Below are 144,179 nucleotides of genomic sequence, written 5' to 3' on the forward strand. Positions count from 1 at the left end.
ACTTTAACTTTTACCTTCACCTTCCCTTTTATCACTCCCATTTTATCTTTCCCTTCTCTCATCACCCCTTCCCTCTAGGGTAGGATAGATTTTTTTTAAAACCTAATTGGAAATGTTTGTTATTCCCTTTCTGAGACAATTCTAATGAGTAGGATTTACTCAGTATTCACACCCCTCCCATTACCCCTTCTTTGTGCCTTTTCACCTGGTGTTATTTATCTACCTCTACCAAGCCTTCTCCTAGTATAGTACTTTTTATGTTTTTATTGTTTTATCCTTGCCTTGTACTTACATTCCCTTTGTCAAAATATACTTTTATCTGACCTGATAGAAGAGCTATGCTCAAAGGTTGATTAATTGATTGATAAGCATCATTTCCCTTATAATCACTAAATACCCTCCCCTCTGATCTCATTAGAAATACACATCTCCAGAATCACATCAAATTGTAATCAGTTTATATCTTGCCCCATTTTCATATACCTTCCATGGACATAAAATCCTCATGAGTCAAAGCATCATGCAAAACCAAATCATTTTATCAACTATTCATACTCCCCACCTCTGCCATTTCCCTCCCTCCAATTCAGCCAACGAGTCAAACAAAACAAAATCTTTTCATGACATTTTCATATCCAGTCCTTCTATGTATACAATTTCCCTCTACCTCTATAGTATTGCAACCCATAACCCTACAGCACTCCCCAAAGCAAAGGATCAGGTACACATTCTCCTACCCTACTGTACCTTTAGTACCCAACCATGGTACTAAAATCCTTTATAACTAAAGTATGTATTGAGATAAGATCACTTTCTAAGCTTTTTATGTCCAATCCCTCTAAATAAGTTCCTACCCTCTGCTTCCATTGTACTACAAACCTCTAGATATCTTGTAAAGTCACTGATTTAATTATATATAGAGTCTCTAAATATTTTAAGTACTGGGACACCCTGTAGGTATTTCTTAAAAACTTTAGAATATATTGTAAGGCATGGGAAGCACTAACACAAGACCACCCATCATAACATACCCACATCAGAGAAAGTTCTGAGCTCTATAAGCAAAACAGAATTAAAGTAGTTCAAAGGAAACATATAGGTGTAATCAGTTAAGTTGGACTCACTGTAATTTGTCTCAAACATAGTGATGCTATTTTGGTCTTTTTGGATATTGAAGGATAAGATGATATTCTTATCTTCCTAATACAATCTCTTCAACTTCATTCAACCCCATAACTATCATAAGAGAAATATAATTCTCAACAGTTACAAGTATTTTCTTCCCTTGTAGGGTTATATAAAATTTACTATTCTTGACTAACATTTGATGTTTTTTTGGTTACCTCTCCATTTACCTTTTTTATGCATCACTTGACTCTTAATTTTGAAGGTTGAATACTCTATTCAGTTCTGATCTTTTCATCAGGAAATTTTGGAAGTCCTCTATTTCATTGAACATCCATCTTTTCCCCTGTCAGAATATTACAATTTTCATGGTAGTAAATTCTTGGTTGTAACCCAAGGCCCCTTGCCATCCAAAATATCATATTTCAGATCCTCTGGTCCTTTAATGTTGAGCTTTTGTGATTCTGATTGTGCCTCCTTTATATTTAAATTGCTTCCTTTTGACTACTTTACAGTATTTTCTTCTTTATTTCAAAATTCTAGAATTTGGTTAAGATAGTCCTTGGAGTTTTTATCTCAGGGTCTCTTTCTAGTGTTCTGTGTATTCTTTCAAGGACTATTTTTCTTGATCTAGCATATTGGGGCATTTTTTCCTGATAATTTTCTGAAAGATATTTTATTAAGTCTTTTTGGATCTAGGTTTTCTAGTAAATCAATAATTCTTAATTTATCTCTTCTGGATCTATTTGCCAGGTCATATGTTTTGTACTAAAAGGTATTTTATATTTTCTTCAATTTTTTTCACCTTTTGATTTTGTTTGATGGAATCTTGGTTTCTCATAGATTCATTAGATTCTATTTCTCCAATTCTAATTTTTAGGGTTTTATTTTCTTCAGTTAGTTTTTGTGTTCCCCTTTTCAGTTGGTTAATTTCACATATTACTGAGTTACATTTCCTTTTCAGCTGGTCAATTTGAGATTTAGATGAGTTGCATTCCTTTCTCAATTGGCTGATTTTATTAAGAGTTTCATTCTTTATCCAGTTGGTTACTTTTTACATTTAAAAGAGGTGATTTCTTTGGTCAATTTTTTCTCTTTTTTAATATATAATTTTTATTTTTATTTTTACTTTCATGCATTTGTACATGCATATTTCTGTTACAAAATTTCCCTCCACACTTTCTTCCCACTGCACTCCTCTCAGTAGGGAAAAGTCAGGTTAGCATTTTACATACATAATTTGTTAAGCATATTTACAAATTAGTAACTTTTGGCACGAGTAATTAGAATTAAGAGAAAGAGATGCATAAGAGATAATTTTTTATAAAGTGTTCATCAGATTTGATAGTGGCTTCTTTTTTCTCTTGTTTCTTTTGTTTTTTCTTTCTTCCTTCCCCTGGTTGAGGATAATATAAACTATTACCAGTATAATACAGTTGTCTTAGTTCTCTGATTGTTGAGAGAAGTTGCTTCCATCAAGGTTGTTCATTTCATAATGATGTTGATGTGTACATTGTTCTCTTGATTTTACTCCCTTCGCCCAGTATCAGCTCTTATAAGTCACTGTAGGCTTCTCTAGAGTCCAACCATTTATGGTTTGTAGTATTCATACTATTCATGTAGTGTAATTTGGTTAGACATTCCCCAATTGATGGGCAACCTCCAATTTCCAATTCTTTGCCACTATACAAAGAGCTACTATGAATATTTAGGAAGATGTAGGACTTTTCCTGTATTTTTAAAATTTCTTTTGGATATAGTCCTAGAATTGAAATTACTGAGTCAATTGGTATGAACAGTTTTATTGCTCTTTGGGCATAGTTCCATATTTCTCTCCAGAAAGGTTGGATCCATTCACAACTCCACCAGCAATACATCAAAGTTCCAATCCAATCCTCCCACAAAATATCCAACATTGATTCCCTTTTGCTCATCTTGGCTAATCTAATAAGTGTGAGGTGATATCTCATTGTTGTTTAAATTTGCATTTCTCTAATGAATAATGATTTGGAGCATTTTTTCATGTGATTATATATAGCTTTAATTTCTTCATTTGAAAACTGTTCATATCCTTTGACCATTTATCAATTAAGGAATGACTTGCAATATAAATTTGACTCAATTCTCTATATATTTTAGAAATGAATCCTTTATCAAAACTCCTAGTTGTGAAGTTTATTTCCCAGCTTTCTGCTTTCCTTCTAATTTTGGCAGCATTAATTTTATTGCAAAGCCTTTTAATTTAATATAGTCACAATAAATCATTTTGTAGTTTATGGTATACTCTAACTCTTGTTTGGTCACAAATTTATCCCATTTCTAAAAATCTGATGGGTAATTTCTTTGTCTTGTAGCCCTTTATGTCTAAATCCTGAACCCATTTTGACCTTATTTTGGTATAGGGTGTGAATTGTGGGTCTATGCCTAGTTTTTGTCATACTGGTAAGTTTTCCTAACAATTTTTGTCAAATTGTGAGTTCTTATCCCAGAAACTGATATCTTTGGGTTTGTCAAATAGTAGATTGCTGTAGGTATTTAATGCAGTTTCTTTTGAATGTATCCTAATCCACTGATTCATTACTCTTTTTCTTGACCTGTACCAGGCAGTTTTGATGACTGCTATTTTATAGTATAGTTTTACATGTGATAGAGCTAGACTACCTTCCTTTACATTTTTTTCTCAACAGTTCTCTTGCTATTCTTGCCCTTTTGTTACTCCAGATTAATTTTGTTATTGTGTTTTTCTAGCCTGGTAAACTAGTTATTTGGTAGTTTGATTGGTATGGCACTGAATAGGTAATTTAATTTGGGTAGAATTGTCATTTTTATTATATTAGCCCAAACTGATCATGAGCATTTGACATTTTCCAATTATTTAGATCTGACTTTATTTGGGTGAGGTACTTTGGTCAATTTTTCATAATTTTCCTGTGTGACTCTCATTTCTTTTTTCCAGTTTTCTTCTTCCTCTATTCTTTGGTTTTTAAATTATTTTCTAAGTTTTTCTATGAAGTTTTTGATTTGAGCCCAATTCATAGACTCCTTTGAGACTTCCCATGTAGATGATTTGTCACTGTTTTCTCCTGAGATGGCTTTTTTATCTTCTCTATCTGCAAATAAATAAACAAATAAACAATAGATAAATAGATAAATGAATGAATGAATAAATAATTAAATAAATAACTTTCTATGGTTCTCTTTTAGGGTTTTTTTTTGGCCCATTTTGATTATTGAGTCCTGCTCCTGGGTATAGGGAGTATAATCATGACTTTTTTTGTGCAGGGTCAGTGGTCTGAATCATGTGCAGGGGCTTATCACTATTGTACAGGGGCCTATGCTGCCCAGGTGTTACCTATGCAGAAATTTGTTCTTTCCTTTATGTCTGGGCTCTGTTTATGCAGTGGTTTGTTCCCAACCAGTTCTGTCTTTTGCCCAGTGTTCCCAAGGTTCAGACTTTGTAGTTGCCTTGCTAACTACTAAGACTCAGGTTTCATTATGGCTAAAAGCTTCGCACTGGTTTTTCTACTCTCTTGTCTACCTGAATTTTACTTCCCCCTTTCCCCCAAAGAGATAAACCTTCACTGCACATCCTCCATGATGTTTACATTTGAAAACTTGTTTCAGTATTTTTTGGTGGGATCTGTAGCTTTAATCTGTAGCTTTCATTTAATGTCAGTAGGGTAAAGTTTTGGGAGCATACTAGCTTCATGCTGGCATCTTGACTCCACCCTGGATGGCTCTTCTTGCTTTTTTAATAGAGAGAACTTGCATGGCATAATGAATGAAGATTCAATTTCAAAACCAGAAGACCTGTGTTAAAATCTGGTTTTGATAGGTTATCTAATTGATTTAACTTCTCATTTCTCTATATAGTTGTTTATGAAAATAAATTGTGAAAGTGTCAGCTTATATTAGTAAGATACATTTTCCTCATTCATGATTAACCTATAGCAGTAAAATTACACATCCAATCTCTACTCCTTTCCTACAGATTTATTCAAAGTTATCTCTAATGAGGTTTTCTATACTCCAATATTCCATATGTCTTTTCATGCTTCTTCATCTTCATTCTTTATTTTGGCATGTATAGACTTTCCTTCCTCCTCTTGCTTATTTATTTATTTATTTATTTATTTAAATGAATAATTTCTAGTTACATGCAAAGATACTTTTCAGCAGTCATGTTTTTGTAAGCTTTTGAGTTCCACATTTTTCCAACATCCTTCCTTCCCATACCACTTCCTATGGCAGCAAACAATCTGATAGAGGTTATCACCAATGTACAGGGGCTTGTCACTGACCATGATATTGCCTATGCTGCCCAGGTGTTACCTATGCAGAAATTTGTAAAATCAAATTTAACTTATTTTTATACTAGCCACCCTGAAAGAAGAAATAGAATTGAGGGGAAAAACATGAGAAAGAAAGAAAAATTTAAAAGAAGTTTTAAAAAATGAATGTAGTGGATTTTGGTCTGCATTTGGATCCATAGATTTTCTCTGAATGTGGAAGACATTTTCCTTAACAGGATTGTCCTTGATCACTGATCTGCTGAGAGGAGTTGCATCCATAATAGTTGATCATCTCATGTTGTGAGCTGTTAAGTATGCATACTGTCCTCCTAGGTCTGCTCATTTCATTCAGTTTAAGTTCATGTAAGTCTCTCCATACTTTTCTGAAATCAGGCCACTCATGATTACTTACAGAACAATAGTGCTCTATAATATTCATGAACATAGCTTGTTCAGTCATTCCACAATTTATGAACATCCCCCAATTCTTTGCCACTACAAAAAAGAACCACTATAAATATCTTTGTACGTATGTGTTTTCCGCCTTTTTCAGATCTCTTTTAGATATAGACCTAGTAGTTCTTGGATGAAATAGTTTGTGCAATTTTATTGCCCTTTCGACATAATTCCAAGTTGCTTTCCAGAATGGTTGCATCAATTCACAACTCCACCACAATGCATTAGAGTCTCAATTTTCCCACATCTTCTCCAACTCTGAACATTTTCCTTCTTTGTCATTTTTGTCATTCTGATAGGTGTGAAGTATTATATCAGAATTGTTTTTATGAACATTTTTCTAATCAATATTGATTTGAAACATTTTTTCATATGACCATAGGTAGCTTTAATTTCTTCATCTGAAAACTATCTGTTCATATCCTTTGATCATTTATTAATTGAAATATGACTTATATTCTTATAAATTTGACTACTTCTCTATATATTTTAGAAATTAAGTCCTTTGTCAGAAACAATGGCTATAAACATTTCTTCCCATCTTTATTCCTTCTAAACTTGGTAGCATTGGTTTTATTTGTACAAAATCTTTTTAATTTAATGTAGTCAAAATTATCTATTTTGCAATGTATTGTCCTCTCTATCTCTTATTTGGACATAAAATTCTCCCCTCTCCATGTATGACAGATAGCTTTTTTTTTATCTTTTAACTGGTCTTTATGTTAAATCTTATTCCCTCATTTTGACCTTATTTTGGTTTAGGCTATGAGATATGGGTCTATATCTAGTTTTTACCATACTATTTTCTAATTTCTTTTTTGTCCAGTAATGATTTCTAATCCCAGAAGCTAGTCTGAATTTATCAAATAATCTATTACCATAGTCTTTTACTAAAGTTTCTTTTCTACCTAATCTATTCCACTCATCCACTTCTCTACTTCTTAGTATCACATAGTTTTGATGATTGCTTCTTTATAATATTGTTTTAGATCTGATATAGATCACCTTCTTTTGCAATTTTTTATTAATTGCCTTCATATACTTGACCTTTTGCTCCTTTAGATGAATTTTGTTACCATTTATTGTAGTTTTCAAAAAATAATTTTTACTAGATTCATTGGTATGGCATTCAATACATAATTTAATTTAGGCAGAATTGTCATTTTTATTATATTAGCTTGAGATTTTCCCAGTTGTGCAGATCTGACTGAATTTGTATGAAAAGAGTTTTGCAATTGTGTTCATATAGTTTCTGGGTAGATTCCCAAGTATTTTATGTTATCTATATTTGCTTTCCGTGGAATTTCTCTTTTTACATCTCACTGTTGAGCTTGGTTAGAAAAACTGATGATTTATTTGGTTTAGTTTATTTTCTAAACTATGCTAAAGTTGCTAATTAATTCAAATATATTTTCAGTTAATTTCTGGAATTCTCTAAGTACTCTCATATCATCTACAAAAAGGGAGACTTTTGTTCATCATTGACTATTTTTATTACTCACTTTCTTTTTCTTCTCTTAATGCTAAAGTTAACATTTCTAATACAATATTGAATAATAGTGGTGCTAATGGACTTCCTTGTTTCACACTTGATTGTTTCCAATACATATATGCTTGTAGATCATTTTAGAAAGATACTGATTATCATTTCAGGAAATACTCCATTTATTACTACACTCTCTAGTGTTTTTAATAAGAATTGGTACTTTATTTTGCCAAGGGCCTTTTCATATTATATATATATATATATATATATATATATATATATATATATATATATATATGAGATTTCTATTAATTTTGTTGTTGATATAGTCAATTAGGCTGATTGTTTTCCTAATATTAAATCATCCCTACAAATCTGGTATAAATTCTGCCTTATCATAGTATATTATCCTAGTGATAACTTGCTTTGACCTCTTTGCTAAAATTTTATTAAACATTTTTACTTTAATATTCATTAGGAAGATTGGTCTAGAATTTTCTTTGTTACTGGTTTAAGTATTAGCACCATGTTGGTGTCATAAAAGGAATCTGATAGAACTCCTACTATTTTTCAAATAGTTTATAAAGAATTGGAATTAATAAATGTTTGATTAAATTCACTTCTAAATCAATATAGACCTAGATATTTTTTTCTTAGGGAGTTTATTGATGGATACTTCAATTTCTTTTTTCAAAAATGGGCTTATTTAAACATTTTATTTCCTCTTATTTTAATTTGGCAGTTTATATTTTTGTAAATTTTCATCCATTTCACCTGTAATGTCAGATATGTTGGCATACAATAGGGCAAAATAGCTCTGAATCATTATTGTAATTTCCTCATCATTAGTGATGAGTTCACCCTTTTCATTTTTGATACTGGCAATTTGATTTCCTTATTTCTTATTTTTAATCAAAGTAATCAAATATTTGTCTATTTTTTTTAACCATAAAACTAACTCAGTAGGGGCAGCTAGGTGGCACAGTGGAAAGAGAGTACTGATCCTGGAGTCAGGAGTACCTGAGTTCAAATCCAGTCTAAGATATTTAATAATTACCTGGCTGTGTGGCCTTGGACAAGTCACTTAAACCCATTGCCTTGCAAAAAACCTATAAAAAGACCGAACCCTAACAGTATTATTTAATTAGTTCAACAGGTTTCTTTTAATTTTATTAACTTCTCTTTTGATTTTCAGAATTTCTAATTTGTTATTAAACTGTATTAAATTGTTATTAATTTGTTCTTTTCTAGCCTTTTTTAGTTGAAAAAGTAATTCCTTAATCTCCTCTGTTTTCATTTAATTCACATAAGCATTTAGAGATATGAAATTGCTTCTAATAACTGCTTTTTCTGTGTCCCACAAGTTTTGGTATGATGTCTTATCATTGTCATTGTCTTATATGAAATTGTTAATTATTTTCATTATTTGTTGTTTGAGTCACTCATTATTTAAAATTAGATTATTTAGCTTCCAAATAATTTTTACTTTATCTTTCCATTGCTCTTTATTTCCTGTAATATTTATTGCATATGACCTAAAAAGTATTCATTTAATATTTCTGCCTTTCTTCATAAATTGGCTAAGACTAGATCAAATTTTGTGTAGTACCATGAATTGCAATGTAGAAGGTAGATTTCTTTCTATTCCCATTCATTTTTCTCCAGAAGTCTATCATATTTAACTTTTTAAAAATTCTATTCACCTTCTTCACTTTCTTCTTTATGGTTAGATTTATCTATTTCTGAGAGAGGGAAGTTGAGGTCCTCCATTAATATAGCTTTGCTATCAATATATTCCTATAACTCATTTGATTTCTCATATAACAATTTGGATGTTACAATAATTGGTGCATACATGTTTAACATTGATATTATTTCATTGCTAACTGTACCTTTTTGGAGATGATCTAATTTCCTTCCTTATACCTTTTAATTAGATCAATTTTTGCTTTTGCTTTGGCTGCAGTTAGAAATTCTACCTCTGCTTTTTTACTTCAGTTGAAGCATAATATATTTTGCTCTAATCTTTTATCTTTAGCCTGTGTGTATCTGTGTGTTTCAAATGTGTTTCTTGTGAACAACATATTGTAGGATTTTGGTTTTTAATCCATTCTGTTATCTGTTTTATTCACAGTTAAAATTACTCTGTGTTTTCTTCCATCTTCTCTTCCCTCTTTATACCTTTAACTTTCTTTCCCCCTTATTCTTCCACAGTAGTGTTTTGTTTTTGAATGCTGCTTCCTTCAATCTACACTCCATTTCATCACCTCACTTTCCTTTTCTCCTTTCTTTCCACTTTTATTATCTTTTTTTGCTTTTGCTTTTACTTTTTTTCTCTCTGTTTTGTTGTCCCCTTTCTTTCCACTTTCACATCCTGCTTCCCTGAAGGTTAGAATAATGTTTTTTAGGTTTTTGCAAGGGAAATTGGGTTAAGTGGCTTGCCCAAGGTCACACAACTAGGCAATTATTAAGTTTCTGAGGGAAGTTTTGAACACAGGTACTCCTGACTCTAGGGCCGGTGTTCTATTCACTGCACCACCTAGCTGCCTCTAGAAAAAAAAAATTCTAAATGCAGATAGATATGTATGTCATTCCATCTTTGACACAAATCTGATGAGAGTAAGATTTACTCAGTGCTTCCATCTTCCATTCCCCCCCCCTCCTATATTAGGTCCTTGTGCTGATTCATGTGATGTTATTTATACTTTAATACCTCCTCCTTCTTCTCCAAGCATATTGCTCTTTTTTCCTGTGACCTAATTATTTTATAGATACCTTGGTCCACTGTCTCTATCAAAGCTTACTCCTTTCAACTGTTGTGATAGAACATTTTAATTATCAAGAATATAAGCATCTTTATATCATAATCAATTTATACCCATCCACATTTTCCAATTATACTTCCTCCAACTATCCAAATAGAAATACAGTCCTCAAGAGTTAAACATTTGATCACATCACAGTCAATTTCTACACTTATATTTTGTCAACATTTTCTTCTTTCCTTGAAAGTAATGTAATTCTCAAAAATTATGAGTATTGTCTTCCTATATAGGGATGTAGATAATTTAGCTTTATTGACTAACATTTTCCCCCTTTCCATTTACCCTCTCCATTTACTGAGTCTTGTATTTAAAGATTAAACTTTTTATTCAGTTCTGGTCTGTTCAGTAAATTTAACCATTTTCTATTTCATTGAAAGTTCATCTTTCCCCACTTGAAAGAATATATTGAATTTTTCATAGGAGTTGATTTTTTGGTTGTAATCCAAGATCCATTGCCTATTGGAATATCATATCCCAAGCCCTCCCTTCCTTGAAACTGATAAGTTTGAAAAATACTGAATTGTAATTCCCTGATATTTAAATTACTTTTTTGACTGCTAGTAGTATTTTATCTTTTAGCTGAGAATTCTGAAATCTAGCTATAATATTCCTTGGAAATTTTATTTTGGAGTCTTTTTCTGGGAGTGTTCAATGAATTCTTTCAAGGATTATTTTATGTCCTTGTTCTAGGATATTGGGGCAGTTTTCTCTGATAAATTCATGCAGGATGTTGTCCAGACACTTTTTAGATTGTGGTTTTCAGGTAGTCCAATAAATCATAAGTTATTACTCTCCTGGACCTATTGTTGTTCATATTTCCTAAGAGGTATTTTACATTTTCTTCTATTTTTTCAACCTTTTGGTTTTGTTTGTGTCTTGGTGTCTCATAGAGCCATTCATTTCCATTTGTCCAATTCTGTTTTTTGAGTTTTCCAAGTGGTTAATTTTGCTTTTAGATGGCTTACTTTCTTTTTCCAGTGGGTCAAATTTACTTTTCAAATTATTGTTTTCTTCAGTCAATTTTCATAATTCCCCTGCTCTTTTTGAGCAAGAGATATTTTTTTAGGTTTTTGCAAGGCAAATGGGGTTAAGTGGCTTGCCCAAGATCACACAGCTAGGTAATTATTAAGTGTCTGAGACCAGATTTGAACCCAGGTACTCCTGACTCCAAGGCCAGTGCTTTATCCACTACGCCACCTAACCACCCCAAGAGATATTTTTTTAAAAAAAGTATTTGACACCAATTCATAAATCCCTCTGACCCTTCTTTTATAGACATTTTGTCACTGCTTTCCCCTTCTGTGATGGCATTTTTCTCCTCCTTATCAGTATAGTAGCTATCAATGGTTAATGGGTTTTTTTTTTGTTTGTTTTTGCACATTTAATAGTTGAGTTCTATTCCTGTGGTACAGGTTGTATAGTCTGCGGGCCAAGAGTCTGTAATTTGCTCCCTTTACTGCCCTAGCTCAATGCTTTACCAGTGTTCTGGGGCTTGATTATTGCTTTCTGAGCTGTGCTTTAGACCATCATTGCTGGCCTGCAGACCTGGAACCACCCTGAGACCTGAGTCACATCGGGAACTGAACTGCACTATGGCTAAGACAGTGCCTCTGGCTGGCTTTCCAGCTCTCCCATCTGCAGTAGGCTACAGAACAGTTTTACTCAGATTAAAAAGACATTTTCCTGAAGTTCCTCCAAGATACCTCATTGAAAAGTTCTTTCACTGTTTGATTACTTTTTTTTGGTGAGAGGTATCCTTTAACTGTAGGATCTTTTTAGAGGCTTCATTCAAAATTATTTTGTTTAAGGAAAAAGCTCTAGGAGGTTCTTAGATTCATGCCACCATTTTAGCTCCCTTTTCATGTTTATCATTAATATTGAGATAATCAAAGCAATTTTTCTTTTGCTCATCCAAATTCCTTCCATATTCTAAATATATTGCATTTCATAGAATTGAAAAGTTGATGTATGAATGAAATAAATGAATTTATTATAACTTTTTTGAAAACCTTTATTCTTTGCTTAGTTAAAACATATTTTATCTCTTCTCTCTATTGTGAAATGTAGTTAATTTCATTTTATTCTGTTTGTTTTTTTTTCAAATGATGTGACCTTAATATTTTGGCTTCATATTGTTTATGGTATTGCTTTAAGCTAATTTCAACCAAGCTACCTTTCATTTTTTCCATATTATTATTTTGTAGGGAATGCTTTCCCAACTACTTCATGTAACAGTGTTATTAAATTATATTCTGTCTGATTCTTAGTTATCTAAATTATCCTAATGACCTGTTTTTCAATTTTTTGAACTCAGATCAGTTAATTGCCCTTATTGATGACTTACACTATAATTCAAGTTCTGGAAGTTTATTCATTCATATTTTTCATTATTTCACAGATTCTAAAACTTTAAATCCCTAAGTAGATTTATCAATGTTTAATTTGATCTAGCATTATATGATTTTTTGGACTCATTTTGTATCTATTTACTGAAGGCAACTTTTTTTTTTTTACTTTTTAATATTGATCCTGGATTCTAAAATTGCTTTCTTAGATTAGTTTAGTAAAGTACTTTTATCCCTAAACTTTTAGAAATTATTTCTATAGAATAGGTATAATATCTCTTCAAACATTGAATAGAATTTTATTGCCATCAGGACAAGGTTTCTCACCCCACCACCATGATTTAAGAGTTCCTTCATAGATAATTTCATTTCTTTTTCTGTTATTTAGTTGATTGAGAGATCCATTAGGATGGCTTTAAACAGCAAGTTTAGTGCCTGGGAGGCCAGTGGTACTCTTGATCAAAGCAGTAAAGTTTGGAAGATGGGATGGTTTGAAATGGGGGAACTTAATAAATTCAGTCTGGGTTTGTTGAGTTTTTTGAGTTTGGGCATGAGGCATTAGGCATGAGACATGACTCTGACAAAAGTTGTTGATACCAATTTGTCCAGGTTGTCAAAGTCCATGATTACTTGTCAATATTCGTTTTCTAACCCAATCTACAAAGACTAAATAATTGGATACATCTGTCTCAAAGATGGCTGAATGATTCAGGTCTAAAAACCATGACATGGAGAAATAGATGCTGTTCTTGATGATAAGCTATGCTTTACAGATAAATAAGAGTCTGAAATTTGAAGAGAGATCCAAATTCATTTTGAAGCTAAAGTTTTAGCAAAAATGATTTTCAAGAACTTAGTCAAAATGAGTTGATTTAAAATTTATTGTTTATGTTATCACTTCTAATTTTAGACGTTTTTCTCTAGTCAAGATATAGACACAAATGAAAGGTTCCAATATGATAGATTAATTGGTAATTTATAAATTAAGCTTCTAATCTAATTTTAATTGCCATAAATCCAAGATAGTGTGCCAGAAAGAATATAATACTAGAGGTTATGACCTGGGGAAAGTACCTGAATTACTCTGTGCCTCAATTTACTCAATTATAAAATGAAAAATCATGGAAATTAAAGTTAGATCTAGAAGAGACACTAAATATCATCAGGTTTATTTCTTACATTTTACCATTGAAGTAAGATATATCATATTTAATTGATTTCCTTAGGGTCACATAGTCAGTGAGTTTTAAGCAGTAGTTGGAATTTGAACCTAGGTTGGTCTGACTCCAAGTGCACTGCCATCCTACCTCACCAAGGCTGCATGTACTACAAGATTTTAAAAGATTTTTTCAACTCTATGGAAAAATAGAATAATATGTCATCTTCACTAATAGTCCATATAGAATAAAAATCAATATATTAAACTCATTGATATAACAAAATATTCTTTTAAAAAAGGTATTCATATTCACATGCCAGTCCTATTAAAAATCATCATAGATAGAACCTCATCAGTAAGACAAAAGATCAAAAATTGAAATTTTTATGTAAATTATTTCATATACATTCTTTCTGAAAATCTGGTAAATATACCTCTTTATCCTAATCTAAGTTTATGAGATAAATTATAAGTATTGTTCATAATAAAAAAGATGGTCTATTTTGCATATTAACCATATTTTCTGATTCATTTTTATTTGGCAGTAGCATCAGGAAATATGGATAGAGCATATCTGAATGATAATGTAAATCAATGAGAAAGGAGAATTCAATTTACAGCAAATCAAATTATAAGCAGCTTTTCAGGGATATATTTATTGTGTAGAATGAGGAGAATGCAATTATATTCTAAAGAAACTCCAAAGATTATTTGTTAGAGGTTCTTTATAATGCCTATCAGAGGTTATTTTATTTTATTTTTTGTTATCGACAAAATTTAAAATAGACTTGGAGATATGAATGTAAGATGGAAGAATAGTTACTTTTTGCAAACCTTACCAACCTAAAACCCTAAAAAATGTGCCATATGCAGTTTAATTAAAGCTAAACCCAAAAGATAAGAACCATAGTTAAAGTAAAGCCTATGAGACAACTTTGTACAACTGTACAACTCATAGCTTCCATCAACATGCCACATAATGAACAAAGCTGATGTTAAAAACCTCACAAAATTGTGATGTTGGCTAGTTGTGAAGGTCCCCTATCAGGTCTCATGTGACTCAGATGGAAGTCCAGTCCCTAATCTACCCAAAACAGCAGGTACCAATTCCACCTAGCCACGCAAAAAGAAGAGGTTGAGGAATGGGAAGGCAGGCAGGGACAGAGCTGGCTAGAAGGGAAAGAGCTAGTATAATTAGGGAAAGGGGATTAGACACTTAGAAGGTCCATCATGTCCCTTCAGAGTTTATTCTGAAGAGGTTCTGTAGTCAGGATCCTACAATCTCCAACTTTAGGAGACTGAGAAAATCTAGCATAAAATAACTGTAGCAATGGAAAGGGAATCCTCTAAAGAAGAGAAGGGAAAACAGAGATACATTAACTAAGAAAAGAAAAGATATAAGATATCCATTTCCAAGTAAGAAAGACTGCATGTAAATTTTGATCATGTTAATAAACCAATAGAAAATTTCTTATAAATAGTAGTGAAATGAATACAAATGAGAAAAAGAGACCAATCTCAAGGGATAACTATGATATTATGAAGAAAAGTACACCCAAAATCGTGATGGAAGAAAAGTCTGAAGACTTTGCCAAGATTGTGAAACAAGAGCAAGAAATTCCTTAATGGTTTGAAGAGCAAATGTAACTTTTAAAAAAGGTATGACATTGAAAAAATGTAAAGACTAGCAGACTGCCTTCTGTGGGGGTTGGGAGGAGAGAAGCAAGATTAGGGGGGAATTGTAAAATTCAAAATAAATAAAATCTTTCTTTTATAAAAAAAGATATGAGGAAAGATGTTAGGTTAGATACCAGAGTACCAATTGTAAAAATCAAATAATGTAAATTGTAGGACAGGAAAAAATATGAAGGACACTGAAAGAAATAATGAAAAATTTATAACAAAATATGAAAATTGAAGACAAATTGAGAGAAAAGAAATTTTCAAGGAACATGTATTCTTCATAAGGCTAAGTGACTAGATATGATCTAGAGAGATAATTTAAGGCTCATAGCCCTTCCAGAAATTCATGGGTCATAAAACTGACAGCACTATACTACAGGAAGTAATATTCTGCACAATTTTGAGTACAAATCAAATATTTATTGATCGAATTCACAAATTGACATTAAAGAAATATCAAATGTTTAAACTTCAAATTTTAATATAAAATTTCATAACAGTAGTTAAAAGACAAACTGCAATTTTTTTCTGGCATCCTAGAAAAAGACTTCCATCTAGGAAGGAATTCTGGATTGGATATTCTAGCCACTTACTCATTTTTAGACTTTTTTATCCACTTTACTCTCTTTACTCTAGGCAATTTTATTATTCATTAATGAAAGTGCTGACCCTAGAGACTGGAAGACTTGAGTTCAAATCAAACCTTGAACATTTACTAGCTGTGTTTCTGGGCAAATCTTTAACTTCAGTTTCCTTATTTGTAAAATAAGGATGATTATAATACTGACAGCACCAACTTACTGTGAGGATGTTTAAAAAATGTTTGTGAAATGTAAGACTGGTACATAATAATCATTATATAAATGATAGCTATTGCTATTATTAACTCCTCAGGGATCTTTATTGGCTCCTGAACCCCTTCTTTCTACATAACTCTAGTGGCATCTCAAGACTAATTCCTTGGTCTTTTCTCTTTTTTCTAATTTTCAAATTTATTTATTTGTTTAGTTTTCCAGTTATATGAAAAGTAATTTTCAACATTAATTTTTTTGTAAAATTTTCATCGTCCAACACTTCTCTTCCCCTCCCTAAGATGCAAGTAGTCTGATATAGGCTATACATGCACAATCATGATGCACACATTTTTGATATTCATAATATTGTGAGAGAAGAATCAAAACAAAGTGGGGAAAACTTTGAGAAAGAAAGGAACCAAACAAAAATAACTTAAAAATGAAAATAGTGTGCTTTGATCTGCATTCAGACTCCATTGTTCTTTTTCTATATGTGGATGGCATTTTCCATTCAAGTGTTTTAGAATTGACTTTGTTCACTGTTTTGCTGAGAAGATCTAAATCAATCATAGTTTTTCATCACACAATGTTGCTATTGCTTTGTCCAATGTTGTCCTGGTTCTGCTCAATTTACTCAGCATCATTTTGTGTAAATCTTTCCAGATTTTTAAGAAATATATCTGATCATCATTTCTTATAGAATAATAATATTCCATTATATTCATATAACACAACTAGTTCAGTCATTCCCCAATTAATTGATTCTCCCTCCTCAATTTCAAATTCTTTGCCACCTCAAAAAGAACTGCTATGAATAGGTGAGTCTTTCACTTTTTATGATATCTTTGAGATACAGATCTAGTAGTGGTATTGCTGGATCAAAGAATATGCACAGTTTTATAAACTTTTAACCATAGTTCCAAATTGTTTTCAAAACTGGTTGGATTAGTTCTCAGCTTCAACAGTAGTGATTAATAACTTCCTGGTGCTTTACTTTTTATTTCTCTGCCCCATTTAATCTGGTGAATTAATCAGCTCAAAAAGAATAATCATCACTATGCAGATTTCTTTTAAAAATAATCATCCTATGTATTATTATTCTGTAAGAAATCATGAACAGGAAGACAAGATGGCAGCATGAAGGCAGCATTTCCCAGAAACTCCCTCCTCCCCAAAATTCCAAAAGCCATCAAATTATGACACTAGCCAAATTTATAGGGGCAGAACCTGCAGGAAGACTGAGTGATTCTTTTTCCCAGGGCAAGATAACTTAGAAGTTCCACAGGAAAGGTGTGCTTCACCAGGACCATGGGTTGAGAAAAAACCCCAGCTGCAGCTCAGCACAGCACAGCCCAGCCCAACCCACCCCAGGGATCATTGGGAAAAGCTTGAAGGGGAAGTGAGAGAACTCTGCTGCACCAGAATGAGTATGGAGTGAGGAGCACTGGCCTCAGAGCAGTCCTGCAATGAGAACTTGCAGCAGGAATCTGGGGAAACCAGCATGCACATCCAGAGCACAGCCCACAGATGGTAAGGGGGTCAGGGAGACTGCAGAAATCTCTCTGCTCTCCCTGGAGCAGGATTCTGCTGTTTTCCCAGACTCAGATTGAGGTTGCAATTTAGCCTTCTATATTAAGATAGCAGGGACCCTCCTCACAGCTCCAGGGCAGAGGGAAGTGCCTATGGTCATCTATGTATTAAAACACAGGCAAGAGAATATAAGACTTTGAAGGAATAAAGATCCCAGGGGTTGTCCCAAAAAAAAACCCAAAGTGGGTGTCCCAATAATACTAAAAAGCTCAGGAAGCACCCCAAAACTAGTCACAGGATGGAGAAATGAGTAAACAGAGAAAAGTAGGAATGCCATTGAGAAATTCTTTGTCAATGATCCCAAGAAAGCTGAAAATACTCATTCTGAAGATGAGGAAGTAGAAGCTTCTGCATCTAAAGACTCCAAGAAAAATGGAAGTTGGGCTCAGGCTATGATAGAGCTCAAAGATTTTGAAAATCAAGTAAGGGTGATAGAGGAAAAACTGGGAAAAGAAAAGAGAGAGAGATGCAGGAAAAACATGAAAATGAATTCAGCAGCTTAGTCAAGGAGATCCAAAAAAATGCTGAAGAAAAATAGCATGTTAAAAACCAGCACAGGTCAAATGGATAAAAGAGTTCAAAAAGTTATTGAGGAGAAGAATGCTTTAAAAAGTAGAATTAGCCAGATGGAAAAGAAGATAATAAAACTCTCTGAGGAAAACAAGTAAAACAAACCCTTCAGTGGAGCTAAAGGAAGCTAATGACTTTACAAGAAGTCAAGACATAATACTTCAACAACAAAAGAATGAAAAATTAGAAGGAAATGTGAAACATCTCTTTGAAAAAAACAACTGATCTGGAAAACAGATTCAGGAAAGATAATTTAAAATTATTGGGATACCTGAAAGTCATGATTAGGAAAAGATTCTTGACCTCATTTTTAAAGAAATCCTACAAGAAAATTGCCCTGATATCCTAGAAGCAGAGGGCAAATTAGAAATTGAGACACTCTACCCATCTCCCCCAGAAAGAGATCCAAAAAAAAAAAAAACAACCCAGAGGAACATTATAGCCAAGTTCCAGGACTCCCAAGTGAAAGAGAAAAATATTTCAAGCAGCCAGAAGGACGCAATTCAAATATTTTGGAGCTGTAGTCAGGATCACATAGGACTTAGCAGCAAATACATTAAGGGCTCATAGGGCTTGGAATATAATATTCCTGGAGGCAAAATGCTTTGGAATGCACCCAAGAATCAAATACCCAGCAAAACTGGACATCCTTTTCCAGGGAAAAGATAGACTTTCAATGAACCAGGGGAATTTCAAATGTTCCCATTGAAATGACCAGAGCTGAACAGAATGTTTGACCTTCAAATCCAAGACTTGGGAAGGCATAGAGAGCCAGGGAGAAGGGTAAAATATGAGGGACTTAATGATGATGAACTGCAGGCATTCCTGCATAGAAAAATGATACTGATAATACTCATATGAACCTTCTCTTTTAAAAGAGCAGGTAGAAGGAGTTTTTATAGAAGAACCATAGAAGAGAGCTGAATTTGAAGATATAATATATTGTAAAAATGGAGACAATGGCTAAATGGGAACTTCACGGGAAGCAAGAGAAAGAAGAGGTGGAATAGGCTAAGATATTTTTTATAAAAGCTATATATATGTATATGTGTGTATATATATATATATATATATATATATATATCGGTATGTATGTATATAACAAAGAGCTTTTGCAATGATATGGAAGGGGGGGAAGATGAGGGGGAATGAGGGAACCTTCACTCTCATCAGAAATGACTCAGAGAGGAAACAGCATACACACTCAACAGGGTAGAGACATCTAGATTAAAAAAAGAGAAAAAGGGGAAAGGGGGAAGGTGGGGATGTGGATGATTGGGGAGAGGGTGGATCATGGGAGAGAATAGTCAAATATAACACATTTTTTTTACTTCTTGCAAGGGGCTGGGATTGGGTTGCCTGTCCACGACCATGGGGCTGGGTCTTTTCTGGGTCTCATGGGTGGTATGTGGGTTCAAGGACTCTTGGCCCCAGGTCCAGTGATCAGTCTGCCTTACCACTCAGATACCCCACAGCACATTTTAGAAGAGGGACAGAGTGAAAGGAGAGAGAAAATATAATATATGGTAGTGGGAAGTAATGGAAGGAGGGAATTACAATAACCAATAGAAAAAATATGGAAAAATATGGAAGTAACTTTTATGATGGACTTATCTTAAAAAAATGTGATACACTTGAGACAGAGCTGATGGTATCAGAACACAGATTGAAAGACATTTTTTTCTCTTCCCTTTACTTTACTTCTTATGAGGGTATATATATATATATATATATATATATATATATATATATATATATATATATATATGTATATATTAGGATTTTGCTAGGCAATGGGTTTAAGTGGCTTGCCCAAGGTCACACAGCTAGGTAATTATTAAGTGTCTGAGACCAGATTGGAACCCAGGTACTTCTGACTCCAGGGCCGGTGCTTTATCCACTGTGCCACCTAGCAGCCCCAAAGGTCTATAATTCTTGGGGAAGGGGCTATTATATTTACTCTTAAACAAGAATATTTTAGTAATATATAAAAAACATCACTTGTACAAATATAGTCATAGCAGTTCTGTTCATGGTGGCAAAGAATTGGGAATTGGGTAAATGTCCTTCAATTGGGGAATGGCTTAGCACAATGTGGTATATGTATGTGATGGAACACTATAGTTCTATTAGAAGCCAGGAGGGAAATTCAGTGAAGCCCAGAAAGATTTGCATGGACTGATGCTGAGTGAAATGAGCAGAACCAAAGGAACACTGTGCACTCTAGCAGCAACATGGGGCTGATAACCCACCTGGATGGACTGGCTCATTCCATTAGTGCTACAATCTCAGGCACAATACTTTTCTTCATTAAGGGATATAATTTTTCTCTCATCACATTCAACTTTGATCAATGTATACAAGGTAAATACTAACAGACTACCTTCTGTGGGGGGTGGGGGGGAGGGAAGCAAGATTAGGGGAAAATTGTAAAAAGTTCAAAACAAAATAAAAAAGATCATAGGAAAAAAGAAATCTGGAGCAGCTAGTTGGCACAGTGGATAGAGTACCAGCCTTGGAGTCAGGAGTACCTGAGTTCCAATCTGGCCTTAGACACTTAATAATTACCTAGCTGTGTGGCCTTGGGCAAGCCACTTAACTCCATTGCTTTGCAAAAATCTAAAAAAAAAGTTGAAAAAAGAAATCATGAACAAAGGAATTCCAGAAGAGTTTGAGAAGACCTACATGATGCTTAATTGATATTAATAAAATGAACAGAACTAGGAGAACTTTGTACATATTTACAAGAACCATTGTGATGATCGACCATAACTGACTTGGCTCTCTTTAACTGTAAAGGGATCAAAGACAATTCTAAATGATTTGTGATGGAAAATACCATCCACATACAAAGAAAGGGCTATGGAATGTGAATGTAGACTAAAACATATGATTTTCCATTTTTAAAATTTGTTTTATGCTTTGTATTTTTCATCCTGTCATGGTTTTCTCCCCTTTTATTCCGAATCATCATTCATAACATGATAATGTGGAAATTGATCAGTTAGGTAGGTAGTGCTGTGAATAGAGCACTGGTCCTGGAGTCAGGAGGATCTGAGTTCAAATGAAGTCTCAAACACTTGACACTTCCTAGCTATGTGACTCTGGGCAAGTCATTTAAGGTTGATTGGATCATGCCCAGGGCCATCTCCAGTTGTCCTGAGCCATATCTGGTCACTGGACCCAGCTAATTCTGGGGGAGAAAGTAAAATTGATGACTTAGCACATTACAAACCTCACTCAAATTCAATTCATTGCTTATCATTACATCACCTCCCTGAGTAATGGACAAACAGCAAGAATAATATCAATAAAGAAACAACTTAGTTCTATATGTATAAACTTTGTTGGATTATTTCTTACTTTTAAGGGGAGAGAGGAGACAGAGGAGGTGAAAAATGTGGAACTCAGAATCTTACTAAATGATTTTAAAAGCCATCTTTGCATATAGCTGGTAAAAGAAATACATGATTTAATAAATTTATATTACAAAAGAATACTTTCATCCATTCAGGTAGAGAATCTTCATGTGCTCACTCAAATCCTCACTCTTCCTTGATCTACAGATTAACCATTTGCCAAATTTTACTTTCTTTTTTGGATCTCCTATGTATATTCTCTTATATGTATATTCTTCTCTTGTCAACATTACCACTCTAATGCAAGCTGTCATTACCTCTCAAAATAAAATGTGGGATCTTAATATATCCTTCCTTGTCTATTCTAATCTATCTTCTACAAAACTACCAAAGAATTTGTATAGATCTGTTCATATTACAAACCCTTGCCTTTCTCAATAAAGTTCAATGATTCCCTATTATGTGTAAGATCAAATGTAAGCTATTATCAAAATGATATTTTACTTTTTCCAATTAAACATAAAGACAAATTTTAATATTCTTTGGAATTTTTTGAGTTCCAGTTTTCTCCTTCTTCCCTCACCTACACATCTCTCTATGATAGTGAGGAATTTGAAAAATGTTGCCTATGTACAAACATGTAACATATATATATATATATATATATATATATATATATATATATATATTAGTCATATTCTGGAAGAAGAAACATATCAAAGGAAAAAACAGCATTCAGACTTGAGAGGTGAATAGGAATTTTCCTCTTAAGACCTTTGGAATTGTCTTGGATCATTATATAGCTGGTAATAGCTAATTCATTTATAGTTGATCATCATATAATGTTGTTGTTACTGTGAAGAATTTTTCTGTGTTCTGCTCACTTCACTTTACATCAGTGCACATATCTCTTTCCAAATTTTTCTGATATTTATCTTCTTATTGAACAATAAAATTCCATTACATTAATATACCACAATTCATTCATTAAAGCTTTGAAGGAGCTTTTCTGGTTAGACATTTAAAATAAGATTCTCTTTAGTTCATTCTTCTACAACCTTCCTGGCAATTTATACAGCCTAAGTCTTCTATAGTTGATGAATATTTCCTCAGTTTCCAAGTTTTCACTATCACAGAAAGAGCTGCTATAAATATTTTTGTAATCATATATCCTTTTCCTTTATTAAAAAAAAATCTTGGGATACAAACCCGGTAGAGGTTTGCTGGATCAAATGCCAGTTTGATTTCCAGATTGGCTTATATCAGTTAACATTTCCAGCAACAGGTAAACTTTTCTTTTTAACAGATAAAACCCATCATATTTCTTGATCCATTAAGTGGGTCTATGATATCACCCTTTATGTCTAAATTATGCCTAGTTTTTGTCATAATATTTTCCAGTTTTTCCCAACAATTTTTGTCAGACAGTGAGCTTTTATCCCCCAAACTAATGTCTTTGGACTTGTCAAACATTAGATTATGATAGTCATTTCTACTATTTCTTTGGACCTATCCTAATTTACTATTCCTTTACTTTTTTCTTAACTGGTATCAGACAGTTTTGAAGATTGCTGCTTTATGACATAGTTTTAGTTCTGGTAGTGCAAGGCCACCTTCCATTAAATATTTTTCATCAGTTCCCTTGATATTCATGATCTTTTGTTGCTCCAGATGAATTTTGTTACTATTTTTCTAGTTTAGTAAAATAATTGTTTAGTAAGTTCATTGGTATGTACTGAATAAGTAATTTAATTTTGGCAGAATTGCCATTTTTATTACATTAGCTCCACCTAACCATGAGCAATTGACATTTTTCCAGTTGTTTAATTCTCACTTTATTTGTATTAAAAAAAGCTTTGTAATTGTGTTCATACAGTTTCTGGATTTGTTTTGGGAGGTAAATTTCCAAGTATTTAATGTTGTCTATAGTTACTTTAAATGGAATTTCTCTTTCTATCTCTTGCTTTTGTTGATGATTTATGTGGGGTTATTTTAGATCCTGCTTCTTTGCTGGATTTATTATTTCAAGTAGTTTTTTTAGATGATTTTCTTGAGTTCTCTAAGTATACCAACATATCATCTGCAAAGAGTGAAAGTTTTGCTTACTCATTGTGAATTCTAATTCCTTCAATTTCTTTTTCTTTTCTTATTGTTAATGCTAACATTTCTAAAATTATATTGAGGGGTGGCTAGGTGACACAGTGGGTAAAGCACCGGCCCTGGAGTCAGGTGTACCTGGGTTCAATTCCAGTCTCAGACACTTAATAATTATCTAGCTGTATGGCCTTGGGCAAGCCACTTAACCCCATTTGTCTTGCAAAAACCTAAAAAAACCCAAAAAACAAAAACTATATTGAATAGAAATAGTTCATCCTGATCTTATTGGAAATGTTCCTAGTTTATCCTCATGACTTATATTTGTTGATAGTTTTAGATAGATTCAGCTTATTATTTTTAAGAAAACTTTTATTTCTATTCTCTATTATGTTTTTCATAGGAATGGAAAATGTATTTTGTCAAAAACTTTTTTCAGCATCTATTGAGATGATGATTTCTGTTGGTTTTGTTATTGATATGTTCAATTATACTGAATATTTTTCTGATATTGAACCATCCCTGCCTACCTGTTATGAATACTACTATAAATACTGTTCATGGCATATTATCCTAATAACTTGCTGTAATCTCGAATATAATTGTATTTAAAGTGTTTGCATGTTCATTTTTGTTGTCTATTTTGGTTCTTTCTAGTTTAGGTATTAGCTATAGGGCAGTTAGTGCAGTGGATAGAGAACTAGTCTTAGATTCAGAAGGATAGGAATTTGAATCTGACCTCAGATACTTTCTACTTACTAGCTGTATGACCTTGGGTATAACCCTAGGACTTAACCCTGACTGCCCCGCCTCCATGGCCATCTCTAGTCATCCTGATTCATATCTGGCCACAGGACCCAGATGTCTCTGGAGGACAGTGAGACTGATGACTTAAAGCAGCCACCTTCTCACTCAAAACTAATTCATGTGCTTATCATGGTATCAACTCCCTGATGTCATGGTCTTCTTAGAAAACGAAGGAAAAAACATTATTATTAATATCAATACCATATTGGTGTCCTAGAAGGAATTTGACAAAACTTCTTCTTGTCCTATTTTTAAAAGTAGTTTATGCAGGATAGTTATAATTTCTTATTCCATTTTATTCATCAAGACATTTTAGGATAATTTTAGATAATCCACAAAAACAGTTTCAGGTGATTTTCGTTAATTTTACTTTCCCTTGTTCATCTGGTGGTAAAAATAGCAATCAATAAGTAGGGACACAGACAAAGCAAAGCAAGAAGGAATTGTAGTAGACTAAGAGAACTTGGTTAATCCTTTAAGTTATTGATGAGCCCTGGAATAATTGGGAATTGTGTGTATTGACCTTTATGACTTTTAGTCACCAATCATTCTTCAGAAACCAGGTCTTAAACTATAGGCTATTTTGGCTTCAATGGCCTGGAAGTAATGAGTAAAGTCCAAACAGGTTTTTTAGGGGCTTTGTTTGTGGTAGAATAGAAGTAGATTATAACAGCAAGATTTAGGAGAGGGGCTCCCAAAGCTGACAGCTGAGTTAAAAGTTAATGTCCTGCTTTCATGAAAAAAAGCAATCCTCAAATCTAAGGAGAAGCCTAGCTTTGTCTGGGCATGGAAGGAATGTGATGAAACTAGGTAGGAATGGCAACTATAGAAGACTTAGGTTGTATAAATTGCCAGGAAGGTTGTAGAAGAATGAACTAAAGAGATTCTTCTTTTAAATGTCTAGCCAGAAAAGTTCATATCTTCTTCAAAGCTTTAATAAGTAGATTGGTTTTACAAAATATTTCAGTTTCCATATCAAATGATATATAGATAAATATTAATCTTAAAATATCAAGTTGTTCCCCTTTATTTATGTCCAATTTTTTTTTCTCTGATTGGAGGACAATGTGAAGAGTTCCTCCTAAAATCTCCATTTAACAAAGGTCCCCAGGCCTGCTATCTCTTCATTTCCCAAGAGCTGTAGTCCTTTTAAGTTCTCCATGGTGCCCTCCTCATTCTACCAAATATTTTGCTCATACTGTCTCTTTCAGTCTCGTTTTATAGACCATTTTCTGCCATTAGAGTCCTGAGGATGAGGACTGTCTTTCTTTTTTTTTCTTTTGAAGTTCTAGTACTTAGCAGCATTCCATGTATACAGAATATATGTAATACATGTTTACTGATTAACTATATTACACATCATGGTGAGGATGATTATTTTAATTAAGATTTTTAAATTAAATATTGAGAAGTCCCTTAGTATGGAAACTCTCTCCACTAGCACAGTTAGCTACTCAATTTTAACTTAGTTACAAAATTGCTGCTGGGGTACTCAAAAGGAAACTATCTTTTTTCATTGTCAACCACCTAGTATATGTCAGAGGCAGAACCAAGTCTTTCTGCTCCAAAGTCTGCCCTGTAACCACTGTGCCATGCCAATTCTATATGCAAAATTTCTGTTTTAGAGCATTTCTTTTAGGAAAAGTAGTTCTGCTCATGCATTCTTTAAAAATATATAGAGATATTATCAACATTTATTTTCAATAAATAATCTGTTGAGTCATATGGTATCTTTCACTGGTTAAGGTCAGATTACAAAAAATCATCATCTTTTGCACTGATTAAAATATTTAATAGTGATTAGGGTGTAAGTTAATCTCTCTGACTCTGTGTGTGTGTGTATGTGTCTATCTCTGTCTCTATCTTTGTCTATGTGTATGTCTCTGTTTCTTTCTACCTGTCTGTCTGTCTGTCTGTCTGTCTCTCTCTCTCTCTCTCTCTGTCTCTCTCTCTCTCTGCTCTGTCTGTCTCTAGGTTTTTTTTTATCCCTCAGTCTGTATATCTGTTTTTCTTTTTTCCTCCCTAAAGAACACATTTTAAAGTCATGCATTATTTCTTTAGAAAACCCCCAAAAAGAATGATTTAGGAAAAAAGGCAAACACTGTAATTTTAAATCAATATTTGCATGACAATTTTTTATCTCCTGCCTGGAAGAAATAAAAACATATTAAACTTCTTATTAAAAGTAAGTTAGAGTAACTGAGAACATTTTCAGTCACATAATAAAGATTTGTTTCAGACATAAACAATGACTTTCTGTGAGTTTTGCCCTGACATCTAACGAATTTGGCATGACCTCCACAATCCAATGGCATATTTTACTTCAGAGAACATTGTGAGCTAAGAATCCCTGAACTATTCAGCTTTCTTTGTTCATATGTAAAATATCAGGACAGGCCCTGAAGTTGAGCAACTTGTGATGGGTGAGCATCTGAAAGTTGAAAATTGAGGTTAAAGCAAAAAATTCCATGGAGAACTCTGAGAGATGAATGGATACTTCCTGTCTAATGTTAGCAGGATATTTACATGTTTATACCATTTGAATGGAAATACAAAAATTAGGGAAAGGCAATTGATTTTTTTCCCGTGAAGATCAGGAATTTCCACTTTTTATTGATAAGGAATGAGTAATTGAAGGTAAAGGCAAGGAAAGTCTTTTAAAAATGTTGACCATTGAAATTCTGTTTCTAGAGCAGTCTTCCAACTCCAAGTTGTAGTAACTATAAAAGAATAAAAGGAATATACTAAAACCAAGAAAAATAATGAGACTCCCACAGACTACACTGTACTTGAAATGAAATCATTAACAGAAATGTGCTCAGTGAATGTCTTTGTTCTCCTTTGTTTCCATAGGATTTTGATCTATCAGAGCTGATCATAGAGTCCTTTCAGGAAAAACAGATAAGATTGGTATGAAGAAAAAGATGTTGAAACTTGACTTCGATACTATAAGGTGAATAGTGTCACTTTTGTAGCTTTACACAATGTTAACTTTGACTTAATCTAAAGATAATGAACCTTATCTTTTCTCAGACCTCTTCTCTAGCATCCTGTCACAGAAGGAAAGGTTCACATTCAAAGTATCTTGGGACATCTGTATTGTACCCAAATACTTCTGTATCTAGATTTACTATAGAAAAATGTGGCACTGTAACGAAAGAAATATTCCATTACTGTTGCTAATGTCTGGTATATTTCCCTTTGTTGATGTTCATCCTCCTTTCCCCCATTAAAATATTTCAGTGTCGTGTCATAGAAGGAATATTAGTTTAGAGGAGAAGATCTAGATTCTAATCCTCAGTTCTTCTTAATTACTTTTATTCTCAATCCAATCACTTAATCAGAAATAATAATTCCTACCTTACCAATATCATCAGGATTTATGAAGGTCTAATACTTTCAATTATTTCACAATATTTGCTGGGCATATAAAAATGTAACTCACAAAAGAGCATTTTAATTAAATAACCATGTTAAAAAAGTGAACATAAAACTTGGTTTGGTACTCAGTCTCCTAAAAATGGAGACACATACATACATATATGCATATATATATGTATATACATAGAAATACATATATATACATATATTCTCTCTCTCTCTCTCTCTCTCTATATATATATATATACATATTTATACAAAGTGAAAAGAATAATTGTTTGTAGTAATTACATGTTAAATATTCACACACTGGGAACACATGAAAAAATGTCTATGCAGGTAAAGCATGTGCCTGGAGTACATAATTTAAGGGACAACTTAAGCTTCTCTTTGAGGAAAACTACAAATTTCTTCTCTGATGGATATTTTCCTTGCCAAGTTCTGCTCTCTGTTCTAATTTGTCATCAATTTATTTTTTCTGAGTCTTCCATTATTCTATGCAAAATCCACTAGATTATATCTATTATTTCTTTTAGCTACCTCTTCTATTCACTAGGATAGACTAGGTGTTGTGGCTAATGAAACTTTTCTCTACAAGGAAAAGGATATAGATCTTTTATCTGCTTTGTTATGCTACTCTTTAAAGTGTCTTGGGACATCTATATTGTATATGATTGAATTTGTTCTATAATATATACCTGCACTCAATCTTCCAACTACCAGAAGTGCTATGATTAAGTAATCATTTTCTCTGCAGGGAATGTCACACATATCTTTTATCAGCATAATTATATATATATATATATATATATATATATATATATACACATACATATATATGATTTATCTCTCTGATGTGAATGTTACCAGTATCTTTAATCAACTTTCTCAGTTCCTTGTGACTTTCATACCAACACCAAAAAGTGGTGAAATGAAATTAGGTCTACTTTTTTGGATGTTTCTTCTTCTTCTTCTTCTTCTTCTTCTTCTTCTTCTTCTTCTTCTTCTTCTTCTTCTTCTTCATCTTCATCTTCTTTTTCTTCCTTCTTGTGTTGTTCTTCTTCCTCTTCTCCTTTTCTCCTCCTCCTCCTTCTTCTTTCTTGTTCTTCTTGTTCTCACGTATATGAACTACATTTTCCCTTATTGTCTCCATTTTTCTTTCATTTTAACAGCAACTGAATTTAATGTCAGAAATTCATTTTCAGTTTTAAGGCTTATCATCTAGCTAAGGTAAATCGACCCATAGTTCTTCCATGCGACAAAAATTAAGAGACATCATGTAAAAGAAGTTGTCTTAAACTCATCACTGAATCCCTGTTCTATGTAGAATAACAGTTGCTCTTCTGGCTAGAAAATATTGAAAGACTTATTTATATGTAACCTATTCTTTTAATAGAACATTGCATCTTGGTTTCTCTCTATGACCTCTTTCTAGAGTATCATAATAGTCTCTATGAACTTTTCAAAGTATATTCCATTGATGATTTTATTACATCATAGTTATTTTTAAGAGAAAAAAGGATTCCTTCTCCCCTCTTCAAATAAATTTAACCTTGAAAAAAGGCAAAAAGGTGGGGCACCTAGATGGCACAATGCATAGAACACTGCACCTGGAGTCAGGAGGAACTGAGTTCAAATCTGGCCACAGACACTTAATAATTATGTAGCTTTGTGACATTGGACAAGTCACTTAGCCCCACTGCTTTGCAAAAACAAACAAAAAAAGAATAAAAGAAACTTAAACTATTGAATAGTGACCATGTATGTGACTGTGTAAAGAGCAATTTTCCCTAGCAGTTCCCTGTCTCTTTGCTATGAGGGAGGAGTTCCAGTATGCCATCTTTTAGATTTTCACTAATTTTACAGTTATTGAAATTTTAGCCTCTCTTTAAGAATTTTTTGTTTACATTGTTCAAAGTTTGCATTTCTTAGGATTCTTCATATTTTTAATTTCTTATTTCAAATCAATACTCCATTTAATTCACAAAAATGAAATATGATATAGTGAATAGAAAGCCACCATAAATTTAAAAAAAAAATGGGAAACCTGGGATCAAGTCTGGCCTCTGGAATATACCACCTATATGACCTTTGGAAATTAATATAAACTCTCAAAGCTATGGTTAAACCTTTTGAAAGACAAGCACTCTGTTAATCTACTGATCTTCCCTCATAAATAATATGAAACAAACCTCTTAACAGAAATCTGATTGACAAAACCTAGAAAGAGAAGCAATGAGAAGAATATCTACCTCAAGGTTGGTCTTCTGGGATAGTGGGTGAGCCCAGATGCAGAGGGTGAACTCTGCCAGGAGCACAGGACAGGGTGAGAGCCTGAGAGCAGCACTGGCTTTATATGGCACAGGGGTCATTGGTGGTGGCACTGACTGTCTGGAGCTTGCTGGCAGGGCTGGAAGGTGAGTTCCAGTGTGGGAGCATTGAAGACATCGATCCCTGGACTCCTCTGGTCCAGAAGAACTCAGAGTCCATAGCTTCATTTCAGCTGAGGCCTTTTTCAAGAACAAACACAATCACAGCTCACCTCCACCCCAGGATCAGATGTGAGCAGCAGAGGTCCCTCAGCTATGAACAGGGAGAGCAATTGCTGTGTCCTTTGTTCAAAGATAAAAGTATTCAGCAATGTCAACCAGGTCAAGGGAGAGGGCCTCAAATTAAGGTCACAGGTACTCCAGAGAAAGCAACCAACATAGCCTATTGGCCCGCCCACTTGGAGTTGCTAAATCCAGTGAGTAAAGCCTTTAGGGGTCTCAACACCAAAGCTCTATGAAGCAACCCCTTCCCAATACAAGGTCTTAGTAAAATAAAGAAAGGCCAGCAAAAAGGAAGGGTCCATACAAAAATTCCTAGAAGGAAAAAACCCTGACTCAGAGAGACTATGAACCACTGAGGAGAATATGATCTGGTCTCCAGCACACCAAGACTTCCTTGAAGAAATCAGGAAGAAATTTAAAAATCAATTGGAAAAGTTGGGAGAGAACAACAAAAGAACAAATCCTTGGAAATTACAATTGGACAAATAGAAAATTAGAATAATTCTCTCAGATAATCAAATGGCTAACGAAAAAATAAAATAGTTCTCTCAAAACCCCAATTGGTCAAATGGAAAACTCTTACAAAAATAGAATTGACCAATTGGAAAAGGAGTTGCAAAAGGTAAATGAAAAAAATTCTTCTCTATAAAAAAGAATGGAGTCTGTGGAAACTAAGGACTTTATGAGACAGCAAGAAACTTTTAAACAAAACCAAAAAATAAAAAAAAGAGAAAATACAAAATACCTCATCAGCAAAACCACTGACCTTGAGAATAGATTGAGAAGGGACAACCTGAGAATTATTGATCTTCCTGAAAACATTGAAGAGAAAAAAAGCCTGTACTTAATTATATAGGCTTTAGTGATGGAAAACTGCCCTGATATCATGCAGATGGAAAAATTGTTATTGAAAGAATATGTTGATCCCCTGCTGAAAGAGATCCTAAAAGAAAAACACCAAAGAATGTTGTGGCCAAATTCCAGAACTTTCAGATAAAATAGAAAATCCTGAAAACAGCCAAAAATAAACAATTTAAGTACCAATGCGTCACAGTAAGGATTACGCAGGACCTGGCTGCATCAAACTTAAGGGACTGAAGGGCCTGGAATGAGATATTCTGAAGAGCAGGGGAGCTTGGAATGCCCCCAAGAATCCACTACCCAGAAAAGCTAAGCCTTTTCTTCCAGAGGAAAAGATGGACATTTAATGACATTAGAGACTTCCAACATTTCCTGATGAAAATACCAGAACTAAATAGAAAATTTGGACATCAAACAGGAGGCTCAAGGGACACATGAAAACTTTTTTTTGTTTAAAAAAAGGGGTAAAAGAAAAAAATGCTATTAAATAGGATGAAACTGGCTATATCCCCACCTGGGAGAAAGATTCTCAAAAATTTTGAGAATTGTAACTCTATTTGAGAGAATATACTTAGCCAGAAGTGATGGACACTCATGATTTATTCATGAGACTACTATCCAATGGGATGAAACTGGCTATATCCCTACCTGGGAGAAAGACTCTAATAAATCTGAAGAATTGTAACTCTATTAGAGGGAATATATACTTTGCCATAAGTGATGGGCACTTATGACTTTTATGTGACTCAGATAGAATTATTTAAAACAATACCTCCTTAAAAAGGGGGACAGTAAGGAGACTAGAATGGGGTAAATCTCCTTACATGAAGAGATACAAAAGGCCTATTATAATAGAGGGAGAGAAGGGAGGAGGTGAAAAGCACCTGAATCTTCCTCTCATCAGATTTGGCTTAAAGTTAACTTATACACAGACTCAGTTAACTTAAAAAATGTTTCTTACCTTTCAGGTATTAAAAAGGGGGGAAAGGGAGGGGGGTTGGGAAGAGGAGAAAAAGGGGAACTAACAGAATGAAGGGAAGATGGGGAAAAGGGAAAAGGGAAAGAAAGGGGAGGGGGTTGATATAAGAGGGCAAACAGATTGAAGGGGGTATTCAGAAACAAAATACTAGGGAATATGGATAAAATGAAAAAGGGGAAAAATATAAACAGAGGAAAGATAGCATGGAGGGCAATGAAGAATTAGTAATTATAACTTTAAATGTGAACAGGATGATCTGTCACTTATAACATAAGCAAATAGCAGACTGGATTAAAAACCAAAATCCTACAATGTGCTGCTTAAAAGAAACTCATTTGAAGCAGAGAGATGCATATAGAGTAAAGGTAAAAGGCTGGAGCAAAATATATTTTGCTTCAGCTGAAGTTAAAAATGCAGGGGTAGCAATCCTTATCTCAGAAAAAGCAATTGCAGAAATAGAGAATTGTTAAAAGAGATAAGGAAGGAAAATATATCCTCCTAAAATGCACCATAGACAATGAAGCAATTTCAATACTAAATATGCATGCACCCAATGATATCGCATCCAAATTCTTAGAGGAGAAGTTGAAAGAGCTTCAGGAAGCCCTAGACAGCAAAACTCTACTAGTGGAAGACCTCAACCTCCCACTCTTAGATTTAGATAAATCTAATCATAAAATAAACAAGAAGAAAGTTAAGGAGGTAAACAGGTTGTTAAAAAAACCTAGATGTGATAGACTTATGGAGAAAATTGAATGGGGATAGAAAAGGATATGCTTTTTTTCCCACAGTACATGGCACTTAAACAAAAATTGACCATGCACTATGGCATAAAAACCTAAAGATCAATTGCAGAAATAATGAATACATCTCATATCATAATGCAATAAAAATCATATGCAATATTGGATCAGGGAGATACAGACCCCAAACTAATTGGAAACTAAATTAGCTCATTTAAAAAAAAATGAGTGGATTGGGGCAGGTAGGTGGCACAGTGGATAGAGCACCAGCCCTGATGTCAGGAGTGCCTGAGTTCAAATCCAGCCAAAGACACTTAATAATTACCTAGCTGTGTGGCAAGCCACTTAACCCAATTTGCCTTGCCAAAACCTAAACAAAATGAGTAGATCAAACAGCAAATTATAGAAAGAATTATTTTTTTCATCCTAGATAATGACAATAATACAACAACATACTAAAACCTATGGGATTCACTCAAGAATACTATCAGGGACTATATCATATCTCTAAATGCAAAGAGGAAATCAATGAACTAAATATGCAACTAAAAAAAATTAGAGAAAGAGAAAATTAAAGACCCCCAATTAAATACCAAATTAGAAATGCTAAAAATTAAGGGAGAAATTAATAAAAGCAAAAGCAAAAAACCTATTGAACTAATAAAGAAAAGCAAGAGTTGGTTTTGTGAAAAAAAACCACTGCTATTCAATATTGTATTAGAAATGTTAGCTTCAGCAATAAGAGAAGGAAAAGAAATTGAAGGATTTAGAATTGGGCAGGAAGAGACAATACTCTCACTCTTTGCAGATGACATGATGGTAAACCTAGTGAATCCAAAAAATCATCTAAAAAACTACTAGACATAGTTAGCAAGTTCATTAAAGTCTCTGGATATAAAATAAACCCTCATAAATACTCAACATTTCTATATATGAGTAGCAAGATACAGCAGACATAGCTAGAAAGAGAAATCCCATTCAAAGTAATCTTAGACAATTTAAAATACTTGGGAGTCTATCTGCCAAGGCAGACTCAAAAACTTTTTGAACAATTACAAAACACTTCTCACACAAATAAGATCAGATTTAAATTACTGGGCAAGTATCAACTGCTCATGGACAGGTCAAGGTGATAAAATAAAAATGACAATTCTACCAAAACTAAACTACCTATTTACTGCCCTACCAATTAAAATTCCAAAATATTACTTTAATCAGAAAAAGTTGTAAGTAAAGTCATATGGAGAAATAAAAAGTCAAGTATTTCCAGTGATTCAATGAAAATAAAGTGTAAAAGAAGGTGGCTTAGCCTTACCAGATCTGAAATTATATTACAAAGCATCAGTCATCAAAACTGTCTGATATTGGCTAAGAAACAGAGTGGTATATCAGTAGAATAGACTAGGTGCAATAACAGGAAATGATTATAGTAATCTGCTGTTTGATAAACCCCAAAAGTGCAGCTATTGGGATAAAAACTCTCTTTTCGATAAAAACTGTTGGGAAAATTGGAAGTTAGTGTGGAATAAATGGAGATTAGACCATCACCTCACACCCTATACCAAAATAAGATCAAAATGGATACAGAATCTAGACAAAAAAAAATATTATGAGCAAACTAGAAGATCAAGGAGTAGTTTACCTGTCAGACTAAGGAAAGGGAAGCAGTTTATGACTAAGGAAGAGATGGAGAACATCATTAAAACAAACTGGATAATTTTGATTATATTAAATTATAAAGCTATTGCACAAAAATACTGTAACCAAGATCAAAAGAAATGTAGTAAACTGGGATACAATCTTTACAACTAGTATTTCTGACAAAGGATTTATTTCTAAAATATACAGAGAACTGAGTCAAATTTTCAAAATAAACCCATTCCCCAATTGACAAATGGTCAAAGGATATGCAAAGGTAATTTTTAGATGAGGAAATCAATCAATAGTCAAATGTAAAATGTTCTAAATCATACTTATTAGAGAAATGAAAATTAAAGCATCTCAGAGGTACCATCTCACACCTTTCAGACTGGCCAATAATACCAGAAAGGACAATGATCAATGTTGTAAGAAACGTGGGAAATCTGGAACACTGATAAATTATTGGTGGAGCTATGAACTCATCCAACCTTTCTGGACAGCAGTTTGAATTGTACTGAAAGAGCAACAAAAATGTGCATACCCTTTGATCCAGCAATACTACTACTGGGTCTATATCCTGAAGAGAGTATGAAAAAGGGTAAAAACATCACTTGTTCAAAAATATTCATAGCAAGCCCTGTTTGTGGTGGCAAAGAAGTGGAAATTAAGTAAATGTCCTTCACTTGGGGAATGGCTTAGCAAACTGTGGTATATGTATGTGATAGAACACTATTGTTCTATTAGAAACCAGGAGGGATGGGAATTCAGAGAAGCCTGAAAGGATTTGCATGGACTGATTATGAGTGAGATGAGCAGAACCTAAAAAAGATTGTACACCCAAAAACATGGGAGTGATGATCAAACTTGATGAACTTGCACATTTTCATCAGTGCAACAGTCAGGGACAATTTTGGGCTATCAGTGATGGAGAATACCATCTGTATCCAGAGAAAGAATTGTGGAGTTTAAACAAAGGCCAGAGATTATTATCTTTAACTTAGAAAAAAATGTTTATCTTTTTAATGTAATTTTGCTGTCCTTTATACTTTATTTTTCTTCCTTAAGGATATGATTTCTTGCTCATCACATTCAATTTAGATCAATGTATACTATGGAAGAAACAATGTAAAGACTAACAGAGTGTCTTCTGTGAGGATCAGGGGAGGGGAAAAATTGTAAAACCTGAAATAAATAAAATCTTTCTTTAATGAAAAGAAAGAGTACTAAATGTTAAGTTGCAGAGAAGGTGCTGAAAGGCATTCATAGAGGAAATTTGCTCACTCTGGAATTTCTTGTATTACTGAAATCATAGATCCAGTCACTGCCCCATCCTACATTCATGTGCAAGAAATTCATTTTTCCAATTCTCCAATCATTGGGCACCAAGTTTCATTTCTTTCACCTACAATATAATTGCTGCTATGTATATTGTGGTATATATTAAACCTTTGCTTTTGGCTTTCATCACTACAAAATGGAATTGCTGAGTTATAGGGAATGGACTATTTAGTTATTTTTATTATGCAATTCAGAGTTGGTATCCAGAATGAATTGATAATTTTATACAGTATAGTCAACATATAGGTTTTCAATTTCACATTTATGTTTTAGGGCTCATTTTACAAAACCATAGTTTGAAATTCTTTTGGACACTTCATATCCTTTGAAAACATATATTGGGAAAAATGATTTTTGAGTATTAAATATTTACATCAATTAAGTTTTGAATAAAAGACTTTTATCATAAATAGTTGATGAAAATATTTCTCCTGTTACCATTGGTATTCTCTTTGTGTTCACTGATTTTATTAAAGCAAATTACATTTTTAATACTTGAGATAGTACTTTTTTCTTTCTTTATATCATCTAGCCCATGTTTTGTTAAGAAATTTCCTTGAAATCATAGTTCTGAATGTTTTATCTTATTATTTCTTCTAATTTTTATTTAGGTGTCATAATAATTTTGAACTTTTTGGTACATGAAGTTTGACACTCACCTAAACCTAATTTCTATGAATCTGCTTTTTTGGTACCTCCAGCAGTTCTCAATAAAAGGGAGTCCTTCCTCCCTCACTTTCCTTAATTTATGATACATTTTATTCTTGTTTCCAAGTATTTGTATTCCTTCCTTATGGTTTCCATTCCACTAATATTTTCTATTTCATATTTGTTCTCAAACAGTTTTGATGACCATCACTTTATAATGTAGTTTGCAGTTAGGCAGAAAAATATCTCTTTCACTTTTTTATTTATTTCCCTTTAATCTTTAGACTTTCTCTACCCCAAAAGAGTTTGCTATTATTTTGTCTAGATCTATGAAGCATACTCTTTCTAATTACATTTGTATTCCATTAAAATCTGCAAATTAGGGGCGGCTAGGTGGTGTAGTGGATAAAGCACCAGCCTTGGAGTCAGGAGTACCTGGGTTCAAATCCGGTCTCAGACACTTAATAATTACCTAGTTGTGTGGCCTTGGACAAGCCACTTAACCCCATATGCCTTGCAAAAACCTAAAAAAAAATCTGCAAATTAATTTTTAAATCAGTCCATTTATGTATATGTATGTACTTATATAATATTTGAATGACCCAAACATGAACAGTGAACATCTCTCCAATTTTTTTATTATTATTATTATTATTATTATTATTATTATTATTCCTATTACTACTATTTCCTTTAAATGTTTTGTAGTTAAACTCCTAGATACTTTATGCATTTTGTACTGGAGTGATTTGCACTCCTCCATTGAATTAAGACAAACAGAGTAAGTGACTTGCCTAAAGTTACACAACTAGTGAGTGCCTGAGCCTGAATTTGACTCTATCTCTCAGTCCAACTATCTATACACTGAGTCACCTAATTTCCTCCTGTATTTGTTTTCTAATTTCTCTGTATCTAAGTATGTGCATTTATGTATGTCTTTCACTCAGATAGAATGTAAGCTTAGAGAGCTCAGGGGCTATTATATCTTTGTTTGTCTTTTCATCCAGGTGCCTGAGAAATAATGAGTACATAAAAAGATAGTTGTTTTATTGTCCTCTTTTCTTATGACTTTAGGGAAAATTTCAACCATGCCAAATAACAATGGGAAATGGGCATATATTCATTTATTCCTGTTTATATATTGATAAAAGCTTGATCTTTTCCCCTTTGAAAACAGTATTAGGGAGTAGCTGTGTGATGCAGTGGACAGACTGGTCCTGGAGTCAGGAGGGCTTGAATTCAAATATGACCTCAGACAATAATTACCTAGTTGTGTGACCTTGGGCAAGTCACTTAACCCCATTGCCTTAAATAAATAAAATTTTAAAAAGAAATTGTTATTTTTTATTTTAGATTCATACTTTCAAATTAAAAGAATGACTTCCATGCACAGACTTTTTTTTAAAGAGTAGCAGAATCTACAGAAGTTTTTTTTTTTTAACATGGTCAAATGAGCATATTTTCTTGCACAGTTCAACTAGTGAGGGCAGTATAAAAAAATGGAAATTTAAGGGGATGGTGTTTGGACTTCAGGGATAGTTGAAGGAGCAATATCCTAGAATCATTACACATAGGTAGTTAGCTATTTATTCTGCCCACATGAAGACCAACCTTGAGTTTGTTTTGGGTGAAAAGGACAGGAGTTATCTTATTACCCAAATCTTGTTAAAAAACATAGACTCCCAAATATTAAAATGTTATAAAAAATATTTTACTCTTGTTTCCTTCTAGAAAGATCACATAGTTGTGTACCTCTTAGAAAATGTCTAGATAATTCATTTTTATTCCCTTGGAGTTTGCATAGAAAAGTACAATTAGAAAGCTGTAGCTCAGATAGAAGATTAAACTAAATTTAGACTCATATTACTCAACAAAGGAAGTTTGGATATAGATTGTCAGACAGCTGTGTCAAAAGGTAGGCATGATCAGAGGAGGGTTTTCAGTTAAAAAAAAAATCAAGTTATCTCAGTGTCTCCATCTGTTGCTGCAGGTCTGGCAATCCCTTGGTGAATTGAACTGGCACTGCTCATAAATTCACCTCTAACCAGGGGCAGTAGTGAGAATAGAAATAGACTGGACAATATGGAAACAACCACATCATTAATAAACCTTTCCAACTTTAATATCTGAGGTTTGTTTAGATCAGCATTGAATAATGAGTTACTTATCTCATGAATTCCAAGTGTTCAGAATCTCTTAATCCAGTCAGCAAAATGGGACTGATTCTTTGGCCAAAGTTTGTAGAACATATACCCTTGGACCAGGCCAAAAATATCAAAAAAGTCTTCTTTCTTGTGGTCCATGAGTGCTTCTGATTTCGGGCCTAGTTAAATACCAGGCTTTTCTTCTGCCCTTCCCATTTAGGGCAGGAAAGAGAGGAGAAGGAAAAAAAAACTTGCCAGAGTTTGGTCATATCCAAAATTAAGAAATTAATTGAGTCTCATTTCCAGTGTTCTATTCTTAAAAGAGTAACAGTCAGGTTGGTGGTTATTTGACTAATGGAGGTAAATTTTTGTCTTTTGAAATGAAAAGGGCAGGAGACAAAATAAAGGGGAAATTTTTTTTCCAGGACTGGAAGGTAATTTTCAGTTCTACCCGTCTGAGTTGTGGTAGGTTGCTTTTCCACAAATATGCTTCCAATGCTTTCAGTAAGTCTGGTCAAAATTTTATTCTTACTAGTGCCCACATAATCAAGGAATGATCCAAATTCACCCTGTATGCTAACTGCATTAACTCCTCCAATGGCCTAAAAGAAGGCTCAATATTACCCCACAGTAAAAAGTACATGGTAAAGGACCAGCATGAAGGAGTCAATAGTTTTGTAAAAATACTACAGTTACAACCAGGAAGTAATTTACACACTAAATGATCTTGGTACAACAGTAGTAATGTTTCTTAAATAGATAAAAACACTTTCTTAAGTTTATTTAATTAATCCTGTTTTTAGCTTTTTAAAAATCTCTACCACTGAATCCACCAAAAAAACCAATCAAACAAAAAAAACCAGTGTCTTTGGATCATAGAAGTACATTTTTTACTATTTTTTTAAAAAAAAATTCTTTAATTTATTTATCTACACATTACTAAAATATTCTTGTTGTAAGAGTAAAAACACTACCCCTCCCCACACAAAATATCAAATCTCATGAAAAATAAAGTGAAAGAGGAAAAAAATGGGTTTCAGTCTGTGTTCTGATACCATCAGCTCTGTCTTAGGTGCAGCACATTCTTTATCATAAGTCCATCATAGAAATTACTTCCATATTTTTCCAGTTGCTGTTGCTGATTGTAACTCCCTACCCACTACCATCTATTGTATTTTCTCTCTCCTTTCACTCTGTCCCTTTTCTCAAATGTGCTGTGGGGCAGCCCAGTGACACAGTGGACAGAGCACCAAACCTGGGGACAAGAGGCCCCAAGTCTACATCCCACACCAGAGACCCAGCAACCACCCAGCCCCTTGGACCTGGACAGGCTACCCAATCCCACCACCTTGCAAAAAGTAAAAAAAGAAAATGTGTTATATCTGACTCTCCTCTCCTATGATCTACCCTCTCCTATATCACCCACATCCCTGCTCCCCTGCTCCTGTCCTCCTTCTCTCCTTTTTCTTCTACATTTCTATACTTATTAAGTGTGTATGCTATTTCCTCTCTGAGCCATTTCCAATGAGAATGAAGGCTCCCTCATTCCCCTCTTCTTTCCCCCTTTCCATACCATTGCAAAAGCTGTTTCTTTTACATGAAATATCTTAGCCTGTTCTACCTCTCTGTTCCCTTTCTCCCAGGACATTTCGTTTCACCCATTGATACCTTTTTATAATATATTATACTTTAAAATTCGGCTCTCTCCCATGCCTCATCTATAAAGGCTCCTTCTACCCGTTCTACTAATTGAGAAGGTTCATATGAGTATTATCAGTATCATCTTTCCATGCAGGAATACACACAGTTCATCATCAAGTTCCTCATAATTTACCCTTCTTGTCCACCTGCTCTATGCTTCCTGTACTTGAAGATCAAACTTTCTGTTCAGCTCTGGTTGTTTCAACAAGAACATTTGAAACTCCCCTGTTTCATTGAAAGTCCATCTTTTTTCCTGGAAGAAGATGTTCAGTTTTACTGGGTAGTTGCATTTGAAGCTCTTTTGCCTTCCAGAATATTATATTCCAAGCCCTATTACCCCTTAATGTGGATGCTGCTAAATCCTGTGTGATCCTGACTGCAGCTCCACAATATTTTAATTCTTTCCTTCTGGCTGTTTGTATTTTCTCTTTGACTTGGGAGTTCTGGAACTTGGCTAAGATATTACTGGGGGTTGTTTTCCTTTCTTTTTTTTTTTTGAATGTTTTTCCAGAGGAGATCATTGGATTCTCTCAATTTCTCTTTTGCCCTGTTCTTCTAGGATATCAGGGCAGTTTTGCTGTAGAAATTCATTAAAAATGAAGTCAAGATTCTTTTCCTGATCATGACTTTCAGGTAGCCCAATAATTTTTAAATTGTCCCGTCTGGATCTGTTTTCCAAATCAGTTCTTTTTTCAGTGAGATATTTCACATTTTCTTCAGGTTTTTCAGGCTTTTGGTACTGAATTATTGCATCTTGATTTCTCAGAGATCATCAGCTTCCTTTAGCTCTATTCTATATCTGAAGGATTTGCAGTCCTCAGAGTGTTGTCTTATCTCCTTTTCCATTTGGCCAGTTCTGCTTTTTTAAAGCATTCTTCTCCTCAATAACGTTTTGGACTATTTTATCCATTTTATCTAAGCTAGTTTTTAACATGTTATTTTTCTTCAGTATTTTTTGGATGTCCTTCACTAGTCTTCTGACTTGATTTTCATGTGTTTCCCTGTTTTTCTCTCTCAATTTTTCCCCCAATTTTTCCTCTACCTCCCTTACTTGATTTTCAAAATCTTTTTTGAGCTCTAAAATAGCCTGAGCCCAACTTCCATATTTCTCGGATTCTTTAGATGCATAAGCTTAGACTTTCTCATCTTCAGATTGTGTATTGTGGTCTTCCATGGGACCAAAGTAATTGTCTATGGTAAGGTTCCCTTTTTTTTTCTGTTTGCTCATTTCCATAGCCTATGCCTGGTTTTGGGATGCTTCCTGAGCTTTAGAGTGTTATTGGGACCCCCCCACTCCCCCTCACTCCCACAAAGACCTCAGGATGTGAGGCTCTGACTTCTCTCCTGGTCTGTTGAGTGGTCACAAGCTCATCCTCTGCCCCAGGACTGTGTGTGTGTGTGGGTGGGGAGAGTCCCTGCTCTGTGGGGAGCCCAGACCGTGACCAAGGGACAAAGTTCCAGAGTCCTTCCCCAGGGACAGAAGATGGAACTCAGCAGTTTCCCTCCACTCCTTAACCTTCCATTGACTGAGCAGTCAGGGAACAGCTGCCAGGTGGCTCTCTGCTAGGCAGCTCCACTGGCCTGCTTCCTTTTCCTGATATCTGGGCTGCTTTGAGGGCTGCAGCTGTGCTGAGGACCAAGGCCGTGCTGAGGAGGGCCACGCTGGACTGTGCTTTGCTCACTCTGGCAGAGGACTCCCTGACGATCTTCCAAGTTGTGCTTGGTGCTCACTGGGGTGGCAGGTCAGGAAACTGCTTCTGCTGCCAGGAGCTGCTCCTAGGGACCCAGGTGTCCTGGGGCTATTCCTGTAAGTCTAGAGCTCCTTCACTCTGGTGTGCCCCCTCCAACCCCATGCAACAGAGTCTTCCCACTATTTTCCAGGATACCTTGGGCTGGAGAATTGCCTTACTGGGTTTTTCTGTGGATTCTGTCTCTTGAAAATTAAGTTAGAGTCGTGATTTTAAGGATTTTGAAATATTTTGGAGAGAGCTCCTAAGAAAGTCTGTTCTCTGCTGCCATCTTGGCTCTGCCCCCCAATCTGGAAATGCATTTTTAAAAATAGTTCTGACCACACACCCTAAATTAGAGTCAACTTTCATGAGTAGGCCAATCAGTCTAGTTAATTCAAGACAAAAGTTCAATTCAATTAAAAAACACTAAATGAATAGTTACTTAAAAATGTTGCATCAGAATCTTTGGAATTTTTCAAGGGTATCAAATCTTTTAGCTCTGGCTACTTCATATAGTAGACCAAAAACCTGTCAAGCATTTCATACAGAATTCAATACTGATTCACAAATGCATTGCAAACCACACCACCAAGGAGCACAACAAATGTGGAGCAAACAACCTCTTCTCAAGGTAGATACACCTGTCTTAGAATGCCATTGACTTTTCAATCAATATCAGTCCAAGTTATTGCTTTCAATTCTATGGTTGATTTGCTTGGAAAGACAGAATATAGCTAATGTTGTGTATAATATTTTATCTTCACTGTATCAGCCAAATGGAGAAAGATATGTGCGGCATCTCTGAATCAAATCTGAAACACCAGGTAAAAATTAATGAACTTTAGATTTTGCCAATGTTTTCATATCACTGTTTTGGGAGAGAAATTGTTCTTTGTCTGGCTTCAGAGCAGGGGTAATGCATGCCACTTACCTAGTTAAGAACATATATATTCTTAGGAAAGAGAGAAAAGAATTCTCTCTTCAACATACTTAAATTTATTAATTAACCAAGCCAAAATGGAACTGCCACATCTTTTAAATGGTATTTGGAGAAATAGGACTAATAATTGGAATTTATGGAATTTTATCAGTGACTTCCCCATCCCTTCTGATTTTTTTCCATTCTAGCTTACAGTTGCATTTGAAATCTGCTTTAATATTCTCCAAGCTTTTCCTGCTGAACCCCACCTCCCTCACTACTCTCCAGATTTTGCTTCCCTTTCCTCAAGCTGTTTCTTCCCCTGCATTTAACTTCTAGGACAGATTCTGCTACTGAGCAAATCAATTGGTAACTTCAAAATTAAGGAATGGGGGTGGAAGAGTGATGAGATAGAAGTATATAGGAGTAATATAAATATGTTTTCAGGGTTCTAGTTATATGGAGAATCAGAAAATAAAATCTATCACTTTAACATATGTATTAATATGAATTAAATTATATTCATATATAGTATATGCTTTCCTTTTCCCCATTGTTCTAGTGTTCAATGAATTTAACATATCAGTGTAACTCAGAGAAAATAGACTTCTAATGCTGACTCCTAATCTCAAAATTACTTATATATGTTATTTTTCCCTTATTAGGTGAAGTTTCTTACAAATGTACTGAGAATTGCATGGGTTTACATTGGCATCAATAATTCATTAAAGATCGTTGTCTCAGATTTGTCAGATGTAGAAAAAAAATCTCCATGTGGTATGAGCCTGAGTGAGATGCATGCAATGTTTTATGAACTCAGAATCCAGCAGGAAATGTCACCTAGCTGTATGATGTCCCTGAGAGCAGGGGATTGCTTTTGGATTTTTGAATGAGCTGAAAGACATGTAAAATCACATGTTGCTAGACAGCTCCCCATTGACTACACATCTGTGGACTCTGAGGAGCCCTCGTTATTCCAGCAAGTCTGTGGAATAAATTATGCTCAAGAAATTTGCTCCAGATATGCCTCCTTTGGATGGTAAAATGGCCAACAGTGTGAGCTTGTTCAACTGCTCCCCTCTACTGGGATCAACTCTCACAATTGTGGAAGACAGGCATAGAGGGGCACTCCTCTTTTAGGGGCTGTCAGACTGGCAAGATGTCAGACTGGTTAGACTGACTTTGCACTGTGTACCCTGCTGGCTGTCTATTCCTTAGATAGTACATCATCTTTGTCTTTCTGAAGTATGAGCTCCCAGACCCTCAGATTGTGTCCTGAAATAATAAAGCATTCCCAACAGCTAAGAAGAGAAAAATAAAACTCTTCTTATCACAAACACACAAAAACTAATGCATTCATATTTTTAACATGAAAATAAAAAATTCCCTAAAGAAAACTAGAAAGATGCAGAAAGAAAAATACACATAATATATTGAGAGTAAGTTAATTGCCCTTATTCCTTTCTGGTGGGAACATCATCGCCTGAGGAGTTTTCTCCTGACATGTAAGTAGACACAAGTGATGTGGTAGTGTGCTACATTAACATAAAAAGGTATGAACATGAGGGATTTGCTTTTGACTGGTTAAGAAATAGGCTTAACAATTCACAAAATTCTTATAAGCTTAGCCTTTAATACCTGGTAATCACCTTTGTCAAAGAAAATTTATTCTACTCTGTGGGAAGCGATGAAATTTGTGGAAGTGTCTTGAGCTCAAATAATGTGATGAACAATAGATATAGACTTTCTTTCAAAGAAAAGGAAATCAGATGATGTACCATGGGTGAAGTCGGTGTATGGTATTGCAAGCAAACTTACCAAGCTAGAAGAGACAGCTTGATGATAGATTTGACTTCTGACTTTCCTTTCAATTTCTCCAGATCTCACGTACCATCATTTCTGAAATCTTGCTTAGGGAAGCCTTTCTCAATCATTAAAAGAAAGTAAAATACCCTATTAACTCAATATTTCATTTAATTTATTTGCTTCTTTATAAGTCTTGGTTTTGGGTTTCTTTTGTTTTTTTTACATTTTGATCAGGACTTCTGCAATCTGAAATGGAACCTGCAATTTGTACTCATAGTGAGGTATTTGACTTGAGAGGTCAAACGACTTGTTATATAAACAGTTAATATATAACAGAGAAAAGACTTAAACCTAGCTCTTCCTCACTACTTCTAACTTGATTTTGCTAAATCAAATTTTTTTTTCCACTAGTTAATCCTAGATGATTTCAAGTTCACTCCCTTGTACAATATTAACACAATTCCATGCTTACATGAATACTTTTTTGGAGATGGTTTGTTATCTATATTAATTCTCTTAGTATTGTCATGATCACAACCATCCTTTATCAATTGGTTAATTTATTGAGTAATAGACTGAATGGAATTATTGCCTTTATTTCTGTATAGTAATAAAGAAGTGAATCATGAGAATGGCAGAGATATAAATACTTGTGAACATCAGAAATTTCAAAACTAGATTTGAACATATGCACTCTATCCAAAGCAAACTAGAGTAAAAAATCATAAAAAGAACAATTGCATAGTGAGGTGGGCAAAAGGGAGCAACAATCAGTTATGTTACAAGTGTGATGAATATTATCCTAACCAGGGTATGTGAATAGTCTCTTTGTCTCAAACTTCTCCATTAATTTTCATCTTGGTTTCTACCACTTCATAATCTATTGCTTGCTGAAAGATCTATTTTCTGTGCAGTCTGGAGTTTGGGGCCTTCCAAAAGTAAAGTGTCTAGACTGTGCACAATACCTGCAGGAGGTTAGAATGTAGGAATGCCAAAACTTACTGCTCCAATCCCAGGAAATCCTTGGATTACTGAATACTCTGTGATGTGGAGGAGGGGGTCACTACTACTTGGGCTTTCCAAAGACGTGATAAATAATTGAATCAAATAGACTAGAAACATGGAGAGAAAAACAAAAATCAGAGCTCATATAAAATAAACTTCCCTTCTCTGGATGACATAGGGGAGTGATTAAAAGTTTATTATTTTTTTTTGTATCAAATGCCAAACTCAGAGTGAACTGACTGCTGCAAAATCTGTGAGTTCAGCAAAGGTCTTGCCTATTTAAAATGTTAAAGGGAAGTAGAGGCTTAGAATTTGCCTCCTAACATTTCCTATATGGGGCTATATGTTTAAACAGGAATAGGAACTGATGAAAAGTAAGGGAAAGAAAACCCTTCCCAATGAACATACTTACTCATAGACAGACTGTGGGTGTCAGGGGATGATTTTTTTGGGAAGGGCTCACCTAGTGACATCATCAGAACTTGAGTAGTATGAAAGGGTATGCATATTTCATAATACTGTAGACTGGAGGGTGACAAATTGATCCTTTAAATTGTGCAAAGTGCAAATTGCAAAGATAAAAGACCTGAGCCAGAGTTTGCATTTGGAAGGTGTTCATTATAGAGATAATGTTGTATGAGTGATAGCCTTCTTTGACTCCATTGAAAACCAAATGTTTTATTGGATAAAAGATCTCTTATTGGGGCACCTTTTTTTATTAGGAAAAGGGAAAAAAATACCCAGTTATTTTTTTCTTAGATGATGAAAAACAGGGCAGATAGTAGAAATGATATTAACCAATTGTTTAAGGCTAAGAAATTTTCTTCACCTTGTTTCCAGGGTAGAAAACTGTGAAATCATGACCTGGTTTGAATAATTAGTAAGTTAATGATGTGTCCTTCTTTTACATTTCTATGCTTAAGATTAATTATATTTTTAAAGTAGAGCTTCCTTCAAATCAAAACTGTTAGTATAATTTTGGAAATATCTGCTATAACTTGCTTTAAAGAATAAAATGTAAGACTTTTTCTATTTAAACACATTGTAAAGATGAGGCAGAACCAAGTTAGAGGAGGAGGGATCATACTCTCAATATAGAAATAAAATAAGAGCATAAAATATCAGTTTATTAATTTTCTTTTTTATAGTGCTGCTAGGTAAAATATATATTTTCCTCTTAAGGGACTTGTATTATAGCAAAGAATACGCAAAAATGTTAGATAGGATTATGATGCTCTTTGAAAAAATCCTTTCATAGCTTTCTTATATGCTAATAAAATTTATTCTTTTTGCTGTTATGTATACAACTCACTTCATATATATATTACTTAATTTATACAAAAATGGTAAGATCATCATTAGTACATCTTTAGAAAACATTCTTTCCAATTTTATTTTATAGATTAGAGAACTGATGTACAGAAATGATTCATAAATTTAAATGACCAATGTATGGTAGCAATGGGATTAGAACTCAGAACCTGTGACTTTTCAATTTTTTGTTCAGACATTCAGTTTCTTGTCCTTCCAAATTACTTAGAACTTAATTTATTTTGATAGTAATTTGAGACCAATGACAAAGATAGCTTATTACCTCATTAAACATATTTTCATTAACTTGTTAAAGAAATTATAGCAATTAAACAAAATATTTTAAATATAATTCAAATATATTCTTTAACTATTTTTACAAATGAATTCATTCTCACATTTTTAAAGAATATTTCAAATCTGTCAAACTCTTAAGATCTATATTTTTAGACCAGATATGGCAGCACATATATTTAATTCCAGCTGTTGGGAGTATTGAGACTGGTTGATTGTTTGAGCTTAGGAAGTTATGGGTTGAAAAGGCTAAGTCAGTTGGTATTTTTATTAAATCCTATACCCATAAGGTGAGTCCCCAGGAGTAGGGAGCTACCAGGTTACCTAAGGAAGAGTGGATTGACTCAGATTAGAAACAGCACAGGTTGGAGCACACATATCTATCAATAGTTAACCTAGGTCCAGAGGTGACCACTGACTTCCAGACAGGTTTAGGAAGAGAGACTCAGTCTCAAAGCAATAAATAATGGAAATATTTGTATTTTTAATTTTATCAGGTTGATGGTCAAAGTGAATATTCTCATTATTTGTGCTATATAATTTTTTTGAACTATATGTTTCCATCTATCTGTCATTTTGGAATAAAATTTAATAGCTTTCCTTTAAGTAATGTTAATTCATATACATGTGTTTATATAATATATATACATGCAAACATGTATAACATACATGTGATATGTGTATATGAATCATCAAATCTTTCTCAATTCCAATTTCCTAATATATAAAGCAGGTTTAGTAATACCATATGATATACCTACCTGACAGTTCTGAAGATTAAATAAGATAATGGAAGCAAAAGTGCTATGCAAACTATAAATCAGTACACAAATGTATGTGATAATGATGATGGAAATTTTGACTATGATTACAATTTGGACCAGGAAGGTCATTGATAAATAAACAATTGAAATTACTTGATATAGAATATATTTTAGTTTTTTCAAGTAGATCTATTATCAGAATATATAACTCTATCCCTCATTTATTCATCTGAATAATATTGAAGATTTACTTCAATAATATGGAGAGCTTAGCTCAGGTGGTAGATTGGGCTATAGGGTTACATCAGCACCTTTAATATTTAATTATCTGATCATCCTATAGGGTCACTTTGGTAAGACAGAATAGAGTAATGGGAAGAACACTGTACCTGGAATTTGGAAATTCTGAGTTCTAGTACTGGCCTTGCTTCTACACATATAATCTTGAAAAAAATAACCTCTCTATAGCTCAATATCCAATGGAACAATAAAATGGAAACTATAGTTCCTTCACAGAGGTGGAATAGTAGTTTGTTGCAGTGCTAGGTTAGAATCAGGAAGATCTGAGTTAACATCTAACCTTTAAAACATACTACCTCTGGCTGATCAATTGACTCTCTTTATGTTTTAGTCAAATTTCCTTGGATTTATTGACTGCGTCTTAAATGGATCACAATATGTGTTGGTGGAGAGGGTTTCTACACAACAAGTTTCTTGTGGTCATAGAGATTTTCTTTCTTTCTTTTTTTGTGCAATAGTTCCAGTACTTATCTTACCAGATCTTGAGTAAAATGCATTGCAAACATTAAAGCCATGAAGATATGTGAGTTAGTACTAAATGGTACAAGTGATAGAATATGGGTTATTTATCAGTCTTTAACTTTTTATTGCTGTTAAGCATTGTTTAGGAGTATCCAACTTTTCTTTTATATTTTCTTTGAAAATATAAAGGAGTGATTTGCCATTTCCTTCTCCAGCTCATTTTTATAGATAAGGACACTGAGGAAAACAAAGTTAAATGACATGCTCAGGATAACATAGCTAGTAAGATTTTTGAGACAAGATATGAACCCATAAAGATGAGTTTTCCCATCTCCAGTCATTTGGATGATGTGGTATAACATATCTGGGTTCCTTCCTACTTAGGATCTTTTTTTAATTGAATGATATAGACTTTCAATTTTATTGTCATAAGGGTCTCTTAATGTAAACATTCCTTTTACAGAAACAAATCTCCTTTTACACTTATAGCTTTATGGAGTCATCTAGGGCAATAAGAGGTTAGGTGATTTACCAATATCATTTTGAATTGTTGGAAGCATAACTTGAACCCAGGGATTCCTTATTGATTCTCAGATCAGCTCTCATCTCTTCATATCATAGTACCTCTCACAAACTGTGGTTGGAGAGGAATTATGTTTCTTTACATTGGCACTCTAAATAAATGACACTATATAATTTTCATAAGTAAAATAACAATAAAAGTTAAAATTTGTTTCAAGTTAATAGAAATTTGTCTCCTCAAATTTCTTCTTTCCTTCATCAGTTCATTACATTTTAAAATTAGAATTTTTTTTCTAGCAAGATTACATGATTTTGAATGGAGAGATGATTTATTAGTAATTGAAAGGTGACATTTATATTTAGAATTTCCTTTCAAATTTCAGCTCTGACAGATACACTTATTTACTCATTCAGCCAATATATGTTACACATATACTATGCAAATAATACTGTCAGGTATTAAAGAGATGCAGAATTTGGGTAAGATATTGCCCCTGTTCTCTTGGAGTTCAAAGTATAAGATATAAAAAAGTATTATGTTAAATAAGTACCGTGCTGTTGTTTAGTTGTACATAACTCTTTGTAATCCCATTTTGGGTTTCCTTAGCAAAAATAATGGAGTTATTTGTCATTTCCTTCTCCAGCTTGTTTTACAGATGAGGAAAATGAGGTAAATGGTCTTAAGTGACTTGCTCAGGGTCACAGAGCTAGTAAATGATGTCAGATTTGAACTATCTATAAGATGAGTCTTCTTGAATCCAGTTTTATCCACTGTACCACCTAGGTTCCCCTAACAAATACACTATGGAATTATAAAATTTATTATTATATGAATTGATGATTGGAGGAAGATTGTTTGTGAGTGAGGGGCTTAAGGAAGACTTCATAGATGAGATGGCATTTGATGGAAGCATTAAAGTTTGAGTAGATATTTAATAAGAGAATAGGAGAATCAGAGAAGTGAGTATGTTCTAGTCCTATGAGGAAACATTATTAAAGGTAGAGGTTGGAGAGAGCAGGGCACCTTGGAGGATCAGAATCAACATGTTTCACTAAGGCAAAGAGTATGTGAAAGGGAGACATGACTGTTCCCAAGATCCTGATCCTTAATTTAGAGTTAGAATAGACCTTTGAAAAAATCTCATTTACAGATATGGAAACTGAAGCAAATATGACCTTGTGTCATTCAGTCAGTGATCATTTGTTAAGTATTGGTAACATCTCTACCAGAAATTATGCTAAGTCCTGTACACACAGGTCTGGAGGAAAGGAGAAATTTGAGTTATAAATTCCAATTAACTTTAAATCTTATGGATTTTTAACTTTCATAGTCATTTTATGTATGTGAGTTAGAACCAGAATTTGAACTCAAGCCCTCTCACTCCAAATCCACTGTTCTTTTCCTTTACTGTTCTTAAATAAGTCAAAGTATTAGGGTGCAAGGTTCTGTTAGCAAAGGACTTTGACCTTGACTCAATAGGTAGCATAGCACTATTGAAGATAATGAGTGTGATTGAATTATTTTAGGATCAATTGGAAGAGGTTACTGCAGTGGTCAAGTGGTGCTGTATTGAAGGGAAGGAAACAAAAACAGACTTTGGTAAGTAGATGAGAACGAGATGAGGGAGAAGAAAGACTCAGGGTAAATGGTGGTTCCAATGATAGAAAAGACTCAGAAACTTTGTTTTAGAGGAAAAGAAAAATGTAGATGTAGTTATTATAAATCTAGCTCATTGCTTAAGGTCCTATGCCTGAGTTGAAGATGCACCGAGAGACCAAAAACTCAAGGATCTTAACTAAGATAAAGGAACAGAGAAACAAACATAAGAAGAGAGCTGTTTGGGAAGCAACTGCGATATGGAAAGAATGATTGGTCTCTCTTCTTTCACCCCTGCTAATGATAAGCTGTCTGTCAACTTTTGTCAGGTTCAGGTATCATCAGAATCTGCTTTTTTTCAAAACTGGAAACTTCCTCCCCACCTACCCTAAGCCCCTCCCCCACCTCTGCAATAAAGATGTTAGAGTACAGAAAAGAATGTTTGTGAGGAAAGCAGTGACTATATAAAATCTAATCGCAGACCCTAAAGAGTCTTGTATCTGGACATAGTTTAATGCACGTGTACTAAGAATAATGCCTTTTACTACTGTACAATGAAGTGATGACTCATGTTCTTTATTATTATAATTTCATCTATTATTGGATTAGATTATTAGAGTAAGAGTTGTCTGAATTGTCACAATGAGGTGATGTGTAGATATGGCTATCACATCAAATGAGCATCTATCTGGGAAGGAAGAAAAGGTTAGAGCAGAAGTTCTTAAACATTATGGAGTGTTTTGATAACTACATTTCCAGATAATTAGTTTCATTTGTAATCATATGCATTTTATTCTATGTATATAAAAAACCACATTACTCTGAGAACACAAGATTGTCAAAGGGTTCCTGAAACAAAAAAAAAAGGGTTAAGAATTCCTGTATTTGAAGAACATCTAACTCCCAATTATTAAGATAGTTTAGCCATATAATTTATCTATGATGTAATTTCAGTACAGAATTTTCAAAATAGGTCAATTAATGTCATATTAATTGCAATTATTATGTGGCCCCAATTGACCTGTTTAGCATTTGGAAGGCTCTAAAGGGAGGACATTTAAAAAAAAGAAAGAATAAAAGAAAGAGAGAAAAAGAAACAGAGCAAACCTCTCCTTTTATGCTGTTGTAATGTCCTGCAGTTCTGGGACTGCATTCAGAGTAAGGATTTTGCCTGAAAGGGCTTCAGGAAGTTACAAAACTCCTTTACATGGCCTGCTGGATCTGTGTACAATTTCCAACATTACACAGAATAAATACCAGGAGACTGGTGTGGTTTATACAAGAGTTTATAGAGAAAAAATCCACCCACTAGCTCCCTTGCTGAGGATTACAACCAGGTCTCTGCTGCCAAGTTCTGTGTTTAGGTAAAGCATGAGAAAATCTGCCATTTTTTAAAGTCACAAAAGGGGTTCTATAGTAGGAGCGGTGAGAAACTGACAGCCTTTTATGCATAAAAGGCAGCTGTTCCTTCTCAGGTAATATTATTAATAAACCCTAAGGTAATGTTTGCTCTGAAATATGTCTAATTGAAATAATTTACTCTGACCCTTGGAGAATTATGAAACTGTTTTCATCATGTTCACACACAGCAAAATAATTATGAGATGCCATATGGAAAAGACATCATGTGGTAGATGTCTTTCTGAATCTATACTTTTTGAAATGGTTCCCACAGATAAATCATATAGCTAATTTATAAACTCAAGGTGAATAGTTCCTTTTCCACGTGGAGATCTGATCTAAAATGTTTGCTGTCCCAGAATATTTACTGGGGTGTTGACACACAGTAATTGCCATGATCATGAGACATTTTTCACGAAGTATCATGGTAGCAACATTTGGTCACATGGAAATGGTGGGGGTTGAGGGAAGAGGGGTGGAATTCCTCCACAGTCTGCACAGCTGCTGGGTGCTATTTGATTCTCAGAGAGCTCCTCAGGTACCGTGATGAGTAGGGTACATTTTGCCTTTTTTCAAGAAATCTGCCTGGAAACCTCCTGCAGTTTCCACTGATAGAGCACAGTTGGCAAGATGAGCTCCAGGGTGGTATTTGAGGACTTTCGGGAAAACTTGTCAGCTTTCACAGGGAAATGTCCAAGCGTTTATGGGAACTCTGAAATAGTGTTGGGCCATTCTCAAAGGGCTCTTTGGGGTCAATAGGGACAAGAATTTGAAAGCTTCTTGATGGAAGCTCCTCTGAACTTATCAAAATGGCTCAAGATCTGGCTGCCAGTCTCATGAGAGCAGAATCTCTTGTGTAATTTCTGGTATGGTACTTTCCTGCCGCCGGGGTGAGAAAAATCTTAGCAGGACAGACTTTCTCACCATATTTCATTTCTTCAGCTCCATGTCCTTGTGAAACCCAGGAAATGGAGAATCACAGGAAACTGAACTGGATCTTTGAAGGATTTTTTGTTTCAACCTGAGGGAAGTTGGGTTCACATTTCTTTAGAGCTTGAGAGTCAGTTGTGAAGTTGAATCAACTGACCTGGTTTCCCGGCCAAATTAAAAAAAAAAAAAAAACTCTGAAAGTTTTCCTTCAATGTGTCAACTATGTTTCTAAAATCGACCATATTGGCTAACTTCTATCAGGCATGAGAAAATGTAGTGTGATGCTGTGAATATGGTCTGTTGACAATAATATCATGACTTCTGCTACCATAAAAATAACATTACCTGGTTCTAGTCTTCTGCTTCCCACAGGCTTCACAAATGCTGCTCTGGCCTTCTCTTGGGTGACTATTATCTCAAGGATTCCCATTTCTACCAGCCCATCACTTTATTCCAGAGAACTTGGTCACAGCTGCAGTAAATGGGCATTTTCATCCTGTAACAGCTCTTGCAAAGCCGTCTCTGAGATGTTAATTGTGCAATGAGTCCAGCCATCGTTATCCTCACAATTAGCTAATAGTTGGCACATTTAAATCCTTCTTCCAGCCCCCTAGGGTCCATTCAGGAACCTTCCCTTTGTTGACAGCCTAATCTAACTTCCCAAATATAACACTATTATATTTATTTCTCTCTAGGAAAATATATTTGCATGACATGAAATTATATGCACACACATGTGAGTATAAGTGACTTGCAAAATTTTGTGAACTGAAAGCATAGCTTTTTCATTTTTTTTCATATTTTCTGGTTCCATTTTTAAATTGAGGGTGTGGTTGTTTTCTCTCTCTCGCCCTCTTTTTAAATTACTGAAGGGAAACACTGGAAATCTGACAATGATGATTCTACTGCTATTTCTAATATATCTCAGGTCAGAGCCTAGGACTTCCCATTTTTAGATAACTGCCAAACATTTGTTTTTATATCCACTAGACATCTGGGCTATTGTTGAGTCCGATTTCTAGCTATTTGAACTGTCCTGAAGTAAAGGTAACATTTTTTTTCTCCATGATTTACAATCTATCATTATTACAGTGCAGTCTCTGAAAGCATGCAATAGAGATTTATGATCCACTCGTGTTTTATACTTGATTCATATAAGAGAGAAAAGGTAAACCGTCCTGGGCAGCAGAGCACTCTCTGCTGTAAGCTCTTGCTTCCTTTGGTATGTTGCTCTCAGTCTGATTAAAGTATAGGCAGAAGGTCACTGACCAAACTTTGTCTTCCTCACAGTTTCCCACCACATGTATTCCTCCCAGGGAACATTTTCTCAGCTCAGGTTATTTCCAGAAATGTTCTCAAACCCAGAGAACGGTCTTTGCAGTAAAAGAGTGAATTCCCACTTTTTATCCTTTATCTTACACTTCGGTGATGACAGCATTTATGTTTCTTCTATTGACAGGGCCAAGAACAACAGGATTAATGAGGTTGTCTCTTTTTCATGAGTGCATTATATTCTTTCTCTGACCTTTCAAACATGGGAATCTTCTGTTTCATAAGAACTCTTAAGGAGGGAATTCTCCTTCCCACCCACCCCCCATTTTCTACTCATTGCCCTTTTTTTCTGAGTGACCAGTGGGTCTAGGGAATGGTGTATTCAGAAAGCTGCTCACAAACTGGCAATGCTTGTCTCATTATATCAGAATCATAAGGGTAGAAAAGGGGGGGAGTGGGTAGGGGTGGAGCACTGTGGTGGTGATGGTGAAAAGAAATAGAATTTTATCTTCTCTCATAGTCAGATTTTATGAAACTTTAAAAAAAACCTCAGTCTTCTTTTAAATGAAAATAAAAGCATATAGAAGTTAACTTTTTATTTTATTTTCCATTCATCAATTGACTATTATTAAGCACTTGCTACATGCCAAATATAATTATAGGTGTGGTAGATATTGATAGAATGAAACAGTGCCTACTCTCAAGGAACTTATGTTATAAAGAGGGTGATGTGGTCAGCTAGATGGCATAATAAATAAAACAATTACACTGGAGTCAGGAAGAGCTGTGTTCAAATTCAACCTAAGACACGTAATAATTATGTAACTATGTGGCCTTGGGCAAGTCACTTAATCCCATTGCATTGCCAAAAAAAAAAAAAAGACAGGGAAACAAATACTTAGAAAAGTATTATGAAAATAACTATATAAAAAGTATGCATATAAATTGTTGCATCTTCTTTTTGTCATTGGTTTTTAAAGAGAATTATTGACCTCACTGGTGATGGCTTAAGCAACTTGCTAGTGAATTGGATTTAAGTGAGGCAAAGTTGCATAAAGTCATGAGCTCACTCTCTCTTCCTCTCTTCCTGAATCATCAAAGCCCAATGTCAAGATAAAAGTTAAAATGACTGGTGATGGCCCAGTTTGAAGTGTATGATGTGGGAGTCTTCAATATTTAACTAAGTTTCAAGCGCTCCAAAAGACCTTTAGGGTCTTTGGAAGAAATTTTTCTCATCGAGAAAGTCTACATATACTTGCAGTAGACATCCTCCTAATTCACCAACAGGTGATTTTCTCCTTACCCTGGTTTATATCATATTCCAAGGCTATTCACCAAGGTAGGGTGGCTGCACATGTTACAACATCTTGGAGGCATGATTGAGAGTTGGGTGAATCAAATGGTCCTCCAAATCCAATTCTAGCTTTCTGTTCATTATATTATTCCCCATATGATACACAAACCTACTCTCTCTTTCAATGTACATGAATGTATGTAAATGCATACACACATGTGTTTATATTTGTATAAATGTGCATATATATATACACACACACACATATCTACCAGTAAGTGATCTGTGATTTTTATTGGTGGTGGGAATTGCTCTGAAAGATTCAGATTAAAATTTTTGTTTATAATTAACTATATGCATATGCATGTGAATACATAATATAGATTACATAAAATATGTACATATATGCTTAATACACACAATCTAAATATATGTATTCATTGAAAAGGTATCCAAAAGTCTTAGTGTGTTTTAAAGTGTATGTATAATTGTATTCACTCATATAAATGTATCTATTGAAATCTTTGTTGGTACCAATATTTCTATCTATCAATATCTGTATGTTTACAGAGCATAATAATCAAAAATAAACAAATAGATATAGATAAGTGTGTGTATACATGTATATATACATATATATGTATATGTATATATATATATACACATATATATAGCTATAGTTAGATGTTTGTATTTGTATGTACATTTTCATCAGTGATCTCTGATTTTATCTGGGATGGAACTTCTTCTATCATCACAGGTCACAATTTCTTTACAACTTAATATATCATCTAATTATAGATTGAGAGTTGAGTGGGACTTTAAAGGCCATCTAGTCCCTAATCTTTTTATATAAGAGAAGGAAGATTTAAGAGGTGAAGTAAACTACTCAGGGTTATAAGCTAACAGATGTTAGAGACAGAGTTGGAAAAGAAGGCCTTCCTAATTTCATGACCAAGATTGTAGACATTGAGCTACATTCCCTTTTCAAGAGAATTCATGTTGCTCAGTCATCTTCTTGGAATCTAACAAGTAATGAATTTCTCATATCTCTTGAGAGAAACCTCTATGAAAGCCATTTTCCTTAGGTGCTGATCTGACCATGTCAATCCACTGTTCAATCAACTCCACATTCTCCCTTTGCATAAAGGATAAAATAAAATTCTTGTATATCTTTTAAAATACTTTAAAAGTTTTTTGCAATTTTTTTCTCTCTCCCTTATTTACTTATTCTATCGTTTTAAAAAAATACAAAACCTAGGACAATTAAGTATTTTGTCCCTTGTAGTTTCATTTATGGTAACTTGAAATGTAGTACTGGAAAAGCAGGCTTTGATAAAGACTATTGAGATTCAAATGGAGCACCTTAACCATACCTTTAATCCCACTGGTCAATAATATATCCCTGACCAAGCCTCATTTGCCCTTTGTTTGGGTTTTGATGGTTCTAAGTAAGTGTAAATAACAATTGCTTCAGTTTTGGTCATAAAATGTAAGAGTCTTCACCTCCTGGAATTTTTTTTTTTTTTGACTAGGCAAAAGAAGTCATTCTTTACCTCATCTCTTACCCAGCCTAAATCACTGAATAGACATTTGTCTCAGTCAAACTGAGACCTGGGAAAGACCTTAGTTTGAAAAGGCCAAGATCTCCCTTTGCATCTGGGGCTATCTTCAGTCATTCTGATTGCCACTGGACCCAGATGACTTTGGAGGAGTAAGGCTGGTGACTTTGGACTACCTTCTCTTATTTAAATACAATTTGCTGGCAAACCATCATAGCACTTCCTTGTGCTACCTCTTCAAGAATGAAGGTCAGACAGCAACAACCTACCCCAACCAATCTTTCTACCTCATTGGTCATTAATTCTGCTTACCCCTAAATGATATAACTGAATTGTCCTTTCCTCTCTTCCTCACACATTACACTCTGTCTCATATCTGTGCCATTACACTGCCATGTCTTGGCCATGGAATGCATTCTTTCCTCACCCCTACATCATGGTGTTTCTTCTAGAGAAAGCCAAGTAGCATTTTCTGTGTAAAACCTTTTGTGATTGCTAATGTCCTATATTTCTTGGAAAGTATCTTAGACTTTGCCTGTATATATATATATATATATATATATATATATATATATATATATATATGTATATATATATATATATATATATATATATATTCATTATATGTCAGTATATGTTCATTTGTTTAATTTTCTATTTCCCTATCCTTGCTATATCTCTGTCTCTATTTATTTATCTATACTTACATATGTAATTGTTATCTTTGTTATTAAACAATAAGCTTCTTTTGAGTAGGGATCATTTCATTCTTTGTATCTGTATCCTTATCATCTGGCACAATGCTGAATACATAATTGTTTCTCAGAAATATGTTTTGATTGATTAATTGAGTAACTGGACTTATCTTATATGACAGATACATAGTCTAAGACTAGATCCATATCTGAAACCTTCCCAACTTGCTAGGACATTGTGAGAGATTGTAATTTGTTGGGATAATCCTAAGGAGCACAGAATCACCACCACACTGCAATGAAGACCAGCAATAGGATTTTACTGAACTTTGAAGGCCAACATGGAGAAGGGTTCCATGTGAACAGTAATTGGACATGGGCCAGTTTTTCCTGAGAGGTTGGGGAGCACTGTCCAGTTCCATTGCCCTCTGCTGAGTGAGTCAGGCTCAGCTCCCTAAATCCAGAGTGGTGGAGATGGGTTCGGGAAACATCCAGTGCGGTAAAGTGACCTACTGTGGAGAAACTGGTGAAAGCGAGCTCTGGGAAGAGTTTTTTTTTTTTTTTTTTTGCTTTGTGGAGGGCAGGACCACCCTGAAATGGGTTCACTTTTAGAGAGGGGTTGGCACCTTGGAAAATGTAGCAGCTCTGGCAGCATCCAGGAAGTTCTAGCTTTGGGGTGCTTACAAGAAAAGCAGAGCAGCATAGACCCATGAGTGGCAAGCTGAGGTTGCCCTGCTGTTTGAAGAGGAAAGGCTGTACTGACAATCAGTCCAACCAGATTGGATTCCATGTTGACACAGCCCAAGGTGCTGATGCATCATGTTGCCTTAGACAATGTGAGTCACCATTTTGTCAATAGATATTCCAGAGTGACACTTAGACGGGCATTGCTGGAGCTCCAATGTGCCTCAATGACACAGGAGGAAAAAAAAATTCTCAAGGGTTAACGACTCCCAAACTCCAGATCATCACCAAAAGTCCTGTTTCCTAACAAATCACACTATGGGGAGATAAGGTTCTGGTCAAGGTAAGTAAGGATGTCTTTGCACAACCCTCCCCTCACTATAATAAACTTAATTATGCAATTCATGTCATCATGTAAATGATGCATGATCCTTTTTAATTATGAAGAACTAACATCTCCATCAACTTAAATAATCTGAACTTTGCTATTAACAGTACTGAGGACAGGATCTTGTGATACCTGAACTCAATAAATATATGGGACCTTCTGTACCTAGATCATATCCTTCTGTCAAGTACCAAAATTAATTAATTAATTTAAAATTGTAATTCTAATATCTAAAAATTTCTATAGTTTATTAAGACAGAAGTCTTTTTCTGTCTTCTGTATATTTTAATTTCTTTTTTCTAATTCTAATTTGAAATATTTATATTATTTCCCATATCCATCCTTTGTTCCTTGAAGGTTTGTACTTTCATTTATTTTTGCCTTCCTTATAGCACTTAACAGTGTTTTCTAACTTACAGTTACATCTCATTTTTAAAAATTCTAGGTTTATAGAGACCTTTTGCACAATTACCTTTTGAGTTAAATCATATTAGTCCCATTTTATAGCCAAGGAAAATGTTTAAAGTATGATTTGAATTCAAGTGAAAAGCCTTCAGGCACAATGCTCTCTGTACTAGGTTGCACTGTTTCTTTTCAGTAGATATTCAATAAATGTTTGTTGGTTGAAAGGATGATAATAGATATTATTACTTTCCATAGTCTTAACATAAATAACTCAATTCTACCTGGGCATTAGAATCAATGTCATGTTCCTGGTTTGATTATTAGGGAGGATAATAGCTATTTTGGATAGGACTTAAGAGGTTTATTTGTGTGTGTGTGTGTGTGTGTGTGTGTGTGTGTGTGTGTGTGTGTGTGTATGTGTGTGTGTGTATGTGTGTGTATACATATATTTTATTTATTTATTCACTTATTAGTTTCTATTGCTCTTTTATTAGATAAATGTATTTTAATTAAATGTTTCACTTCTTTGGACATCATTTTCCTTACCTGTAAAATGATGGAGTTGAACTAGATAATTTTATAATTATTTTTCCCCTTATAAAAAAAACTTGAGAGTTTGATAGCTGTTGTAATTGCCAGTAAAATGCCTTTAGCATTTAGATAGTTGGACTTTTACTTGCTCTCTGAGAATCAACTACATACATTTAGCGATTGTTTTCAAAACTACCACAATTGAGACTCTTTCTCTCCTTCCTCACCTCTGGTTCAAGTAAGAATACTTAAAACCACCTCAGCCAGATGGCATTATTTTGTTGCAATCAATTGTGCTCAAATCAGAACTTAGCTAGAAATATTACCCCGGTCTATGGACCCTAGAGAAAAAGCAATCTGATGCTTCCCAAATACTCTCTTCTATGCCTAAAATATGAGTTTTTCATGTATGTAATGTGTCAGGTTCAGAATTTGCTTGGTATTTGGAGAAGAAAGTCAATGTTAGAGATTCAAGCAAGGACACAGTGATTGGAGTCTAAAAAGTCCTTAAAATTAAAAAGAAGAAATTGAGAATTGTAGTTGATTTGTGACTTATGAACAGGACAGACAGCTCAAGAAGGTTTAAGAAAGAACAAGACAGCTTGGTTAGCAAAAAAGTGGTTAATTAGGGTTAACTACTTCTGGTGACTGATCCCCAAAGCAGAGACCATCCTCTTTTCTGGTTACTTTACTATTCATCATTGACTTGAGCAAGAAGAGGCTCATAAGTGCCTATTTGCCATGTAAAAGAAGTCTCATAGAGATGGATGCAGTTTATGATAGCAATAAGACTTTCAAAGAGTTCTCACACTCAAACAAAGCTGTTTGAGGTCATCTACTGCCCTGATACTTGCTATTCTTATCTGGAAAGATAATTTGAGCTCCAGGGTCCCATAATTAGTATAACAAAAAAAAAGTATTTATTTGTTTATTTGGTTTTATTCTTAATTCTAACAGCAAAAAAAAAAGATTGGGTAAAATTGTAATAAATCCGACTGTACAAAACAGGTTTGGTTAATAAGTAATTAATGAGTGAAAGAATAGCAATGGACCTACAATTTGGTCAAGAATTTAGATCTTTTTAAAGATTTAATTTTCACTTTAAATTGCTATCTTATTGACTATAGGCTATCAAGTTTACATTTATTAATATGCATATTTCCATTTTCTTTTTTCAACAGTTTTAAGAACTCAAACTTTTATTAAATGCTTACTGAATGTAAACTTCAATAGCAAGTATAAGAAAGGAAACAAAAATTAGATAAGACACAATATCTACCCATATGGAGCTTATGCTCTGTTTCAGAGAAATATACATATAATGATATATAAAATAATATTTACATATTAGGGAATTTCAAAGCAAATTGCTAAGTGAAATATGAGGTCGAATAGAACCTACCTCTTAGGATTGTTATGATGATCAAATGATCTATTATTTTTATAGTCCTTAGCATAATGATTGGCATATAGTGCTATTTAAATGCTGTTCTTAATACCACAAACACCACCATCACCACCAAAAACTACAACCACTGAATTTCAGGTTAGGTAGATTGTTTGAAAGTGGAGTATCTGAAGACTTTTTAAAAAAATGAAATGTATCCTTGGTAGAGTTTGGGTAATATGGTCCGAGTACTGCTGGAGGCAATAACCCTATCTAACACAGTGCTTGAGAATGGGGTAGTGATCTAGAATTTAATTTATTTCAAATTTAAGGAGATTAATTCAAATTGGCATGCTCATTATCAAATATTTATTGCACGCCTGATAGTTGCATGGCATTATATTAGTTTACTATGAGATTTGGATGTGTTCATTGAAAATTATCCCAGATTTCTAAAAATTTACAAAGTTGATGAGAAGAATGGATAGTATAGAACATGATACAATAATATTGACATATTAGTATAGAAACTAGATTGGTGATTTTGAAATGGTACGAGAAAACTTCCTTTATAGTCAACATCTTATCTATAACATATCGACATTATAAGTCCTAGAGAGTGTCATAGAATGATGAGAGAGGGGTCACATAGCCAGAAGTGTCAGAAGAAGTATTTGAGTTCAGGTCCTCTTAGATCCAAGATCTTATCTATCCATAATGCCAGATTGTCTCTCTGGTCCACTTATGATTTCTACTAAGTGGCAATGGAGCAATCAAAGATAAATGCCCAGGTTTACAGTGATTAAATTTAAATCTGAGAGTCAAGTGAGTTGATAACCTGATTAATACTTTTTATTCCTTAGACAAATTATATTCCTGGTATAAGAGTAATCACTTAAATTGTTTCTGACTGATTGATTATAACCTGTGAGAAAGGGAGGAACATGCATAAGTGATACACCTTATGACTATAGCAAAATATTCAAGGTTTCTTTGAGGTGTTGTTGCTTGTGTAAGTTTCTTTCTTGAGTGTTTTATGTGTGGAAATAATTAGTTTACATTCATAATTTAACAAAAAGAACAGCAACTTTAAAATACTGGCTGGAGTTCTAGCTTTGGCATTAGGGAAATGGGGCTTCAAATGTTTCCTCTGATGGCTACTAACCCTATGACCATGGTTAAGTCACTTAATCACCCAGAAAACTCTCTAAGATTCTAAGTTTACAACAAAGTTGTTGGTCAGTGTTAGTGAAGGAAGTTAATATAATGAAATTTCCCCACATAGATAAAATAAAAAATCCAAACTGGCCCCAGCACACCACCACCCAAATTTATATTTATTTATAAATTCCTTCAAAAAATATGAAATGCTTTCCTATCAGCAGCTTGTAAAGAAGGTCTCACAAGGATTACTATTCCACTTTTATAAATGAGAAATAATAGACTCATGGTCATATAGCCTGTAGAGTGGTAGACATGAAATATTTTTTTACTCCTATAGAATTATCAGATGAAAGATCTCTTTTAATTCTTGATTTTCTATCTTAACATTTCATTCATCTTAACATTATATTATTATGCCCACTTTTGGTATCAACTTCTACTCTAGACCTACTTGGCTATCTCATTGTAGTATGTAAATAGGTGACCCTGATTGCAAGAGAAGCACTAAATTTGATCAGTTTTAAAAATCTGGAAAAGCTCTGTGAATAGACTAAAAATTGATTTTTTTCTTATAGAAAGAGACTAAGCTTCATCAGACTTAGAAAGGATAGATATCAGAAGGGTGACCACTAGGGTTTATATTTTAATTAATTAATTTATTTTTTGCTACAACTCATGAACAACTATATTTTGATAAGTGTCTGGATTTGGATTTGACATTAAAAGAGGGGCATTTGAAACTATGAATTCATGAATCTTTTGAAATTTTGGTTTTAAACTCTTTTTTTTAAGTGGGGTGGTGTTTAGGGAGCAGTTACTTCCCAGCAATTTTGACATTAACTTTATATGCACAAGAGATTTAAGGCAAATTATAGAGGAAGAACAGATGTTTTTCCTTTTGTTCTTTTAACTCATATTATTAAATTCTCTAGGGGGAAAAATTAAGTTCTCGATAGGGAAGAAAGGGGAGAGTCAGCATGGCACAGTGGATAAAGTCAGGAACACCTGGGTTCAAGTTTCCAGTTGTAAATCTGTGAATCTGTGTGTGTGTGTGTGTGTGTGTGTGTGTGTGTGTGTGTGTGTGTCTATGTGTGTGTGTAGGTTCACAAGTATGTTTAGAGAAACAGCACAACATAGAGCCTAGAAAGCTGGCCTTGGAATCAGGAAGACTGACATCTATCGGCTATGGAGCCTTAGAAAAGTCACTTCTCTCACTATTCAGAAACACTTCCTAGCATTCCCAAATGCAGCTGAGCCAGGTTAAAGTATAATTGAGAAATATCTAATAAAAATAAAAAATAAAACACAGATAGCATATTTTAAAACTAAGTCAACATGCGATTCACTGAGCTCCTTTTATTAGTGGCCCCTGTTTATTTCTACTGGAGTATGATACCACTGCATCTGGGCAACCCTTTAAGACTAAAAGGTAAAGAGAAAGTGCTCACTGGTTTCTGTGGAGGAAGTTCCTCACCTAGAGCTCCCTACATGGATGTAATTATAGTTGTAGGGAAAATAACCAAAAAAAAACCAATTAAAAAAACCTTAAAAGTAGAAAGGCTAATAAGATATAGTTAAAATTATAATTTCAAAAATGTCAAGGCAGTAAATTTTAAATTCATTTATCATTGTCAAAATTAAATGGAGGCAATTATATCATATACATATATTTATATATACATATATGTATATATATATACATATATATATGTATATATATATATATCTCAAATATGTGACACCTTGATTCTCAGTGCACTGACCAGGAAATACCTATGTTTATGTTTAGCACCTCCCTTTTGGTCACACCCACAGAAATGAAACCATATCCCCTTCTTGGTGGTCTTCTACCTATTCTAACCTCTTAAGCATCATAAAAATAAATAGTGATTCCTCTACCTAACTTTAGAGAAATATGATCTTAGAGACCCAGGGGAAAACCTAAGGGTAGATAGTCCATGAAAATTGTATTATTCAGGTTTTTTTTCTTTTTATAATAGAAGTAGAAATTATTTAGGCCTACCAGGTTCTCTCAACCATTCATTAAAAATATGAAACTAAGTAAACTTGTAGTTCAGAAATGAATTATAAATTCAAGGAAATGCCTCAGTTGTATTTTAGTAAAATATATTGAATATAAAATAATGTAGGAAAAGATGTCAAATTATATATGGACAATTATGAAATCATGAAGTCAATCACCAATAATCAATAATTATTTATTAGATTAAAACTACATATTGTCTGGATAGGTTCTGAGAATGCCAAAGCAAAATGATGCAGTTCCCCAGACCTCAAGAAAACTTATATTCTGCTTAGGAAGATGGCATATAATATATATATATATATATATATATATATATATATATATATATATATATATATGTAAAACATAAAAAATCTAGACAAAATTTCTAAAAAATGGGGAGGGGATACTGGTTAAAATGAACAGCTGGGAAAAGCATCATGTAGATAGTGACACTCAAGTTTTGACAAAATTAAGGATTCTAAGGGATTCAGGTGAAATATTATAGTACTTGAAAAGAAGTTATTACATATCTTTCATAAATGCATATATTCTACAGATAATTACTTACCAAACTCATTCACATAAGTTTTATTTCTCCCCTCTAAAAGTGAGTTTTCTCTTTCACTTAAATTGATATTTTGTCCTTTTTTACTGCATCTAAAATATTTTAACTTATATTATATTTACTTGCAAACATCTTATTTCTTTAATAAAGAAGGAACCTTGAGGATAAAGATGGAACTTTAATTATCTTTGTTCCTTTTTCGTGCATTGCAACATTAGTATTTTGTTTAATTAGTCTTTGCATATTTGCTAATAAATGTTTGAATAAACTAGAGCCAATAAATCACTTAGTGAAGATATCATTAGTAGCAATAAGATGCAAATTGTAGTTTCTTGCACTCTCTACCTAATAACCTTGGCATATACAAGATGTTGGACAAGCCAATCTTTCTTTTTTTTAATTTTGATAAAATGGCAAGAATCCAAATCATATTCCAGATAATTTAAATAGCCCGATTAAAAATTAACTGTCCTAGTTTCTTTATTGTTTCCCCCATATAAATTAATATCAACTTAGTGCTACTGATTGTTTCTTTTGTAATATCTAAATTTAAGTAACATAATACATATACCTGCTGAAGTTCTACACTAGAGATTCCATTGAGATTTATATTTTTTGCTTCCTTTAGTGTGGGGTCAAGTCATGATTACATGAGCTTGACCAGAAAATTGGTATTCATTAATTAGAACTCTATTAATTAGGGAAACTCAGCAACGTGGTTCTTAAACTCTGTTCAAGGAAAGGGTATTATAGGTATGCTATAGCATTCTTTGATTCCAGACTTAGGAAGTTTTCAACCTAGCCAGTGTGTTGGGGAAAAATATTGTAAATACTCTATGTATCCCCATGACCCTAACAGATTAGAAGTAGAGTACAAAAGTCCATTTTAATATTGTATGTATAGTAGTATAGTCCATTAAGTATGAATCTATATATAAGCAACATTAGGCTACTGGCAAAAGTCCCCTTGGGTGTGATTCTTAAATCCTAGAGTCATTGAACCAACTCTAATTTAATCACCACTCAAGAGAAATCTTTAAAGAAACCTGTTCATTTAAGTTTTCTCAGAGATTGAACTGATATTAGCTGAACTCTGTTATCTAGTTCAGTAGGAAGACAATGAAGTCAGGAAGTCAGTGAGGATCAGTGGAATGAGAACTGGCTATGAAACTTTAAGTCCTATATTCAAATACCTCCATGATTCTTTCTTTGTGACCTTAGTCCAGTCACTTTATTTCTAGATGTCTCAATTTCCCCACCTGCAAAATGAAGGAGTTGAATTATAGGGAGTATCATTTTTCCTTCTAATGCTATGATCCTATATACTGTTATTCTGATATCTGTATCAGATGTGATAATCTGCATTGATGTAACAAAACCCCAAACTCAAAGGATTATAAGGAACTCTAGATCATGTGAGTCCTCCCAGAACCAGAGAGAAATGGAGCTAAAAGAATTGGATTGGTACTGTTCAGTCTTGTATGGGTTTTCTTGGCAAAGATACTGGAATAATTTGGCATTTCCTCCTCTAACTTGTTTTACCGAGGAAGAAACTGAGGAAGAAAAGAGTAAATGATATATTCAGGGTCATAAGACCAGTAAGTATCTGAGATAAAATTTGAATTCAGGTCTTTCTAACTCTAGCCTTAGTACTTTATCCATTGTGCCACTTAGCTGACTCAAAGAAATTGGATTAGATCCAGAGAAATATTATTTCCAGCAACGATTTTATTCATCTTTTGACTACTGCTTTTAAATATTTCCTAAGTATAAGGGTATCCTAAAAGAAGAGTCTGGCTAGTAGTCATACCCTCCATTCATTACACTCTCTTCTCAGATAAGATGTTTCTTAGGAATAGTAATCCCTTTGTCCCTCCTGCTTTCTTAGTTATGATACCAATGTCTGAACGTCACAGTTCAGGACTTGCTTCTGCTAACTTGAATGATTCTTGATTTTCACAAAGTATTTGTTTGATTCCCTCATAATACCCTAGGGAAAAAGATGAGAAAATCAAAGCTGCTAGATGGATTTATGAAAGGTATAATGTAAAGAGTTTTGAATAATGTATATGTAAAACTTGACACGTGTTACTTATGATTCCATAAGGTTCTGTCCTTGGTGCTGTCTTGTTCAGAAAAAAGGAAAAATCTAAGCATCTTATTTAAGATTTTCAGAAGAAACAAAAACTTAGCTGGGGAAGGAGGAGTATGGAGGGAAGAAAAGGGAGAGGGAGGGAGGGAGAGAAAGAGAGAGAGACAGAAAGACAGACAGCTAGATGGGTGAGAAATATCACAAATGCCAAAATCAGGATAAAATCATCACTGTAAGATGATATAGTGAAGTGAAAATAGTAAAATGAAATGCAACAGAGATAAATGTAAAGTCCTTTATTTGGATTCAAAAATTCATTTGTTGGTTATGGGAGAATTTAGTAGTATTCTTGTATAAAAATATTCTAAGAGTTTTGATTATCCATAAACACAATATGAACCAATTGTCCCTATTTTAAAAATGTCTAGACTACAATGCAGTACAGTGGGACGAGGAAAAGGAGCATCTGGAAACTATGTTTTATAAGGAATGATTGAAGAAATTGGTGAAGTTCACCCTTGGGAAGCATTGGGGACACAATGAGAGGTATAATAGTTCTTTTTCAATATTCAAATGTCTGCCATATGAAAAAAAATGTGTTGGTTATTCAATTAGCTTTTCAAAAGAGACTTTTGTTTTGAAGATTCAGCAAGAACAAATGTCCAACCTTTCTTCCCTTTCCCCTCTCCCCCTGACACCTAGGGGGCACACTCAGTTTTTGCATTTCATTCATCCTTCCAAGGTCACATCCAAATGTAGCATTGGATGAATCCTTGTCTCAGCTACTATTGAACAGATTTACAAAGATCACTTCTTGTTCCTTGGATTTGACTTCAGACCTCAGATATCAGAAGTCCCAGATTCCAGAAGCTTGCTCCCCTGAAATTGCTTAACTTGCAAGGTTAGAGTTTCCAAATCCCATCTCCTAAAATGAATATGTTGACCTAAGAGGGGAGAAGATGCAAAGCTTCTGTTATAGCCTTCTCTCTTCCCAGACAATCAGGAGAGTTAAGTTAAATGAGAGGAACTGAGAAGAACTTTAAATAGATTATTGTCTACTTTTTCATGGGGAAAAAATCAAGATCAATGGGTAGAACCTAAAGAATATGAATACTTCTTTTGTAAGTATGAACTTTCTAAAAATCAGACTTATCCAAAACTTAATTGAAATGATTCTTGACATACAGAAATGTCTATGAGGAGAGGGAATCACCACCAGACAGGGATGTCATAGAAGGAATTGTTAAACTTGTAAAATTGAACTAGATAATTTCTATGGTATCTTCTGACTCTGATATTTTGAAATTCAATTGATTGTTAATAAAATGTTATTCAATCTTAGGTTAAATACTTAACTTGTCTATGGTCTAGGACAGAGGTATCAAATCTGTGATCTGTGGACCTGCAAGTGGCCTATAAAAATCCAGAGTACAGTCTGAGCCACATTAAAATGTAATTGGAAAAATATTTAACAAAATAAATATAATTATAGTACAAACATAGATAATGTTAATTTGTGTTTTTCTTAAGTCAACATTTAGCCTGCAGAGATCTGCTTTTATTTGAGTTTGATATCACTGCTCTAGGACATTGCCAAAAGAACACAGTCAAATAGAAAATCTTGAAATATTCAGTAACCAACTAATTTGCAACCATTTATTGATATTCAGGGCAAAAGTTCATGAAAGTATGGGACCTGTTACTCAGAACAAATTAAAATATTTTCTGGTGCATTGAATGAATCTAATATTTTGTTAGCACAACTGAACTATTTTTCCAGTATACCAATTTTGGTTTTGTTTATATATCCTTTACCACAATTTCCTAGCTATAGTAATATCAACCATAGGAATCAATTAATCAACAGTCATTTATTAAGCACATATGGACCAGGCACTCTGTAAAGACACAAAAAATGAAACAATCCTTCCTCCTATAAGTTTATATCCTGGACCCATTGCTCAAGTTGCTGGAAGATCTGAGAGGGTCTGACTATAGATTAAATTAAATCAGTGGTGGCAATCAGTTGGCTTGCACCAGTTGGGCATAATTGATACCTAATTTTATGTAGAGTTTGTTTAACTGGTTACTGAAATGGCTCTTGTAATCAGGGTTCTCGGAATTCAGCCAGTTGGGCAGAAAAGGATACCTATTTTTTTTGTTGAGTTCACAAACAGGTTGTTAATTTATTTGAATCCCACCACTGCATTAAATTAATTAAATGTTTACTGAGTGATTACAGTGGAAAGAGTGCCAGACCTGGGGGTCAGGAAGACTCATCTTTCTGAGTTTAAGTCTGACCTCAGACAGTTAATTGTTGTGTGATACTGGGTAAATCACTTAACCCTACTTACCTCAGTTTCCTCATCTGTAAAATGAGGTGGAGAAGGAAATGGCAAACAACTCTAGGATCTTTGCCAAGAAAACACCAAATGGGATGAGGAAAAGTTGGACACAACTGAAAGGACTGGAGAACAACAAAAGCACTAAGATAATGAAGGGATATGGGGAAGACAGAGAGAGAGATGGCAGGACTAACAAAAAACAATTAAAGAGCAATAAAATGCAGTATGCAATTTCATGGTGAAACACTTGGTCCAGATTATAAATGCTATAGGAATTTAGAGAAGGGAAGATCAAAGTGGTCTGTAGTGACTGGACTTGGCTTCACTGAGAACATGAGATCCTAATATATATAGAAATTTGCCAATTGAAGCAGTCATTCATTTTCCCAAAGCAAAAACTTCATGATAACAATTATCATTTTTTAACGAAAGTTCTTTTAGATCTTAATAGGGTTATGGGAGGATATTATTATTATTTAGAATTCCTCTCCTTTTTTAATCTTTGCCACATTCATATGGTGCTCTGCTTCCCATAGAATTTGCTGTAGTGACATCAGGCAGTAGCCCCAGAGGAGCTGTCCTATGTTAGAGCCTTCAGAAGGAATGGTGTTCGTGGCACCAAAGTGACACTCCCCCATGTGTCCCCCTCCACCCCCACCCCCAAAGCAGCAGATGAAATATTTCAAAGGGGACATCTGCCACCACCACTGAGCTTTTATGGCATACCCACACATGTAGACTCACTAAAGTGGGCATGACAGCTGAAAAAAATTAAAAGTGTGTGTGTTTTTAAAAACAACTTATGGCTGGAAATTAAGAAATGACTTTAAATAAGAAGGTTTTTTGTGAGTTTTTTTTAAGACCCCACACTTACAAAATCTTTTAGGTCATGTGTTTGCTTTCTGAAACATTTGGCAAGTAGTAAGAGCCATGGGAATATATCCACTCCATCTGGAATCAGCAGATTCCTCCTGGTTCCACTGTACCTGAATTCCACCAGCCCCCATGCTCACAAATGTTTTTGTTTTCTTCTGTCAATAAATTTTGGAAGCTGCAATTAAATGGAGGAGCTTCTCAGAAATGAGCTCTTCCTTAGTCTTACATTGGACTCATGAAGGATTCAAAGGGGTTACTTGTCATTTACCCATTTATTATAGTAAATATCAACTTAGGACTTCCTTGATATGGTGTCCTTGTAGACAGCATTTGCCTTTATCAAAAAGGCCAATGGTGAGCTCATCACATGATACTCCACCCATTATTTCCAGTGAGACACTTTCCAAAGGGATTTAATTTTATTTAGATAATAACAAGATAAGGGTTATGTTGTCCTAATTTTTTAAAGTTCCTTTTAAAAATTGAACACAAATTGAAACTGGAAAAATTAGAGTTATAGTCTAAGCCATTCTTTGAGCAAGATTGTTACTTAACTATATCTTTTGTAGATTTTCATTTTTGTCTGGATAAGTTTTGGTGATGACTAAAACCTTCCATAGAAGTTCCTTTCCCCTCCTTTAAATTTCCATTTTACGTGGGATGGCATGTAAGAAGAATTAGACTGAAAATCTCACGAGAACAACAGCTATCGTTTGATATTTGGTTCTTCCTTCTATAATTCTGGCAAGAAATACTGTGGGAATAAGCTTTTCTGTAGAAGTGCCAAGTAGCAGTTATTTAAATATTTCATTACCTCACAAAAAATCAATCCAGTTCTTATAAAGCAATTGGACAGGGAGTAAGAGGCTTTCTGACCTGTCCCAGGTCTGAGTCCCTGCTTTTCCATTAGAATCATGTTGGCAACTTTAAAGCTCTTGCTTTTTTCCTCCCTTTCTTCTTCTTTTTTTTCTTTTGGTATTCTGGAACTTTTCATACTATTGTGAAATTATTTCAAATGTTGGCAACAGACTTTGCAATAATCAAATTTTTTTTCCAACTAGGGAAAAAATAAAATTGGTAACAAAATACAGTCCTATTCTTCTTAGGGATGCAGGGCACATTGACATGTTCTTACTGGCATTCACCTATTTCCTACTACTTAAATTCCTGATGAGGAAGCAATGAAAAAGCAATGTCAACAGCAGGAGAAATGTGTCTTTGTGTGTGTGTGTGTGTGTGTGTGTGTGTGTGTGTTTGTCTGTGTCTGTAAAACAGTCCTGTATCCACTGTAATGCCAGAATGGCTTTTGTAGGAGACAAATTAATTTCTTGTTTTAAGAGAATGATTTTCTCAAACTTAAAAATTCTACTTTCCTTGCATTATCCTTCTTGTGGAGGATTTTGAATTTAAAGGTACTGGCCTTCCAAACTTTGAGATTTTATGTTCATGATTGATTTCTACTAAGAATTTGTTATTCCTTTAGTTATCTAGTATATTTTCTTTTTGCATTGTATTCATTGCAGATAGAGAAGCTGATCTAATTCTATTGTGGGGAAACAAAAAGCCTGAGTTTTTTTTAAAGGAATTTTTCCTTTTACCTACTCCATGAATATAAGGTATGCCACACAATCTCCTTTAAATGACCTGAAAAGAATCAGATCAACCGAATATTTTAGTACAGGTGTAAGACACATCATTATATGAAGCAATGAATACATGCCTTTATTATTCTTCCTAAGTGGCAAAAATATTTCATGATAAGCAAAGAAAATAGCTATTAAACAATTTAATAAGCAAATTCAAATAATAGGTCAATCCTGGAGTCTCATTATAATCTGGGCTTTGGTTTATTAAACCAATTTCTACAATGCAGATTCAACTTGAACTGAATTCAAGGATATAACTGAACTAACAAAAGATTTTATTTTTTTTTGTATACTGTCCCCCATCATATAGATCCATGAAATATCTCTTATGATTTTACTGCATTAGATTAGAATAATATTGTTTGATAATACCAAGAATTGTCAGGAATTGAGGAAAAGTTCATTGTTAAAGTGGGATCACCCCACTTACTTGTTTAAGCTTGCTATAATCCTAGTTCAATTCAGCCTGATATCTAAAGTCCCATTTCAGTTTTAAACCTGTGCAAAAGGAAGATTGATGATACTATCAAAAGACATAGGAGTGTTGGGAAGTCAGAGATTTTCAGGGGGGAAAAATAGCATAATTTAGTACATGTTGAATTTCATATACCAAGGGGTGATTCAATGGAGATTCAAAGCATTGTACAGTTTTTTAAATGATCCTAAACTATTCTTTGTGAACCTATTTCCTGTGTGAATAAGTTTCCTCACTGCAGTGAGAAAGGAGGGGGTTGAGATTAATGGCTCAGAAATCCTTTCTAGTTGTATGATCCTATTCACTACTACTGAAGCCCATATCTTTAATATCAAGATTCTTTCACTGATGATATATGGTTTCACAAATAACAGGATCTCATAGAAATTAAAATTAAAAATGACCCAAAGAGTTATAGAAAGATATGTGTCTGTTACAAGCAAGGTGTGACCTGTGACCAATAAGGCTTTATGTTTAGGCAGTAGCATAACAGACATTATTATGGATGTGCATCTACATGTGTATTTATTTCCCCTTAACATCTAGACCCATCCATTTTAATTTTTTTCTCTTTTTTTCAATCTTTACTTTTGACAAGTCACATTCATTTCAGTGGTTTAGATAATCATTCCTCTGTAGATAACTCTCAAAGAACATATTCAGTCCCAACATCTCTTCAGAGATCAAGTTTGACCTTTGTAACTTTCTCTCGAACATTTGGTCATCCCTTGGTATCTGAAATTAAACATGTGTTAAATTATATTTTTTCCCATGAAAACCTATCTATCCTCTCAACTCTCCTACTTCTTTTGATAAATATCATCCGTTTTCCAGTTTCACAAGCTTGAAATTTTGAGAGAGCCTCAGATACCAGGCTAAATGGGAAAATCATTGTGTCTCAGATAAAGATTATTGAGAATGGTAAGAATATAATTCATAATTTGTAGGTATTAAACAGGAACTATGCCAAACTCCGACAAGGTGATCAGGGTGATCCCACTATCTTTGGTATTTTGGGAATATATTCAGCATCAAAGTCTTGTACCTCCATCAGTGTGGGAAATAATACCATCCATACACTTATCTTATATCCATTTTTTTAATGCAGTGATGCCCATAAAGTTTTAATTTCCATAGTGTGACAATTCTAGTAAGGGTGGGTCATGACGATTTTATTATTCCCATTCACATGGTACCAATTCAGTTCCTGAACTTACCTTCCTAAGTCTGTGTAGGTGCATGTCAATATACAGAGTCATGCATACTACGTACAGAGAGGTAGCATTGATCTAATTGACTATTTTTTAAATTTCTTTTAAGGATTCCATATTTGATCCTTGGGCAACTAGGTGGCATATAGATTGCTGAGTTTGGAGTCAAGAAGATTCATCTTTGTGAGTTCATATGAAGCTGTTCAAGTCACATACCATTTGCCTTAATTTCCTAATTTGTAAAATAAATTGGAGAAGAAATGGCAATAACTCCGCCAAGTAAACCTAAAAAGGTTCAGACAGATATGACTGAAAAATGACTAAAATATATTACAAAATTTCGATCCTTGCATATCTTTGCATAAACTTTGCTGTATTCATTTTTTAAATTTATTTTTGCCTGTTGCATGCAAAGATAGTTTTTTGCTTCTATTTATTATTTTTTCCAAATACATGTTATTAAAGTTTTTTCAACATTCATTCATATGCATGTGGATATTTCTAAGTTACAAAATTTTCTTCGACCCTCCCTTCCCACACCCCTCCCCTCATCAGTGAACAATCAGGTTAATATTGCATATGTACATTTGTGTTAAACATGTTTACAGATTAGTCATTTTCAGTGTGTAGAATTAGGAATAAGGGAAAGAAATACATGAGATATATATTTTTTAAAAAGTCAGTGTGATGTTCAGATTCTAAGGGACATTTTTGTTTTGTTTTGATTTTTTTTTGTTTTTCTTCCTCTGAATGAGGATAGCATTGTCTATCTAATATAATTGTCCTAGCTCTCTGAACTGCTGAGAGAAGCTATTTACATCAAGGTTGATCATCTTACAAGTTGTTGCTAATGTATATATTGTTCTCTTGATTCTGCTCTCTTTGCTCAGCATCAGATCTTATTCATTCCATGCTTCTCTTGAGTCCAACAATTTATGAGTTCTTATAGAACAATAATATTCCATAATATTCAAGTACCATAACATGTTTAACCATTCCCCAATTGATGGACATCCACTCAATTTCCAATTCTTTGCCACTACAAAAAGAGTTACTATGAAAATTTTGAACGATGTGGGACTTTTCCTGTTTTTTATAATTTCTTCTGGATATAGGCCTAGAATTGGAATCACTGGAACAAAGGGTATGAACAATTTTATTGCTCATTGGGTACAATTCCATATTTCTCTCCAGAATGGATGGAATCTACCAGCAATACATCAGTATCCCAATCCTCCCACAACCTCTCCAACAGTGATCATTTTCCCATTTTTGTAATCTTTGCCTGTCTGATAGGTGTGAGGTGGTAACTCATTATTGTTTTAATTTGCATTTTTGTAATCAATTAAGATTTGGAGCATTTTTTAATTTAATTTATTTTTTTAATTTTGACATTTTATTTGTTTTCCAATTATATACAATAGTATTATGTACCCATCATTTTTTGCAAGGCTCTGAATTCTGCAATTTCCCCCCTCCTCCCCCCCCCCACACAGAGGTCTGTCTGACAGTCTCTAAATTGTTTCCTTGCCATACATTGATGTAAATTGAATGTAAATTGAATAAGATTAAACATAAACCCCCTCCCCCCCACAAGAAGATGAGAAACGTCAAGAATAAAGAGAGAGAGAGAGAGAGAGAGAGAGAGAGAAAATGTACTTCACTCTGTGTTCAGATTTCAATGGCTCTGTCTCTGGGGTGAGCTGCTTTCTTTATCATAAGTCCACCAGAGAAAAGTTGCTTCAATATTTTCCATTAGTTGCTATTACTAGCTGTACCTCCACTTCATTTCTGCTCACTCTCATTTATTCTAATTCTCTTTCTCTCTCCTTTCATCCTGGCCCTGTCCAAAAGTGTGTTGAATCTGGATAACCTCTCCTTCAATCTTCTCTCTCTTCTATCACCTATTCCCTCCCCTTCCCTCCCCTTGCCTTCCCCCTCTCCACTCCATTGTAAAAGCTTTTTCTTGACTCTTATGTGGAAACGTCTCAGCTTTTTTCTTCATCTCCTTTTCCTTCCTCCCAGTACTTTCCCCCATTGTCCATTGACTCCATCCCTTTACCACATCATACCATTATATTCTGCTCCTTCCTATGTCCTGTCCATATATGCTCCTTCTAACAGCTCTTATAAATGAGAAAGTTCACATGAGTTATCAATATCTTCTTCCCATGTAGGAATACAAACAGTTCAATGTCATCAAGTTCTCATAGTTAGACCCTCTCTTCTACTCCCTCTATGGTTCACCAGAGTCCTATCCTTGGAAATCAAACTTTCTGTTCAGCTCTGGTCATCTCAATAGGAAAGTTTAAAGTCCCCTGTTTCATTGAAAGTCCATCTTTTCTCCTGAAAGAGAATGTTCAGTTTTTCTGGGTAGCTGATTCTCAGTTGTAAACCAAAATTTTTTGCCTTCCGGAATATCATATTCCAATCCCTATGAGCCCTTAATGTAGATACTGCTAGATCCTGTGTAATCCTGACTATGGAGCCCTGGTAGTTGAATTGTTTGTTTAGAATTTTCTCTTTGATTTGGGAGTTTTGGAATTTGGCTATAATATTCCTGGAAGTTTTTCTTTTGGGATCTCTTTCAGGGGGTGACTGGTGAATTCTCTTGATTTCTATTTTACCCTCAGCTTCTAGGATCTCAGGGAAATTTTGCTGTATTATTTCTTTAAAAAATGAAGTCTAGGCTCTATGAGTCAAATTTGTTGAAAACTTTGCTTCCTCCTTCCCAATTCTGATTCCTTCAGTTTCTTTTACTTGTCTTATTGCTAGTACCAACTTTTCTAGCTGTACTGAATAGTAGTAGTGATAATGGGCATCCATATTTCATCCTTGATCTTTGTTTTTTTTTAGGTTTTTGCAAGGGTTAAGGGTTAAATGGCTTGCCCAAGGCCACACAGCTAGCTAATTATTAAGTGTTTGAGACTGGATTTGAACCCAGGTGCTCCTGACTCCAAGGATGGTGCTTTATCCACTATGCCACCTAGCCACCCCCTCACCCCTGATCTTATTGGAAATCCTCCAAGTTATCCCCATTACTAATAATATTTGTTGATGGTATTAGATAGATACTACTTATTATTTTAAGAAAAACTCCATTTATTCCTAAATTTACTTGTGTTTTTAATAGGAATGGATGTTGTATTTTATCAAAGACTTTTTAAGCATCATAGAAATCATATGATTTCTCTTGGTGTGCTATTGTTTTCCAAATAGTGAACCATTCCTGTTTACGTGGTATAAATGCTATCTTATCATGCTATGTTATCCTAGTTATAACTTGCTATAATCTCATTGCTAAAATTTTATTTAAGATTTTTGTAACAATGATCATTAGGGAGATTGGTCTATAATTTCCTTTGTCTGTTTTTGTTCTTCCTGGTTTAGGTATCAGCACCATGTTGGTGTTATAAAATGAATCTGGAAGAACTTCTCACTTTTAAAAAATAGATTATATAGAATAGGAATTAACTATTCCTAATTCACTTGGTATAATTCACTTGTAAATTCATCTGGGCATGGATATTTGATGACTTGCTCAATTTCTTTTTCCGAATTGAGATTAAGTAGTTTATTTCCACTTCTCTTAATCTAGATAGTTTTTATTCATCCATTTCACTTATATTATCAGACTTTTTGGCATAGAATTAAGCAAAGTAGCTCAAAAATATTTCTTTAATTACTTCCTCATTGGTATCAGTTAACCTTTTTCATTTTAGACACTGATAATTTGGTTCTCTGCATTCCTTTATTAAATCAGATTATCCAAAGATATCTATTTTATTGTTTTTATTCATAAAACCAACTCAGTTTTTTCTTACTTCAATAGTTTCCCTACTTTCAATTTAATTAATTTCTCGTTTGATTTTCAGAATTTCTAATTCAATATTTAATTGGAGATTTAAAATTATTTTATTCTGGGCTCTTTTGATTGCTTGCCTGATTTGTTCATCCCTTTTTCCCCTCTATTTTATTAATGTGAGAATTTAGAGATATAAAATTTCTTCTACTGAGTGCTTTGGCTGCAACCCACATGTTTTTGTATGATGTCTTATTGCTGTTTCTTGGATGAAGCTGGTGATTATTTCTATGATTTGATGTTTGATCTACTCATTCTTTAAAATTTTATTATTTAGTTTCCAATTAATTTTCAGTTTATCTTTCCATTGTTACATATATGTTTAATTGCATCATGATGTCAGAAGCCTACATTTGACATTTCTCCATTTTTGTGCATTAAATGTGGGTTTTATGCTCTAATTCATGGTCAATTTTTTTTCTGTAGGTGCCATGTACTGCAGAGAAAAAGGCATATTCTTTTCTATCCCCATTTAATTTTCTCCAGACATCTATCAAAGCTATCTTTTCTAAGATTCTATTCATCTTCTTAAATACATTCTTTTCTTTTTTGTTGTTTATATAATTCTGAGAGAGGAAGGTTGAAGTCCTCCACTAAAATAGTTTTGTCATTTATGTGTTCCTGCAACTCATTTAGCTTCTCCTGTAAGAATGTCGATGCTATGACACTAGATTTGTACATTTTTAATATTGATATTATTTCATTGCCTATGGTATCTTTTAGAAATATGTTTCCCCTCCACATCTCTTTTAAATAGATTGATTTTTGCTTTTGCTTTGTCTGAGATCAGGATTGCTATCCTGGCCTTTTTTACTTCAATTGAAGCATAATATATACTCTGCTACAATCTTTTACCTTTACCCTGTGTATATCTTTCTGCTTCAATTGTATTTCTTTTTAACTACATATTATAGGATCTTGGTATTTATTGGCTTCACCATCCAATTCTGTTTCGTGGAAGAGATCATCCCATTCATATTTATAGTTATGATTATTAACTCTATTTTATCTTCTCCTGTTTGTACTTTTCTCTAGTTTTCCCCCTAATCCCTCCTCACCAGTGTTTTGCTCCAGAATGCTGCTCTCCCTTTCAGCTCTCCTCTTTTGTCCTCTCCATTTTTCCCTTTTACTTTTTATTTTTACTTCCCCCTTCCCTTTATCATCCCTTCCTTCCCTTTTTTTTCTCCTTTCCCCTTCTACTTCCTTATAGGGTAGAATAACTTTCTAAATCCTATTGGGAATGTATGTTATTCCCTCTATGAGTCAAATCGGTTGAACATAGGCTTGCTCAGTACTCACACTCATCCTTTTTTTCCCCTCTCTACTATAATAGGTCTTTTATGCCTCTTGCGATATTATTTATTCTCTAGTTCTCCCAGTATCATTCTTCTTTTCAAGTCTTAATTGCTTTATACCTATTTTATACCCACATACTCTGTCAAAGTATACTCTTGTCCCTGTAGAAATGTTAGCCTTGAGGTGGCTAGGTGGTACAATAGATAGAGCACTGGCCCTGGAGACAGGAGTACCTGAGTTCAAATTCTGCCTCAGACACTTAATAATTACATAGCTGTGTGGCTTTGGGAAAGACACTTAAATCCATTACCTTGCAAAAAAGGAAGAAATATTAGCCTCAAGAGCCAAAAGCATGATCAGTCATATTCACTTCATATGGACACCTTCAGTCTAATTACACTCCCTCCAACCATCCCAACAGAAATATAACACTCAAGAGCTATACTATCACAATATCATAATCAATTGATAGCCATACTCTTTGTCTAAGTATGCTCCTTTCAACTGTCCTAGGAAAACTATATTTTTATGAGTTATAAGTATTATCTTCCCTTGTTTTTTAATTTTTTGTTTAGTTTATTGACTGACTAATAAATTTAGTTTTATTGACTAACATTTCTTCCCTTTCTGTTTACCTTTTTATGTATCATTTTATATATCATTTATGTTCTTATATTTAAAGATCAGATTTTCTGTTCAGTTTGGGGTTTTTAATCAAGTAAGTTTGAAAATTTTCTATTTCACTGAAAATCCATCAGTTGTCCTAGAAGAATATATTGAAATTTGCAAGGTAGTTGATTCTTGGGTGCAATCCAAGCTCCTTTGCCATCTGAAATATAATATTCCAGGACATCTGACTCTTTAATCTTTTCTTTAGTTTTTTTGCAAGGCAATGGGATTAAGTGACTTGCCCAAGGCCACACAGCTAGGTCATTATTAAGTGTTTTAGCTGGATTTGAACTCAGGTAAGCCTGACTCCATGGCCGGTGCTCTATCCACTGCACCATCTACTTTCCCCCTGATCCTTTAATGTTGATGCTGATAAGTCCTGCATAATCCAGACTGTAGCTCACTGGTAATTAAAGTATTTCTTTTTATCTGCTTTCAGTATTTTCTCCTTTACCTGAGAATTCTGAAATTTGCCTATTCCTTTTATATTGGAATCTCTTTATCAAGGGATGATCAATGAATTCCTTCGAGGATTATTTTATCTTCTTGTTCTAGGGCAATTTTCCATGATAATTTCTGAAAGATTTTTCTCAGTCTCTTTTTCTTAGTAATTTGTCTCTCCTGGATCTGTTTTCCAGGTTGGTCATTTTTCCGAAGAGATACTTTGCATTTCCTCTATTCTTTAGTCTTTTGGTTTTATTTGATTGAATCTTGATATCTCATAGAGTCATTCATTTTCATGTGTATAATTTTAATTTTAGGGTTTTATTTTCTTCAATTTGTTTTTTGTTTTCCTTTTCCAGCTGTTCAATTTTACTTTTAAAAGTATTGTTTTCTTCATTCAATTTTTCATAATTGTCCTAAATGACTTATTCGTTTCCTCAGCTTTCCTTCTTCATTTCTTCTATGGTTTTGAAAAAACCTTTTAGAGGTCTTCTAAGAGATCTTTTTGGATTTGAGACCAATTTCTAATTGCATTTGAGACTTCACATTTAGGCATTTTGTCACTGCTTACCTCCTCTGAAATGGCTTTTTAATTACCCTTAACAGAATAATAGCTTTCCCTGGAAAGACTTGCATGAATTGATCTGAGTGAAATGAGCAGATTTTAGACATGCTAACAACAAAATGGAGTAATGATCAACCAGATTGGACTTGTTAATTCCAGCAGTACAGTAATCAAAGGCAATTTAAAAAGATTTGCCATGGAAAATACCATCCCTATCCAGAGAAGGAAATGTGGAGATTAAATAAAGACCAAAGCTTATTATTTTCAATTTTTAAAAGTTGTTTATGTATTATACCATTTTCTTCTTTTGAATGTTTTCTTCCATTTAGATCTGATTCTTCTCTCACAATATTATCAAAGTGGATCTATGTTTAGTATGATTATAAATGTAGAGCCTAAATCATATTATTTTCTGTCAGGGAAAGGGGGGAAGGGAGGGAGAAAAAAAGCTCAAAACCTTGCAAGAAAAGATTGGTTAAAAACTACCATTGCAAGTAGCTAGAAAAACAAATAAATACTTTAAAAAAAAAACAAGAATAGCTTCCTATGATTAGTGCTGTTTTTCTTTTCTTTTTTTCTTCCTTCCTTCCTTCCTTCCTTCCTTCCTTCCTTCCTTCCTTTCTTCCTTCCTTCCATTCTTTCTTTCTTTCTTTCTTTCTCTTTCTTTCTTTCTTTCTTTCTTTCTTTCTTTCTTTCTTTCTTTCTTTCTTTCTTTCTTTCTTTCCTTCCTTCTTGCTTTCTTGCTTTCTTGCTTTCTTTTTCTTTTTTGTTGCTCATTGTGTTAGTTGAGTTCTGCTCCTTCAGCAAAGGAAGAGTTCCAAGCTTTTTGTGCTAGGATCAAGGCTTTTTGTTCTGGCATCACAGGTGTTTGTGGTTTTTCCACTGCCTTAGGGTAACCCAACCCAGTCCTGTCTGGTACACCAACATTCTCAGACTTGTACTTTGCTTTTTACCCAGCAGGTATCATATCTAAATATCATCCCTGAGTGAAACAAGGAGGGCAAATGAAGGTCAGCTTACTGAAGTCAGAGCTGGATGCATGTTTCTGAAGTGGCTGCAGAGAAAGGGATTGCCATGAAACTGGAATAAGTTTTGCAATCCAAACTAATCCAGTCAATATTCTTGAATGCCTACCAAAAGGAATGAATGACAGGCTCATGATGATGATATTTTCATTTCCAGGAAAATGTCATGCTACCATCATCAGAACTTATACTCCCACCATGAAAAACTGATGAAGTTAAAGCAAAATTTTATGAAGACCTGGATACCCTTGTCACCAATGAATCCAAAGTGAATAAGCTCATAATTCTTGATGACTTTAAGGCTAGAGTAGACTAAGATTACCAGAGATGGCAGGGAATCATTGGGTGGAATAGAGTTGGAAACAGCAATGGCAATGGTTACCTACTACTGAACACTTGCCCATCTCATGACCTTCTCTGAACTCAATAAAACTTCCTGGATACAATGTCATAGCAAACATTGGTATCTAATAGGCTGTTGTAAGGAGAAGAGACAGACAGAATGTGAGAGTACAAAGGCAATGTGTGGTTCAGAGTGTTGGACTGATCATAGACTCATCCTCTCTAAGCTAAATATTCAAATTCAGCCAAAGTGGCAGCCCTAAGGCAAAATGACTACTAGAAGAATTAACGTCAAAAGAATAGAGTGTCTCTCTGAGCAAGAACAGTTTGTTGCTAACCAACACACAGTTGGCAATATTGTTTTTCTTTTTTGCCCTTCATTCTTGAAGAAGACCATAACATCAGGGAATTAATACTATTACAAGCAAATTAATTGTATTTTAGTAGGGGTTATTGTGCTAAGTCACACAAGTCTCATTTCTCCTCCAGAACCATCTGGGTCCATTGGCTATATATGACTCCGAATGACTGGAGATGGCTCTTTATGTGAGACAATCAGATTAAGTGACTTGACCAAGGCTATACAGCTAGTGTGGCAAGTATCTGAGACTGGATTCAAACTCCTGTCCTTCTGACTCCAAGGTCAGTGCTCTATTCACTGTGGCACCTAGCTGCCCACAATTGGCAATAGTAGAACATAAAAAGAATGCATAGCTTTTAGAGATCTGATGGACGACACCGCATTTGCTTATCTGGGTCAGAATACTCACAAATATCAAGACTGGTTTGATGAAAATAATGGGGAAATAGAAGCTGCTAAATGAAAAACTGAGACCTCCACAGGGTTTATCAGCAGCACAGTTCATTCATTTCTAAGAAATCAGCATTAATTCTATCAAAAGTAATGTACAAGCAAAGTTTCAAGAGATGCAGAACCCTTGGCTCAGATGTAATTCAGTTTTATGCAAACGGTAACAAACCAAAATGCTTTTATGATTCCCTGAAGGTTATTTATGGGTCAAAGAACTATGGTGCATCTCAACTACTCAGTGCTGATGGATCCACAAAGATTAACAGTATGGGCATGATCCTAGAGAGATGGGCTAAATATTTCCATAGAGTTCTTGGTAGCTCATCATCAAGCAATGCAGAACTGGGTATCTCAAGTTGAAGTCAATCAGTCCTTAACTGAAGTTCCAAATGAACAAGAGATTTTGAATGCTACTAGACTCCTTTCAAGTGGCAAAGCACTTGGTGCTGATTCTATTCCAGCTGAGATCTACAAGGTGGGGGTTCCATTGTTCATCCAAAAACTTACTGAAACTTTCCATGTTATATGGCATGAAGAGGTTATCTCCTAAGAATTCAAAGAGGCCTCCATCTTCCATCTGTATAGAAGTTGAGAATAAATTGTCCTATAAATAAATTGAAATACAGGGGTATTTCTCTTTTTTGTCATTGCTGGTAAGATTCATTCCAGACTCCTCAATAGGCTGTTCCATTACCTGGAAGATGATCACCTCCCTGAGAGCCAGTGTAGCTTCAAAAAGGGTTGAGAAGCAGTCAATATGGTGCTGCCCAACTCCAGGAAAAAATGCCAGGAACAGAGATCTGTATGCAGCATTTGTAGATCTGACCAAGGCTTTTGTTACCATCAGACATGAGGTTTTATGGAAAATCATGCCAAAATTTGATTTGCTGAGAGAAGTTCATCAGTATTTTACTTCAATTTCATGATGGCATGCTTACCCAGGTTCTAGATAGTGGACGATGTTCTCAAAATTTCCCAGTCACCAATGAAGTAAAACAAGGATGTGTCCTTGCATCCATGCTTTTTAGCATGATGTTTTCAGCCAAGTTATCAAATGCCTTCCCTGAGGTTGAGTATGACCTCAAGGTCAGCTACTGTCCTGATGGCAAATTCTTCAACTTGAAAAGGCTGCAAGCCAAGATCGAAGTAGAGAGAATATTGGTGCATAGTATCCTGTTTGCAGATGTTTGTGCACTCAATACAGGTTCTGAAGCTGAGATGCAACAAAGTATGGATCAATTCTCAGTTGCTTGTGCTAATTTTGGTCTAACAATTGACATCAAGAAAACATGGGTATCCCATCAGCCAGTACCACACCATCCTTATGTGGAAACATCAATTTTAGCAAATGGAGTTTTGGGTAATGTAGACCAGTTCACTTACCTTAGCAGTGTTCTTTCCAGGGAGGTACACATGGATAATGAAGTTGACACATGCATTGCCAGAGCTAGCTCAGTATTTGGGAGACTGAAGGATAATGTGGGAAAGAAGAGGTATTAGACTAACTACCAAACTGAAGATCTATAGAACTACTCATTGCTAATAATATTTGTCTTTTATTTTTGAAGACCAGGACTTTAAGGAAGTGATGCCATGACAAGCACTTGAATTGGAATTGAGTGAGGGACTGCTGTGCTAAGTTACCAGTCTCACTTTCTCTTCCAGAGTCATCTAGGTCCAGTGACTAGGTATGAATTAGGACAACTGGAGATAACCCTGCATGTGAGGCAATCAGAATTAAGTGACATGCCCAAGGTCATTCAGCTACTAAGTGTCAAGTGTCTCGGACTCCATTCAGACTCCCATCCTCCTGACTCCAAGTCACTGCTCTATTTATTGCACCATATAGCATTAGCCACTGTTGGCAAGGGGAAGACCAATCTGGAGGATACAATGGGATACCTGATATCTCTGGCACTGGAAGGTATCTTTTTCCACTCTGATTCTGGTCTTTGTCAGGAGCCTTGGCCTTGTGAATTTGCTGCTCCTAGGCTGGCCTTGAGGCTGCCCCTCTGGGTTTTGTCACTATGGCCTTCCTTCTCTCTCAGTGGCCATATGCCTGACTTTTCCTGCATCTCGTTGTTATGTGCCTGTGAAACCTGGACAGTTTACCAGCACCATGTAAGGAAACTGAATAATTTCCATTTCCATTTTTTTAGTTGTTTTTTTTTTGCTAGGCAATGGGTTTAAGTGTCTTGCCCAAAGCCACACAGCTAAGTAATTATTAAGTGTCTGAGACCAGATTTGAACCCAGGTACTCCTGACTCCAGGGCCGGTGCTTTATCCACTGCGCCACCAGCCACCCCCCATTTACATTTTCTTGGAATGTTTCTGAAGATCACCTGGCAGGAGAAGATACCAGACACTGAGGACCTTTCTAGAGTTAAACTGCCTAGCATTCCAACATTACTACAGAGTGCAACTAGGATGGATGGTCATATTGTTAGAATGCCAGAAGTATGCTAGCCCAAAAGACTTTTCTATGGAGAATTCACACAGAGCAAGTGACTTGCAAGGGACAGAAGAAACAATATTGGGACACCCTGAAGGTCTCTCTGAAGAAATTTGGAACTTATTGTGCAGCATGGGAGACACTGGTACTAGACTGGCCAGCATTGACGTGCCTTCATCAGTGAGGGTGCTGTGCTCTATGAGAAGGGCAGAAATGAAGCAGCCCAAAAGGAAATGTGACATATGTAAATTTAGAATACCCACTCCACATGGATTATTTGTACCCATCTTGTGGTAGAGTTCTGAGTTCATATTGGGCTTATCAGTCACATATGGACACACTATAAATTATCTCAAACTTAATGATATCATTTTGGTCTTCTTCAATAATGAAGGAAAATATCTGACACAACTGGTCTGTTGAGCCAGAACCTGAGTTGTGCTGTGGCTAAGAGCCTCCCACTGGCTTTACAGCTACACTCCCCTTTTACCTACCTGGGACAGACCTTTTCTGAAGTTCCTCCAAGATATCTTGAACTGAAAAGTTGTTTCACTCTGTACTTTTGTGGGTTCTGTCACTGTAGGATCTTTTCAGAGGTTTCATTTAAAGTTGTGCAAGAAAAATCTGAGAGCTTCCTAGCTTCTTGCAACCATCTTGGCTCCACCCAGGAAGAACCTGCTATGTTCTTAATGATAAGTATATAAACACTGTTTCTTTGCTCCTTTAGTGATCCAATATGAATCTTTCCTTGGAGATTTGTCAAATTTTAATTAGTCATATTCCTGCTTCAGCATACAGCATGGCCTATAAATCATTTTTATTTATATTTTATTTTTCCAAATACATGTTAGGAAAAATTTTCAATATTCATATGCATATTTCTAAGTTACGAAACTGCCTTCCACCTTCCCTTTCCATGCCCCCTTCCCTCAGCAGTGAACAGTGAGGTTAATATTGTACATACACATTTGTATTAAACATGCTAACCGATTAGTCATTTCTGATATGAGGAATTAGGATTGAGGGAAAGAAATGCATAAGAAATATTTTTTACAAAGTGAATTCATTAGATTCTGAGGGGTGATTTTGTTTTGTTTTGTTTTGTTTTTCTTCCCCTGGATGGAGATAGCATTGTTCATAGACAGTCTAATGGTGTTGTCCTGGCTCTTTGAACTTCTGAGAGCAGATAAATCTACCAGGATTGATCATCTCAAAATGTGGTTATTAATGTGTACATTGTTCTTGTGGTTCTGCTCCCTACACTCAGCAACAAATTCTGTAATTCATTCCATGCTTCTGTAGAGTCCAACTATTTATGGTTTTTTTATAGAACAATAATATTCCATGGTATTCATACATCTTAACTTAAATAACCATTCCCCAATAGATGGATATCTCCTAATTTCCAGTTGTCTGCCACTCCAAAAAAAGAGCTGCTATGAATATTTTAGAACTTTTCCTGTTATTTATGATTTCTTATAGATATAGGTCTAGAATCGGAATTGCTGGGACAAAGGGTCAAAATAATTTTATTGTTCTTTTGGCATAGTTCCAATACTGCTCTCCAGAATGATTTATAAGTTCACAACTCCATCAGCAATGTATCAATATCCCAGTCCTCCCACAATCTCTCCAAGACTCATCATTTTTCCTTTTTCTCATCTTGGCCAATTTGATAGGTGTGGGGTATGATACCTCATAGTTGTTTTAATTTGCATTTCTCTAATCAATAATGATTTGGAGCATTTTTTTCATATGACTCTCTCTCCCTCTCCATATATATATAATATATATATATATATATATTATATCTTTAATTTCTTCATTTGAAAGCTGTTTATTCATAGCCTTTGACCATTTATCAATTGGGGAATGACTTGTAACCTTATAAATTTATGCAGTTCTAGATATATATTAGAAATGATACCTTTTTCAGAGCTTTAGCTATCAAGATTGGGTCCCAGCTTGCTCTTTTCCTTCTAATTTTGGTAGCATTGATTTTATTAGTGCAAACCCTTTTTATTTTAAGGTAGTCAAAATAATTCATTTTGCAGCTTATAATGTACTCTATTTCTTCTTTGGTTATAAATTTGTCCCCTTTCCATAGATCTGATAAATTATTTCTTTGTCTATTAAATTTATCTCTGGTGTAGCTCTTTATGTCTTAATCCAGTACCCATTTTGACCTTATTTTGCTATAGGGTGTGATATGTGGTTCTATATCTAGTTTTTGCCAATCTATTTTCCAGTTTTCCCCCACAAAATTGTAAAATAATGAGTTCTCATCCCAGGATCTGATGTCTTTTGTTTGTCAAACAGTAGATTACTGTAGTCATTTATTGCAGTTTCTCTTGAACCAATTGGAATCTACTGTTTCATTACTGTTTCTTAACCAGTACTGCCAGGTCCAGGCAGTTTTGATGACTGTTGCTTTATAGTATAGTATTAGATCTGATAGAACTAGGCCACCTTCCTTTACATTTTTTTTCAACAGTTCCCTTGCTATTATTGACATTTGTTTTTTGCTTTAGATGAATTTTGTTGCTATTTTTTCCTAGCTCAGTAAAATACTATTTGGTAGCTTGATTGGTATGTCAATGAATAAGGAATTAAATTTGGGTAGAATTGTCATTTTAATTATATTAACTCAACCTAATAATGAAAATTGACATTTTTCCAATTATTTAGATCTGAATTTTTTGGATGAGAAGTACTTTGTATTTGTGTTCATACAGTCTCTGGGTTTGTCTTGCTATGTAAATTCCCAAATATTTAATGTTGTCTATAGTTAGTTTGAATGGATTTTCTCTTTTTATCTCCTATTCTTGGGCTTTATGTGAGTTTATTTTATATCCTGCTACTCTGCTAAATTTGTTCATTGTTTCAAGGTGTTTTGTAGATGATTTTTTCAAATTCTCTAGGTATACCATCATGCTATCTGCAAAGATCCTTCAATTTCTTTTTCTTTTCTTATTGCTAAAGCTAGCATTTCTAATACTATGTTGAATAATAATGGTGATAATGGGCTTCCTTGTTTGACCCCCTTATTTTATTGGAGATGCTCTGGGTTTATTCCCATTACATATCATATTTGTTGATGTTTCAGAAATTATTTAATATTTTATGGAAAACTATTAATTCCTAAACTTTCTACTGTTCTTTTTTTTTTAGAGATTTTTCAAGGCAATGGGGTTAAGTGGCTTGCCCAAGGCCACAGGGCTAGGTAATTATTAAGTGTCTGAGGTCAGATTTGAACCCAGGTACTCCTGACTCCAAGGCCAGTGCTCTATCCACTGCACCACCTAGCCGCCCCCTCTAGTGTTCTTAATAGCATTGGATGTTATATTTTATCAAAGGCTTTTTCAGCATCTATTGAGATAATCATATGATTTCTGTTGATTTTTCTATTGATATGTTCAATTGTTAAGTACTTTTCTAATATTGAACGATCCCTGCCTGCCTTATACATATCCTATCCAATTATGGTGTATTATTAGTAATGATTTGCTGTAGTCACATTACTAAAATTTTATTTAAGGTTTTTTGCATTCATATTCATTAGGGAGATTAGTCTATAATTTTCTTTATCTATTTTCCTGGTTAAGGTATCAGTACCATATTCATGTCATAAAAGGAATTTGGAAGAACTACTTCTTTTCCTATTTTTTAAAGTTTTTGTTTGCAAGGCAAATGGGGTTAAGCAGCTTGCCAAAGGCCACACAGCTAGCTAATTATTAAGTGTCTGAGACCAGATTTGAACCCAGGTACTCCTGACTCCAAGGCTGGTGCTTTATCCACTACGCCACCTAGCTGTCCCATTTTCCTAATTTTTTAAAATTGTATATGTGGAATAGGAATTAATTGTTCCTTAAATGTTTGGTAGAGTTCACTTTTAAATTCATCTGGACCTGGAAACTTTTTCTTAGGGAGATTATTGATGGTTTCTTCAATTTCCTTTTTAGAAATAGCGTTATTTAAGTATAGTATATCCTCTTCTGTTAATCTGGACCATTTATATTTTTGTAAATATTCATCCATTTCACTCAGGTTATCCATTTTTTTGCATACAGTTTGGCAAAACCTCCTCATTGGTGGTTAGTTCACCTTTTTTATTTTTCATACTGTTAATTTTTGTTATCTTCTTTCTTTATAAAAAATTAGATTAATCAAAGGATTGACTATTTTATTGGTTTTTTCTTAAAATCAAATCTTTTTATTTATGTGTTCAATAGTTGCTTTCAATTTTATTATCTCTCCCTTGATTTTCAGAATTTTTAATCTGCATTTAATTGGGGAGCTTTAATTTGTTCTTTTTCTAACTTTTTTTAGTTCCATACCCAATTCATTGATCTCCTCTTTCTCTGTTTTATTCCTACAGTCATTTGTAGATCTAAAATTTCTGCTCAAAATTGCCTTGGCTCCATATTATAAATTTTGATATGATGTCTCATTATCATTTTCTTGGATATAATTATTGATTATTTCTATTATTTGCTGTTTGATCCACCCATTATTTAAGATTGTTATTTGGTTTTCATTGGTTTTTAGTTTATCTTTGCATGACCCTTCATTATACGTATTTTTTATTGCATCTTTGTCTGAGAAGTGTATGTTTATTATATCTCCTTTCTGCATTTGATACAACATTTTTGTGCCCTAGTACATGGTCAATTTTGGTACAGGTGCCATGTACTGCCAAGACAAAAGCATTCTTTGCTATCCCCATTAGGTTTTCTCCAGAAGTCTATCATATCTAAGTTTTCTAAGATTTCATTCACCTTCTTAACTTGCTTCTTGCATATTTTTGTGGTTAGATTTATCTAGTTCTAAGATAGGGAGGTTGAGGTCCCCCATCATTAAAGTTTTGCTTTAATTCACTCAGCTTTGCCTCTATGAATTTGGATGCTATACCACTAGGTGCATATATACTTAGTTATGATATATCTTCTTTATCAATGTGGCCTTTTAAAAGATGCAATTTCCTTCTTTATCCCTTTTTATGAGATTGATTTTTGCTTTTACTTTATCTGAGAATAGGATCTGCTACCCCTGATTTTTTTTTACTTCAACTGAGTCATAATACATTTTGTTCCATCCTTTTTACCTTTAACTTGTGTATGTCTCTCTGCTTCAAATGTGTTTCTTGTAAACAACATATTTTAGGATTCTGGTTTTTAATCCATTTTGCTATTTGCTTTCATTTTATGGGACACATTTACATTAAGATTACTAATTCTATATTTCCCTCTGTGCTTTCTCTTTTTATATTTTTCTATTTCCTTTTCTCTTATTCCTCCTCACCAAAATTTAACTTCCTTTCTCCTTTAAATTTTCTTTTGCAATTTAACTTTCAGTTTATTTTCACGTAATTTTGCCTTCCCTTTCACCAGTTCCATCTTCCCTTATCTTTCACTTTCCCAGTTTCTCACTCCTTATAGGTTAGGATAGATTTTTAAACTCAAGTCGAAATGTATCTTATTCCTTCTCTGGACCAAATCTATTGAATAGAATTCTCTCAGTGTTCACACTCTTCCTTCTTTCCCTATAATAGTATATCTTTGTGCTTTTTCACCTGGTGTTATTTATCACTCAAGTACCATTAATGAAGTATCATCAATCACAGTTTGATTATTTCATAAGCTCCTATTGATATCATAATATCATCATAGAGTGATTGTTTTGTTGCTTGATAAGGAGCACTGTCTAAAATTACAACAAATTATAATTATAATCATTTTTTAACCTTTCCCCCCCTCAATATCCTCCAAGGATACAAAATCCTCCTCATAAACCAAAGTATCATCCAGGACCAAATCATTTCTTGAAATACTTTTACCCCTCCCCCAGGTCTATTTTCTCTCATATTATACCCCTCACCCACTCAGGGTACTTATTCCCTTTTTAAGTGAAGCAAGGATTAAGTCAAACCCTGATTTAATTGTAAGCAATGGGAGACACTGACTCAGGACCGCCCAGTTTATGAGGCCCTCATCAGAGAAAGTGCTAAAAATTGTGAGTGTGCACATTAAAGTTAAAATATTTCAAAGGATATTGAGACACTTATTTTTAGAGTTAACACCCCTACTTTTCATCAGGGCTTTTTGTCTTAAACATATTTATGTCAATTTGGATTTCTACAATGTTGAGACAAGACCCAAGCTATACCCTTTAAATCCAATCTCTTCAATACATTCAACCCTTTAATTATCCCAAGAGAAGAACAGTTCTCAAGAATTGGAAGTGTTATTTCTTTCCTTTTAGAATTGTATGCAATTTGATGGTCTTGACCAACATTTTCTTTGTTTTGTTTTGTTTTTCCTTCCCCTTTTTACATTTTTATGAAAACCTTGAGTTGTATATTTGATGATTGATTTCTATGTTCAACTTTTGTCTTTGTATCAGGAAAATCTGGAAGTCCTCTATTTCATTGAACATCCATCTTCTCCCCGACAGTATATGCTTAATTTTTCAGGGTTGTAAATTCTGGGTTGTAATACCAGGTCCTTTGCCCTCTGATATAAGGTTTTCCAGTTCTTCCAGTCATTTAATGTTGATGCTAATAGGTCCTGTGTGAGTCTGATGTGTTTCCTTTGTATTCTAATTATTTTCTTTTTTCTGCTTGCAGTATTTTCTCCTTTATTTGACTTTTGGAAATTGGCTATAACAGCCCTTGGAGTTTTAATCCTGGGGTTTCTTTCTGGCGGGGTTCTGTGTATTCTTCCAGTGGTTATGTTGTTTTCTTGTTCTAGAAGATTTGGACAGTTTTCCCTAATAATTTTCTGAATGATGTTTTCCATGTTCTTTTTTTGATTTAGGCTTTCTAGTAGTCCAATGATTTGTAGATTATTTCCCCTGGAACTATTTTCTAGGCCGTTTGTTTCTCCTAATAGGTATGTTAGGTTTTCTTCAGCATTTTCAGCCTTTTTATTTTGGTTGATGAGATCTTTTAGTGTCATAGATTCATTGGTTTTTATTTGTTCAATTCTAATTTTTAGGGTTTTATTATCATCAATTTCCTTTTGTATTTCCTTTTTAAAGGTATTGAATTCTCTGGTTAATTTTTCATAATTTTCTGCATGATTTTCATTTCTTTTTTTCCATTTTTCTTCTTCCTCTCTTCTTTGGTTTTTAAATTATTTTTTAAGCTCTTTGATGAGCTTTTGGATTTAAGTCCTCTTTTGAGAAGACCCTTTTGAGTGATTTTTCACTGATTTCTTCTTCTGACATGGCATTGTTATCTTTGTTGTAAAGTAGTTTTCTATAGTGATTGCTCTTTTAGCTTTTTAACTCATCTTTTTTGTTTTAGCTGGCATATAGGGAGTTTAGATCAAAGCTTTTAATGTATGGGCTGGAGTCTTATCGCTACCAAAGATGTTACTTATGCAGTCCAGGCCTTTCCTTTTCAAAGCTTTGTTTCCACCTTTATGTCCAGGTTCTCACTTAGTTGTGGTTTGTTCCAGATCTAGTCCTATCTTTTTCCCTGGTATTCCCAGAGTTTAGACATTGTTTGGGTTTGGAATCCTCCCTGTTGGCTTGTTATCTAGCTACTGTTGTAGCTACTGTTGTCAAATCTACTACTGTTGTCAAACCATGTAGACTTAGACTACACTGTAGCTAAAACCTACTGCTGGTTTACTGGCTCTTCTGCCTTCTGGGCTTTACTTCCTCTTTTCCCACAAAGAAACCGACCTTCACTGAAGATCCTCCTCAATGTTTACCATTGAAAACTTCTTTGAATCTTTTCTTTTTCTTGGTGGGATCTCTAACTTGAATATCAGTGCAGAGGCTTCATTTATCATTTATCTTCGGTAGGGAAATGATCCGGGAGTAATTAACGTCATGCTGACATCTTCCCTTCACTCCTGAATTCCCTCATTTCCAATTTCTTATAGAATAGTAGTATTACATAATATTCATATACCAAAACTTGTTTATTTCCCAATCTTATAAGTCCTTTGCAAAACTTATTTTCAATTAATAAATTAAATAATGAACAATCAATAAACATTAATTAAATAGTAAGTGCAAATGACTATCTTAAACTCTGAGGATATAAAGATAAATGTAGGGATGGCAAGCTGGCACAGTGGATAGAGCACCGGCCCTGGAGTCAGGAGTACCTGAGTTCAAATCCAGCCTCAGACACTTAATAATTACCTAGCTGTGTGGCCTTGGGCAAACCACTTAACTCCTTGCAAAAACCTAAAAAAAAATTTAAAAATTTTAAATAAAAAAATATAAATGTGAAACTCCCTGACTTAAAAGATCTAACATTATATTGCAGGGGTCATACATACTTACATAAATACATAGCACATATGTATCCATCTTTCTGTGACTGTATAGCTAAATTACATTTATTAATCACCTTCTCTGTGGCAGATACTATTTTGCAAAGGTTACAGCTAATAGAAATAAATAGACCCTATACCCAAGGAGTTAAAAATCTAAAGAAGGAGATAATGCCAAAAGGGAAGCATTATTTATATGAGAGGTGAGGCATCTTGTTTGTGGAGTTGAAACCAGGCAGAATAACTAATGACAAATTAAGTAGGTCCAGATCTGCCTTCAAAACAAGAAGATATTGGCAGGATTTTGCTACTCTGCCTTCTAGTTGTCTAGTCAGAGAGGAGAGGAGACTGAGGGAGGTGTGCCAATCAAGGCTTGAGTTAGCATAACAATGATGAATTTAGAAGTGATGAACTTGTCCTGGGAAAAGCATCATGTTCCATGAAATTGAAACTAGGAAGTGCATGAAATGCAAAGTAGAGTGTACACATACACACACATACATATACACATTTATATACACATATATATATATATATATATATATATATACATATGTCTATGTGTATATATAATCTAAATAATATATGGTAATTTGAGGAGTTGGAGGTCCTAGGAATTGGAAGAGATGTAAAACGTTGAGAAATGAAATGTTCTTAGACTGTGAGGTCCTTGAGAGCAGGGACTGTCTATATTTTGGCTCTCTTTGTCTTACCAGGTTTTAGCACACTTCCTTGAATTCCACTTAATGGAAATGTGGTTTGGGCCAAATTTTGAAGAACTTTACATGTTGAACAGAGGAGTGTATATTTGATCTGAGAAGGATAAGAAATCACTGGAGTTTATGGAGTAGAGAAGTGATTTAGTTAGACTTCCTTTTGTGAGAAATTACTTTAGTAGCTATATGGAGGATATTTAGACAGGGAAGAAGCATAAGTTAAATAGAAAAATTAGGAAGTCATTTAAAGTAATATAAGGAGAAAAGTAACAAATATTTGAACTAGAATGTGAGCAGAGAGAAAGTTACTTATCTGAGAGCCATTGTGGAGATAGAAATGACAAATTTGATAGATGAGTGGATATGTGTGATGGGATACAGAGTGAACTATTGGGGACAATGTTGAAGTTGCAAACCTAATTGTGTAGGAGATCAATTGTGTCTTCAATAAATATAGGGAAATTTAGAACAGGAGAGGATTTGCAGGAAGAATATGAAGATTAATTTTGTTTGGGACAATTTACGATTTAAGGGCATATGGGACATCTGATTCAGTATGTCCATGGGACTGAAGTTCAGGATAGAAACTAAAACTGGCTATATAGATATGGGAATCAGTTACACTGAGATGATAATTTAACCCTCATGTGCTAATGAGTTCATTAACTATAAAAGTATATATAGAGAAGAGAATATATTTCAGAACAGAGCTTTGTTGGTATACTTTAGGGTGAGTATATATTGGGTGATAATTTAACATAAGAGACTGAGAATAAGTCAGACACATAAGTTAACCAAGAGGAAGCAGTATCTTGGAAACCAAGAGAGAATGGAGAATCTATGAAGGGAGTGGGGTCATCAGAGTCAGTTCCTGCACAAAGGTCAAAAGAATAAATTGGGACAAATATTGGAACTGGACTTGTGATTCTATTTATATAAGGAGTTACTAAAGGAGGTAAACCTCTCTACCAATATAGATAGACTTTTTCTACAACATTTCTTTTTCTGAGAGAGAGCTTCCTAGACCATTGACAGGACAAATGACTTACACAGTATCATACAGTGAGTATTTGTTGGCTACCATTGTTTGTCCTTCATGCTGGAAGAAGACCATGACATCCAGGAGGTGATGTCATGACATGCAAGCCCTAATTGCTTCCAAAAATAAAATAATTGCATCAGAAGTCAGGCTTGAGGTAACATTTTTCCTGGCTTCACAGACAGTACTCTTGAGCAAAGATCATTAGATTTGACAATCATATCATTGGTCACTTTGAAGAGATTATACTTTCAACTTGAATGATGAGGTTGGATGTCAAAAAGCTTGAGGAATAAGAGGAAAGCAGAGGAGGTTTATGCATAGGTAATATTTTTAGGAGGTTTGCTTATTGTAAAAATGAAGAAGAAATATTGGATGATACTTTGAGGAAAAGAGAAGAGTCAACCAAGAGTTTTCTAAAGATGGAAGAGGTTTGAACATATATGTAAGCAGCACAGAAGTAACCAATATATAAGGGAAAGTTTGAAGATTCTGTGACAGGACCATTTCAAGATTCTGTGTTGACTATTGAAAAGTAAGCAAAAGACTACAGATCTATTTTACTTTTGCCCATTTTTTTTCCTACTTGTATTATTGGATGAGGGGTAGTTGGTGAATGAGAAGGAAATCTCTCAAATGGAGTTTTTACCTTTATGATGATTTCCAATATAGTTGACCACCCACTTCCAAGAAATATCTCAGTCAAGGGGAAGTGTGTGTCATAGATCCCTTCTTAAGATCCCTGTTCTCTATAGAACTCATTATCCCTAAGTCTTAAAAGATTCAAGACTTTCTTATTTTTTTTGAAAGTTTCACTCTCATTTTCTATCAACCTTATATGTAAACTTATAGTAAACCTGAGCTCTTTCCTTACTTCCAGCTTCTTCAATTTTCAGTTAGTTGCTAAGCTTTTTCCAATTCTTCCTTTATAAACCACATCTCACATTTCTCTTTTATTTCTATTTATATAACTACAAGGCTAGTTTAGGACTTTTTTTTTACTTTTTTTGACTGAACTACTCTAATAACTTTCCAATTGGCCTCCCTCTTTCCAGCTTCTCCTCTTATATGTGTTAGACTGAGATTCCTTAAGACATTGAACCTAACTCTTCCCTCTGTTCTACTTTTACTCTCTTCATTCAAATATGTTTAGTACTTTCCTATTGGTTCTACAGTAAAATATAAACATTTTGCTTTGGCATTTAAGGCGCTCTACAATGTGACTCCCATTTTTCTTTTTCAGACTTATTTCATACTATTCTCCTTCATGAACTTGTGCTCTAACTGTCCTGTGAATTGGACACCATCTCCTACCCACATGTATTTATTTTCACAGTTCAGGTTATAAACCTGTACTATCTCCATTCTTTTTGTCCTTGAATCCTTGCCTTCTTTTAGCTCAGACATCAATATTTTGTTAAAAATTTTTCATTTATTACCCCAATTGTTAATGTTCTGATGCTCCTCAGTGTATCTTTTATTTTATTTTTTGCATATATTATAAACCCCTCTTCCATCCTACTTAGATGTCAACTGACTGAAAGCAGAATCTAAATCACTTTTGTCTTCTTGTCCTCAACATCTGCCTCAGAGTCTTGCACAGAAGACATTTTGTTTGCTGAAGTAAATTTGCTAACTGTCCTATTTTTCTTCTTTGCCTATATGCAATGAGTTGCCCTGTCCTTTAGATTCTATCACTAAAATATCTTTCCTGTCCATCCCTTCCTCTCAATTTATTCCATCTGTAGAATTTCATCATCTGGACCATTGAAATGACCTCCTTATTTAACTCCCTATCATTAATCTTGCCTTTCTTCAGTCCATCTTTCCCAGAGCTGGGAAATAATATTCCTAATGCATAGACCTGAATATGTCATTCCCATGCTTATGGATATTCAATAGCTCCTTAGAGTGACATAAGAGAAAAATACAATTTCCTTATCCTGGCATTACTACTACTAGAAGCTGAGGAGTTGCTTTTGAGTCCAAACCATAACATTCACTAGCTGCAAGACAATGAGCAAGAAACCACATTTGAGCTTCATTTTCCTCATTTATATAATGGAAATAATCTTACTTAATTGTTTCATAGGATACTATACAAAAATACATCAGATATTAAGATCTTATAATGACTACAGCAATATAAGTGATTAAAATCTCCAAAAGAACAGTGACAGATGAGTACTGAAAAACTCAATACACTTTCCAGAGAAAATCTTCTCCCTCAAAACAGAAAGGTAGGGGACTATTATAACAGAATATTTTATAAATTAGCTGACACGACCTTAGTATTGGGTGTTTTTGCTTACTTATTTTCATTGTCATAAGGGAGGTTTAAAGGTGGAAGGGAAAAAATGGAAATGACCATATCATTAAGAAAAAAAGGGCATCAGTACAACACAAAATTAACATTTTCACATGAATTTATACATGTGAACACAGTATATACATATATACAGTATATACATAGACACAATGCATGTATATTACCCTTGATACTATAGTGTTGTTTCAGTATAAGTTATGATTGTGGTGCTATTGTTCTTATCCATTGGAATTGGCTCCATGAAGAAAGAACTCATTTGAGACATTCTCTTTCAAATTACATTGCTAAAAAATTAATTTTTAAAATTTTATTGGTACATTTCATTTTTATATCACATTCATCCCCAACTCTCTTCTCCTTCCCTTATAACATACACACATGCATATATTACATACATACCAACCATAAGAGTGAATCTTTCCTTAGTTAAAGAAAAATCACTAATATAGGAAACATGCCTGACAATCTATATAGTATTCTACATTCATAATCCCTTCCTCTGTCAGGAAAAGTAGGGAGATGCATTTCCTAATTTCCTAATGTTTACTATAACTCCTATAAAACATTCAGTTTTGTTTTAGCATTCTTTTCATTTACTTTACTATAAACAATGTGACATGTAACTATTGGTTATTATCTCTTGGTCTGAGGTGGCCTGGGAGAGCCACAATAAACATTCCATTTTGCAGACTCTAATTATATGACTTTTTCCAGCAATGGTTAGATGAGCCTAAACAGTCAAAAGGTTACTTTGCATATGTAAACAGTATTGACTTCTTTCTGAATGTTGTTATAATTTCAGGAATGAAGAAAATTAATATGTGTATGTATTAATTAACTGCTATAAACTTAACCCTGGAGTAGATAGACAATGAAGAAGCTACAAAGATACAAGTGACACACTCCCTAGGATTGTGGACCTTACAATTGCATAGTTGGAACAGGGAAGATGCACAAATGACTACAATACAAATCAAAACATGAAAAATATTCAAAAGAAACAAAAATATGTTGATATACAATGGCCAAAGCATTATTATGTGCTTGCCATTTTGCTAGGAACTGGGAAATAATTTTTTTAAAAAAGAAGGAAGGTTCTGCTCTCAAGGAACCTACTTTATATTACACAATAGAAGACAAAGTGAAGAAGGACAGGGTGGAATGAACAGAAAATAAAATTAAGGGGGAAATGGAATTTAAAGCTGAGGTAAGAGAAAAAAATAGGTAGGAATGATATGCAATTGAAATTATAAGAAAAAAAGATAAACATACTGCTCTATTTTCAAATTCTCAAAAGAAAATCATATTCTTAATTAATTCATAATCCTATATGGGTGAATCCCTCTTGATCAATATTTTTTTCCTTTCTTCCATCACTGTAATTTATTATTAGTTTGTCTGTGATTGTGGTTTAAACACATACACACACATACACACACACACACACACACACACACACACACAGACACGTCATGCTATTAAATGCTTAGCAGAAACCTGAATGAAATTTTATCTTTTTCTCAACAGTCTAGAATAATGGCAAAAACTCAATTAAGTGACATTTAATAGGGATGATTATAGAGTTTTACATTTGCATTTAGGAAAAAAATTACCTGTATAAGGAAAAGAACAAAGAGAATGCAATTAGACACTAGATTATAGGGAAAAGAATTGAAAAGTTTTTGATGAATTCTAATAATAACAAGACAGGTCAATCCAAACACTCAATGCAACCTTGGGCTATATAAAAGGATACATGGGGGATATTGATAATGAGGAAGTATATGTTCCTTTTCTTTTTCCTCTAATTGATTATATGGTATCTGGATCACGGTGTTTGTTTCAAGGTGCCATATTAAAGGAAAGATGTTGGCGAACTATGTTGTGTTCAATGCATGGCAACTGAAAGAGTGGACTATTTTTTTTTAATAATCCCATTAAAAGAGTTGATTGAGGGTCTTAGGAATGTTTGGTCTGAATAAGAGAACTCTTATGTGAGAGGTAGGCTTGGAGAGAGGTCTGTTATGTGGAAAAAAGGATTAGATTTGTCTTGTATGGTATCAAAATATAGAAACATGAATTCAGACTCATTTCAATGTTTTCCCTTGATATGAAGAAAAATTTCTAACAATTAAAGTTGTCTTAGTAAGTTTCTAATTGTTGGAAATCTTCCAGAGAGAGTTGACCATTGGGTAGCAGAATTTTGATTATATAAAAGATTTTAGACCAAGAGCTAGATTAGAAAATCTCCAAGATCTTTTCCAATACCAAGATTCTATGTTTCTTTATGAATATGTTAATTCTGCCAAAGTGTATATGCCTGACAACCAGATTCAAGCAATCACCTAATAACATGTCTCTAAGAAAAGTACTTAGACATAGTGGATAGATTTTTAGAAGCATCTATCATATTATGTAAGAAATAAGTCTCTTAAGGTTGGAAAAAAAGAGAAAATTTTTTGTTACCTTTTTGTGGATTATTTTAAACCTAATTTAAAAAGAGGTCATTTTAAAACTGATAGTTTATTGCATTATCACTATACAAAGGATAGTAATGACTGAATTCTGAGCTGTTGTTTGCCAAGATGACTAAGTTGTCATTTTTAATTAGTTTTATGTTCTTCTTAAAGGCTAATTGCTTTACTTTTTATCAAGATTACTTGATTATTAATGACAAGGGTGCCATGGTTACATATTTTTATAGAATTCCCAAACCCATTCAATTGTATGCTATTCCATTCCCTCTGGATTTTCTGTACCCTAAAGCCATATTTTAAGAATGCTTAGGAAAAGGGGCCCCTAAATATGTAGGAAAATACATATTTACTAATAAGAGTAAAATAAAGTTAAATAAAATGTCTCCGTTTTTGGCAAAGGGACCATTGCTAACATATTTAGCCAAAAGAATAAACAAACATTTGTGGTTTTATTCCAGTTTTTAAAAAACACTTACATGTACTCTCTCCATTAATATTTTAATCTTCTGGCCAAGTACACTAGAGTAGTTGCATAAATACACTGTGCTTTGTTTACAAGTTGGACACTATTGAGCCACTATCATTGGGCATATGCTTTGAATGGTTTGCCCCAAAATAGGGTCAAATTCTGGTAAACCATCTACATTCTCTTACCCTTTGTGATCAACAGGATCAATTTTTGTAGGGGACTGAATGAAGTTTGGATTCAGACTGTGCCTATGGAGCACCATTTTTTACCTGTATAAGGCTAAATGACCTATATTTTGCTGTTTTGTCATTTCAGTTGTGTCCAAATCTATGTGTCCTTCTCTGGGATTTTCTTTTCTTTGCAAAGATCCTGGAGTGGATCTCAGCTCATTTTATAGATATGTGGAAATTGAGTCAAATAGAGTCAAGTGACTTTCCCAGGGTTACACAGTTAGTTTCTGAGGTTGTATCTTAATACTGATTCCAGACCTAGCACTCTATCTACCAAGTCACCTAGCTATCCAGCCCATATGTTACCTAAGCTCTATTAGGAGCATGAGCTAGTCACCTAAACTTATCCAGACTCAATTCAGTTTAATATGCCTTTTTAAATTGTTTACTATATATAAGGAACTGTGATAGGTGATCTGATAACAAACACTAAAATGAGCAAGCCCCTGCCCTCAATGATGTTACTTTCTATTAAGGGGAAATTAAATTTATTTAAATTATAGTATCAGATTCCAGTTTTGACTTTTATTTATACTTCTACTGGCCTTAAGAGTTTGCAAGAAAACTTAAAGAATTCTAGGTTTAAAAATTTATTTTCTGTCTCTTAGTAGAAAACTGAAAGTTCAATTCTGGTTAGATCACCAGAAGCTTTACCCTTGATCCAGTTTTTCATCTCACTCCCTATCCCAGACATGGTCCAGAAAAAAAAGTCTTATCAAACATTTGGACATTTTTAGTAAATACATAATTATATATATATATATATATGTATATATATATGTATATATACATATATATACATATATATATATGTGTGTATGTATGCAGAATCTTCACATGTTCCCTTTTCTGTAGCAAATAAATAGAAACCAGATGTGTGGAAACCAAATACTCTCATGAGGTTGTCCTAAAAATGTCAAGACACATTGATTTAAATTGACATTTACTAGTCTTGCTGCTTTTGGTTCTGTTGTTGCTTTGACTTCTGTTGCAGGGAAAAATCCTCTTCTTTAACATCTTCTCAGGTCAATTACATAACAAATCTTTGGATCAATAAAATAATCACAACTACCTTTTTGTAAATCTAAATGAATAAGAGCATTGCCACAACCAAAATTAATTAAGTCCTTGATACTATCTAACATTTCCTACTTCTTTTTTATAGGAATTTGAAAATGATCAATTCTTTCACTATAAAAGAACTCAGAAAAACAAAGAATATCAATTGGAAGTGATCTCAGTGGGTACTTAATCAAACTTTTACCTGGAAAAAAGAATCCCCTTCTCCATTATTATGTGATCATTCATCCTTCCCTTTGGAAGTTCTCTCAAGATAGCCTAATCCAGTTTTATATAACCCTATTTGTTAGGAGTTTTGGTTTTATTTTTTCCTTAGATCAAGATTAAGTATGCTTTAATGTGAATCCTAAACATTGCTCCTAGGTCTTCTTCCAGACAAAACCAGCAATTTATCCTATTTTGCAGTGAGAGTTTTTCAAAGTCTTGAAAACTGTTATCAGGTCCATTTTGTCTTCATCTTGCCAGGTAAACATTCCTAGCTCCCAACAAATCCTCACATGGCATGGCATAATTGTATGACACTTAAATTGATTGTTCTCCACTGGATAATTTTCAGCTCTTAAAAGAGTGCTTTCTAAAATGTAGTGTCGTTGTTTAGTCATTCAATTGTGTCTGATTTTTCATGACCCATGCACTAGGTCTTTTTATCCTCCTCCTCCTCCTCCTCCTCCTCCTTCTTCTTCTTCTCCTCTCTCTCTCTCTCTCTCTCTCTCTCTCTCTCTCTCTCTCTCTCTCTCTCTCTCTCTCTCTCTCTCTTAGTTTTTTGCAAGGCAATGAGGGTTAAGTGACTTGCCCAAGGCCATGCAGCTAGGTAATTATTAAGTATCTGAGGCTAGATTTGAATTCAGGTACTCCTGACACCAGGGCCAGTGCTCTGTACCACCCAGCTGTCCTGCTCCACTATCTCTTAAAATCTGTTGAAGTTCATATTTGTTGTTTCTATGATGATATCTCATCCTCTACTGCTCCCTTTTCCTTTTTGTCTTCATTCTTAACATCATAGACTTTTCCATTGAGTCCCATCTTCTCCATTATGTGACCAAAGTACTTAAGCTTCAGTTTCAGTATTTTACCTTCCAGAGAATAGCCTGAATTAATTTCTTTCTATATTGACTAATCTGATCTCTTTGCTGTTCAAGGGATTCTCAAATGTATTCTACACACTACAATTTGAAATCACTGTTTCTGTAGTTCTCAATTTTCCTTATAGCTCATAGAGCTGTACATAACTAATGAAAAAACTCTAACTTTGACTTTAGGGACATTGGCTGGCAAGGTGATGTTTCCTTTTTATCATGCTGTCTAGATTTACCATAGCTTTTACTTCCAAGGAGAAGGCTTCCTTTAAGATACATAAAGTTAAAATGTAGAACGTGGAACCAAACTCTGTTCAGGATGTGGTCTGATAGTGGAAGAATTCAGTGAAATGATCCTGTCCTTAGTCCTTGATAATGACCCTAGCAATATGGGCTAGGATAAAATGAACATTTTTGGTTGCCATATTACACTGAGGTTGCCATTGAATTGTACTAAGGCATCCTTCTAAAGTAATTTTCTCTTTACTCCATGAGCTTACAGCAAATTAATGAAATTTAAACTGTTAATTCAGGTAGGAGTGAATAAGTAATTACCCTCGAAGAGTCATTCCATGTCAAACCCATAGGGCACCATTCTGGAAGAAGCTGTAGAAAAGCAAAGACATAGATTCTAAAACGTCTGTTTCTGTTCTTTCTGATGGCCTGGAAATAATATTTTTAGACAAAAAAGAATGATTTTTTTCTTTTGTGTGTCTGTGAGTCTGACACTGTTTGTTAATGTTATTTTTGTTGTTTCTAAATAAACAACTTAAAAATATGGGATGAGGATACAGTGAAGTCTTATAGGTAAACAAGGGAAATAAAAGACTCCATAGCATATATCAGCAGAAAGGATGAGGATTGATAACACTCCTATAGTTTAGAATTCTTATCATAGTTATCATTTACAAAATACTTTGTTTATAAAGTTCTTTATATACATAAACTCATTTGATCCTTTCAAAAACTCTGATGTTATTATCCTTACTTCATAAATGAGAAAACTGAGACTAAGAGAAGTTGTGACTTAACATAGTAAATGTCTGAAGCAGAATTTTAAGAACCTAATATATAAAATACTTTAAATATTGTAAATTGCTTTACAAATACTATCTTATTTCATACACTCCTCCCCTGGGAATTTGGTGCTATTATTATTGTAATTTTACAGTTGAGGAATCTAAAACAGAGTGCTTAAGTTCACATATCTACTAAGGGTCTGAAAAATGATTTGAATGTAGGATTTCCTGATTCTGAGTTCAGAACTCTTTTTAGACCTCATCTAACTGTCTAATTAAAACTTGGGTCTTTCTGTGCCACCTATCTTACTTTACTGTTGTCAGCTAATACTTCTTTTGGATCAGCCAGTGCTTAGTAATGTGATAGGCAGAGGATTAACTTGGAAAAGGTTACCAGGGCTTAACTTCAGAGCACCAAAATCTAGAGGGAGGTGTCAGTGTAGTGTAGAGGGATCTACACCCCCCCCCCAAATAAAAATAAACAAACCAAAAACCCTAGGTTTAGCAAAGACTCTCATTTTTCCAAATCCCAGTTAGGTTTCTCCTGGGACTTTCATTACTCTATTTCCCTACTACCCATTCCCTGTCTGGGGTCTCTGTACTCAAAGGGACTCTTGTTTCCTGTGGTCTCTGCCTGTCCAATTCAAAAGTGGATTTGAAGTCATGTTTCATGCTCTTTGCCCCAGGTTCACAAATGCTACTTGTGGCTCAGCTACTTGGTGCTATAATTTGACTGTTGATTTTCTCAGCATCCCTGGTTAGAGCTCACTCAGACTCTTTGTTCGTCCATTTCCTTTTTCAATAAAAATAGAGTAATAGCTTCTTATTCTACAAATATGAAGTGTGATAATAAATGATTATATACTTATCTACAAGCCAGATGAATAGGTGGAGGGCAAGAGGACACTTTTTAAAAGAAGAAAAGAGAGGAGGGGGAAAAAAAGAGAAATCATCAAATGAAACTGAGAAAACACAGATGTCCATAATAAAGATCCTCTCTGCCAAAAGAGTTCCTCTGAAATTCTCAACTGAGTCAAAATTTCTAGCATCTTTCCCAGACGGGTTTGCACCGCTCCCTGATATTGTCTTGGGTTAGGTCAAGTAGTCCCAAGCCTGATAAGCTGAATCTCACTGAAATGGAAATAGCCATTGTTCTTTGGCATGCAAAATTTCTTTTAAACCTTGTCTAAATAAATGATTTTTCATTCCCTTGTGATAACATATGCTCTTGCAGAACCTCGCATTAAAGAAATGTGGTGTTTTATTAATTGCACAAATGCTGATTATTCAAATCTAAATATGTTAATTGGTAATATCTGTGTGCAATTTTTTTTAAATGTGGTACATTACGTTTAACTAACTCATGTCTATGATCAAAAGTTAAGCATTTCGAGAATTGTTAATACTTTTTTATTGACTTTTTATGGATTTATAGACTGAGGAGGCAAAGATCTTGTGGATCAAATCCAGGAAATAAAATAAGGAAGATCCGGGTTAGAATTCTGCTTCAGGCACTAAATAGCAGTGTGTCCTAGTCAATTCACCTAACTATTCCAAGTCTCAGTTTCCTCATCTGTAAAATTTCTTTAATCACACCTCATAGGGCTATGATGAGGCTAAAATGAGACAATATACATAAACTATTTTAAAATTCTTGCAATGTTATAGATATTTGAACTTCTATATACTATCAATAGGGGAGTGAAATGAATGAAGACTGTTTGCTAAGTAAAAGTCCATAAATTTTTTCATTGTAAAATTTCTCAGAGATCCTTTTCTGAAGTAGCCATTTAAATGATAAGGATCTCTGGATAATGTTGTTAGGGTTAGATAATAGTGAGCATATGAGTCATAAACATGCCACTTCAATCTAAGAACAAATAACTACAACCATCTCTTTACCAGATCCTCCCATTTTATGGGTTTTTCCATCCCCTCCCCCACTTCAACAGCACACACCTCCAATGCTAAAACTTGCAGGCTAACCAATTGGAGGAAGAAGAATACATAAATCCCACAAGTAAATGAGAATACATGCTATGACTTTTTCTGTACAACCCATGAAAAAGTAGAACTATGTAAGAACTGGGAATAGTCTATAATTTGGTAGCCATGTAACAGTATCTGGGCTGTAACTCAGCATGTAAAAATACAGCCTCAGTAGAATATTCCTAGATCTTTCAACTTTGATGGAGTAAAAGTTTACTTGTTTCTCTATACTTGAAGATAAGTTTTTTCCTTAAATATTTTCAGTGAATTTAAACTAATTCACCTGGAAAAAAGAGTTGGGATTTCTATTTTTGACTCTCCTGAAAGACCTGTATTCCTGTATTCACTAGTCTCATTTTCCTTGTGTCTTAGTCATTCTACCCTATTCCCAACTGTCCTCACATAGCACAAGTACATTTTTCTTTAAAAAAAAAAGTTCAATTTAGGGGGCGGCTAGGTGGTGCAGTGGATAGAGCAATGGCCCTGGAGTCAGGAGTACCTGAGTTCAAATCTGGCCTCAGATATTTAATGATTACCTAGCTGTGTGACCTTAGGCAAGCCACGTAATGCCATTGCCTTGCAAAAATCTATAAAAAAAAAGTTCCATTTAGGATTGAATGGATTTGGGCAGTCATTTGTCATTACTCAAGGAACTGAGTTACCTCACTAATTGAACAACTAGAGTTCCCATCTTCCATGACTAACTATGACTCACAGTTTAACCTCAAGAAGGGGTATTTACTTCTTTTTTAATCTCTGAAACTATACTTGGAGAGATGGTCCTTGGCACTTATTAATATTACTGACATACTGTATCATTCTTGGGTAAACAATGATACTCCTTCAGTTCTCAAATTTCACCAAAAGAAGGAGTTAGAAAAATTGAGTTTGAAAAGAGTACAGCATTGGTGTTATTCAGCAATGGCAGACTATTTGGGTCTCCTTCTTGGCTACTTCACTGCACTGATTTGCCATTTCCTTCTCCAGTTCATTTTACAGATGTGGAAATAGAAGTAAATAGGGTTGAATGATTTGCCTTATACAGTAGCAGTTAGTGTTTGAGGTCACATTTGAACTCAGGTCCTTCTGACTTTAGGCAGGCATGGACCTATTCTCTACACCACCTGGTTGGCCTAATATACTAGATAGACTCTATTGATAGTCTATAGAAGTTCACATATCTAGACTAAATATATATTGATGAATAGCTCACAAGTCAACAGTAGAAAATCTGAGTGTAAACGATTGATTCATTGAGTGATGGGTTAGGAGTATGCAAGGTTGTCATATTCTGTTGCCAGATGTCACATACTAGTGTTTGCCTGACCTTGGTGATGTGCAGTCCTCACTGATATGGGACGAAAGAAACCAAGAGACATCTGTGAAGAAAGGTCAGACTGACCTTTAGTCCAGGGTACCTCACTGACATTGGAAAAAGAAAAATAATTTTAAGGGCAAGAGACTCCCACAGCAACCAGACTGTCTTGAATAGTCCTTTTTCCTGGCCATGGGATAGAACAATTCTGGTAAAGGCAAGTGAGAAGGGAGACTTGCACAGCATATACTTTACTATAGTGAGTATAATTGATATAATTGTGTAATCTATATCTATATCTATATCTATCTATCTATCTATCTATCTATCTATCTATCTATCTATCTATATATATATATATATAGAGAGAGAGAGAGAGAGAGAGAGAGAGCAAACTGCTCTCAGAACCAGGAAAACCTGAGTTCAAGATCCACATCTGATATATAAATACCATGTGAATCTAGGTGTGTTATTTGACCTTTCAGTGCTCTAGGTCAGAGGTATCAAATATGCTGTAGGCCACATACTAGGTTCTTAATATATGTCTTTTCATTGATTGAGGATAGCCCAAAGCAGATTAAAATGTAACTGGCAAATTTATTACAAAATAAATCTTTTTTTTTAAAAAAAATATACTTTGTTATAGATATGTTTGTTTTATTCCATTAATAAAAATTTAAAAATAAATAAAAAATAACACAATAGAACATAAATAATACTACTATGTGTTTTTATAATTCAGTATGTAACCCATAGTTTAGTGACTCCTTATTTTTATTTGAGTTTGATACTAATCTCGGGTAAACCCACTTGTTTTGCTAGAGGGAGTTCTCATTCCAATTAAACTACTACTAAACTACTGTTTAGATATGAAAAGGAAATTATAAGATTTTTTAGTCCAAGATCCTGATTTTATGGATGAGAAAATGGAGGTCAAGTGACTTGTCAATAGTAACAAGGATGGTAGCAACATGGATGGAATTTGAACCCCTATCGTCAATTCCTGGTCTTTTACTTTATCCACTGTACTAAACTGTGGCCTAGGGAAAGAGCAGTAGATTAGAATTTAGAGAATCTATGATTAAATTAGGAATCTGCTATTGATGAACTGTGTGGCTTTAGAAAAGTCAATCACTAATTTTACTTCTCTAGACCTCAATTTCTTAATCTGTAGAAAGGAATGTTTTGGATCGGATAAATTTTAAAGCCCCTTCAGTTTCTAAATTGGTGATCTTATTATTTAAAAGATATTGGAACCTAGCAAGCTATTGCTAAGAGATATGGGAGAACTAAAAAAAGTGTGAGTTTATCACTTGACTTGTTGATATATATGTATATATATATATATATATGCATATATATATATATATATATATAAACATGTGACATCTTTACACTGCAGTTCTGATGTGTCTGGGTTCTAATCTAGTATTTTCTTACCTTCAATTCATTTACTATTTATTTGGCAATGTGCATGTGTAGAAATGGGGAATTTTAAAGAAAAAAATGAAATTTATATATTATTTTATTTTATAAACAAAAAATACTGTAATCTGTTGTGCTGAACATTCTTTTAAATGCTTCACATTAAAGAATGAGTATATCATGAAATAGATACTGAGTTGTATACATAGTGATGGAAGAGATATCATTTTTAGGGAATCACTGATGGGGCTGGGAAGCACTTAGTAAGAATAAAGTGTGGTACTATTATGAATTCTACATTTTTCTGTTAAAATCCTATTGCATTTCTCTCTTCTGGGACAGTGAAAGGGAAAAGTATACAAAATTTGCATCCCAGACCTGTTTCCTTTCCTTTTTGTGTGCTTCCATATACCTAACACATAAGCTGTTTGTGAGATGAGAAAGATAGGCTTTGAGAAAATCCACTTTATGGGGCCTTGCCCAGGACTGAGTGATAGATAGAGGATGGAAACAGCTTTAAAAGCCATTTTCTTTACACATTTTAGGCCATGAGGGTACTCTCTACAACTCTCTGGTCACCAGAATGAATAAGAGGGGTACAAAGACACACACACACACACACACACACACACACACACATGCACCTAAGGTCTATCATTGATTTAAAGTGATTGATGACTAGTCTTGTCTGATTGGGTTGAATTGTTAAGTCATCCATCATTCCAAACCAATGCTATGCTCCACAGTCCAGTATACAGTCACATAGGGTGAGAGGGTGAAGAGGGTTATTGTTTTGTTTTCTTTATTTTATTTTATTTTATTTCTGCCTAAGGGAGTGACACTGTGCTTCAGATTACCAAACTTTATGAAGAAAAAAGGTATATTATCACATGATAAGGATCTAGTTATACAGTAAGTTGCATATTATATACACATTGAATTAAAGTTCCAAGAAAATTTTACCCAGAATTTTATATTAGATGGAATAACAACAGCAACAAACTTCCTAATTAGACAATCATTGTAAAACAAACAAACAAATTTCATATAGGAAGCTCCAAATGACTGTCTTCTGAAAAACACATCCTAGAGCTCTCATCTAAAACCTTTCCTTCTCCCTGTGTTGTTCAGGTCTCTACATATCATACCCCAATTTCTGAAGGAGTTAATACACTTAGTAGTGAAGCCTTTCCTCTAGAGCTGAGGAATCTTTTCTAAGTCAGGAAGTTCAAACTCACCTATTCCATCATATTTATCCCACTCTACATTTTATGAGACTTTTCTTCACAATTCATTTAACTTTGCACATGGGCCATCTTGCCATCTGCATTGTTCTTTCATATTCTTTCATTTCTACCTCTGGGCATAGTAATCAAATTAATACCTGAAAAGAGGTATTTTAATTGACTGTTCTGTGAATGAACTCATCATCTTTGTGATTTGCTAGACCAAAACTCCCTTCTTGGCCACAGCAAAGAGACAAAAACTGTCCTTTATCTGTCTCCCTTCCTCACTAAGGGCAATATCTCTGTATCATTTTTGAATTTATGAGACCAGAACTTAGTATAATGCTCAACACATAAACTTGATAAATGGCTGTTTCTCTATTCATTCATCAAGTGTGATCATTGGGAATAAAAAGAAATGATATTTATATTTCTTTAAATTTCTTAAATCACTTTATGATCATTATCAAATTACATACTCCAAATAACCATTTGATGTTAATATTATTATCTTTATTTTACAGATGAGGAAACTAAGACTCAGAAAAATGAGATAACTTTCCCAGGGTCATACAGCTAGTTACTAAATGAAGTCACATCCAGACACAGATTTTCTTGACTCCAAGTCCAGAGCTATTCACAAAAGTTTCATGTATGAAAGTAAAGTTCATGAACCAGCCCTAAATGCCTTCAGTGTGGTGGAGAAAATGCTTTTTTATGTGAAAAACAACCCTTACTTTTTTTTTCCTTTTCACCTGTGCAGAGGAAATAAATTCAATTTGAGGGACCATCTGCTGTCCTTGTGCCCCTGCCAATAGACATAAGCCAAACCCACTATGGAGCACTTTTCACCAAGGATTTAGTGTTAATCAGGCAGCTGTCTAGGTGGTGTGGTTTTAGTGACAGGGAAAAAAATCCTCAGTCCCCTCTAAATGCTAGGAATCAAAAAGTTAAAATCTGGAAAACAACTTAAAGATCACTTAGTCCTAACCCCTTCATTTTACAGATTAGGAAAGTATGGTCCTTGAGGTAAAGTGACTTGTCTCCCATATCCATCTATTGATTCCTAGAACAGAGAACAGTTTCTCACTGAATGATGAAATGACAAACATGCATATAAAATGTATATTTATGTATAGGTACATTTTATTATAAATATATATTTATATTTCTATAATACAAACATATATTCATGTACAAATATGTTTTGCATTTACTTATTTGTATACTATATATAAAATCTACATGTGTACATGTAGTTATACATGTATAGGCATGTGTATATAATGTGTATACATATATGTATAGTTTATACATGCATATGGACAGCCAAGTAAGTCTATATTTGAATCCTGCCTCAGATAAGTACTAGCTGCATGACCTTAGGTAAGTAATTTAATTTCTTCTAGCTCATATGTATATATATATATATGTATATTTATCATTGTTTATGTGATATAGATACTGCAAATTAGATCCCCAGAGGGGTAACAACATGGTACTTTCAGAGCTCAAGACATAGCCCTTTGTGTAGTCAAACTCCTCATCTCCCTAGAGTCAGGAGGAGCTGAGTTCATATCTGCCCTCAGATACTTGTTAGCTGTTTGACCCGGGGCAAATCACTTAACTCTGCCTCTTCTTCTACCCTAAAAAAAAAAAAAATTATTGGCTTATGAAATCCTACTAGTGTGCTTTCTTTTAATCATCAGCCAGAAAATCAATTTAGTTATTTTTCAAATGTATTTACTTAAATAGTAAATAAAAAATAGTAATAAACATTTTCCCCCAAATCCAGATTCATATTCTCAGAAAAATTTACTCAGAGTGCAAGAATGGGGAGATACATGGGTATGAATATAGATTGTTGATGAGGCTCATATGTAGGGAATACCATTCTGGAATTACATTGTCTCAGGGTTCCTCTGGAAGATTTTCATGAGGTTTGCTCTAAGTTGCACCACTCTCCATCTAGAAGATGTTTGAGTGTCTCTGTTGGGCAAGGCACTTTGAAGCTAGGCTGGCTGGACCATGTCACTAGGTGGCTGCCCTGATTTCTCACCAGATGCTGCTGCTGCTTCATTCAGAAGGGCAGACAATGACATAATGCTGCTGGGCCACTACTACCCATGCCAGGATCCAGCAAGTTACTTAGCCACTGGACCTTTAAAGGTTGGAATATGTAAGACTCCTGAACAGGTTAATCTGTAGGTCTCCTGGGATCATTCTTTGATGGGCAATTATGCTTCTACCTTTAGCCACTGTCTTGGTTGTGTGTGATTGTGATCTTTTCACTTGAAGTGTTAAAGACCTCTTCTAGAGTAAAGACCAATAGTTTAGAAGTGGTCTCTGTCATGTTTGTCACCCTCTGGCAAAAAAAAAATAGGAGAAAGATAACTTATTCAATAGATAATTCTTCTTGATTCAAAAAAACTTTCAATAATCCCCTAGTGTTGTCTCTGAATGATTTAGTTTCAATTTAGTCATTTTCATCTTCCACCTTTCCTGGGAATTTTAGACTGATATCTTGCTGGCTTCTTCATATGCATTTTAGGTACTTAGCCACTATCCCCAATTTAGGGAATATCTATTTTGCATAAGGCTTTCCTCATTTTCTTTCATTGTCTCTATTTGTTAGCCCTATAGATCTTCAACTTTTGTCAAATATTTCATTAGGACCTGGCATCGTACACATGTGCATTGTCTACTGAAGAAAAAGAGAGAAGGCATGACACTGAAAAGGAAATGAGATGACTAGGACATTTTTTTCTTTCTTCACAATTTTTCCTAAGACTCTGAGTATAAGGGGATTGGGAATGAGACAAGTCACATTTTTACAGGGTGACAAAGGAAGAGGCATGAAAGGGCTCACTCACCATACTGTTAAAAAAAATCTACAGGGAGCTCATTTAATAAGTTCAAAGGATCAATTGTCTTCCTTCATTTTTATATATGAGGAAACTGAGGTCTAATGGGTCCAAGTGATTTGCCCATGGTCATATGGATAGTAAGCATCAGAGGAAGCATTTGAAGCCATGTCCTTAGACGTCAGAATCAGTGTTCCTTCCCCTTTATCAAACAGCCTGCATATTTATTAAATCACCATAAAGTTTTGCATTAGTAGTAGAATTAACCACTTACTAAGGGTTGATGAATGAATTTAGATAGGTTTTAGAAGAGATAAAAGGACCACTGAAGGGTATTAAGTTTGTGCAAACTTTAGAGAGAAAATGGTCCAAGACAGCACACATGGGAAAATGAGTCAGATTACTGCTAAAACATGCATTTCCACACAAAAATAAGAGCAACAATAACCATATCACACATATCTGAGATGGAAGAAAATTAAAGTAAAATGAGTAACTCTAGTTTGTCTTGGAATGGAGAACTTATTTAATAATGAAACAACTGCCTGGACGACAAAGGAATGTTTGGGAGGGATACAGAAAAGTTTATAAAGGCCAAATTTATAGAGCTCTTAAAAATGCGATTGTGTTGGAGGGAATTTCGGGAGTTGTGATTATTAAGGCTACTTACTACTTCTCTTCATCTTTGTCCTGCCAAATCCCTCTGGTTCAAGAGTACACAGTTTAAGCTATTGTAATGGAATTTAGAGAATCCAGGAAACTTCATCAACTGTCCTGAGAAATGCAATGAGTATAACAGGAAATCAGTTTTATGCAGCTTTCAAAATATTAGTTCAGTATCAAACCCAGCATAAACTATATTTGAAGTTTTAATTAAAAGAAAAACTGATAAATTATAAAGATTCCATTGTCCAGAAGATAGGTATCTGCTGCAGGAATGTATTTTTTCCCATTCTGGTAATTACAAATGAAATTGATAATAGACTTAAAAAAATCTAAAAGGAATAAAAGGATAGCATAAATAACTGATTCTCTCTCTCTTCCTTTTTTTCTCTTTCATCCTAACTTCTATTTTTTTTTTCATTTCTCCCTCTCTCTCTTGCATCCTTCCTTCTTTCCTTTTTTCCTTCCTTGCAAAAGAAACACTCCAGTTTTGCTCTTTTTTTGGGGGGGAGCAAAGAGAAAAGCCAGTTTTTAGATATTTACACTGAACAGAATAAAAATGTATGATGGCTAATGCTGATGAACAAAAGAAGGAGGCAGAAGAAGGAGGATAGGGGCAGGGAGGGAAGACATGTCTCCTAAAAGCATTCCAAAATATTAACAATTAAAAAATTTACCAGAAGGAAATTGCCAATGAAATTTTCAAAGACAAAGGTTAATCTAAAATGACTATCAGACCCAGAAAGGTTAGCTGTCAAATTCAATAACAGGGACACACAGTGGTCACTGGGCTACCTAGGGGAATAAGTTGTTAAATTACTTTTTTCAGTTCACATAATTTACAGAGAGATTAGCTCTTCAGTGTCTTTGGCTAGTTTGTGTTAAGAAGGTCGGCATTCTATTGAAGGTTTTGTTAACCTAACTCGCAGCAGGTCCTGATTGGTTATGGGAGAATCTGAACTAAATGGTATACATTTCTGATGATGTAAAAGTAAATTAGAGAACAGGGCAAGTTATTACACCAGAGAACGTGGGGCAATAGGGAATAATAAAAATCAGGCTACTCTAATTTCCTTTGAACAACTAAATATATACGGGTCATTATTTCCTGTAATCCACAGGCCTCCTAGTGAAGGTCCCAGCTCTGAGTTAAAGCCTCTGAGACAAAAAACAACAAAATGCAGTGTAGAAAGAAATTAAAGAGGCTATAATGCTATTTAAAGAATGGATTAAGTACATTTGATGAATGTGGATTCTCTTCCATGCTGGAATCTTAAACTGCCAGAACCAGGGAAGTTCACCTTGTTCTAATAATGTGTACTCTTTCCCAACTTTTCTCTAATCTTATTAATCCCTATGGCTTTTGTTGTGCATCAAGTTTGCTGACTCTTCCATATGAGATATTCTGGTTTTTTCCTTTCCCAGGACTGGATGATCAAGGAGATGCCAATTATTTGTGACAAATGGTTTTGCCTTCTCTCTTCTTAGTTCTCTTAACCTAGAAAACGAGCAGGTTTTGAGCAACACTTTTGTGTCAGTTATTTGGGGGTATCTCTTGAATCTGGATAAGCAAAACATAGTGTGCAGATGTCCATTAGCCACCATTATTTCTAGGTAATCCAAAAGGGTTCTTTTTTAATATCCATAATAACTCATGAAGATGCTATTTGACCTCTTCACCAGAAGGAAATCATAAGGAAATATAGTGGAACTTCTTAATATTAGTATTTGAGGAAAAGAATGATTTCTAAATCTGTACCATTTATGTTAGATCCAGTTTTTGTTCCATGGCAGTACAATGTATGGGGGAAACAAGACTTTTAGTTTCAATATATAGAACCCATTTAATAACAAGTCATGTTTGACATGATTATCTTGTAATTTAAATATACCAATTGAAAGATATATATGGAAAAATCAAGTTTCTCATAGGTTAGAGTCTTGATTCTGGGCAAAACTAAGCTATAATAGAGGAGTTAAAAATAAAAGGAAGTTCATGAATGGCTCTCATAATGAAGACTGCATTTGATTAAAGCTATTGATACCACTTTCTCACAGAACTAATCCATAGGAATGCATGGGAAGTCTCAAAAAGTTCTGGTCCTGGCAATGATAAGATTGTATACATAGAGGGTTTTGAGAATGGGAGGTGTATAGAGAGGGAAATGGGGAAATGTTCCATAGATTAAGGGGTGACATTTTAAGAATTGAAAAGTAAGAAAGAAGGAGTGAAAAGGTTTGAGAAAGTGATAGGCTAAGATGGAAAAGGGGTAGAATTTCAAAAACTCATGAATACTTGACTCCATTTTCCACTTTGCTATTCCTATGATTATACATGTGACAATGCCCATTCCTACCATTGATGAAATTATACTATTTAGAGCTAAATGGATAATAGATCTACATCATCATCTTGTTCTTTTACAATCTTCCATAGCTCCAAACCTCTCCTCTTAGATTACATCAGCCCTATTCTGATGTCACTTTTCTTTCTCCACAGTTTGTTAATAACTTCAATTACCACTTCTAAACCTATTTTTTTTCTCTGAAACATCATCCCACTACTGTGATTGGCCTCTTATTGAATGGAGACGTTCTATTTTGGGTATCCTCTTCTAGCCCATCATATTCTTTAAATCCCTCAACATTAACCCACAATTTTTCTCAGTTTAGATTGAATAAGATAATATTTGTAAAATGCTTAGCATGTTACCTGACATTGTAGTAGGTGTTTCATCAAAGCTAATTATATTATTATTATTATATAAATTGTTATTGTATAGCTCTTTTAGGAGTTTCTGACTCTTTATGATTCCATTTGGTTATTTTCCCTGGAAAAGATAATGTAGTCATATACCATGTCCTTCTTCAACTCATTTTAGAAATGAAGAAACTGAGGAAAAGGTTAATTGACTAGCTGAGGATCACATAGCTAGTAATTATGTGAGGTCAGTTTTGAATTGAGATCTTCTTTACTCTAGGACTGGTATTTACTGCAACATATAGTTGGCCCCTTTGATATTATTATTAATTATTTTTAATTATTGCTGCGATTGTCTCTGGGAGGGAAGTGAAATTTCTTCTTGCCAAGACATAAGTTTTCTTCTATTATCTCCCATCTTGCAATTTCTCCCTTTCAACTGGTTCCTTCCTATCTTCTCATTATATATATATATTTATGATACTCTCATCCCTAAGAAATAATTGCCCATGAACCCTACTATCTATCTCTCCATTTGTCTTCTTATATATCTTCTCCCTTTTACATCAAAATTCATTGAAAAAAAAGGAATTCTGTAACTTCTGTTCTAACATTAATCCCTTGAAATCTGACTTCAGTCCTCAAAATATCTTGGATCTTTCTTTTTTATCACAATTTATCACAATTTTCTACATGGTTATTGACATTTTTAATTGCTAAATCATAATATTATTAAATTATGGAATTAAAAGGAATGTCAGAGATCATCTACCATTTATATTAAACATCCTGGATTCTTTTTTCACCCTTTATTGTTCTTGACTTATTAGAGGTATTTGACATAATTGATCAACCTCTGTTCCTGAATACTCTTGCCTCCTAGTCTTTCATTATATTCTCTTTTCTATCTCTTACCTATCTATCTACTACTTTGTTTTTAGTTTTCTTTGCTGGATCGTCATTCATTCTCTTCTTCTTTATTGTACCCTTCAGTATGCCCCAGGCCCCCTTCTCTTCTGTCTCTTTTGGCATATAATACAGTAGACTGCTTGTTGACTTGATTTGAATTGATTATCTCATTGACTTTCTTTAGTTCAATTAACAACTATATACAGTTGACTCTCAAATCTACATCTCTAACCCTCACATTCTCCTGAGGTTCAGTCCTATATCACCAACTGATTTATACACGTATTTGATTTTATATCCTGTATGCATCTCAAACTCAAGATGTCTAACCCAGAACTCATTTTTAAATGTAAGCCTCCTATTTCTGCCTTCTTCACTCTTCTGATGAGAGTACAATGATACTTCCAGTTTGTTAAAACCAGTGTTATGCTCATTTCTTTATCCTCCCCAACTTCCCATATTCATTGAGTTGCCATGTCTTGCCAATACTATCTCCAAAACACATTACATCCATATCATCTTTATCTTTCTTCACACTTTCTTAACCTTGGTTTACGTCTTTCTATTAACTAATGAGGTTTCTTGTAACTGTCTCCAAATTAGACATTCTATTCTCATTTCTCCTAACTCAAATTCACCTACAATAACAGCCTTAAATAACCTTTTAAATGCACACATCTGACTATTTTATCCTTCTGCTCAAGGACTTTTCTAGTTTCTTATTTCTAGGTTAAAATAAAAAAAAATTAACATTGAAATCCCTTCATAATCTGTCTCTAACCTATCTTTCTAAACATTTTATGTTAACTCCCTTCAGGCACTATTTGTTTCAACTACACTGGTCTATTTACCATTTTTAATACAAAGAATTCCATTTCCTAACACCATCCTTTTACATGGATTATTCCCCATGCCTGGAATGCAATCTATCTTCATTTTTACTTCAGAGAATCCTTTGATTTCTTCAAGATTTAAATCATATATACCTACTGTGGGAACCATCTCCTCATTTTCTAACTGAGAGCATTATTTCCCTTCTCAAGTAATCATACATATATATATATATATATATATATATATATATATATATATATATATACAGAGAGAGAGAGAGAGAGAGAGAGAGAGAGAGAGAGAGAGAGAGAGAGAGAGAGAGAGCTGCTTATATATTCCATTTTCTAGGTTAAAAATAAGCACCTTAAGGGCATGGATATTTATGATTTTTTTCTGCCTACACAAAGCTAAAACTTAATTCTTATTGGATTATTGGATGAATGTAGTTTAGCTTTTCCATTTTAAAGATGAGGAAAGCATGATTCCCCCCAAAAAAGTAATTTTCTTACGATAACACATATTTATTAAGTGACAGTAAAATCCAGGTTCATATTAAATTATTGGAATGAAATTAGTTCAGCTATTTCATTTCAAATATAGGAAAATGAGGCTACCCCCAAAAGAAGTGAATTGTCCTAGATTACACATATTTATTAAATGACAGTAAAACTCACATTCAAAGCAGACTATTGAATTGAATGTGGTCCAGTTTTCCCATTTCAAAGATGGGAAACTGAGATCCCCCCAAAAGAAGTGAATTGCCCAGGATCATAAAAATATTTAGTAAATGACAGTAAAATATAGATTCAAATTGGATTATTGGATCAAACATAATCAAGGTTTTCCATTTCAAAGATAGGTAAACTGAGATCCCCCCAAAAGAAGTGAAATGCTCCAGATCACACAAGTTTTTGACAATAAAATCCAGGTCAAATTGAGTTTCTGTCTCTAAATCCAACATTCTTTCCACTGTATCATTCTGCCTTCATGCCAACTCTGTGAAGTGACTAATAATTATTATTCCATTTGGTTTCCTATTAATGCTCCCACAGGAAAATTAGGTGACAAAAGAGATAAAGGACTGGATTTGTTGGACTAGGAATCAGGAAGATATGAGTTAAAAAATCAGGTCTGTGTGACTCTATTCCAGTTACTTCATTTCTGCCTCAATTTTCTCAACAGTAAATTGGAGAAAATAATAGCATCTAACTTTTAGAGCTTTTGGGAGGATCAATTGAAATAATATGTGTATAGTGTTTAGCACTCTATAAATGACTGTTCTTTTTATGCAGCTAGATGGTACAGTGGGTAGAGCATCAACCTTGAAGTCAAAAGGACCTGCGTTCAAATCTGGCCTCAGATATTTACTAGGTGTATGACTCTGGGCAAGTCAATTAATTCTGATTGTTTCACATTCAGGACCATCTCCAGTAATGCTAATTCATATCTGACCACTGGATCCAGATGACTTGAGGAGAAAGTGAGGCTGGTGACTTAGCACAGCATCTGCCACTCAAATCTAATTCTTGTGCCATATGGTCTTCTATGAGAACAAAAGACAAAAATCATTATCTCCCATTTTAGAAATGAAGACTCAAGTTAAATAGTTTGTTCAAGATCCACCTCTCTAGTAAGTAGCACTTTGCTCAAAGCAGCCCTGTGAAAAAGATTGACCTTTACTATTAAACTATGATTTTTCTATGGCATATTTAACTTGGATGTAAACTCAATCCTAACAGTGCCATTTATATTGCCAGTGGAGTTTTGTATTTATATGCTTTTAATGGTTGTTTCTGTGACAGTCACAAATATTTATTTGCTGCTTATTGTATTATAGGAGCTTCAGTGGTCCATTTAACTCACAAATATACACCTTCATCCATAGCCCCCCCATACACATATATAACCCCTTTGAATTTTTGTGTATACATATTGAAGATATTTGAGTATACATACTGAAGATAATTACCTATCTCCATTTAGAGAAAGATTCAGGTTGCATAGAGAGGGCAGATTAATGAGAAAAAAGTCCAGGATACTGCTTCTCCAAATTTGAGGGAATATTGATGCTATTACAGGATTAAAATCTACTTTCACTGCCAAACAGAAAAATAGCTCTGAAGGAAACCAGAGGAAATTAAAAAAAAAAAAGTGAGTGAAGATATCTTCCCCTCCTCCCCCTTCATTGTTTGTTTCCAAAAAAAATCCACCCCCACATAGGTCACTTGGAATTCATTTTGTCTACATCCTGGATTGCACGTAGGGAGAAAAAAAATTGCCTGGGATCTGCAAAGAGGAATGCGATAGGGCATGGGAATTGTCGTGTCACGGTGGTCACCAGAGCATAGTTTGGCTTGCCTTAAAACAAGCAAGCACCGTCGGACCTCTGTAATACTAGCAAATTGGGGCTGCTATCAGGCTACCTATCAGGGGCTGAATGCTTGAGAAAAAGTGTGTGGGTTTTAGCTGGAGCCTCGGGCAGCGGAGGCCCTTGTGAGCTGCTGTTTGCCGTTGGACTCCCAGCACTGTGGAGTGACCTCTGCCCCAATCCAGTGTACTGTTACAGTTCATTTCAATAATTAAGCAGTTTAGAGATGGCAGGACTTTTTTTGCTGTCAAGAGAAAATCAGGGCAGTGATTTTTTCCCCCTCTCCCCTATACCAAAATTAGGAGTGTTTGTGTTTAATTCTATTAACCAGTGCCTCTTCATTAATTTTCCCAATCAAAGGAAGGCATGTTTGGGGAGGATTGGCAATGGGTTACAGCAGTTATTAATGGCAGGCGTCTCAAAGGAAAAGGGATCTGAACTCTGACAAAGTCAGATGTCTGAGATTTCAATCATGCACCGTGAGCTTGGATGGCAGGCTCACTACACAAAAGAAGACAGCTCTTCTCCCATCTGGAGCCCTGTACCACTCATGGAACAAGGATTCATTGGGTACCGGTTCCAAATACAAATATGCTAGCTCCCTGATGCCAGAAAAATAAACGGCTGTCTTTCTGTGAGCTCCGAGTAATTGGTCGATATGCTGCTTTAAAGACAGCCTTACATATTTACCACTGTTCAGTGAAGCCTTACCCCCCCAAAAAAGGCACTTAGTAAAAGAAACAAAATTTTCGTTTTTGCTGGCTTAAGCAAAAATTAAATGTTAAGATTTCAACTTTTTGGTAAGGATGCCTTATAAAGTTCTCTCCAATTAAGAATGTATTTTAATGGATCTTAATATTAACTCAACACAGCTTTCCAATTATCCATCTGGTCCTTTGCTGTTCTTCTTTTATTGACTCTCTGCTTGGTTATTTCAAAGCAGTGGCTAGCTTCTAGTCCTGCCATTACTGCAGTCAGCATGCCAATCAACCAATCAAAGTCAAGAAGCATTTATTAAGCACCTACTTTGCCAAGTACCATACTGAGTGCTGTACATACAAAGGCAATAGAAAATGCTGGAGCTTAAGGAACTCACTGGTTGATGGACCAATCAGCAGGAGCATTTGAAGATCTATGTGCTTCACACTTTGTTAATCTCTGAGGAACACAAAGTGAGAATCACTTAAGGAGCTTAAGTTCTATTAAATAACATATATCAGTATGTAAATATAAATATTTATTCACACACATACACATGTATATTATATAATATATAATGCATTTGAGTTCTACTATCTATATCTATATATTTTACAAAAAATTACAAGGGGAGAGAAATGCCATTGAGGGGGTCAGATAAGTACTTGTAAGAGATGTCAAATGAACATAAAGGAAGCACAGGTGAGGAAGAAGGTTATTCTAGATATAGCAGCATTGGCATGATACACAGGAATTGAAAATACAATATCACGTATGAGGATTGATATATTTATCACAATAAATGAAAAATGCAAGTTTGACTTGACTGCAGACTTGCAAAAGTAAGTTAGAACCAGATTGCAAATGTTATAAATGTTTAAAAAAAAGTATGTATTTGCTCTCAGAAGAAATAGGAAACCACTGGAATTTACAAAGTCAGGGAGTGATATGGCCACATCTGTGTATGAGAAATATCACTTAGGCAGCTGTAGCTGCATGATATCTTAGGATAGTGGTATCAAACTTAAATAGAAACAGGGACTGCCAAACCATACCATAAAGAAAGATCTATTAGGGTTGTATAATGACTTAGTGTTAAACTGGAATGCTATTTATGTTTTATTGCATTTGTATTTATTTCATTAACTATTTACTAATTACATTTTAATCTATCTCAGTTGTAATTTGGGGATTGGGGCTGGAACTTATGTGGTATTTCCTTTCCTCCTGGAAAAATGATGACTGGTTCAGAATGGGTTAATGGACTAAACATAGTCAGAAATTATTTTAGCCTAAAATAATAATAATTATTGACAGTAATTTTTGATAATAACTAACAATAATAATTATTGACAATAGTTAATAATTTATATAGCATTTTTAGCTTTTCAATTAATTGATTTATTTGTATTATGTTGTTTGATTCTCAAATCAATCCTATGAAATTGTTACTATTCTGATCCTCTTTTTTTGAAGATTGGGAAACAGACTCAAGTCTCACAAACTGGAACAAGAGATCAAATGATTTGCTGATGGTCACATTAGTTCATTTCTAAGGAAAGATGTGAACTGAGGTTTTCTTCACTCCAGCTTTTTAACCACTATAACAAGTTGACTGTGTAGAAGATCAGTGTGTCTATTTCCTGATGTAGTTTCCCTCACTGCTGAATTATATCAAAGAAGCTGTTGAAACTTTCTATTTATTTGCTCCTTTAGCTGTTAAAACAAAACAAACAAAAACTCCCCAAAACTCAATAAATACATGAGCAATTCTTTTCAATGCAAGTTTACTAAAGATTGTTTTCTTTTCCTTTCTACTTTTTCTGTCTTTTCTGAAACCTTTCACTGAAGATTAAACTTTTGTTCTACACTCAGAAAATACCTTTTGGTTGAATCTGAAAATCTTTCTAAGTCAACTATACCACAATGCATATGTGATCTCATGGATGTGGGTTTTTCTTTCAAGGAAGTATATAGCTTGCTTATCCTTCATGACTGTTGTCAAATTCTCTCCTAAGTTTCCTACAGATGGTCCATTGAATTACTAGAAACCATTCCTAAAACATCATGCTAGAATGAAAAGAACAGTTGACTGGAAGCCAGGGAAGTTTTATTTAGACTTTCTAGCTCAGTGACTATGGACAAGTCTATGCCTCTGATTTTTCTGTCGCATCATCTATGATAAATTTCCTGTGTTGTAAGGAAAGATACTTTGTAATGTGCTTTATAGAAATCATCATTATTGTAGAGCATCAGGATTACAACCCTGAAGAAGGGGGTTTATTGGGGAAGCTTTTTTCCCTGCCCATTGTTCCCTATCTCAAACTTTCAATTATGATCCTATACCTAGAAATATTCTAATTACTCTAGATCCTTTCATCCCTTCTATAATCTCAAAGTAAAAGCATACTTTGTCTATGTCATTTTCCTTCAAAACTTAAGTACCTACAAGATGAGTAGAGATCATAAAAATAATACTATGCTCCATTTCTAAAAAAAAGCTATATATATATATATATATATATATATATATATATATATATATACATATATATATATATATATATATACTTTCTTCTACAAGAGTAGCATTAATGGGAATTTTAGGCAGGCTAACGGGGAAATTTGTTTTGGCCTGGATGCTTTTTAGAACTCTTCAAATCATACCATTAAGACCTGTCCCTGAAGTGTGGCCTGTTTCGTTCACCCATTTTCCTTTTTTTTAATTTTTAAAATTATTTTAAAGAAAAGGGGTTAAGTCACTTGACCAAGGTCACACAGCTAGGCAATTATTAAGTGTCTGAGGTCAGATTTGAACTCAGATACTCCTGACTCCAGGGCCATTGCTCTATCCATTGCACCACCTAGCTGCCCCTCATTCACCCATTTTCGATGGAAGCATTTGAAGTCAATATTTTAAAGTTTTTTCAATGAAACCTATTAAAATTCATATTACCGAATTTTAAATGTGTCTAACTGATGTAGTTGCAATTTTCTCCTTCCTCCATACCCATCTTCCCCCTTCTCTCTTTCTATCTGTTTAATTGGCTTTTTTTCCTCTCCTAGGGGAAAGAGAAGCTTAGAAAATGAAAATGAAATAGCTAAGTCTCTCTCTTTCTCTTTCCAGGTGTCAGATGCTGCAAAATAATGAAGAGAATTTCAAATTCTATTTGATTCCATGACTATCTGGAGATACTTTATCACTACTTGGTAAATCAATTATTTGCCTTTTGTTAGTGAAATATGAAACAAAATGGGGAATGAAAACATGAAGTACCATTAATATTGAAATATCAATGTAAATCTACATTCCATTGCTTGACATTCAAGACCCTCCACAAATTCTTTTTCAGCTGAATCTACCTCCATCCCCCATCAGCTACTCCATCCTTTCAGCAAACTTAGAAGCTCTCTTCTGGCCCTTGAAGCATATTCTGATGATTTCTATCCCTATATTTTTGTTCAATTCATTCTTTCTACAATATCTCCACCTTGAAATCATACTCTTCCTTCAAGGTTCAACCCAAATGTCAAATCTTTTATTAATATTTAATTAAATAGCTAATAGAAGTTGCTCCCTTTTCTGAACTCTCATGTATCTTTGTATCTCTTTGGGGAATTTATCAATTTCAACCTCTATAAATCTAATTTGCCTCTCTATCAGATGAATCTAAATTCTTTGAGAAGAGGACATCCTTTCAAAGTTTAGAATGAGAAGGAACTTTAATGCATATTATACAAATAATACCAGATTTAAAAATACCTCTGCACTCTACCATAATTATTTAATGACTTCTTGAAGACCTCCAAAGAAAGAAAAGCCACTCTTTCTGGAGTGCTGTAGACTACTTTTGTATATCTAATTGCTAGAAAGTTATCTTTTTTATTTCCTTTGACCCTAAATCTACATTTTGCCTTTTTTTTGCAACTTAATATCATTGCTCTTAGCTTTGCCCTCTGAGACCAAATAAAACAAGAATAATTTTCACACCAAGTGGCAACATTTCAAATATTTTAATGTTAGCTACCATGTCCTTGATGCTCTTTCACCTTACTTCAGTCTTTTAAGAATCCCAATTCCATCAAATAGCAGGAACTGAATATCCTTTTCTTAGTCACTCTTCCCAAGATGTTCTCTCATGCATCAAGTAATTCCTCTAATTCAGAACCTAGAATTGGACACTAAGTGTACTCTAATCAGGGAAGAATCAGACAGGCCTAGTCTCTCTCTAGACCTGGAGATTGCATTTCTATTAATTTAAAGGCTATATCACCATAGTTTTACTACCATATCATACTATTTTGCCACACTGAGTATGAGATCTATTAAAAGACTTAGATTAACAATAGAATATTCATCAATTAAATAAATGTGATAATTATTTTTTATTAATGATTATTTCTCAGGCAAAATCACAGACTTTAGAATCAAATGTCAAATGATTTTTTAAAAAGAAAAGTACTACAATTGGAATGTTTATATATAAATGAGCAGCAAATAGATTGAAAAGTAGGATAAAAAGATAAATTGTGTGAGGGGCCAACTAGGTGGTGCAGTGGATAGGGCACCAGCCCTGAAGTTAGGAGAACCTGAGTTCAAATACAGTCTCAGACATTTAATAATTGCTTAGTTTTGTGACCTTGGGCAAGTCACTTAACCTCATTGCCTTAAATCAATAAAAAATAAATTTAAAAGTTTATCTTTTTATTGATGTAAGGAGCAAGGGGGGTTATGTGACTTGCCCAAGGTCTCACAGCTAGGTGATTATTATGTGACAGAGGCTGGATTTGAACTCAGATCCTCCTGACTCCAGGGTTGGTGCTCTATCCTCTGAGCCACCTAGCTGCCTCTTAAAAGTTAAATTTTGAGGATGGATAGGATCAAATATATTTGAACTTATAATATAAGCAAGCAGAAAATAAGGAGAAACATTTTGACAAAAATGACTGCAGTCTATCAGGAGGCAGGAAAGGATGGAGTCAAATTCATTCATTCAAATATTTAACAAAACTCTTATTATGTATATAGTTCTGACCTAAATGCTGTGGGATGGACACCCCCCCCCCCAGTGTGTGTCCCTATTATATTTACACAAAGTGGTGGAATAGAAGGTATATATATCAGGTAGTGGTGATAGAAGAGGTTGGGAAAACTGATGGGAGAATTATTATCCAAACCATGCTTAAGATTATGGTATTTTCCTGCTGCAGAGGATAGGTAGAGAAATACACTGAACTCTAATGAATAGGAAAGTGATGAAAATATAAAGGTATTTTTTGGTTTCCTTTTGGAGTAGCACAAATCAATAAGGCCACTAGGATAGGAGAGAGAAAAGAAGAACAATTAGGAGTTTTTACTGTTATTGTTTAAATAAAATAAGCAGGAAGGAATATGAATCAAGCTATAAGAATGAAAAGGATGGATTCAAGATATGTTTTCCCACATCTAGATCTGTGATTCATAAGTGCAGAAACTTCCCCTACACACACACACACACACACACACACACACACACACACACACACAAACACACACACACACACCAGCTCATCTGTAACACATTAACCTCAAATGGCCTCTTTTACTCCAGGAAAAAATTGAAGACATCTCAGCATGGTTCCTATAATTAGACCCCAGGGAAAATGTAAAATTGAGCCCAGACAGAGTACATATACAAATATATATAAGGTAAGAGGCAGAACTTGAATTCAAAACTTTTTGACTCCAAGGCCTGTCCATTCTCCATTATACCAAACTGTGACATGTGAGAAATGTTTCAAAACATAGAATGACAGAGATTATTGACTGATTGATTAGTACTCTTAACTAGAAAGGCAAGAAAAAAGGTATGGTAGGGGGGAAGGAGGAAAGAAAAAAGAAAAAAAGAATGAAATTTCCACAAATTTCCATAATTCAATTAGATTTAAATTATCTGAGACACCTTGGATTCTGAGAATAGTAACAATGTAAAAAAGGATGATTATGATTTTATGGAATCCTTACGGTAGAAAGATGAGATAGGTATTAAAATAGGATCAAGAAATGAAATATGAAAAGAAGGATTTACAATGTAATAACTTTAGTCTTCTTTATGAAAGAACATTTGGAATCTTTATATCATAAAGTTGATGTAAGAAGATCTTGTAGAAAAACATCCTCTTCATGGTGATACTAAGGATGACACAGTGGATAGAAAATTGAGCCTAGAGATAAAGAAGTTTTAAATACTGACCTCTCATATTTACTAGTTGTATGACTCTGAGCAAGTCACTTAACCCCCTGTCTGCTTCAGTTTCAAGTATTAAATGAGGATAATAATATACTTCATAGGGTTGTTATGAGTGTGATACAAAATAGGCACTTAATATATCCTTGTTCCCTCTCCTTCCCACAGAAGGATGTTAATTTAACAGCAATATGAAACCTTCCCTTATTTCTCTCTTTATCCTTAACCAATATGAAATGGATATTAAAGGACTGACACCTCTGATGTGAGGACTTGAAGAGTTCTTTTTAGGACTGCTCATGCAGTTTTGAGGGATTCATATCCATCATTGTTGTCCAACTGGTCATTCATCTCTCACCTGGGACTCCAAAAAGTTGTAGCATGCTCAGCAGCTGTAACCAGTAAAACTCTCTCAGATGACTGAACCAGATTGAGGGCAACTGATGGGCCTTAACCCTATTGATGAAGTCTGAGGATGTCTGCTATAAGCATGGGAAGAGGTCCCCCCTGCTCCCCACAGTAGACTATGTGGTGAAGGTGAATGAAATAGAATTTTTATGAAATGCTTAGATCTTGGTCAGACATTGAAAAAGCCAAGGTCATCCAGTTGTCCTAACTTTTCTCTTGCCACTGTATTTGACTGTAGGGGAGTGAAACTGATAACTTAATGAAACTCTGCCTCATTTAATCCATTTCACAGGCAGATCAAGACACCACACTTTCATGTCATTGGTACTTTTTGAAAATAAAGGGGAAAAACTGTAATAATAAGAGAAGAAAAAGAAATTCAAGGAATCAGAATTGGCAATGAGGAAGCAAAGCTTTCACTCTTTGCAGATGATATGATGGTATACCTAGAGAACTCAAGAAAATCATCTAAAAAACTCCTTGAAACAATTAAATTCAGCAAAGTAGCAGGACATAGAATTAACCCACATAAATCATCAGCATTTCTATATATTTACAACAAAGCCCCAGTACAAGAGATAGAAAGAGGAAATTCCATTTAAAATAACTGTAGACAACATTAAATATTTAGGAATTTATATCCTAAGACAAACTCAGAACTGTATGAACACAATTATAAAGCACTTCTTACTCAAATAAAGTCAGATCTAAATAATTGGGAAAATGTCAATTGCTCATGGTTAGGTCGAGCTAATATAATGAAAATGACAATTCTACCTAAATTAAATTACTTATTCATTGCCATACCAATCAAACTACCAAATAATTACATTACTAGCTAGAAAAAATAGTAACAAAAATATTCAAGAATAACAAAGAAACTGATGAGAAAAATGTAAAGGAATATGGCCTAGCTCTACCAGATCTAAAACTATATTATAAAGTGACAGTCATCAAAATTGCCTGGTACTTGTTCAGAAATAGAGTACTGGATCAGTGGATTAGGATAGGCACAAAAAAACCCCACATAAAATACCTACAGCAATCTCCTATTTGACAAACCCAAAGACATCAGTTTCTGGGATAAGAACTTACTATTTGACAAAAAAAAATTTATCAAAACTGGCAAATAGTATAGTAAAAACTAGGCATAGACCCACATTTCACAACTTGTGCCAAAATAATGTCAAAATGGGTTCAGGATTTAGACATAAATGGCAACATCATAGATAAATTAATAGACCTAGAAATTATCAGATCTATGGAAAGGAGACAAATTTTTGACCAAACAAGATTTAGAGTTCATTATAAATTGCAAAAATGAATGATTTTGACTATATTAAATTAAAAATTTTTGTGCTAATAAAATCTGTTATCAAAAATCAGAAGAAAAAGGAGAAAGCTGTGAAAGTATCTTCACAACTAGTTTTGATAAAGATCTCATTTCTAAAATATGTAGAGAATTGTATCAAATGTATATGGTTGTAAGTGATTCCCCAAGTGATAAATGATCAAAGGATATGAACAGTTTTCAAATTAATAAATTAAAGCTATGTATATTCAAATGAAAAAATTCTCCAAATCATTATTGTTTAGAGAAATGTGAATTAAAACAAACATTGTTACCACCACACACTTATCAGATTGACTAAGATGAGAAAAAGGGGAAATGATCAAAGTTAAAGAGGTTGTGGAAAGATTGGGACATTGATGCATTGCTGGTGGAGTTGTGAACAGATCCAACCATTCTGGAGAGCAATATGGAACTATTCCCAAAGAGCAATTAAACTACTCATATCCTTTGACCCAGCAATTCCAATTCTAGGTCTATATCCGAAAGAAATTGTAAAAAAAAAAGGGAAAAATCCTACATGTTCCCAAAAAATCATGGCAGCTCTTTTTGTATTGCCAAAGAATAGGAAATTTAGGGGATGCCCATCAATTGGGGAAATAGCTAAAAACGTTATGCTACATAAATACTATGGAAGATTATTGTTCTGTAAGAAATCATAGGGTGGTCAGACTGTAGAGATGCATGGAGGAGGTTGTTAAAGTCAGTATGAACTTGTTCTGTATAGGATGTCATATTTCTAAAATTTTTAAAGAATTCAGGCTGTCATGTAACTGTGTACATCCATTTAAAAAAGTTACTGATTTTTAAGTAAATAATGAAATTCATAAGGCAGATATTTCAAAATACGTTTGAAGAATATTGAAAGGGGGATGGAGAAAGAGTGACCGGAAGAGAAGATGGTGGGAGAAAAATTAAATGAAATTTGTTTTCCCCCTTTGGGGAAACAGCTGCACTACTGATATTCTATTTTCTTCTATGGAACTGAGTACTTGCTCCAAAACCTAGGACCATTTACAACATATTTCACTTGAAAGGGTTTCAGCAAAAAGATAATGTCTCCACTTTAGTAATTTCATGTTCTTTGCTTGGCAATTTGTCCTATGTAAACTCAAATATTAACTCTTAAAGAGAATCGATGATGACTAGAGCTGTCTTTATACCCAGAAGGGGAAATTACTAAAACAAAAACAAAAACAAAAACAAACTATAGAATTGGAAAGGACATAGGAGATTATCTAATGGAAGTCTCAAGGTCATACTACCAAGAATACTTTTCATTTATTAAAAAATATAGTATAATAGTACTGAGTCACTCACACCACAATAGTAGTGAGTCAGTTAGTTGGCACAGTGGATAGAACACTGGCCTTGAAATTAGAAAAACTCATTTTCCTGAGTTCCAATCTGCCCTCAGATACTTACAAACTGTGTGCCTCTGGGCAAATCACTTACCCCTGCTTGCCTCAGGTTCTTCATTTGTAAAAATGAACTGGAGAAGGAAATGTAAACCAAACTACTATTTACCAAGAAAAGCCCAAATGGAGTTATGAAGAGTAAGGCATAACTGAAATGATAGAACAACAGCAAAAGTAGTAGTACCTCTCATTCACTTAGGATTTTATACATTTTCAAGTATTTTCATAAACACATCATCTTTACTGCAACTAACTGAAGGAAGGAAAGGTGACAAATTTATTTCCTCTTCATAAATCTTAAGATTCAGAAAACTGAAATTACATATTCTACTTCTACCAAATAGTTCATAAAAGACTAATATTTGAACCTCTACATCTGAACTCTTTACTCTGACTCCAATGCTCATCGTTCAAAACTTCCTTTTGATCATATTATTGTCAGTTTTGCACCCTAAGCCTATGCATTGTGGATGTTATTGGATTGCTAGGAGAGATGGAGTACAATAGTCTCCAAATAATTGTATACAGAATGCAATTGGGAGGCATATTGCGGGATTAACCCCTCTTAATTCTGTTCCCTTCCTTCTGTTATTTCCTATTTATCAAATATATAATATTTTTACATGTTTGTTTCCATATTGTGTCCCCTATTAGATTGTGAACTCCATGAGAGCAGGAACTTTTTTCCCTTATCACAGTGCCTGGCACATAGTAGATGATTCTATGTTTGTTGATCAATTGATTAAAGAGTCTTCAACATATAAGCCATCTAAGAATTTGAACCATAGATGATAATCCAAACAATAACAATTGCAGATGGCTACATCTAACTAGAATTTTATGATTTACAATACCTGCATCAGATTATTTTATTTAATTCTCATAACAATCCTGTGCATATGGTATGAATATGGCTTATTTTTCTTTGTTGGCATATAGGAGATGTAAATTCAAGATGTTTAATTATGGTGGTGAATGCTTAACTAATTTATAAAATTTTGAGACCACTGTTCCAATAAATAAGAATTATTATCAATTTGATTTTTTTTGGATAGTTAAGCAAAGCTATTTTGAGTGATTATAAAATGGATGTAGAAGTTTTTTGAAGAGGTATTTAATGGATACAATCTACAGGGACTTAAAATTATAAATCACTCATAGGATAACATAGAAATATATATTCACTGTGAATTATCAGAAGCAAATCAACAATGATAAACTGCAATCATGAAACCTAAAAGTAAACATATATGATTATACCTGGCAAAAGAGGTGAGCTGGCTAACAGTGAGAGTGAATAAGAGATGTATATCTTGTGTGTTGTATTCATCAAAAGTTGCAGAGGAACAAAAAGATGTGACAATCAGAAGAAAAAGAAGACAATGCAGAGTTTAAGTCAAAACTCCAAACATGGTATACAATCTAAGAAAAAATATCGAGATGAAGGATGAAGTATCATAAATCAAAAGTGATAGTTTGACTAGAGGTTAGAATGCACGAGAAGGTGTAAAATTTATTTGAACTTGAGAGGAAGCCTGATAGTGAAGAACCAAGACAGGAGGGAACCACTGAAGCTTTTAGGGAAATTCAGGGTGGCATAGTCAGGTCTGTGATTTAGAGATATGATTTTGACAGCTATGTGTAGGATAGATTAGAGAAGGGGAGAGACAAGGCACATGATTATAATAATAATCAAGATAAGAAATGTTGTGGGTCCAAACTCTAGTCATTATGATATGAGTAAAAATTTCTGAATGAATAAAGTAGAATTTCTAATGAGCTTTGGAAAGAAGAGAAAAATCTTTAAGCAACTCACTGGTTCCGAATCTGATAAACAATAAACATTTTTACCTGTCATTTAGGACATTCCATTGTCTGATCTCAGACAGCCACATTTGACAATATATATCTGGCTAATTCCAGCTGACCTGGAGTAATTTGGGAGAAAGAAGGGACTTGAAGAATCATTGATTCCAGCCTCTCCTATTTGAAATATGAGAAACTAAAGCAAAAACAATGTAAGTGGCTTCTTCTAAATCACACATTTAGGATATAGCTTGAAGGCAGGTCTGATGATGAAGTATATCCTTTGTTCTTGAAGAAGACCATGACATCAGGGAGGTGTAAATTGGTTTTCAATAAGAGGATACTGTGCTAAGTCACCAACCTTACTTCCCCCACCAGATATCAAACAGGATGACTGGAGATGGCCTAGATCTAGATACAGTTGTCTTTGTCATATGATCTATTGCCTTTCATTTTCCCTATTAAGAGGTTCATCAGAGCTGAACAAAAAAATTCAATCTTCAAACATGATACTTAATATGTATGTAGATATAGAGAAATAGATATAAAGGAAAATGGGGGAAAGAAAAAGAATGTTATTTACACGGGAGGGTGATTCTTATAAATCTTGAGAACTATACCTAAATTAAAAGTATACTTATAGAGGATGTGAGATTATTTTGATGGAATAATAAAAAGAATTGAGACTTTTTTTTAAAAGATTGTACTGAGAAAAGAGGAAAAGGGACATAGAATATGATAAATTACATCACAAAATGAAGTATAATGGACCTATTACAGTAAAGGGAAAGAAGTGGGGGATGACAATTGCTTGAATATTTGGCTCAAAGAGGCTATAACACATATACTCAGTTGTATTTAGAAATGTATCTAGGGGAGGCAGCTAGATGGCTCAGTGTATAGGGCACTGGCCCTCTAGTCAGGAGGACCTTAGTTCAAATGTGTCCTTAGACACTTAATAATTGTCTATTGGTGTGATCTTGGGCAAGTCACTCTTAACATCATTGCCTTAAATTAAAAAAAAATTAAAAAATTATCTTTACCTATGGGGAATTTGGATGAGAAAGAGGAAAAAAAGAGAAGGAAGGGCTAATAGAAGGAAGGATAGAAGGAAGGATAAAAGTTGAAGGGGAAAGGGGAGGAGCTGATAGAAGGAAGGGCAGATTGAGAGAAGCAGCAGTCAGAAGCAAAACTTTGGCGAGGAGAGATAGGGTGGAAAGAAGAGAGAAAGGAAATGGGGAATATAGGATTGAGGTTAACACAAAATTAGTAATCATAACCGTGAATGTGAATGTGGTGAACTCTCCCATAAAATGGAAGCAGATAGAAAAGTGGATTAGAAACCAGAATCCTACAATATGTTTTTTATAAGAAACATATTTGAAGCAGAAAAATATACACAGATTAAAGGTCAAAGGCAAGAGAAGAATATATTATGTTTCAGCTGAAATAAAAAAGCAGGAATAGAAATTCTTATCTCAGATGAAGCAAAAATAAAAATTGATCTAAGTAAAAGGGAAAAGGAAGGAAACTACATTTTCCTAGAAAGTACCATAGACAATGAAGGAAGATCAACACTAAATATAAATTAACCAACTTGCATAATATCTGAATTCATGGAGGAAAAACTAAAAGAGTTCCTGGAAGTCATATGCAACAAAACTATACTTGTGGATACCTTATCTTCCTTCCCTCAATATTAGATAAATCTAGCCACAAAATAAACAAGAAGGAAATTAAGGAGATTAATAGAATTTTAGAAAAGTTAAATTTGGTAGATTTTAGGAGAAAATATGGGAATAGAAAGGAATATACTTTCTTTTCTGCAATTCATGGCAGCTTTACAAGAACTGACCATGTATTAGAACCTAAATATCTCACAATCTAATGTATAAAGCCAGAAATATTAAAGACATCTATTCTAGATCAGATACAATAAAAATTACTTCTAATTAAGGGCCAAGAAAAGGTAGACTAAAAATTAATTTGAATCTCAACAACCTAATTTTAGAAAATGAGTGTATCAAACACCAAATCATAGAAATAACCAATAATTTCATCGAAGGCAAGAAAAATGGGTAAAAAAATGGTTCAGTCAAATTCCTTTTATGACAACAATATGGTGTTGATCACTAAATCAGTAAGAGCAAAAGCAGAGAAAGAAAATTATAAATCAATTTCCTTAATGAATATTGATGCAAATGTTTCAATAAAATATTAACAAAGAGATTGCAAGTTAGTACTAGTATAATACACTATTATCAGGTAGAATTTATACCAGGAATTCAGAGTTAATGAAACATTAGGAAAATTACCAGCATAACAATAATAAAACTGATAGATATCATATGATTATGTCAATAGATGATTAAAAGCCTGACAAATACAGCACTCATTCCTATTTAAAACACTGGAGAACTTAGGAATAAATGGCATTTTCCTTAAATGGATAATTTTAGACACATTAAATTGAAAGGGCTGTGCACAAATAAAACCAATGCAATCATGATTAGAAGGAATATAGAAAATTTGGAAACAATTTTCACTGTTAGTGCTTTTGATAAAAGACTCATTTCTAAAATACATATAGAAAACTCAGTCAAATTTTTAAGAATGCAAGTCATTCCCCAATTTATAGTCCAAAACAATTCTCAGATGAAGAAAATAAAGCTGTCTATAATCATATGAAAAAATTCTCTAAATCATTGATTAGAAAATTGGAAATTAAAATAACTCTGTGTTATCACCTCACCCTTATCAGATTGACTAAAATTGCAAAAAAAGGAAATGATTAATATTGGAGGGGATGATGGAAAACTGGGACACTTAAGCACTCTTGGTGGAGTTATGAACTGATCCAACCATTCTGGAGAGAAATTTGCCCAAGGAGCAAGAAACCCATGCACATCCTTGCAAAACCACTACTATATCTGTATTCAAAAGAGATAATAAAAAAGTAGAAAAAAATCCACATGTACAAAAATATTTAAAGGAGTTCTTTTTAGAGTAGAAAAGATTACAAGGGGATGGCAATCGATTGGGAAATGTCTAAATAAGTTATGTATATGAATGCTATGGAGTACTATTGTTCTGTAAGAAATCATGAACAATCAGACTTCAGCCTGAAAAGATGTGCATGAATTGATGATGTAAAGTAAATGTAATCAATTGAACATTATGATCAACTATGATGGACTTGGTGCCTCAAAGCAGTTCAGAGACCAAGGACAATTGTAAAAGACTTGTGAGAAAAAATGCCATCCACATTTAGAGGGAAAAAAACCCCCCGTGGATTCTGAATTCAGAACAATGCATACAATCTTCACTTTATAAAATTTTATTATATTTTTTCTTCCAGATTTTTCCATTTAATTCAGATTCTTCTTTCACAACATGACTAATATGGAAATATGTTAAACTTGATTGTAAATATATAAATTATATCAGATTACCTGCCATCCATCGGGAGAGAGGAGAAAAGGGAGGGAGGTAGAAAAATGTGGAACTCAAAGCTTACAAAAATATAAATGTTGAAAACTATTTGCATGTAATTAAAGAAATAAAATGAAATAACATTAAAAAAAGACATACACTATCATGGTGCTCTTCTCTGTTGTCAAAATCCTCTTTCTTCAAGCATGCAGTTTGGATCTCACTTTCATATCTTCCTGTATCTCCACATTGAATTTCTCTCTTTTTTTATCTTGAATTTTTTACAATTTTCCTCCTAATCTTGCTTCCCTCCCCCACCCCCCATAGAAGGCAGTCTGTTGGTCTTTACATTGTTTCCATAGTAAACAGTGATCTCTCTTTTCTGTTGGTCTGTCTGTCTGACTGTGTGTATGTCTGTTCATCTGTCTCTCTATCTCTCTGATTCTCTGCCTGTCTCTCTGTCTCATCTCTGTCTCTCTCTGTCTCTCTCTCTCTCTCTCTCTCTCTCTCTCTCTCTCTGTCTCCCCCCTCCTCCTTCCCTCTCCTCCCTGTCATGTGGCTAAATCATTTCGTCCTGATTTACCTTTTCCTTGTGATCACATTTTCCCATGTTTCATATAACTGGTGTATGTAGTTGCTTAAGGTCAGAGACTAATTCTATTTTTCATCTTTACATCTTCTGGCCAAGCACCAACCTAATAGGTATTTAATAAATATTTATTAAATTGAATAGAACTTTGTGCATTGTGCTGCATCTACTTTATCCACTTACTTTTTTTTACTATTACTATTATTTTTTACTTTGAAATTTTTACAATTTTCCTCCAATCTTGCTTCCCTCCCCCCCAGCTCCCCCCCATAGAAGGCAGTCTGTTAGTCTTTACATTGTTTCTATGGTATACATTGATCTAAGTTGAATGTAATGAGAGAGAAATCATATCATTGAGGAAGAAAAATAATGTATTGTGCCTGATTGTTGCACTAATGGAATGAGTAAGTCCATCAAGGTTGGTCATTACCCCCATGTTGCTGCTAGGGTATACAATGTTCCTCTGGTTCTGCTCATCTCACTCAGCATCAATCCGTGAAAATCCTTCTGGGATTCTCTGAATTCCCATATCTCCTGGCTTCCAATAGAACAATAGTGTTCTATCACATACATATACTGCACTTTGTCAAGCCATTCCCCAGTTGAAGGACATTTACTTAAATTCCAATTCTTTGGAACCACAAACAGTGCTGCTATGACTATTTTTGTACAAGTGATTTTTATAATACATTCCTAAAATATTCTTGTTTAAGAATAAACATAATACCCTCTCCCCCAAAAAATATGGAACCTCATGAAAAATAAAGTAAAGAAAAGAAAAAAAAATGTGTTTCAGTCTGTATTCTGATACCATCAGCTCTGTCTTGGTTGGATCACATTCTTTAGCAGTCCATCATAAAAGTTACTTCCATATTTTTCCACTGTTGCTACTGTTGATTGAAATTCCCTCCATCCATTCTTCCCCGCTACCATATATTATATTTTCTCTTTCCTTTGACTCTATGTCACTCTTGTAAAATGTGCTGTAGGGTAGCTGAGTGGTGCTGTGGACTGATCAGCAGCCCTGCGGCCAAGAGGCCCTGAGCTCACATAGCTTCCCCCTTTCCCCCTTCTCTCCTTTTTAGATATCTACACCCTATTGAGTATGTATGTTGTTTCCTCTCTGAGTCATTTCTGATGGAAACTTCCCTAATTCCCCCTTGCCTCCCCCCCTTCCATATCATTGTGAAAGCTCATTGTAAAAAAATATATAATATATATATATATATATCTTTTATATGAATATCTTAGTTTATTATACCTCTCCTTTCTCTTACTCCCAGTGCATTTCCCTTTTAGCCATTGACTCCATTTGTACAATATATTATATCTTCAAATTCAGCTCTCTCCTATGCTTCATCCATAAAAGCTCCTTCTACCTGCTCTATAAAATGAGAAATTTCAAAACATCATCATTAAGTCCCTCATATTTTAGCCTTCTCCACTCTCTATGCTTCACCTGAGTCCTGTATTTGAAGGTCAAACTTTCTGTTCAGCTCTGGTCATTTCAACAAGAACATTTGAAATTCCCCTGGTTCTTTCATCTTTTTCCCTGGAAGAGGATATTCAGTTTTGCTGTGTAGTTGATTCTCAGTTGCAATCCAAGCTCTTTTGCCTTCCAGAATATAATATTCCGAGCCCTACAAGCCCTTATTGTAGTTACTGCTAAGTGCTGTGTGATCCTGACTGCAGCTCCACAATATTTAAATTAGGTTCTTCTGGCTGCTTGTAATATTTTCTCTTTGACTTTGGAGTTCTGGAACTTGGCTATAATATTTCTGGGGGTTGTTTTTTTGGATCTCTTTCTGGGAGAGATTGGTGGATTCTCTCAATTTCTATTTTACCCTCTGCTTCTAGGATATCAGGGCAAATTTCCTGTAGGAGTTCTTTAAAAATAAACTCAAGACTCTTTTCTTAATCATGACTTTCAGGTATCCCAATAATTTTTAAATTGTCTTTCCTGAATCTGTTTTCCAGATCTTTTCAGAATCTGTTTTTTCAATGAGATGTTTCATATTTTCCTCTAATTTTTTATTCTTTTGGTGTTGTAGTATTGTGTCTTGACTTATCGTAAGGTCATCAGCTTCCTTTAGCACTATGCCACATCTGAAGGACTTGTTTTCCTCAGAGAGCTTCCTAATCTCCTTTTCCATCTGGCCAATTCTGCTTTTTAAAGCATTCTTCTCCTCAATAATTTTTGAACTGTTTTATCCATTTGACCTATGCTGGTTTTAACATGTTATTTTCTTCAGCATTTTTTTGGATCTCTTTGAGTAAGCTGCTGCCTTCTTTTTCCTGCATCTCTGTCATTTCTTTTTCCTAATTTTTCTTCTCTCCCTTATTTGATTTTCAAAATCTTTTTTGAGCTCTGTCACAGCCTGAGTCCAACTTCCATTTTCTTGGACTCTTTAGATGCAGGAGCTTGTACTTCCTCATCTTCAAATTTAGTATTTTGATCCTTTTGTGATCATAGACAAAGAATTTCTCAATGTTGTTCCTCTTTTTTCTCTGTTTACTCATTTCTCCAGCCTGTGCCTGTTTTTTGGGGTGTTTCTTGAATTTTTGAGTATTAATGGAACACCCGCTTTGGGTTTTTTTTTTTTTTTCTGGTACATCCCACTGGGACCTTTATTCTTCCAAGGTCTTATATTATCTTGCCTGTGCTTTGATATGTAGATGACCACAGGCACTTCCCTCTGCCCTGGAGTTGTGAGGAGGATCCCTGCTAACTTAGTATAGAAGGCCAAACTGCAACCTGGATCTGAGTGTGGGCAAACAGCAGAGTTCTGCCACAGGGAGAGTAGAGAGAATTCTGCAGTTTCCCCAATCCCCTTACCATCTGTGGGCTGTCTTCTGGAGGTGCAGGCTGGTTTCCCCAATTTCCTGCTGCAAAGTCTCATCACAGGGCTGCTCTGAGTCCTGTGCTCCTCACTCCACAGTCATTCTCTTGCCACTTACATATAACCCCTTTGCAGTGTGACTGATATGATGATACAACTGACATTATTCTCTTCAAAATTATTTAAACTCTTTTAATTGGTAAATCCCATGACTTTTTCTTAGATCCCATCCTCTGTGACACTTAGCAGTACTTGGCAAAGGAAATAATTATCATCTATTTATTCTTTCCTTTCTGGTATTTTGTGACTCTGATAACTCTTTTACTTTGAATATGAAAGGCTATTTCTTCTCAGTTTGTTTTGCTAAATCATTAGTCACATACTTTTCCTTAAGTGTGAATGTACTCCAGTACTCTCTTGGGTCCTCTTTGCTTCTCTCTTTATAGTCACACTCTCTCTGGGATCTCATCTCCCAGGGATTCAATTATCATTTCCATGTACATGACTTTTAGATTTCATACCTTTCCTTGGTCTCTCTCCAACTCTTTATTGAATATTTCCAACTATATTTCTCTTAGATATCTTTGTATCTAAAGGAGCCACTATCCCTCTCCCCAAAATCATTTCTCCTTTTAACTTTATCATTTATGTTGAGGTTTCCATCATCCTTCAAGTCACTAAGATTCGCAATCTCATTTGCATGCATGACTGTTCAACTTTCATACCCTGTATCCAGTCACTTGCCATGTTTTTTCTCTTCTATGTCTCTGGCATCTGTCTTCCACTCTCTACTCATATTGTCATAGCATTTGTTTAAAGCCTCATCATCTAATGCCTGGACATTTAAAATAGTCTCAACATTGGATTTCCTGTCTTCAGCCTCTTCTCTTTCTAGTACCCCCACCATACATTACAAAATGGTATTACAATGTCATTTTACTGATCAAAAAACTCCAGTAGTTTTCTGTTATTGCAAGGACAAAATATGAATTATTTTATTTGGCATTTAAAGCTCTTCACTATCTGGTTTTAGCCTACCATTCTAGGTTTATTCCACATTTTTGCTCTTCCTGAACTTTCCTAATTAGATCAATTTGTTATTCCTCCATGTAGGTAATACTCCATCCTTCATCTCTGAGCATTGCACTAGATTGTTCCCCATTCCACTCATGTCCTCTCCTCATCTACACCTCTTAGGAAACACTTAGATTCCTATATTGATGGTTCAGGTCAAGTAGCAACTTCTTCAAGAGTTCTTTTACAAATCCAGTTGTGAATTCCTACCACTTTTATTAATTTACCTTGAATTTTAAAATTATCTTCTATTTTCACATATATATATATTTCTCCCCTTTTATCATAAATTCATAGAATATAAATTTCATGAAATCAAAAATTGTTTAATTTTTGTCTCTCTGGGTCCAGAACTGGGAAGAGCAGTGCTTAGGAGATAGTGTTGTTATTGTTCAGTCCCTTCAATCTTGTTTGGCTTTTCATAATCTCTCTTGGGTCTTCTTGACAAAGGTACTGTAATGGTTTCCCATTTCCTTATTTAGCTTATTTTCCAGATGAAGAAACTAAGACTAACAGAATAAAGTGACACCACTAGTAAATGTCTAAGAGGAGATTTAAACTTTGGAAGATGAATCTCCCTGACTTCAGGTTCAGAAGTTTATCCACAGAACCACCTATAAATCCTGATTGGTTGGATGGTCCAGATGTCTAGGGTTAGAAACATTGAGGAGGGAATTGTTTATAGTCGATCATGATTTTGAATATATTTACACATTAATCAAACCAACCAATAACAGGTTAAAAAGAATAAATGGATTAATGAAAGACAATTTGTTTCTATTTATAGAACACAAATTATTTTTGTTTTCATATACAGACCACCCTTTGAAAAATTAATGACCAGCATTGTTTTGGAAATTCTGAATTCTTAGAATGGCACTATTTCAGATGATGTTCCTATAGAGGAAAGGAAAGTGGTTGGTTGGTGCATTTGTGTGACTTGTAGAAAGGAAGTCCTGAGTAGCTATAAAGGAATGCCCTATAGGAAAGAAAAATTAGGCATCCCAAATATTCTTCAAAGGGTATCAAATTTTGCTTCAAGTAAAGTTTAGGTAACAAAATTGAAACACTTATAACCCTAAGCTATGGAGAGTGAACATTAGTAAGAATAACTTTAGGAGCCACATATGTAACATATATCTAAGAAACTAATTTAATTGTTCTTAACCTTATTATGGAGATTTCTCAGGGCATTACAAAGGATGCAGTTCTGGGATAGTGTGTTTTTTCCCTCACATTCTGTTTTATCATTTCCTTATATATTTTGAAAGATTTGTTATCTGTTTCTGTCCATTTTGCTTTTCTGCTTTTCTTCAACTTTTTGCTTTCCCATCTCCTGGGTCAAACACTTATATTATTAAGCAGGGAGCTTACTCCCCACCCAGTCCAAAACAAATAAAAGCCCCTTCAAAGCTCCCCCCCCATATCACCAACAACAACAACATTGTCCATTTTAATGTAAGCATTGCAGAATGTTACAGTCTGCTTCTTTCCCTGTGTTAGAACAGCTGGAATGAAATGAATAGAGGCATATTGGGCAGCTCAGCAAAATCTTTGATAATAGAGAAGTCCAAGTACTCCCCATCAGCAGTGGGAATGATAATTTCACTTGTATGAATGATGTAACACAGTAGTTGTATATCACTTCCCCATTCTTTTTTGTCCCAAGACACCCTTGGAAATGTGATGCTACATCTCAATGGGATTTTCCAGTACAAAGATCCTTTTCAAATAAAATAATTGTGGATACACACCACTCCTACAGAGGTAAGTATACTGAAGATGTGCCAAAACACTAGGGCTGAAATGTAGTTACTCTAGAACATAAGCAGGAATCCAACAATTTGCTATTATAAATAAATTTGTGTAGAGCCAACACAACAAAGTATATGTTTTCCATGAAACTAAAATTGCTTGTTTATTTGTTTTAGAGGAAAACAATTTTGTAAATGAAATAAAATAAAAATCTTCCAGGAAAACAGATTATCTTTATTCGATGACTTTTATTAATTTATATTATACATGATCCTATGAAGTCAAATACAAGGACAAGTTAGTGATAGAATGAAACATTCTCTTCTTTAGTATTCCTAGTGAAAATCTTCCTTTTTCCTTGTTCCTTTCTTTTGTTTGATCCTGCCTTTCTTCCTCACTTTTGTCCTTCATTCACTCCTTCCCTCTCTCCCTCCTTCTTTCCTTCTTTCCCTCCCCACTTTCTTTTCTCCTTCCTTTTCTCCTCTCCTTCCTTTCTTTTTTTCTTTTCTCTTTCTCTTTCTCTCCCTCTTCTTCTTTCTTAACCTTCTATCCCTTGTTCCTTCCTTTCTCTCATTCTTTCTTTGTCTTTAAACTGGATTTTCCTATCCTGCCAATGTTGAAATTGCACTAACCACTCTTGGGGCTAGTTCTGATATCATAGGGAACATTAGCTTGCTTTCTGTTTCCAAATTAGACTAGTTTGCCTCTCTTGGAATAACCTGGTGGATCCTTACTTCAGAAAATCACCATATTGGCGCCAGATTAGTGTGGATCCTCAGTTGGAATTAATAACACTGCCTCTTGGTATTGCCAAACTCAAGTAATCTACCTGTTTCAGCTTTACTAGTAGCAGAGTATAAAGACATGTACCACTAAACCTGTCTGGAGATAAAATTCCTTCTTAATACCAAAAAATCTCCTCTAAATTATCAAAACCATAAGTAAGATAGGATGACTGGGACTCTGCAACAGGATCATGAAAATGACAAAGCACAAATATTTTACATATGCGCTCCTTGTACAGAAAACACCCTAATAACAAATTCTTCCTTTATTACCAAATTAAGTTTGTATATTATTATTATCAATTATCATTATAATTGTTATTGTTATGTTTAAAATGAAAGGTTTAATGAACGATTAATTTAAAGATTGCCTTAGAATGAAAAAATTCTAATTTCAAGTCCTTACTCTGACACATAGTGCCTGTATTATTCTGGCAAATCATTAAATGTTTTGCTTTTCAAAGACAATAATTTCTATAGAAATGCCAGTCTACACAAGTAAAAATAAATTTCTTTGTGGAAATTCCCTATGCCAATTAAATCTCAAGTTCCATCTCATCCCATTATTTTTGCATCTTATATTGTAAAGTAGATTTGAAGAGAGTTCCCCATACTGATTCCCTGGATATCAAAATTTCTAGTTAAGGTTCTTCAAACTTGGTACAAACTCAAATGAAAACCTGGAAGGAGACTAGCACAGTAGGAAGGATAGTAGGGAATGGTTAGAAAAAAAGTTTGTCCAAGGGTAAAGAATCATGGAATCATACTAATGCCATAACAGTTGAGGGAACTGAGGATGTCTAGGCTACAGAATAACAATGGGGGATGTGGTAACTGTCTCTACATCTTTGAAGTGAAGTCATGTAGAAGGGGAAGACTAGTTCTCTGTGGCCCTAGAGGCCAGAGTAGGGACTAGTGGATGCTGTTATTGTTAGCCAGATTTCAGATCAATATGAAACTCTTTATAATACTGTTTTGACCAAAGAGTATATATGTAACCATTTGAACAGTGAGTTTTCTGTCATTTGCTTACATAGACCTGAAGAGGGTTGACTAAAATCATTCTCATCAATC

Source organism: Macrotis lagotis, chromosome 1, assembly GCF_037893015.1.
Source record: "Macrotis lagotis isolate mMagLag1 chromosome 1, bilby.v1.9.chrom.fasta, whole genome shotgun sequence".
NCBI classification, from domain to species: Eukaryota; Metazoa; Chordata; class Mammalia; order Peramelemorphia; family Peramelidae; genus Macrotis; species Macrotis lagotis.